General features: G+C 25.7%; 2 protein-coding genes across 2 annotated transcripts in view; both read right to left on the reverse strand.

The window, feature by feature from the left end:
• The window catches only part of LOC136983188 (uncharacterized), a gene marked incomplete at its 3' end in the record, with an annotated part of 1,658 nt that extends 1,028 nt beyond the window's left edge, over positions 1–630 (reverse strand). The window contains exon 1 of the mRNA XM_067279843.1: positions 1–630. This exon is cut by the window's left edge and continues 431 nt beyond it. Within this exon, the coding sequence (XP_067135944.1) occupies positions 1–551 (551 nt within the window).
• Positions 631–9,840: 9,210 nt separating this feature from the next.
• LOC136983141 (gamma-aminobutyric acid type B receptor subunit 2-like) lies at positions 9,841–103,487 on the reverse strand. The gene is made up of 20 exons (XM_067279779.1): positions 103,024–103,487; positions 33,140–33,277; positions 32,537–32,704; positions 19,391–19,492; positions 19,258–19,323; positions 18,362–18,553; positions 18,050–18,283; positions 17,767–17,827; positions 15,529–15,612; positions 15,301–15,454; positions 15,090–15,222; positions 14,883–14,990; positions 13,945–14,067; positions 13,719–13,829; positions 13,412–13,636; positions 13,178–13,339; positions 10,987–11,119; positions 10,803–10,902; positions 10,341–10,717; positions 9,841–10,248 (listed from the first exon to the last, which is right to left on the reverse strand). The coding sequence occupies exons 1-20, from the start codon at positions 103,258–103,260 to the stop codon at positions 9,980–9,982; spliced, it is 3,177 nt and encodes a 1,058-aa protein (XP_067135880.1). The 5' UTR covers positions 103,261–103,487; the 3' UTR covers positions 9,841–9,979.
• Positions 103,488–121,896: the final 18,409 nt, after the last annotated feature.

The following is a 121,896-nucleotide window of genomic DNA, read 5'->3' on the forward strand; positions in this document are numbered from 1 at the left end:
CTGTAAGGTAATTCGCTACCTATCTGGTATGCTTCTACAAGTACATTTATGGATGTTAGGTAGGTAAAATCGGCCAAAATTGCATTCTTAGTTTCCGATAACAGGATATTTTCGGTGTTAATGTCGAGATGAGCCAACCCACTGTTGTGTAAGTAAGAAAGGCCGCATAATATTTGATAAATCCACTGTTTAGTGAAGAGATATTTGTGTAAACCGTAAAGAAATTCCTTTTGCATTATGGCTTCCTTTAGCGTACATACCTTTAATGGCATCAAAAATATGCAAGATTTACCAATGAATGGTATAATTTCGTGGACTGGTAAAACGTTAGGGTGATATAATTTTTTCCAGAATTTGATTTCACCTTTGGTGTATTGTTTAACAATTTTAGCTGCTAATAAACGTGACCTTTGATAATCGAAAATTTCGGTAACGTATCCAAACGTACCTGTACCTAGATGACATACAAAATGACAATCTCGTTGTTTTCGTAGATAAACTTCTGCCGCACTAATCAATTGGTCGACATTTTCAAACGTCATATATGCCATAATATATTGCTTCTAGCTTACACACAATCGAAACAATCGAAGAGAATTGGTTGAAATTGTTTATTGTTTCTTAGACGAAAATAAAAGTATTTTTACGTAATAACAATTAAGTTTATAAAAACGTAAACAATATTATTTTCCTGAATACAAGCAATTTTAATTGTTTTTTTCCACACGTGCAAGCAAGGTTACATTAATACAGTGGTACCTCGTACCTCGAACGCTTCAGAGTTCGAACGACCTCCTGGAATAAATTAAATTTGAAGTACAAGGCACCACTGTATTAATTTACAAATTTTTACATTAATACAAGTTCGTAAATTGTCTATTTTTAGGCAGAAAAACAATAAGTAAAATTATTTCTTCACCCCCATGCAGAAACACAAAACATTATATAGATTATAGTTAACAGTTTCTCTATAGTCTGCTTAACAATACAGCGGCTATTGATTCTAGTATATTATTATAAATTTATAAATTTCACTATTTTTGTATAGAAAACAACAATTCAGATAATTTTGCTATAAACACACACACACACACACACACACACAAAATTATGTGTATTACAATTAAGTTATAAAATTCAGTATTGTCTGTATAATAATGTACTCATTGATTCTAGAGAAAAAATCATTCTTGTATATTACAATTAATTTGTAAATTTCAACAATTGGCTTCTAGAATTATTTCTAAAAAAATAAACGTGTAAATTACAGAAAAATCCGTACATTTCTCTATTATTACGTATATATAAGATTGTAAATTATTATTGAAAAGGATTCGTTTTTCTCTCGTAACAAGAAAAATGATAAGTATCTTTATTGAAGAGAAAAAAGACATAAATAAAGCTTTCAAAATACTGCAAATGGATCGAAAATGAAAATAAATTTTGTCAACTGAAAACAAAAGAAAGCAATCATCGAAGACAGTGTATCGATAAGGAAAATAAAAATAGACAATGATAAATATATCTCTGTGGAGAATAGTTTAAACTTTTTATTCCCTGTCTCATCAAGAAAAGACAACCCATCTGTCATGGATCAAGCAAAAGAGAATCTACAAGAATTAATGCCTTTAACCTATATCAATTCCTTTATTTTATTTATTTATTTTTTAGTTTATTTATTTAAAAGATCTTTCTTAAGCAATTATTAAATTCACCAAGAATATTCCATTATTCTATCAGTTTAGAAATTATGTATTACAGAGCTCAGGCGTGATAAGCGCGCGATTAATACCATTTAAAAATTTAAAACGAACTGTAAATAAATGAAAGTAGAAAATCATTAATAAAATATCTTAACGGATATTTAAATATTTAAAAATTTAAATTTGGAATGAATATGTCGAAGCAGAAACGAGGTAACGTTGATACTGTACTGTACAACTACATCACCGAAAGGTAGAAAATTGGTGTATTGTATATTGCTTTTTTTACTCTTTTAATGCTTATAAAATCGATAAAATTTTTATAAAAATATGTTTATTTAATTAAAAAATATTTCTATACAGTTATAGAGCTGTAGATATTAATAACTCTTGAATACATGTGTGCAAGTTATTGATAGAAATAAATTTTGCATATCATAATATCGATTATATATCTCCTTGAGAGCAATGGTCACTAAGTGTAAATGCTTTTTATCGATCAGAATCATTCGACTATATATTATATTCTTGCAGAGAAAGTAATCAATAATCGATACCAAAAGGGTCAAACCCAATGATGATATTTTGGTTCCATACGAAACGATGAAACTGGAATATGAATAATGCATAAAAATTTGCATAAATTTGCAATTTTTCAAACAATTAAATATTAAATAACAACCTCCACCGATTAGATTTAGTAGTGTTTAATTTAATTGTAATTAAAATTTGATGACATTATTCGATACCAGATGGTGCCACAATGATAGTAGGTAAATTTTGTAAAATAATTCAATTTTTTTCCAGCAAAATTTGAGTTTTATAAGATTAAAAAAATTTATATACTTTTTATATAAAATAATTAAAAGGTTTTTAAAATCTATAATAAATTTATAATTTATAAATAATTCAATTTTTCATTCTTTAAGCTGTAGGGCATGACTTCGATCGATATTATTAATAGAATAATATTTTTTAGGCATATAAATATATTAATAATATTTTATCTTGTACAAAAACATTCCTTCGTAAAGAAATTATATATATATAAATATATATATATATTTGAATAAGTGACATATTCAAACATTGACGAAAAATTTTGTATGCATTGGTCTGGAAATTTTTTAGAAAACGATAAGTGAAAAACGGTAGAGAATATATACGAACAACGAAATACAGTATATATATATATATGTGTCTAGTAAATCAATAGAAAACTATATAAAATTTGATAGGGCGTAGTTCTGTAACGGTACAGAAAAAAAATCTAAGAAGACCAAACTGATACCATAAATACTTCAATATAAATACTTTGCTACAAAAATGGATACCGTAACGTTGAAAAAAGCTTTCATTCAATTTTTTCTTGTGGGTTTTACACTGTTTTCAATTTATGAAAAAGTGTAATTTTTATATTAAACCTTTAACTGAATTTAAAAAGTCCCTACCATTTTACGTAATTTATTATAAATTAATTTAAAATTCTTGATATAAGTTATCAATTACAATGATTGTTTAATAAAAATGCAATCAATTTCAAGAAAATTCAATTTTCAATAATATGAAACAGACAAGGATAAAAAATCTGTTCGATTTCAATAATTGAAAGCACTTACGTAATCTGCAATTTTTCAAAAATAAAAATAAATTTTAAAAAAATACAAAAATTCAATTTATGTGAATTTTTTAAAAATAAATTAGTAATAATAAATGTCACTTTTTTAAATTTTATACAAATAAATAAATTAATTAATTTTTAATTGAGAGAATAATTTTTTTTATAATGTAAATAAAAGTTTCGTGTATTGAAATAATTTTTAAATTTTATTTTAAAAATTATTTCAATTAATATATTTTAATATGGCGCTTAGCTTCGTTCAGCTTAAAAAAAAAATTAAAATATTAATATAAAAGGAGGCATTTTGATAAAGTTTAAATTTAAAAAAATTGAAAAGTATATTTATAATTTTGTTTTTTAATAAAATAAAATATTATCGTATAATTCACGAGTTAAATATAAAATAATTAAAATTTTAAAAACGTATCTTTATAATAAATATGATTATTTCCGCTAAAGGTTAAAGGTCAATAAAAATAGTTTGCTTATACATTGTTTGCAATGTCATTAAGATTAATAAACATATTTATAATTTATAAAAAGAGTTTTGAAAAATAAGTTTTATAAGAAGATACACAATTAAAATGTTATAAAAATACAAAATATTTTTATATAATTTAAAAAATAGATGCTGAAATATTTGATATTTTATTTAAAAAATTAAAAAATAATAATATCATATAATTTATAGATTTATATATATATAATTATAATTTAAATTACAAGTAATATAGAAAAAAAAATTTAAATTATGCAAAAATTCAAAAAAGTTATAGGATAATTTTCAAATAGAAATTTCAAAAAATCTAGGAACGAGTTGCATAATTTTCCCGGCATCGACATTTAAAACTGCGTGAGGCGCCATATGTTATGGTACTTTATTATAAAATTTTTTATAAGTACTGTATTATAAAATGGCAAAAAGCATAGTTTTGAGGATAGAGACGAGTTTTATTAAAAAAACAAACAATTGTAAATGCTAATAAGGAGTGAAATCTTCATTAAGTCCTACCCCACTCGAGATACGATACGTGACCCCCTTTATCTTCCCACCCCCTCGATCTTTAACCATAAAAATTTGATAGCATAAACGTCCCTAATACATAAATCTCCCTGCAAATTTTCAGAAATTTTCGGCAAAAGATACAGGATTTGTTAAGCTTCAAACTGGATGAACAAAAACATGTCCCCATACACACTAACATCCATGCATACAGGAAAAAAACCAAAATATTTTTTGCATTTTTCGACAATTCGAAATTCCCTGAGTCCAAAAATATGTCTTGGAGGGTCATTTTTTGACAATCACCATACTTATCCCTTTTATATATAACAGAGCCAGAAATACGTAAAAATGCATTTAAAAATGCAATTGTAAATTTTATAAAAATGTAGAAATTATCTTCGTATAATAAACAGTGTACTTTTTAAACATTAAGTCACGAAAACTAAATTCAAAACATTTTGCACTTTATCAAAAATACAAAAATACTTTTGTATTTTTGTACTGTATTTTTCGATAAAATGCAATACTTATATATTTTTGATAAAGTCAAACGTATTTTGCGTAAAATACAAAAAAACACGTATTTTTAAATATATAAATTTTGATGCAAGTTAACAAAAAATAATGTAAAAATAACTAGAAACACATAAAAAAATTAACTACTTTTTATATAAAATTTTCAGTAAAGAGTAATTATTTATTTGGAACAAAAATTTTTAAAACTTTTTATACTTTTCTAAACATTTTAATGTAAAAATAGAAAATGCCATATTCATTCTAATAAAATCCATTTCCTTAATAACACAATACAGATACGAAAGGGACTCGAACTCGAATCATTCCCAAAACGTCCATTAACATAGTAATTTTCAAAGATTTACGATCTTTACCTTTACAATATTACAAATTTCATTGGATCATTTGCTCAGAAAATACTCTTTTTCAATGAAAGAAATCTAATGTTAAGTGCCACCAGCCATCAAAAAATCCATTCTGAATATTATAATATTGAGAAAACTCTCGATTTTTTATATTTTTTTAGAAGAAATTATTATTATTATTAATTCTAAAATAGAAATAGAAATATATAAGTAATTATTTTATTTTTAATTTTTTTATTACTAAAAATGCACTTTTATTAGTCGCCATTTTTCATTACTTATTAATGAAATTGGAAAATATCTTTAATTGTCTTATTCATTAATTATATTTTATAGCTTCCAGCAAAATATTTTTCTAATCTTCTGTAAAGTTTTTTTTAGAAAATTTTATTTGATTTTTGTCGGATGCATTAAATAAAATTAGTTTTTTGTGTGTTTTTTGTGAGTCGTAAAAATATATTTTTTTTCCAAACTTTTTTATAAAATTCTTGACGTGTTTAATATTTATAAATAATAAAATATAAATGATTTTTAAAATTATTTTTTAACATAAATTTTGAGTTTTTTACATTTTATATAACAAATTTAATTGTTTTATTCAATAAATTACAATCTAATGAAATAGACAAGAAAAATACAACGAAATGGACAGGAAAAAATACTCACATCTTTCACTTTCAATACTTGCAAGCATTGTTACGTAATCTACAATTTTTCGAAAGTAAAAAAATAAATGAAAAAAAGAAAAAAATGCAATTTGTTATTTTATAAAAAGGCAAAAATACTTTTTTATAATTTACATTAAAATTTTCTTATAGATCAGAAAATTAATAATTAAAAAATGTTATAATTTTCGATTTTATAAAAAATACAAAATAAACAACTATAGATTAATGATTTTTTAATGAATATTAATAGAAAAAAATTGTAAAGACGTGTATTAGTTTGAAAAATAACAGGAATTAACATCAGAATGTATTAAAATATTGTAATTTTTTTAAAAAGATATTAAAAATCATTTTATTTTTTTCATCAACAGAATAGCTTTGCGATAGATTCTCATTTTTATTTTCTTGTTTTTTAGATTCGATTTTTCTTTCGATCTTATCAAATTCCATTTGAAATTCCTTTGTGATGATTGTCTTCACGTTTCTTCTTCTCTTCCCTTTAATTTTTTATTAAAAGATCTTTTCACGTTTTTTCATTACATTATTTTTTATTTTTTTCTTTAAAAACGTCGATACTATTATCGCCTTTTATTATTATTATTATTATTTGTTTATTTTATTTAATTCTTTGATCTAAAAATCTACTTTTATTTATTTTGTGCTGAATTCTAAACGATGTTTTTAGTTTGGATACTAAATAAAACGAGAATTTTTTTTTAAAATTCTGCTTTAATTTTAATTAATTATAGTAAAATAATTTAAATGCTTCATATAAATTATCGATTAAACTGGTTGTTTAATAAAAATGCAATCGATTTCAATAAAATGCAATTTAATCATATGAAACAAACAACAAAAAAAAAATAGAATAAAAATACTTAATTTCAATAATTAAAAACATTATGTAATTTACATTTAAAAATAAATAAATTATAAAATACATTATTAAAAATACAAAACTGCAATTTGTAATTTTATAAAAACGCAAAAAAATTCATATCATTTATGTGAAACGTTTTCATTGTACATTTTTGTATTTTACCATTAAATTTCACAAACATAAAAATATTTAATAATTAAGTTGTTTATTTTTTATTGCTTACATTTAAGTAAATTGTTTTTATGTAATTTACTTTTTTTATACCATTTTATATGATTTTATTCTTGAATGTTGATTAATTTTAAGGAGTTGGACACTAAACTAAAATATAGTTCTTGTAAAGGTTCAAATATAAATTTCGTTGCACTTAAGCTAGCATATCACTACTTATATGCTGTAGAATGTATAGAAAGGGTGGGAGAGATGCCCCATGTAAATAATACCAAAATAAAGAAAACATCGTTTTATAAATAAAAGTAAAATTTATGTAACAGTATTTTCATTATAAGATTCTTGTTTATTATGCTGAAACTGCAGTGGGAATGAATATACTACAGAAGAGATCCTTTCTCTACGCATTAAAGTAAATGAATTTGATAAAATCTGCGTTAAATTTATATTCGAAAAATACACATTTCTGTACATTTACATTTCTGAAAAGCAGAAAAATATGGAAAAAAGTCAGACAGACAGACGAAACTCACTTTAACCTTTTTCCTTTTATAGTCCTATATATTGGACTTCAATTCCCCAAAAGGATTTAAATACAAAATGAAAATTTTAAATTTAACTTCTGCTGAAAAAAAAAAAAAAAAAAACATTTTTCAATTTCCAAACGTTTGTAAGATTTATTTTTCATCCAAATAAATAAAAGATTTGTATTTTCTATATTTATTTACATTTTCTAATATTAAAATGATTTTTTATTTATATTTCCTGATATAAAATTTCAATATTTTTTTATTATATTTTTTAATCAAATAAATCACTCAAATATATACAACAATAATTTTATTTTTATTTATTTAATTTTTTCTGACAATTTTTCTTCTTCTTCTTCTTCCTCCTCTTCCTCAATGACAATAATATTAATTATAATAATAATTTTAATTACAATTTAACAATATCCTCTTTCGTCATAATTGATAAATGTGTAAAAATATATTAAATTAAAGGAAAACAATGAGAAATTATCTTCATCTTTCTTTACATTTTTAAATATATACTTTTTTTACTGCATTAAAACAACGAATTTCCCTCTCTCTCACTCTCTCTCTATCGTTTTATCACAATACTTCTGGCAAAAATTTAAAGTATAATAACATTTTGATCAGTTCTTAGAGTTCTCAGCATCATACTGAAGAGAAATGTTATAGATTGAAGTCATAAACACATCCATCAACATGAAGGACAGATTGACAAGGTTATAAAACATGTCGAGATTGTCAATTGTTTTTCTTTTATTCAGGCAAACCAATGGCTTCACTAGACATTCATATAGATCTATCTATATATACATATATAGATGCATCCACACAATAAAAATCCATACGTTTCCTTGCATTTTATTGCTTTTTAAGTGGTAGAACATATGCAAGATTGTAAGTTCGTTTACAGCACATCGAAATTATATATATATAGATAGATAAATAACATTTTTGTGTTAAAATTCGTACAATAAAATCCTGTATTTTTTACAAAATTCGAGAACTTTGCTGTGGTTTTTATTTTTTATTTTTGATGATTTCTGTATCACTTGATCCGCATCCTTTTCCTATCCCGACTCTGTTAAAAGTGTTAATGCAGTAATTACAACAAAAATTGGGGAAAATGCAATATTTTTTTTTGATGATTTTTCTAACAGATTCGACTCTTAGTAAGCTTAAATAAGCATCACGTTAAGTCAATTCTAAATCTTATTAAAATAAAAATTATTATGCATACACATGTAACAATTTATAATTATTATTATCTCGTAACTACACTTTATCCATCGTTTCTCCAATTTATATTTATTTACAGATAAGAAGAATATATATTTATATATAATTTTTTTAAAAATTAAATAACAAAATTAAAGAGATATTTAAATATAATTTACAAAAAAAACAATAAATTAGTAAATTTTTTACAAAAATACACAGAAAAATTACGTAAATTAAATGACTTCAAAGGGATTTTTTGGAATTTTTCTAATGATTTTTTTAAAATATATTTTCCCCCCTAAAGCTATAAAAAAATCCTTCTCCCTCCATTTAATTTTAATCTTATATCAAGAAAAGAAATAATAAATTTATTTTGTCATTTTAATATTGTCTTCCAGTTCTTAAATTAGTCGAATGTTTTAAAATAAAATAATATAAAAAATTTATATTAATTTTTTAAGTCGTTGGGACTTCATAATATTTTTTTAATTGTGTACAAAGAACGTTTTTTATTGCATCAATAGGAACACACAAAATTTTAGAATTTAAAATATAATTTTTTTTTAATGGAAAAACTATACAACTCGATTAAAATTTTATTTATTTTTCTCCACTTTTATGTAATTTTTTGGTGAATTTTTCACATACAAACTTAATTTTAAGAAGGATAAAGTTGATGAGTATGCAGTAAGATATGTCATTTTTTTCCTGTGTTTTTTAAGATGATGATTAATTGAATTGTATAAATCGAAATTTAAAATATTTTATGGAAATAAATGGTTCATCTCTCTTTAAATTTATGGTTAAAATTAATTTTTTTAAATATTCAATCAAAAATTTCAAAATTTTTCGAATTGGTTGGGAGGAGTTTCTTGCCTGCATTTGATATATTTTTCTACATTTTAACCATTTAAAATTATATAATACACGTGTTTAAATCTTAAAAATACTTTTGCGTGTTTAAAAGAATATTTTAAATTAATACAATTCATTACTCCTTTCATTTTTCTTACTACAGAAAATATTTTAAAATATTACTTAAAAGTAAAAAAAAAAAAAATAAATTTCTAAAAACTCAAAAATAATCAAAAAAACATAATTAAATTTTTATAGGAATAATATAAATATAATAATAATTATATTTTTTTAAATTATTAACACGTTCCCGCTTAAGCAGGAGTGAATGCGGCAATTTGATGACATCTTTAACCTCCTTTGGGATTCTTGGAGCGATGAGTTTTGCAGCATCTTCTTCTTCTAGTAGAAAAGAAAACATGTTAAACTTTACGTCAACCTCATAGGTATTCCACTATGTCACACTTGATAGATGGGTAGGAAGAATAAAGGGCAGTTTCTGATGTCCTCCTCCTGTGCGTCGACTGTCTTTCATCTACCATGTGACTGAAGTAAGATATTAAAGGTGGGAACACCATTGGTTCAGTTCGTCTGTTCTGAATCACCGAAACACCTGTCGATCTGGGTCTAGTATTCAGTCGCAAAGTGCCTAGACTCTTGGCTCGACGCCTGGGATCCATACGATATTGATGAGAAGAATCACTATCAACTGAGAAACAAACGCATTGCTCGTTACGAATATAAGTATATGTGGCATAAAAATTACAAAAACACATGCATTAGATATCAAGGTAAACATACCTTCAGACAGAGTACCTATATCGCACCTATCAGTGTCTTCATCGCAAGACGAAGATAAGCCATTAACCATGCTCCTCTTCTGTGAATTCTTGATGGCTCTGGCGTAAGAAGTGTCATCGGATTCTGGTGGATATTCGAATTCACGAGGTGATAAAGATTTGTGCGATGGGCTAGATTCGTTACTTGTTTCCGATTCGACTAGTGTGTTTACTGCACCACCTATATTTTCGTTTAAATTCGACGGACGAAGTTGTTCTAGAGGTGAGATGACCGTATAGTCAGTTGGAGATTGAGATATAGAAGATTCTTCTTGCATTTCGTAACGTCTTTTATCTTCTGGTGATTCGTCTGGTAACTTGAAAGATACTGTGGTACGTCTAGCCAAATTTAAAGCGCTAAAATTAGTAAAATTACACACAAAAAAAATCCAAAAAATAAAGGGCAATCAGTTTTAAAATTCACCTTTGCTTCTTTTGCGCTTGAGGACTGAGTGAATATTCGATATAGAAAGTATCTTTTTGTTTTATGTACAATGGGCTGGTATCGTCCTCATTTTCGTTTTCTTTAACATAAGAATTACTTATAAAAATTTTTATCATTAAGAAAATTATGCACATAGATTATATAAAATTGATTTTCTTATTACCTAAAGTCGAATCTTCTTGAATTGGTGATGAGCATTTGAGAGGAGAAGATTTAAAATGTTCTCGATGACTAATGATAACAGGTTCTTCGAATTCTTTGAGTTTTTTCAACAAAGCCTGAAGTTCGGTGTTATGCTAATAAAACCATTTTTATTTATTTATTTGAATTTCTTCATTTAAAAATATTTTTTAAATAAAATTTTAATATCGTATTTAATTATAAATAATCTATAGAATAAGAATCTTTGTCTACGGTGCCTAGAGAGATATTCAGCACTCCAATTACAAGAAAATTTAATGTGGTGACACTTTACTATATGCAGGAGATATTTTCGTACAAATAAATTAACAACAAAACACGCCACTACGGTAGTTTTGGCGCTGAAAGCGCAAATAAGCAGTTTTATATACGGTGACACTTAAAAAGAGTGGTTTATCGAGAACGTTGAGAGCCTTAAAATACATTATTATACTGAATTTGAGAAGTATCACAGAGTTTCTGCTGTTGAACATGATGTTCATCGTCTTCAGGTTTTACACCTTTAAAATGGTCCCCTGCAGTGCTAAGATGTCTGTATAGGTATTTTGCAGAAATAATATGTTGCTTACAGCGCCAAAAGTGCCACAATGGCGAGTTTCGATACTAATTTCTATTTTTACTCGTAAGCAGAAAAAAAAAATATTTGAAGAAGAATTTTGGGCCTCTGTGTAGTATTTTCAAAATTTTAAATCTAAGAATGTCACGTCTGAAAGGTCAACTCTGTACAAATTTTAAAGAATTTTTATTTTGAAATAAGCGAAAAAAATATCTAAGCAATTTTAATAAATAAATGATGAAAATTTCTATATATTTATTTTCCTTTTATACTCTCACAGAGAGTTTAAGAACAATTGGTTTTTTTTTTAAGGAAAAAAGGCAGAGGTAACGGAAAAATGAGCACATCCCAAGAGTGCATGACAAGAATGAAGGATGCTTTGTTCTGCAAAAGTGAAGATGAAGCATTTATCTTTAGCTATAAAAATCAACAAAAAGAAACGTTCCCTGTACGACATCTGATTCTGCAACTAGAAACAAACAGAAGAAAAACCAAGAAAATTTTTTGTAATTATCCCAGACAAAGCAGATTTACAAAAAAAGGCAAGACAATTCCCATTTAGATTAATAGAGAGGAAAAAAAGGGAGTTTTCTGTTGTTCTGATAGAAGAAAACACCCATAAAATGCATCCAATTCTAAAAAAAAACATCTAAAAAATTTACCGTCCACACGTCATCCATAAAACTACACGTATCATAAAACTGATGATAAAACAGTAATATTTGTTTATTTATGTACGATTCTAAGTATATTTAATGCACGACGTGAGATGAATTTGTAAATGTCTTAATAATTTATTTTTGACTAACTGATTCTTCTTTGAGAAAAGTTCATAATTGACAAACGTGAAATGTTAATGAGCTTGACAATAGAATTGATCGAGCGTGACTAAAGTGTTCCCTGTTGCAAAATCATGGTTAATCCGATATGTTAGATTGCTTTCGTGATCGATATATACGAGATAACAATTAAATTACATTATCCTTCACCCTTTTTTTTTAACATCAGATGGATTGTTCTTAGTGGAAAATGACAAATTAAGAGACGAATCAATTTATCAAAGCTTCTTAGTTTTTTAATTTATCTTCTTTTTTACGTTATTTAAAAAAGTGTTTTACAACTTAAAGCAACCATACTGTAAATAAACTTTATGTTTTAACACGTATTAAACAATTGAGATTTAAAAAATAATTAAAAATAATAGAGTAATTAATTAATAACCTGCTTCATATAGGCGGTCGTCTGTAGAATATGATATACATAAAATTAAATTTAAGTGTAAAAGTTGATTGGCTATAAATTTGATTTCATTGCGACGATTGGTTGGAGACTTTTTAATTGACAGATTCTTGTTTATTTATTTAATTTTATAAGTTTTGAATCGAGCTTTCAATCTATTGGATGCTGGATTTTGAAAACCACGCCCCATACACTTTGGGGCGGAGTTTTTTTCTTTTTTTTAAATGAAGATAGCAGAGAACCGCCTATGTTCGCAAGAGCCGATTTTACTTAATTTTATCGCTTTTTTTAAATTAAAAATTATTTAATTTTAATAAAATAAAACCGGAAAAAAATCTGTATTAAAGTTAAAGCTCACTTGTTCTAATTTTTGTTTATAAAGACAATTTTCGTCTTGTAAAAGTTTAACTTTGCAGTGAAACGTAGAATCTTCAGAACTTCGATGGGATTTGTTCAGAGGCTTTAAGGTCGTTCTGACTCTTCTCTCACCCGCTAATGGATTTCTCCACAACTCTAATAACTAAAAGACGAAGATTAGAACAAGTAAAAATGAGGATTAGAACCGCGTTAACTTGTAAACAACTCATCTTACTTTGGGCACGAAAACCAGGCACAGTGTGGTTGTTGAACAGAAAATGATGAATATAGAAATGATGATGAAAGCAGCATCTTGCTGCTCCCTCAACACGAAAGACACGGCGGCTCCTATGACGCACATGATGACTACATTATATACACTCATACCTACATATTTTGAATCGTTAAGGGCTGGGATGTTAACGTGGCGTGTTTCCCATGCCAAAAAGCATCCGAATGCCTAAAATTCAAGCTGTTTAGAATGGGGATTTTTTGACGCTCTCAACGGCCATTTAACACGGAATTTTCTTATGTATACTCACCATTAATAGTCCCTTATAAGCATAGATACATCCTAGAAAAATAGTCATACGTTCACTTTGACAAAATTCCATTTGGGGTATGATTACAAGATCCTCGTTTTCCGAAGAAGTCTGCAACGAAACAAAATTATTTGCAAATATTACATTATTCATCGTCGAGCTGTTATTAGGGGGCAATTCAAGAATAACCTTTTAGTCTTTTTTTTTTTATAATAACGGAACCTACTATTCGAGGAGATTCTCTTGTCATTCGATAAAAAGGATCAACCACTTGCCACGTTGTGAGAATGGCAACGTCTATCAACACGAGAACACCAACCACCATGAACAACTTGTAATCTTTGATAACCTGTGAAGGTTAATGGCTGTAAATCACAATTGCCGATACATAAATTAATTCTAATCGAAAACTCAAAATTATTATTGTGAATAATTACTGCCTCTACAAAAGAAAAATGATTAAATTTTAAATATAATTAAATATATTCTTAAATACAATTATATTATAATGTTAAGCTAGGTGTAAAAGGATCGTGTTTGATACGAAATTTGCATTTTTTTTATTAGAATTATTGTATTTTTTATAAGATTCACTCGATAAATCCTTTATTTAAGTCATGAAATCAAGAAAAATTCATTGTTTAGTCGTAAATTTATTTATTTTAGCCAAAAATTAAGCTATTGAAGTGAGTCTTTATATGTTCAAGAGAAGTTAATTAAGTTAATTTCTATAAATTGAAGCCTTTTTTACGACGAATATTTGATTAAATTTATTAAATCTTGTACGCATTCCACACGTAAACTAATAATTTCAAACAGGAAGAGAATTTATTCACAATTTTCGGTAGAGTAATTAAAATCAAACTATATTGTTATAAATTTGAATTACGCTCCTTGATAAAGACTATACTGATATACTTTAACTCGTAAAAAATTGGGGTAATTATAATGTCAGAGAAAGGTTTAACCCACCCAAATTTAAGAAAAAGTAAGTAAAATAAACTAAGTGTTCGTATGCCAACAAATGAATGTATCGTCCACTGCCACAATATTACATTTGGCCATTTACTAGATCCTAAATGGTATTTCAATAAAAGGCAGTCAAATTTACCCCATCCTAATGACTTTGTCGATGTAGAAAATGGTTGGCATGAAAGTGTTCACCTTCTTGTTGAGCTTGATATTGGTGAAGATGGCATGAACTCTCCAAGTTTTGCTAAACATTGATCCAAACGCCAATGTAAAACCAGACATCAAAACCCAGGCTCTTGCCTAAAAAAACACGAGGTAAAAAAGTACACTCAACTTAATTACAATTATCTAAAAACACGTTCTTTATTGATTTAAACATAATTAAACGTATATACTCACTGCACAAATGTAAGGAAAATTGGTTACGCTAGTCAGTCCACTATCTAATCCCAAGAGAATGACACTAGTATACGTCAGCATGCACCCGATAACGATGATGTTATTAAGATACGGACTCGACATCTTAATATACCTGAAAAACACACAAAGTATTATGTATTTTCAGTGTAACAAACAGGGAAGAAACACAGAAAACACGCCTTGAACTGACCTCTGATTTCTATACTTGATATTAATAACTAAGAAAACTGAAGCCAGGATGATTCCCAAAATGGCGAACGTTACTAAAATAGCATAAATGGTGATACTAACTCTGGTGCGTGCTATTTGAATTTGTGTCTGATCTTTAGGTGGGCCCGTTCCTCCTTTAATTGGACGCATAAATTTAATTTTAATTAATTTTTTAACGCTTAGGAATTACAGAAAAATTCGAACCTACCTCTCCAGACAATGGGTTTATCACGACTCAGATCTAAACTATCGGCGATGGCGCTGTATTCTCCAATTTTCACTTCACTGCCGTCTGTTAACAGACAAAAACAGGCATTTCCTTCACCGTATTAAAGATAAATACACTATTTTCTAGAATAATATAGAAAAATAGGCATTAAGAAACACACACCCTGTAATCGGGAACACGTTAACACACGTGTTACTTAATCACGACCCCCCCCAGCCGAAATTACTCTGGAATCGATCGAGGTAGAAGGACAACCCTCTTATTTTTATTTTTTATTTTTACCCTGACTTCTATTCCAGAAAATTTAATACTCGCGGATGACACTTATTCTTCCTCATCTTTGAAGCTTTAGGTAGGAAATATCTTCTTCTTTCGGGTTGATAAACAGACAGACGGACTGAACAAATCCATTTTCGTTTTATTTTATTTTAGTTTTTATTTGGAAAGGAAAGTAAGAAGAGGAGAGACGGGGTGAAAAAAATGTCACCAAGAAAAATAGGTTTTAGTGTGGCACACCTATCATCAATGAAAGACAAACTCTAGTATGAAAGGATTAAATTCTCAGTTTGAGTGATGGGAAAGTTTACTATTTCACAACTAATCCTTTATTTTTTTTCTCTCTCTCTCCTCTACCTCCTCCTCCTCCTCCTACGAAAGTTAGGATTGACTTTAATCTTTTCGATTTCTAATTTCTGCAAGTATTGCATTACTCGATTCTCCCATAGGAATCAGATTCCACTATCGAAATTTTTCAACTGCCATTTTATAAAAATGCATAAAAATCCAAAAAAAAAAAAAAAAAAAGAAGCGTAACTTTATCTCTTACACGTGCAGAAATATGTTAATTAGCCGAAGGGCGAAGAAACGACTCATTTAAATATGCTAATTAGGTGTTTTGCATAAGTAGAATATGTTAAATGGACATTTTATGACTGAATAAACGGGAACAAATACCAGAAGGGTGGCACAAAATCATCATTATTTCGCTGTAAAAATTGGTTTTGATAATCGTTAAAAACGAGGAAAATCAATTAAAAATAAATTAATTTTTTAATTAAAATTAGCAAGAACACAATTAAATATCTCAATTAGCATATAAGAAACAAGTAAAAAATTACATACTGATGAATATAAATTAATAATTAAATCTATAATCCTGTAGGCTATATGAAATAGAATGTTATTTTGTCTGTCTGTTCCTTATATACTATATGTTGTTGGAGCGATTTCAATCACTTTTTAAATAGTTATTCTCCAGAACCACACGTAAAATATAGAAAACCATGAGATTCGGACAATCTACCCACCCCTGATTTTATCCCCTATTACCTCATTTGATCCATCTAGGTCAAATTTTGGATAGTTGGACCCTGTGGGAAATATAGGCTTCCATAAAACCTAGATACTCCATTCGACCCTGATCTCATTCCTTTGAAACTATGTGATAATTTAAATGTATATGCTAATGAAAGTAAATTAGTAATTAAATATATTAATTATATTTTTAAATAAAACAAAAAGTGCACTAGAATATGCAAATTGAGTATGATAAAACCCGCAAAAAGTTTAAGTAATATGTTAATCAGTTTGCATATATTATGCAAATTATACAACGAAATTAATTATGTTAATGAATGTTTTACATAATTAAACACGTTAACTGCGATTATATTGATTCATTTAACTGAAATACATACTTAAATTAATTTAAAATATTCTTATGATAATTATAAGCATGAAATAAGCACGAGAATATGCTAATTAGAATTTCAAACATCCAATCAGAAACGAGATGTTAAAATACGTTAATTTAAAACATGAAATAAACAGCTAAATATGCTAATTACAACTTGAAATATTATCTAATCAGAAATTAAACATTAAAATATCTTAATTTTAAGTATAAAATAATGGGAAAATAATAATAAAACATGCTAATTAAGTATTCGCGTATGCAAATTACATGTTCAAATATCATCCAATCAAAAACAAGCAACAGATTTATGATTATTATATTTGTAGGGCGTGTTTTATTCAATTAGGAACAAGCACTCAAACCATATTTTTATGGATCTGAGAAGCAAACACACAAATATTTTATTATGTTTTCCCTGTTTTTATTGACACAAGAGAACATGCAATCGAATAAATTTACAGCAAACTTTTATATACTTTATTATAGAAAAATAAAACATGTTTATTTGATCTTCAACTCACTCTGAAATTGTTTTAAGAGAATAATCCCTCTTCTTTCATTCTTCACAAACATAACTGATCCCTAAATAAATAAAGAAAAAACACTAAGTTTTCTTAAGAATAATTCAGATTTATATATTATTTTAAGAACAAAAGTGAGTGTAGAAAAAAAGGGGGAAAGAAACAGAACAGGAATTGATAAACAATAAGAAGAAAGGGTGAGGAAACAACAGGGAGTGGTAAAAAATATGAAGAAAGGGATGATGGTAGAGGGGAGGAAACAGAACAAACTAAGAGACTTTACCGTTACTCCTGGGAAAGATATATTACTTAACGCATCCCTAAAGAGATCGCCCCACTTTGAATTTTTATACTTAAAATTCTCAAGAGATTCGGAGGAACCATCAGTTCGAAGTTTGCGTATGACTGCTTGAATAGCTAATGCAATGGCCCATATACCATCGTATGCATAACCATGAAAACGGCTGTATTCTCCTCCGCTGTATTTTCTGTATTGAGCTTGGTATTCAGATGCCGTCTGCAAAACAATATCGATTCTTTTCTTGAATTTTAACTATAAAGATACTCTTACTGATATTTTTGAATGTCAACCTACCAATCCCGATACCGTTATGTCGCTCGTTAAACTAAGAGGTAAGACTTCTGTTCCTATGTAACCTTCTAGAACGTGTTCTAGTTGATCTACGCTGCACGTTACTGATTGATCTGGTATTTTCCACCACCATTTTTGGTACATACTCACTATTATCCATTGGTACTTTCTCCCGTACATTCCGAGGTTGTAAGCCTGTTCGATAATTTTTAAATTGTTACGCGTCACCATAAAAATATTCAATTAACAATGAATGGGTAAAGTAACACGCTATGCGTAAATGTAACAATAGAGGAATTGTTTCCAATGTAACGCTTAATTATTAAATGAACACTCAATCATTAAACGTAACAATTGGAATATTTACTGCACAATTAAACGTAACAATTAAAATACTTATTTAATGAATAACAATAGTAGTATCGTTCTGTATTTGAATTTAATAATGGAAGTACTCATTCAATAATCAATTGTCACAATGGAAATCTCTCAATTGTCACGTTCAGTTAGTTATAGGTAACAATGGAAACATTTATTTCGTACTAAAATGTAACAATTGAATTATTCACTCAATGAGTTGACATAACAATGAAAGTGTTCACTCTGTATTTAAACGTAACAATGGAAGTATTCACTGTGTATTTAAACGTAACAATAAGAAGTATTTAAACGTAACAGTGAAAACATTTACCTATATTCGAACGTAACAATGCAAATATGTACAGACAATTAATACGTGACAATGAAAACGAAATTAATTAAATTAAATTAATCAGCATAATCCCGATTTTCTAGATTACTAATTAATCCTTAACTACTAATTAATTAATAATAAAATTAGAATTACAGTTGGAGTTTGTTAAGATTCCATATCTTTTGTATAAAATATAATTAAATACCTCACAAAATATTTTCCGAGCCCAACTTTCGTTGAAATTTCCAAGTATAATCCGAACGTCATTATCCTAGGAAATTAAATGAAATTAAATTATTAAATTTGAATTTCATCATTAAAATTACAAATATACTTACTTTAAGCCTGCGTAAATCGTTCCTTAATTCATCAGCAAATCCAAAAGATGCAGCAATTTTAATTTTTGCCATATCCAAGTCAGTTAATAATTTACTATGGGGCTGAAAAGGGAAAAATTGTAATAATTGATTAAATATTTTAAGTAATTACATTTAATAATTGTTAAGAAACACGTGGTAATTGTAGAAGATTGTAGATATTTTGTAAAAAAATTAGTAGAAAATCATAGAAAAATTTGTAATAAATATGAAAAATTGAAGAAAAATGTGTAGTTAATGATACTTTTTCAACAATTTTAAATGATTTATGTTAATTCTGATTAAATTAATTATATTTATTTATTATTAAAACAAGTTGTTTTGGCTAAATATTGTTTAGGAAAGTCAGAGAGGGATATTCGTTGTGCATAACAATTATTAATTAAAGTCTTTGTTTAATTTAAGTTTGTTGTAAACACAACAATAATTTATATAAAATTCTAGTAAACACTTTACAAGTAAACAATAAACAATATTGAATTTTTTTAAATATAAATTCCCTTTATTCCTCCATTTATTTATTGTTTTAATTGATTTCTTACCATAAAACAAATTATTTATTTGTTCTTTGTTTAAATGAGAATTGTTCTGTAACAATTTTCGCTTGTGTTTTAATTAATTTATGCAAACTTTCTTTGTTTTTTAAAGGAATTTTTTTGAAGATAATTTCCTAGAAATTGTTTCATTGTTAATTTCTAAAAGGAATTTTCTTTCTTCTTGATTTTTAATTGATTTTTTAAAAGTTTTGTTGATTTTTATTTTTTTTTTATTTTTTGCAAATTCTTAGATTTTAATTGAGTTTTTCCCTTTTTATTTCGTATTTTTGCCACATTTTTTACTTAATTTTTTTAATCATTTTTTCTTTTATATTTTTCGTCAAATTTGAAATTTTCACCGACTTTTTCAGTTCTATTCCCCAAAAATTCATTATTTATTTTTATATTTTTAGTTAATTTTAGATGCTTAATTTCTTTTGATTTAAAAATAAATCACGTTCCTTTAATTAATCTTCAAATTTGTTGCTATTTATCATTATTATTATTGCACTTTTTTCGTTAATTAAAAAGAAATTTCATTTATTTTTGTATTTTTATCCGAAAAATTGCAATTTTTCTTTTACTTATCCTTACAAAAAGTTTCAAGAAAATTCTTTATTTAGTAAACTTTAAAATTCTCTTTCATTTTAATTCTTTTTTAACTTAAAGTTTCTTATATAAATCTTATTCCTTTTAAATTTCTTGTTGAAAAAAATTCAGTTGAGTTTTTTTGAAAGTTTACAAAAATATTTTTATTACTTTTTGATAAACTGAAGAAGTTATATAACTTCCACTTTCACTTAATTTTGCTGTTTTTTATTTATAAATAAATTTCGAAAATTTTTAAATTAAATTTTAGATTATTGATTATTTCTCATAAATTATTTTATATTTTTAAAAGAATTTTACAGTTTGGACCTTCACTCCATTTGAAGAAAACCCCCATTTTTTCTATTGGTAATTGAAGATTTACAAGAAAATATTTTTTTAAAACCATCACAAATTTTTCTTTTTTAATTATTACTTTTCATGAATTTCACCTGTTTACAATTCAATTTTCAAAAGGATTTAATTAATTTTTCAAAAAAATCGGTGTTTTTTCTGTATGTTCAAATGTTTGTGTTGTATGTGTTGTGTGTGAAGCACGAATTTGTTCACCCACTTTAAAGCTTAATAACTCCCGTTCCTTCTGTCGAAAATTTCTGAAATTTTGCATGAAAGTTTGTGTATAAGAGCTATTGATGCTATTAAATTTTGGTGATTAAGGATCGAGGGGGTGGGGAAATAAAGGGAGTCGCGTGTATCTCCAGTAGGGTCGGACTTAATGACGATTTTACCCGTTATTATTATTTACAATTTTTTATAAAACCCATCCCTTTCCTCAAAATTCAGCTTCTTTCCATTCTATAATAGTTAGAAATGTAAAAATTTTTAAATAAAATACGATAATAGATGGCGCTACCAAATGTTCCAGGAAAGTTAAGCAACTCTTTACTGGATTCTTTTCTAATGTACTTACAAAACTATTTTATTTACATTCCATAAAATTAATCGATATTTTTTGGATAAACTTAAAATAATTTTATTACTTTTTTATTCGAAAAAATTCTTTTTTCTTGTTGACTTATTTACTTAAAAATGGATGTTAAGTTAGTGAAAATAAAAATAAAAAAATATATTGTTTTTACAAAAAATCTTTTTAATCACAATATTTCGTAAATTTCATTTCTTTTCAATTCGGTTTGCAAAATAATTTATTTGATTTCCAAAAAACTGTTTACTTTCTTTTCAATTTGATTTCAGCGGAAAATATTTCTGTATTTTTAAAATTCATTTCTAACACGTTTTTTAATGATTTTTCACAAAATAATACTAAAAAATAATATTTTACTCCAAAAATTATTTCTTTTTATGATTTATCGTCACAAATAAAATCTCTGAGTTAAATAAGACTTGTAAGAAAACATTCCTTTCAAGAAATTCCTCTTCCTTCAATCGTAATTTTTCATAAATTTCTTTTGCCTCGCATGTCAATTTTCAAAAAAAGACAATTAATTTTCTAAAATTTCCTTTTATTCAATTTAACTTTCAAAAATAACATTTTCGTATTTTCCAATTTCGTTTGTAAAAGAATCCTAGACGTGTTTTTATCAATGTTTATAAAATTATGCCTATTAATGGCCGAATAGATAAAACCATGAACGCTAGCACCTGACAAACAGGCTGGCCAATGGAGTTTTTCAGGTTATCTTTATGTATCTAATACCTATATGGGAGTCAGTTTACTATAAAAAGTCCTCACTCTTGGGCAGATCGCCCATATGTTGCGTATGGTGCAGATTGCCATGTATCTCGTCAAAGCCAAACTATTTATTTTTTAGATAATTACAAAGGATTTCAATATATTTTCCGTTTAGAAAAAAGGTTTGTTTTGTTTGTACACGGCAACGCGACACATGGGCGATCTTGTTTCCTTGACAGATCGAAGAACTATAGATGGGGAAATGGCCCCTAATCTAGTGTTATAAACGTGAGGAAAATCCGGAAAACTCCACAGGACCAACCCATTGGTTTTGTTTATTTGTTTACAACAACGCGACACGTGAATGATCTGCCGAAGAAGATGCCTCCCGGGAGGACTTTCTAAAGAAAACTAGCCTTTTTTAGGTGTTACAAACGTGAAGAAAACCTGGAAAACTCCACATGGCAAGGTGCGAATCCACGACTAGTGTTCAGTAGTTTCATCCACTCGGGCACTGGTGGGCTCTAAACAGTTTATTCTTCTTTTCTCAGTTAAAATATATTTACACGAAAATATTATTTTCAAAAACTTTTCTTTCCTTAATCAGGATCTTCGATTAATTCCATTTTCTACAAACTGGATTTTCAAGAGAATTCGTATGATTTTCCCGAAAATGTCTTCCATTTTTTCAACTTTATTTCTAACTGATTTCCAAAAAATATGGCATATATATTTTTTGTTTTGGTCAATTCTTTTCGATAAAATTAAACAGAAAAGAGTTCGGGTTAAACAACTTCTTATCACCGACGATGAAAAAACATGAAAGCATAACATGGAATATAACAGAAACCAATCAGAATATAAAGATATGTGGAAGTTATTTAAGATCAGCACTCAGTTACATCTATTGATAAGTTGAGATTTTCTTTTCTTTCATCAGCTAACTCATCTATCTTATCATTCGATCTGCTTTCTCCTACATTTTTTCCCCTGTTTTCTTCTGTTGTATTGAATTCTTTTTTTATGGTCTTATATGCTATTGATTGTAAGGAAAATAAAAATGAGAGAATAGATAACAAACTAGACATCTATCAAAGCAGATTTTGTAATTTTCCTATCATACGTGAAGATACTAAAAAACAAAAATTCCAGGAAGTTTTAATAGAAAAAATGTATATAATACATATAAATTTATGTCACCAGAGTTACAAGTAATATAATATTGAAGTGTCGAGTTTTCAAAAATTAAAAATGAAAATAAATATTTAAAAAATATAAATAAAAATAAAAATCCAATTTTCATATTTTTACAAGAAGAAAATTCTTCCTGAAATTTGAGTTTTGTTAAGTTTATAATGTTTGCTTGTTTAAAAAATGATTTTTCTTTGAATTTTAATCGTTGGAATTAATTATGTTGAGTATATTTTCTGTAGATATTTAAGAATTTTTGGATTTTTTGATAACTATTTTGTATTCTGTTTACGAAAATGCTTGGGTCCTTTTGAATTCTGTGTTATACAAAACTTTAGAAGACTTAAAGGAAACTCAAGCATTATTCATGCGGTAACATATTTTATTACTTTTAATGAAAATTAAACCTGGTCTAGTGAAAATTTTAGTGAGAATTTAAGACCCCGTCCTTAAAAATTTAGTAAATCTTAATAACTCTAAATATAAAATATCTTGCAATGAATTTTCCCCCACAAACTTACTCTGAAATTAATGTTCCTAGCCGATATAAATACATAAAAATCATCATATATGTAATAAATAACTACTATTTTGACATAATTATTCACTTAAAATGATAATAATTGTATAGATTTCTCTGTTCAAAAGCGTAATTTATTTGATATGTATTCAAAAAATATTTCAAAAAAGATTCTTAACATTTTCAAAACAATTTAAACAATTTAACAACAATTTTATCGAAATTAAATAATTCTTAAAGGCAAAACTTATTTTAAAACATTCAGCAACGAATTGCTTAACTTTCCTGGCAACATTTAACTCACTATTGTTACATAACTTATTTTAAAATGTATTAATTTGTATACATTTATAACTGTTCAAAAGCGTAATTTATTTGATATGTATTCAAAAAATATTTCAAAAAAGATTCTTAACATTTTCAAAACAATTTAAACAATTTAACAACAATTTTATCGAAATTAAATAATTCTTAAAGGCAAAACTTATTTTAAAACATTCAGCAACGAATTGCTTAACTTTCCTGGCAACATTTCGCGGCGCCGCCATCTGTTATCATATCTTATTTTAAAATGTTTATATTTTTAAACATTATAAAATGTCAAAAAGCTTAATTTTGAGGGGAGGAATGGGTTTTATAAAAACTTGTAAATGCTAATAACGAGTAAAATCGTCTTTAAGTTTTGCCCCTATTGGAGATACACACGACCCTTATTATTTCCCCACCTCCTCGACTTTTAATCACAAAATTTAATAGCATCAATGTCCCTTATACACAAACTTTCCCGTAAAATTTGAGAAATTTTTGATAGAAGGAAGGCACGGGAGTTATTAAGCTACAAAATGGATAACAAATTCGTGCCCCCACACAACGCATACAGCATACACCCACACCTACACACAGTAACATCCATACCTACAGGAAAAAACCCAAACATTTTTTTTGCATTTCTCAACGTTTCCAGGACCAAAACGTCAAAATCTTGGGGAGTAGGTTTTCCAAATGTTTAAATTAGGGGTCAAAACTTCATAAAACTCTTAACAATTTCTTTTAAAAAATTTCAGAGCAATTTACTCAAAAAACAAATAAATTTTGTACGAACAAGAAGAGAATTTATCAAGTTACTTGATGCTGCAAAGAAAACACGAACCTCATTTACATAAATTTAAAATCTAAAAAAAAAAATTATTTTTTACGTTATTAAAAATTTAATCGCTTTTGTTAATTTAAGAAGAAAAAAAAGAACTTTCTGGTATTTTTAGAAGAAAAGATTATCATTTTGTAACAACATTTATTACGAGTTTCCAACAAGAGAATGACATATAATTTTTTTAATACAGAAAATATGTTATTAAAGAAAATTATAACTGTAAATCTTTTAATAAATTCTTAGATTTAATAGAATATATATTTTTTCTTTTAATAATAAAAAAAATTATAAAAAAAATCTTTTCTACTTTTAATCACAAATGCAGATGTTACATGGTTCGTGAAGATTGTTAGAAAAAGTGAAAAAAGTCGAATAAAAAAATTACAAAAATGGTCGATGCAGATGTTACGATGAACAAGAATAAATATACTTTCTCATAAGTATTTAAGAAATTATTAATGAGAATTTTTAGAAATTAAAAAATCCAATATAAAAAATTGATGTTAAGAACACGAAGATTAAATGAGTTACAGTTTTAATGTTAAAAATTTAATGAAAACGTCGAAAATTCATACAAGTAAACGCCCTTATCTTGTTGAGTTATGCTTAAATAATGAGAAGAAAATGGAATTTATTAGATAAAATTTGTTAAAACACGAAACAAATTCCGAAAAATTAAAAAAAAAAAAAAAAAAAAGTACATCTCAGGATTCGATTGCGATGAGGTGGAATAATATTATTATTAGGGGAAAAAATGGAGTTTAATATTTAAAAATCTTTCTAAAAATTGGATATTTTAGGATAAAATTGCGTGGAAAGAATAATCGTAACAGTTATTAATGCTTTTATAAGTATCGTATATCATTTGATAAAGACGTTTCAACATTAGTTACTAAAACGGAAAATTTTGATCCATTCGTCTTTGAATTTAAAAGTTTTGACTACGTTTCGATTTTTAAACTCATTATATATATATTTTTATTAAGTAAACTGGGTAAAAATTATTTTAGTTTGTCGGCATCTTTTTAAAAAATTCGTAATGATGCGTCATTTTTTGTTTAGCTCCATGAAAATAGTCTTCTCTGGCTTCTACCTTTGTTATTAAGAAATTTATGGTTTTATCTCGTTATACCATTTAAAATTTATCAATTTTTTGCATTTTATAAAAGATTTTTTAGACTTTTAATATATATATATATATAGATCGTAAGAATCTCCATCAAACTTGAGGAATTATTGATAAAATTGTGTTTAATATCATCCGCCTATTACCTGATTATTTTTAGGATAAACTGTTTTATGAGTCAAAGTTATCACTAATTTTCTTGAAAAAGTGAATTAATTTAGAATGTTAATATAGTTTAAAGAGTGTAGGATGTTTTAATGTCGACATTTAAAAATTACAAAATTATTATTGTTTATGTATTATGTAAATATTCTTTAAGTAGGTAGAACACCCACTCTTCTGCCTCTACTCGAAGAATTTGAAAGACACATGATAAAGATAACGATACATTATCAGTAGTTTAAATCATTACGTGATTCCTGATCGTTATTACTTAATTCTTGAAGATAAGAAATATTCCTAATTATTAAATGGAGCGTGTGAGTTATAAAGGGTTTAACTTTGTCAACCTTGGTGTTTATAAAAAATGCCGTTAAACACTATTAAATCTAGTCAGATACGTAGTGCCTACTGAATAAGCACACCGCATCTAATCAGATGCCTGTTGCTACCAATGCCTGAATATTTTTATAAGGATTGGATTGACGCATCTACGATCTATGAAGGAGTATGCTTTCCGTTAGGACTTTTATGAGAAAATTGGTCCCTGTTTAGGTGTTAGACACGCGAAGAAAACCTGAAAAAACTTTACATGTGGACAGCTTATTGTGTAGGTGCGAACCCACGACCACTATTCAATAGTAGGCACGACGTACGCTTGTTGCAATCAATGCTTGAAAATTTTTACAAACATTGGATCGAATTGACGCATGGACGATCTACCAAGGAGGCATCCTCATTGGTAGATCCCCTATTTATAATGAAAACTAGCCCCTATTTAAATGTTACACACGCGAAGAAAACTCGAAAAACTACACATCTGTTCCTCATGCAGGTGCGAACTCACAACTAGTGTTCAGTAGTGTTTTGCTTTCAACCAAAATTTTTAAAGGAATGTACAGTATTTAGGACACCAAAGGCCTTCATGAGCCTTTGATTTTTGAGAAATCTATACTCATACAAAGGTAATCTCTATATATTCAATATATCGTACAGACTATCTAATTAAAGATACGAGAAGTTAGTATCTGCAACTTGCTGCTATGACTGAATAGTAAATTATCAAATGCTACATTAACAATAAAACAGCATTTATAATAATCATGTTCTATAATTAGATATGAAAGATGACTTTGAATTATTAAACACTTTAGTAAACATAACTGATTGTTTATGATCTCCGTACCACAAATTCATCTTATTTTAAGAAGTTAGCGAATTTTTCTATGAGTTTTAATTAAATTTATAATTACACTGTCTTAAATATACATTTAGTTACGATATATATACAGGACGATTCAAAAGTCACTGTGAAGACAGAGTTGACACAATATTCTACACTCAGATTTATACTTTATAGAAGCACCTGAAGCATAAAACAAAACACAATTAACTGACTTTTTGGTCACCCTATAAATGCCATACAATACTTTATTATTAAAAAATAGTAAATAATAACGGTAAACAAGTCTTGAACAATCTAAATTATAGAAAATTAACTTATTCACTAATAAATAATTTAAAATATTTTTATATCTTTAATTTATTGTTTTCTTCTGCAACTTTCAGCGCAGATTTATTTAAAATTCCTTCATAAATTTATATATATATATTTTTTTTAAAAACTAGATAAATTTATGCATTATTTATCAGAAAAACCATAGCACTTTATGGATTTTTTATTATGTTTCGTATGCCATTTATGGAAGGAATTTAAATTCTCTTCATAAAATCTCAATAAAAGTAACAAGAAAATAAATAAATATATATTTTGAAGAACGTAAAAAGCTTTTAATTTTTGTTTTTTACGAATTATTTCCATCAAAGTATTAATTTTTCCTTTTTTTTTATTGTCCTAAATAACACTAAAGTTAATCCAATAAAAGCAAAATGGACGTTCGTTTAGATATTATGCATTTAGAACAATGCATCAAATTATAAATAACTAAATAAATAAATGTTGAAAATTTAATTTATATAAGACTATTCTCGCTTATATTATTGTTTAAAAAATTTGTAATGATCGAAAGAGGATGGAAAATTTCTAATTTGAAATTGGAAAGAAGCCAGAATTTTGACAGGGAATGACGTAAAGATAAGAATAAGAAAATACACACATACAACAAATTCAGAGTGCTTAGATGATGATGGAGAGTTTTACAAAAATGAAGTGAAGAAATTTATTTATTTATTTGGATAAATTTCGTTGATTTTTTCAGATTTAAAATCCAAAAAAAAATCTGTAATTTATCATCTAAACTATTTCATTTTTAGGAAATTTTATTGATTTTGGCGATTTAAAAATACTCAAAGACATCTCTAATTTAGCCTGTAAAAAATTTGATTTTTAGGATAAATTTTGCTAATTTTTAAAGATTTAAAATCGAGATAAATTATAGAAAAATCTTTTAAAACTGTCCCTTTTTTTAACGATAAATTTTATCGATTTTTATTAATTAATCCGAAAATTATAATTTATTTTCTAAAAATTTGCATTTTTAATATAAATTTTGTTGAAATTTTGAGCAATTTAAAATACAAAATATAAATTTAATTTATATTTTAAAAATTTGCCTTTATTGAAAATATATTTTATTGATTTTAAGCAATGTAAGTCGAAAAAAACCTTCAATTTATCTTCTAAAAGTGTTATATTTTAATGATTTTTAAAGTGAAATGGCATCCAAAAATCTTATACTGATATGAAAATGATAAATTAAATTTAATAAAAAATTATAAATAAAATAAAATTACATTTTTCTTAGTTTTTTCAGTTTAAAAAATGTGAAAAAATCCTTTTAGTAGGCTTATAAATAGGCTAGAATCTATGAAAAATATGTTTAGCCTGCATATTTGACTCACGAATAGGTTAAAATGAGTTATTAATTCATAAATATTTTGCATTTTATTAATTAAAAAAACATCAGAAATTTCATTTTTCTCGTCAATGAAAGTAGTTAAAATTAAATGGAGATGTTAATCAAGATGATATTCTCGAGAATGAAGCTTGATTGTAATTAAGAAACTAATTTTAAATTTAAAAAAAATAATCATCTTAATTCGCAGAAACGTAACGATTCTAACTTTAAATATAATTAATTAAAATACAAATTAATCTTCCTCAAATCTATTATTGATTACAATCATATTTTAATGTTTGATAATTTATTTAAAGCACTCAAAAATGTTTAAATTATAAATAAATCATAATAGCGATCTTAATCATAATTTAATTCAATTTTCTTTAAAATTTAATTGTAATTAAATATTCTAACTTAATTTCAACGACACTAATTATGTATAATAATTTTAATTTAAATATAATAAAATTAAATAATAATACTAATAAAATAATAAACTGTAATTTATTATAAATAGTAAAAATTATATATAAACTATAAATAAATTAATTTAAAATTATTATATAAAATATACGTAATTTAAACCACATGAAACTGTATTACAATTTATTTTATTTATTGGTACATAGTGTATAGTACCTGAGACACACAAAACTAAATTATTTTGTATCTATTGGTACAATTAGATACAAAATAATTTAGCCATTATATTAGCTGACTAAATTTTGAGCAGCAATAATACAAAACATTAGTCCTCACAATAGTTAATTGACTTTAGGATTATGTTGTGTATTCGTAAAATTAAAAGTATTTAAACATGCAAAGTGGCACAAAAATTAGTTAATCGCAGGCACTGTATATTATGAATATTAATCGTTCGTAGACTGAATTTTGGCCCCCCCTCTATATATATATATATAAGGCAGAAATTTAGCCTTTATAATGGTTATAATGGTTATTTAAGCCACCCTGTCATCCTGTATATATTTTCATGTTTTTTAAGACATTTTTATATCTTTATATTGTCCTGGCCATTATATCTATTAGATAATACATTTTTTATGTTGGAGTGATAATTGAGATGACGTTTCTTTCCATAAATAACGTTGTAAGTTCTTCTCTTATATAAGATTCATAATTTATAAACGATTTTTCTCGCTTGATCAATCAACAATAAAAAAGTTCATCCCAAATCCATAGATAAAATCCAATCTCCAAAATCGCAATAAATCTTTTGTTCAATTTTTGCTTGACAGAATTTTATCTCATGAAAATATTTCATGTAAATAATAATAAAAATAATAATAATAATAAACAGCAGCAACAAAATAAAACGATCTTTTTAGAAAATATTTAAAAATTTGTGTATAAAAATTCTTTAGAAAATTCTTGATTAGAAAATAATGTGACAGTTTACAGTATAGATTTTTTTGGGGGGTCACTAGATGAGAATAAAAATCCATCAAGTGGTAGTACTTTTACACATGTTCTTAGCAAAACTGACATAAAGTAATGAAGGAAATTAATTGATATCCGGCGACAGTATGGAGCCTTTCACTAGAAAAAAAATTAAATTAAAAAAAATTAAATTAGAACTGATGTTTGACGCCATATTGAAGAGGCAATAAACTTATTTTTCAATCTAGTTTTATTTACAAAAATGTTCTGTTAGATATTTGGGTAAAATTTTCGGTTAGATAATTGGGTAAAATTTTAAAGATTAATTTCTCAAATAAAAAGAAAAAAAAGGATTAAAAATTAAATTCTAACTTGGTTAATATCGTTAATAATACAATTATAACGATACTTTGAGTAAATTATCTTGTTTAATAATTAAAATGTCAAAACAAATTTGGGTAAATACATTTATTTTAATTAGGATAAATATAAATGTTTATAACAATTACATTAAATGATATTTTCAGATTTAATTATATTTTAAATCTGATTTATTTTTATAATCATGTTAAATGCTTTATATTTTAAAATTATATTTACATATTATGTTTTTGATGCAGAAAATCTAGAAAATAAACAGAATTTAATTGAGATTTTTATGAATTAAATTCTAAAGAAACTTTTGTTAAAAATGATTTATATGTTAAAATATATACGTGACTTTTCAACTTTCAATTGGCTTTCACGCAATTATATTTACTTTAGAATAATTTATTTTAATAAAAAACGAAAATAAAATAAAATACAAACAATGAAAATGTAAAAATTCATATCAAGAAGTTTACTTTTTAAAAAAAATTAATTTGATTTTTAAATTTGTCGTTTTCTGTCATTTACAAGAATTAGAATTAATAAATCAATTTTACTTTTTTTTTAATTTTAATCAGTTTCATTTTAATATTAATATATTTCATCTTAATCAAGGTCATTCTAAATATTAATCAATTTTCTTCCTAATATGAATCAATTACATTCTTAAAATTGTTCAATTTTTATATTTAATTGTAATTAATTACTTTAAATTGTATAATAAAATATAGCGTCAAAAATGTATTTATATAAAGATTAATTGCTTATATTAAAATAAAATTTATTATATTTAATTAATATTTAATGTTTAAATTCTCATTTTTTTGTAATTTTATAATATATAATTTTTTAAATTATATGCAACACGTGATATTTATGATTTAAATAAGAAAAAAAAAATTATTTTGATCAAGCGTACATTTCCTGTAAATTATTGTTGTTGAAGTCAACGTTCTATAAATTTTTCTAAAAAAATAAAATATATTTCTTATACTTTCGTCTTATATTAAACTTCAATCTCCTTTTTCATTCTTCATACTTTAATATAGTGTGATTAAAACTATCACTCAAAAGTTATAGATATTTTTTTAGTAAGTAGAAAACTAATCGATTAATCGATATTTTGGGAAATTAAAATATTCCATTTATCAATTTATAGCGATTAAATTTATAAATCTTTCATATAACAATGGAGGAATTTTAGACAATATCGTAAATATGTCATAACAACGTAATTATGTAGAATTTATTGCTGTCATTGTTAAGTCTTCAACAATATCAAGCTGCTTCGAAGAAAAGAAAGATTAGAAAATGATGAAGAATATATAGATTTTAAGGATTAAGATCTTTTATGTATTCTTCAAGCCAAGAAATTCGTATAAAAAAAGAGAAAAATATACAGAAATTAATATATAATACCGTGATTACATCGTATAATTTATGTATTATAACTGAATAAAGCTGGATGTTTCATGTACAGTAGTAGTTGTACTAATCGATATATTTTAATTAATTTCGTTTTCTAAAACCATAATATTAAATAGTGAATACTCACCAAAGCGTAACGTGGAGAATTTTGGTATAAAGTTCCAACTCTCGTCCAGTTATACCTCTGTAACAAGGCCACCCTCGCTGGATTAAATGCTGATTCACTGGGTACCACTCGAAAAAAGTTGGGATAACTTTCGCTAGTGTACATTGGGTGTGTATCAGCATACGTCACCTATAAAAAGTAAGTCAAATGTACAAGTATATGTATACGTTTCGTGTTATAAATCGAATAAAAAATAAAAATGGCTCCAACAAGCGAAACAAACGTCGTTCCTGCAGGGTTAAAGTATCTATTCTGGTATCGTGTAAACCGGTAAATGTGACAGTTTGGTAGCATTAAAGGTTACAAAATCATGACGAAAATGTAACGTCACTCAATATCAGAGAGTGACATGTTATAGCTTCATAGCAAGAAAATTGTTCGACCAAGTTGGGTAACAGGTTAATACTCGAGATTTTATATAGAAAATTCGATTAAATCGATAGTTTACGTGGTGATAAAATAGAAAATTTAATTTTATACACATAAATATATCATTTTTAATATACATTTAAGAGCTAAATGCATGCTAGTAGATAAAATTTTTTTCCTAAGAATTATACTTACTTGCACCAATTGAAAAAATTGTGATGCCTTAGCAATAGGATCCGTGACTGCTGTACACGCAGCACCAAAAAGCATGACTTTGGGCGGTTCTTTAAATAACATATCAAAGAAAGTCTTCATTCCCACAGCAGGATCACACTAGAAAACATTATACTTATATATAAACGTAATTAAACTTTCAATTTATCCAATTACTCGATACAATAAAATAAATAGATGTTAACATTTTTAAAGAAAAAAATAATAAAAATTTTATTTAAATTCAAAAGTAGAAAATAATTTTTAAACAATATTTAAAAAATGATTTTTAAAATAACCAAAATTGAAATTAAATTCTTCTCCAAATGTTTCGATTTAAGAAAAAAGAACAAATGTTACTTCTCACACATACATATACAGTTTGAAAACTCTTAAAAGAGTTTTGGAAAACTAAATTGAAGGTGACTTTTAACGTATTTTTTTCTACAAGAAAGAAATAAAATCTGTATTTTTCTTCCATTTTTTTTCTATTCTATATCACGGTTCACACTTCGCATTTCACAACATATATCTTCTCATGTAAGTCGCATCGCTAACAGTATTGGTTTGTAATCAATCAGAGCTAGAATGATTCTTCTATGACCTCTTTTCTGCCAGATCCTGTTGGAAATATTCTTTATAACTTACACTCGACGACGTTGCAAAAAAAGTTAGGAGTGTTTTTTCAACTAACACACTATCAAAATAGTTTCTTTTCTAGATTAAATAGTAAATTTATATAGAAAACTAACTCAATTTTCGTTTATTTTTACTATTATTAACAATGTAAGTACTGTACGATTTGTATCTGACCATAAAAACTCTACTTAATGGCAGAAGGGAGCAACTAAGAAATTCCACTTAATGATGATTAAGGGTGGCAAGACGGAGAAGTACAGTGATGGCTTCACATTTGATCGTATTAAAAAGTAATACTTAGTGTAACAATTGAGATCCATTTATCCACATGTAAAATGGATAAATTTTTGACGTTACTTAAAGCCATTCTGATCGTATAATTTACCCAAGAGGTGTCTAATTATTTAAAGCGTAAAATTAAATTTTTGACTGTAAATAATAAAAAATTGTTTATATATGTATGTAAACATTTGTATGTCTTAATAAATATTTAAAATAATATTTTTTATTTAAAGAAGTAAAGTTTTACCTTGCTTTATTCACTTGAAACAAAGCCAACTAAGTTACAAAAGCCTCCAGCGACAAACTACATAAACAACCTGACAACCGTCCTATTCCAAACAACTGATATATACTTTTTTCTAAAAATTCTATGTCACAATTTCAAGAAGTCATGAATATTTCAAAAAACTACTTTCGAAAAAGTTAACAGTAAAAAGAATCTAGAAAAATAAGAACTTTTATAAAATCTTCTTAAACTAGAGAAGAAAAAATGTTACTATAACTTCCATTAAGGATTAAAATCTAGGAAGAAAAATATATAAAACATTTATATATTAGGATGCTCTACTAAATTGAAAAAAATATTCTAGAATAAAATGTGGATTTTTTTTACAAATAAGAAAGCTTGTTTTGTCCAGATTTTAATTTTTAATGACAAGTTTGTATTTGTAATGTTATCAACAATTTTTTATAAATATTATTATTATTTTTATTTTTCAAACGAAACTGTTATTTTAATTAAATTTATTGAATTGTTTATGGCCTATTTTTCAAATATTTACAATTAATGTTTATATTTATTTCTATTTAGTGAATTAGGAAATTTTTATGCTGCTTTCAGATTGGTTTTTGTTTTTTAAAAATCAGAAAAAATATCTATGTCTATTTACACTTTTAGAAATTAATTTTTTAAATCAATTTTGTGTATTTTTTTGTTCGAATTCATGACGTTTTTTAAAAAAAATATTTGTGATTTTACTTTTTAAATTTTCTGTCTATTTATTTTAAAATATTTTTATGTGTGTTTCACTTTTGATGTTTTTATGTATTCAATTTTTCAAATTTCTATTTCACTTTTTGAATTTTTCTCTCTCTTTTCACATTTAAAATGTCTACGTCTATTTCACTTTTCAAATTTTATGTTGATTTCATTTTTGAATTTTTATATCGATTTCACTTTCTAAATTTACGTCTATTTCATTTATTAAATTTTGAGTTTATTTCAATTGTTAAATTTTTGTTTATTTCACTTATTCTAGAATTTTTTTAGTCTGTTTTCTCTATAATTTACGAAATTATTAATATATTTTTTTGATATAAATTTTTGTATTTTTCTGAAATAAATTATTTTTACGTTTATTATCAAAATGAAAATAATTTTATTAACATTTTCCTAAACTAAACATAGCTTTAAATCAATTTTTAATTATTTTTAAATTAAGACCTTTTTGCATTTTATTTTAATACAGAAATAAATAAATAAATAAACATAAATTTTCGTATTTTTATAATTTCTAATAAAAAATTTAAAAATTAAAATAATAAAATAATTTTTTTAACTTAAAATTAATAAAGTTAGTTACAAATATTTATTAAAATTTTATTTTTTAAGGAAAAAATTTATTTCTTTTAAATTTAATTAATTCCTAAATTTAATACTTATTATTTTTATTAAAAATTCATAAAAATTTATATCAAAATTTATTTTATAATATAATTATTTTTAACATTAATTGCTTTTTTTCGATAAAAATTTGAACGTAAATTTTAAAAAATATATATCTTATTAATTAAATTAATTCAAATTTTTATAAAGAATTTTAAAAAAAATTAAAACTAAACACTAATTTGTCTTAACAAGAGAAAATTCAGAAAAACAGAAATTAATTTTATTACCTTAATTAAATGTTAGTTTAATTAAGTATAGAATATTTTGTATATTTATTATATTAGTAATTGGTTGAATTTTATTTACAGTACACTAAAAATAATTATTTCTAAAATAAATATTAATAATTTTAATGTAAATAAATAAATATATATATATATATATATATATATATATATTAAAATATATTGTTGCAAGCCTATTATTTTTATATAAAAATGTATAATTTTAAATTTAAAAAATGTTTCAAATAAAAAGAGAAAGAAATACAGTTTCAACGTTATTATTTTCTTACATAAAATATATATTTTTAATATTTTTTAAAACATTATTTTAAAAAAAAGTAGAGAAAACATATTTTTTTATTTAAATTTTAACGAAAAATTCGACATTCACTTTTAAAATGTTTATGTATATTTCATTTTTTAATTCTTATTTTGATTCAATTTTTTAAATTTGTTTATTTCAATTGTTAAATTTTGTGTTTATTTCAATTGTTAAATTTTGTGTTTATTTCAATTGTTAAATTTTTCTGGGGGGTGTTTCGACCGGCGAAGGTGTTGGCGCCATTATCTCAAGAGAATATCGACACTACATTGTGTGCTAATGGTTTGTTCTCAGGTGAAAATGCAATCTCAATTGAAATGAATATACAAAAATAGACTATCCCTGTTATTGATATTATATTTATTGTTCATTTCGGGGATAGAATCTAATCCAGGTCCGTTGTCTAGATCACCTCAGTATGGTGGCCGTACAGATATGCAAAAGAAGATGCGGGGGAAGCCTCGCAATGTTAATCCTAAAGTTACAGATAAAACTAATACATCTGAAATTATGCCCAATCACGAAATCCAACAGAAGAACGGGATTATAGATAGAGGTGAACTAATTGACGTGAGATCTCCAAAAATACAAGACTATTTTTACACCGTACGAGAAATAGACACTTCAACAGCAGAAGAACAAAGATATTCGTTGAAATCCATATATGAATTAATTCAAGAAAAATTTACCCAATTAAATACCGAATTACAAAACATCAAAACAAAAGTTAATATACTGAAAGAAGAAAATAGAGCTTATCAATTGGAATCCAAAAAAAATGGCACAAAAACTGTAAGAAATCGACTCGTTGAAGACAATTCGGTTAATGTTACCCATGGTTCCAAGATGGCGGCTTGTCTCTGATTCCAGCAAATACAAGAAGGGAAACAGTGAGGACGCACGTTCTAACCTAACCTATTCTAATAAATTACCATAATTATTACCAACCAAATTATTAGAATAGGTTAGGTTAGAATGTGCGTCTCCACTGTTTCTTTTCTTCTGTTTGCAGGAATCAGAAACGAGTCGTCATTTTGGCACCATAGGTAACATTAACCAAAATTTGATTTCAATAGCTCAACACGAAAAAGCCAAAGGCGTCAAAATTATAATTAGAGATGATTTCTATATAAATAAAAAGTCTATCTATACATATGATCTTAACTTAGAAAAAGTTATGCAAATACAGTAGAGCATCGATTATCCGACCCCCCGATTAACCGACTTATCGGTTAACCGACCGCGTTCTAGTCGACAAATTCAAATGTCCGCTAGTGATGTGGCGCTACAATATTTGGTTATGTCTTGGCTACTTTAATATTATTTTTGTTAAATTTTTGCATGTTTTAGCTGGCAGCACTGGCTCGACCATGAAAGGGAGGCTAGTATTTAAACCAGGCCTAATACACTATACTAATAATGTATTTTTTCATACTTTTCGGTTATCCGACTTTTCAGTTATCCGACCAACCCCAGTCCCCAATTGAGTCGGATAATCGATGCTCTACTGTAAAGAGTTTTTTTAGGACTAAGTTAAAAGGTTTATCGCATATGCACGCAATAAAATCTTATATCCCTAAGAATTCTTGGAGAACAGATGATATTATAAACCAAGAAATAACAGAAAATAATAATCTAAAAAGGCATAGACTATTCCAGACGAATATAGCTATAGACTTGTCACTCGAAGTAAGTTACAATACTAAAAGCGATAATTCTAAAGTTTTCATTGGTTTTTGGAATATTCAAGGACTCCAGAGAAAACTACACACGGATATATTTCATAGTTACTTAGATCTAATGCTGTTATTGGTCTTTCTGAAACTTGGTTGGTGCAGTTAGAAACAGAAGATAAAACATATTTGGAACGGGCATTGTTATTATTAGAAAGTAAAGGTCAAAGAAATAGTAAATTCGGTCATCCCTCTGGAGGTCTATTGCTGTTGATTAATAAAAATCTCGGTGAATTAAAGTTTTGGAAAGTTGACCACAATTATATCCTAGTTGAATTAGAACTATGTCAACGTTTATGTACACTCTGGGGAGAAACACGTTTAGGACTTATATACTTACCATCAACCACTGATAAAAAGACTATCTTACTAGAAACCAAAAATATGATAATACAGAAAACTAATATCACAGATCTGTGGATAATAAATAAAGATGCCAATAACCGAATAGGTGAAAGAATGGATACAAAAAACAAAACTAATAATGGAATAATTAATAACATTAAAATGTCGAAGAAAGATAAAGAAATTAACTCAGGAGGAAAAATATTACTAGAATTTGTACAAGATAACAGTTCATACATATTAAATGGAAGAATCCCTAACGATTGCCCTGCAGAAAATATACCTTTCTGTGTAATGTTGGCAAATCCATAATTGATTATATTATTTGTTCGGAATTCGCTTTAAATAAGATCAGGAAATTTAGGGTTTTAAATAATGATATTTCTGACTACTTCCCAATGCAACTAGAATTAATTGGAATTCCACACGAAAACAAGGAAGATCAAATCCAAAAAAACAATCAAACCTATGAAGAAGACATGGGAAGATTTAATTTGAGAAAATTTAAAAATGAATTCAGTAATAAATTGTCAAAGATACTGGATCGCGACAGTAATACTACGGCTATACAGAAATATGATAACTTAGTAAACATAATAGACCAGTTCCGTTACAAACTCTCATGGAACAAGAAAAGAATACAACTCAAACAAGCTTGGTTTTATAAGAGTTGTTACCTTCGTAAGATTAAAAAACAACGCAAATTACAGTATTTTAGAAAAACGAACTCGGGGTTAGCATTGAAAGAATATATAAGGAACAAAAACATTTATCAAAATTTAATTAAAGCAAAAAAATAAAAAAGAAATATTTTTCGGAAATGACTGACCAACTATTGGAGGCCAGAGATACCAAAAAATTTTGGAATATTATTAATCAAGTCCGTAATAAATCGCAAACTACAGATCCCAAGTGCTATGTGACGTATGATAAGTGGAAGCAATACCTAGAGGAATTTTCTATTACTTATATAAATAAATACAAAGAGCAGAAACTACAATGTATTTTGACCACGACCAACTAATAATAAAAATATTTAATGTAGAAAATTTACATAGATGTATTAAAAAGTTAAGAGAGAAAACGGCTCCTGGTGCTGACTCCATTACCAACTTGATAATTAAAAAATTTTCGATAAAAGGTATTCACGCATCGGCTAATCTATATAATAATTTCTACTACACGGGTATAATACCTAAAAATTGAAATAGGGTCACTTTTCAAATGATATTTAAAAAAGGAGTACGAAACTGTCCAGCTAATTATTGTTCTATCGCTCTTCTGTCTGGATTTCGCAAACTGTTTACAGCAGTATTAATGGATAAGTTTAATGGGTGGACTGATACTAATAAATACCCTAATTATACTCAGTTTGCATTCACAAAAAACGGAGGTACTCAAATTGCATTATTCACAGTAATGGCACTAGTTCAATAGCAATTATATAAAAAGAGACAAAGTCTACGCCTTATTTTTGGATTTGGAAAAAGCGTATGACTGTGGTTATTGCTGTATTGCTAAATAAGTTGAGTAAATACGGAGCAGATACTTGTATGATTAGAATAATTGACCAATAAAACAATTTGACAAGAAATGCCCACCATTGCAAGTGGACAGAGGACTACCATTGTTAGAAAATTCAGAAATTAGCGATTTAATAAGGAATCAACTAATTCAAAATACATTAGAAATTACTTTTGCTCATGATATTGAAGAAATGCATAGGAGAAAAGAGCCTAGATGGTATATTATTATTCTGGACTAACCTTTTAATAATAATTATATGCTATCTAATATGCCGTTTATAATCAAGAAATTTTTTATCCAACCTAGATTAAATAGCAAAATGATTATAGTTAACAATAAAATTTACGAATTTTCAAAAATAATCTGTCCAAAATGCCAAGATTTATTTACCAAATATCACGTGTTTTGTGAGTGTAAAAAGGGATACGAATTAAGAAACAAAGAGAATTTAAATCAACTAAATACCTTTAAAGAAGAAAATCAAATGTATCGTTTATTTCACGATGAAAATTCTATAATAATTTACAAATTATACAATTATGTAAAAATCTTTTGTAATCAACCTCTTTAAAGTTATATCTCCTTGAACCAATACAACTAATGAATGTATTAAGACTAACCGGTGATATCAAATCATTATTATTATTGTTACGATGAATGTGAATACAATGTAATAACACCCCGTAATAACAGGCTATGGCCTAATATGATTAATAAATTAATTTATATATTTATTATTAAAGTTTTTTGTCTGTTTCAATTGTTAAATTTTGTGTTCATTTCAATTGTTAAATTTTTCTGTCTATTTCAATTGTTAAATTTTAAGTTCATTTCAATTGTTAAATTTTAAGTTCATTTCAATTGTTAAATTTTATGTTCATTTCAATTGTTAAATTTTTCTGTCTATTTCAATTGTTAAATTTTTCTGTCTATTTCACTTATTTTAAAATATTTTTACGTTTATTTTCTGTACGATTTATAAAATTGATATTATTTTTTAATTTCAATTTTTGTATTTTTCTGAAATAAATTCTTTTTACATTTATATTATCAAAATAAAAACGATTTTTATGTTATTATTTTCTAATATATTTTTTAAAAAAATGTTTTGAGTAAAATTGCGGGGAAAATATTGTAAAAAATAAGGATATAAGAAAATAGAAAAATACACATTGGAGATTTACTAAAACGGATATATGTTTACTTTAAATTGTTTATCGATCAAAATAACAAAATGCTGTTTAAAACTGATGATATTTTATAAAATAAAATTACTTTCTATTCAAAAATCTTATAAAATTATACGGATGATTTTTCAATTGATGATGATTCAAGACACTTTAATATTCGGCTATTGATATCAAATTACATATATATATATAAACAAAATATTAAAAGTTTTAAAATATTATATATCAACTTTTATCTTATATTTTCTCTTTAAATTGGTTTTTTTTTTCCAAATTTCAATTACTTATTAGAGTACATTTGTATTCCGCCATTTTGTTGTTCTTCAATTGTATGTAACGCACAGTAGACGAAGACAACAGAATGGTGGAATACTAATGTTAGTTTATAGATTAAAAAAAAAAAAAAAAAACATAAGAGAATCGAGTTTGAACTTACTTTCCTTTACTGTTTTATATCTCAATCAAGGAAAAGTTTTTACTATCCTCTAAAATCCGCATGGATTTGAAAGGATAATAAATAAGTTATCGCAAGATTTTAAGCTTACTTTAAAAATTGAATCATATAAATTTATACGAAATTTATTGTTTTATAAATTATTTCTTATTGGATAAAGTTTGTTATTAAAAATTTAAAAAAAACTTAATTATATTTTAAAAAATTCTCTTAAATCCTCGATTCTAAACAGTAGCTTCCAAGCGCCGTAAATAAATAAATGTAAGCAATTTTCTTATAAATATAAAACAAATTGTTAAATTAGTTTCAATTTTAAATATTTTTAAAGCAGTACAAATGTATTTTATCTTTTCGAGACGACTGAATTACCATTAACCTAATAGTCACACTTCAACAAAAAAGGTTTGTAAGTACAATAAATAAATTTAACGATGCAATTTAAATGTATATATATAATGTGTAACATCATCTGGAGTTGTCACTAATGCATAAAAATCCGAATAAGTTGTTTTATTTAAAAAAAAAAAAAAAAAAAAGGAAAGTTGCCATGGAAGTGCTTCTAACTCACTATCACAAAGAAAGGTTTGCAGGAAACATTATTGTTAAAGTGTACGTTCTGTATGTTGTTCTTCAAAAGCCGACAGAAAAAGTATATTTGAAGAACCGAACAGATTCGAACTGAAAGGAATTAAAGGAGTATAGAATTTGTTTTCCCACTATCTACTTCAGAGTTGGATATCTTCAATGGTACTGCACATATATTGCAGAGTGAGTATATATTAAAAAAGAAGGAAATCGAATAGGAAATAGCCTACTATATTTTTTTTCTTTATATATCAGGCGTTAGAACACATTATAGATACGAAAATAGCCAGAGACAAAAATATGATAAAGTGGATGGAGAATGATGATTGTATAGAAAAACATACCCGTGCAAGAATTGGTATCGATCATAAGTTGTAAAATTAGCTTACTCATCGATAAAAATACATAAAAATCGATTATTTACATAAAAGATTTTTTTTACAAAAATTCAATTTTATTTAATTTACACAGTGTTTAAATGAGAATTTAGTCGAGGTAATACTCGTCGCTAATTTATTTTTAGTTAGCGAGTAGCGGGCACTAATTAAAAATATGCAGTGCTAATTAGAAAAATAAATGTTTAAATTGTTTAAAACTACAGAACGGACAATACGGTGGTGTTTCTTAATCCAACTACGTAGCCGAGAACACGTAAGAAGATCATTTTTGAAGTTGTAACCACCGAAAATCTTTTCAATGCTGTACCGAGAATTGGACACTTTATCAAAAGCCCCGACACATGCTAGCTACACACAATTGCTTTACGTGGTTGCTATGACTACAATGATCTCACGCTTCACAAAGATATTTGGATAGAAAGAGAGAAAGAGAGAATGGAAAAATTCGAATTTCTACTCGCATCTGACCTCAGAAAAGTCCAATTTCCTCCTTGCAAAATATCAAAAACTCAAATAAATTTATAAGTTGTCGTTTTATTTTCCATAATTAAGGAATTTATAAAAATTTCTGATAAAGAAAACAAAATAGAAGAAGAAAAATTAAGAATAGCCGAAGCATCGATCCTCTACAAAGTCATGTCTATTGTATGAAGTATGGCCATAATAAATATACCGCGTGAGACATATATAAAGTTTGTATACTTCTTTCTGCATAAACTATCCATTCATTAACAATATCTGGATACATCTAAAACTAAAAATTCTTATATAAAAATACTCTATCCATTGTTAAAGAAGTGATTTATGAAGCCGATAAAGAAGTTATGAAATTATTTCATTTAATTTTAGTAAATTGGAATGTTTAATGAAGTAATTCATGAATGATTTAATTAAAATGTTATTGAATCGTATAAAATATTTGATATTAAGAAAACCCTTTTCACGAGATATTAACATAGACTTAGGATTTACATTTATGGGTCCTCAAAAATATTCATTCCTTTAAATTTCTTGTATATTAAAAAAAAATTCTTATTTTTCTCAGATTTTATTTGATTTTTTCAGAGCCTCTACCGACATTTAAAAGACCCTGAAAGCAACGTATTTTCATAATTATTGTTTATATTTCTGATTAAAATTGTCAATTAGCTTTGTGAATAATTTAATAAACCATCCAAAAATAAAGAATTAACTATGTTACTAATTATAATCAATTGATTTGATGAATTTTTCAATGGAGTATCTTATGAAAATTCACTTCAATTTCTACACTTATCTCACACATTGATTATAAATGAATATAGGTAAAAAGTAGTTTTCGTATATTCGTTACGAGAAAATTACAGGAGTTTTGGATCTTTCTTCGATTACAAACACCTTCAGAACCATAGCAGATACCTTAATGGCACCCTCGAGAATAGAACATTTTCGTTTCTATACACATCAGATGTATTTGATTGGTCCTTCGTGTCTAGGAAAGAAGAAGATAAATACACACATAGAAAATTACTATCTGTAATCTCCATCCCCCAATTGAATAAACGAAATTCAATTACTTTTAATCATAATTACACTTTGATTTTCGAATTAAAATATAATTAAAACTACTTTCCTACATCCTCTTAGGAACGAAGACGAAATTTTAATTATTTTTACCAATTTTTGGAGATTAATTTTTACCGTATCTTAACATTTAATGTATTAAAATATATAATCTTAAAAGTTTTATAAGTTAAATATTAGAAAAGTCAACAGTTTCATTGAAATTAAAGTAAGTCCCTGATGTATAACAATGTAAATGTTAAGCATAACAAATTAAATAGAAACTCTTCATTAATAAATGTAGAACAATTACTTTAATGAATTCTGTTGAATTCAAAATAACAACAACAATAATAAACTATTAAATGATTTTTATTTGTTTAATTTCTATTTTTCTAAGTATATTTCACGGTTGATTTGTTTGTCTGTCCGTTCCTACGTGTTTTTTTTTTTTTTTTTTTTTTTTTGCTTCTGATGAAACCATTACAATTATGAAAATTCAGCTCACATAACTAGTTCTATACACGAAATGTTAGATTCTTATAATGATTTGAACACTTTGAACACGAACAGTAGACATTTTTTAAAACTATTTTGTGCACAACAATGTTTAATCGATGAATTTTGTGGCAAGGATGCCATATATTAACATTAAGAAACCATACAATTTGAGTTTTATAAGATAGAAATTCTCTTAAAGAATGATTTTTATGCAAAATTTATTACGAAAATATGCGAAATTTAATATATTTTACGCCGATTTAAGCGAAAATTTAACATTAAAACATCCCTTTTTCTATCAATATATTCACTATTCAAATTACGATGTTGTTTGCAGCATATATAGCTCACGTCATATCGATTTGTCAGTAAATAAAATTAAAATTAATAAATTAAAATATACAATGTTAATTTTTTAAATTAAAATAAGCAAAATAATTTAGTTAATTAGAGCAGTTAATGATTAAAATATTGTTAAAGAACATAGTGCGATTTGAACACGTTTAGCCTTCCGAAACTTCATTTCCTGAGAAGGGGACTTCAGAAATTATTTTAATTCTAGTAATTTTTTAAAAAAATTTCGTGATATGTCATGAAAAAGCAACTCGTGCAATGCGTGAACATCATAGAAGCTTAGGAATTATTGATCCATCACGGGGTGACCCGAGTACGGTATTCAAACAAGTGGCGATACCAACCAGTCGATGACGTCATTCGCGTACCTTGTCCGCATTGGGACATACTTTGTAAGTTATCTGGCACTTTGCCAGATAAAGCTCTTTTCAACACCATTTCACAACTTAGAAATTTTTACATACTACGTGAAATGTCAAGTAACGTGTAAAAATACATACACTAACCAATGAAAACAACAGATAGTAATCCTCTTTCTCTATATATGTCTACTATAATTAGAATATAAACGAAGAAATATTAAAAATCACACCTAATAAAACGTCACAATTGCGTATAAAACGTCACAAAAACACGTCAGCTTAAAATAAATAAATAATTATTGATATTCTCCTCCCTCTGGAGAAAAAAAAATTGAATAAAATGACAAATTAAATAATTATAATAATTATTGCTTTCCTGTAAACTGAATAAAATTAAATAAATTTCTATTAAAAATATTACTAAATTGTTTTTACGGATTGATTTGATATGTAAATTTTATTTTATTTTATTTTTAATTTAACAGCAATTACAACTTTAATTAAAAAACAAAACCAAATTTAAATCTATAGAGACGATATTCTAGTATTTTTTTTAAATTAAAAAAAAATTAATAACGATTTTAAAAAATATATTTTTTAAACTAATTTTTTAATAAACTTTACTTATATGATTTTTAAAAGTTAACTAATTTTTTATACAATATTTTACATGTTATTGAAAATTAAACACGAAAATATTTTCATAAATAAATGAAAAAAATTGCTTATAATTTTCGATATTTAACAATTTTTGCTTTTGATTTTTTCCTTTTAAATGATATTTAAAAATTTTAATGACATTCAGACTTTTTAAATATAATTTTAATTGTAATTAAGAAAGCGAACGTATTTTAAAATAAAAATAATTAAAAATATGCAATAAAATTGTTATAATTTTAAAATACGCCCACTCCTCAATTACAGTTAAAATATAAATTTAATTCGCTTTTTATAATTTAAATTAAGAAACAATTTTTTGATTGCAATTAATGAAATGTACATATTTTTAAAACAATTAACAATTGTATAAAAACGCTAATCTTTCCATTGTTGAAAAATGTGTCAATTTACTTAATTGCAATTAAAAATAAATTTCTTTCGTTTTTAATTCGTATTAGAAAGAAATCGAAAATACTTCTTAAATATAATAAGTTATAATTACAATTAAGAAATGGAGACGAATTCGTTATGGAAAGGAATTCATATGAAATTTAGAAAGTAATTTAATATTTAAATTATCCGCAATTTTTTAAGTGTTTTATGATGTACATACACTTGCCTATTATGTTAATTACATATCAAAATTGGCAACGTAAATTAATTATATGTTTAAAATTATCTAAATATATGGCTAATTATGCGTGTAACAATTTATGTTTCCAGGTTACATGCATCATTTTATAATTAGGACATAATATATATAACTGATTTTCATACATTTATATATATTTATATACATACATACATGTATGTGTATGCGTTTATGTTCGTGTGTAGGTCTGTGAAATAGCTTTAACTCTCACTTAGAATACATTTTTACTAAAACTCATTAAATAATTCAATTCAGCTAATGGCAAAAGTGAAATTCTCTAATATTAGGAACTAAGTTATTTAATATAATTATACGTCCAATGCTATGTTATGCTTCTCCAGAATGGTTTGTGGATTTCATATATAAATTAGAAAAGGTGCATGATTTTTTTCTATGTAAAATTCTCAGAGGTAAGCGTAACGTGCCTGGTTACGCCCTTCTCCACGATGCTAATAGAGTGTGGATTTATCCATTCGTGTTAAAAATAATTACAAATTTTCACAGAAAAATAAGAGATACTCAAGATGAAGTGGTGTAAAGGAATTCTTCCAACATCTTATACAATAGGATATAAAACCAAAATAATAGCTTAAATAATAAATTTTTTAACTTTAGAATCCAGTTATCAGTTAATTCTATAGCTCTAATTTAATAGAATTGAACAACATTAGAAATTTGGGTTTTATATATTAAATTTATGTGTATTGCAGGATAAAGGTTTCATTTTAAATTTTCCTCAGATAGGATTTAACAAATACTCAGTAACGATAAGTTTATCATATGTTATTTTTTGTAATACAAAATATAATTTATGTAACTCTAACAATTTTTGTTTATTTTTATATACTAAAAGAATGTAATGCAATAAATTATAGAAGAAGAAAATATAATATCGATATTTTACTTAAAGAATTTGATAAATTAATTTTTATATTTATTTTTTCCAATATGATATTTATCTCATTTACACTCTATAAAATTTTTATTGTTGATGTAAAAAATTGATATCATTTTCTCTATAACAATGCTCATCTCTAAATACCTTAACCAATAAAAATTTATTATTATTTAATATATATACATTAAATTATTTTAAAATAATTTTTAAAGAATTTATAATATTTTTAAAATTTTTTTAATGTAACAAAAAACAGCAAAAAAAAATGTATCACAAAACTTAATTAGAATAAAGTCGACTTTTTAATTGTAATTAAGAAAATTGATATATTTCAAAATTTAATCAATTTCATTATGCATATCTTAATTGTTATTTTAAATATGTTCATTTCTCTAATTATGTTAGAAATAGATTTCTTAATTAGAATTAAATACGAAATAGATTTATTTTTTAATTGTAATTAAAGAAATAGTAATGTGTTTTTATTTATTTATTTTTTTATTATAGGCCTATATTAAATATTTAAATAACTTTTTAAAAAATTTTAGGACAATTTTACATTTTTTAAAAAGTAATATTTATAAAAATATTCCTTTTTTAAATTTAAAAACTTAAAATATATTATTATTATTATTTTAATAAAAAATAATAATAAAAATATCCATTATTTTCGATTAGATTTTTATTGAGAAAATTATTACTTGAAAGTAAAAAAAGGAAGAAGAAAAACTTTTTAAAAGATAAAACTCTAACTTTTTTAAGATTCCCTAGAGAATATTTATTGTTATAGAACTCTATAAAATTTTTATGAATAAAAATTTAAACATTGGTAAGTTTTCTTATAAAATAAATATTTTTACTTGTAAAAAATACATAAGTAAATAAATAGTTTAAAATAAAAATTTAAAAAATAAAAAAGGATACTTTTATCTTTAATCTTGTGTACTAAAACACTCGATAAAATAATCAGAATAAAATATTTTATATATATATACATATATTTTATACAAAAACTACTATAGTAACTAAATAATTTTAAATAATAATTTAGAAATGTATATATATAATTAAAATTATATGAAATTGTAAAGTAATTTAATTATAATTATAATTATAAGATATATTATTATTAATATTAATAAATATTATTCTTAAAAAATTGTAAGATTATCTTAAATTCTTTTAATAAGTTATTTAAATCTTTTAAATAAAATAAAATGTGTGTGTCTATTTCTTTAATTACAATTGAAAAAAAAATCTATTTCGTTATTAACTCTAATTAAAAAAAAATCTATTTTTAACGTAATTAAGGAAATTAACATATTTAAAATAACAATTAAGATACGTACAATAAAACTAATATAATTTTGAAAAACGTCATTTCCTTAATTACAATTAAAAAGTCGACATATATATCCTCTAGTCCTAATTAAGAGTTTCAAATTGTAGACCTATAAATTCCTACTGTCGTTCGTTTGTCTGTCTGTCTTTACTTAAACTCGTGAAGGAGTTAGATAGATTATGACGGCATGACTCTGTTGCTAACAGGAAAAGCATGATATACAGAGGCAAGACTACTAATTTGTTAATATTTTTTCGTTATGGATATTAGAAGGTGCTGTACTGTACTATACATACAGTGGGTGATCGGTTAACGAACAATTCGGATAGCGAACAAAGTCTCGAAACGGATTATGTTTGTTAATCGATCACCCAGTGTATTTATATACATTTTAATAATTATTTAAAGTTATTATATGCACAATACATATATTTATATTGTGCGTATGTTTCGTGTAATTATTTGAAGTTCTTTTGTTAAGAGAATTTTACCATTCCTGCTACTATAATAGTAAAATAAGTGTAAATAATTCAAATATACATGCATGTGTATACACGTGCTTTAATAATTAAAAGACACATTGTATATGTGTGTCTTTTAATTATTGGAACATAATAAAATAATTTTAATTATTTAAAATTATTTTATTACTATAGTAGCACATTATGACGTTGAATTAACATAAAATACCTTGCTTCTGTAGCAATATTCTGCTTTATACAAAGATAGAAACAATTTTTACTATAGTAGCATCTCTTTACTGTTATAGTTTGTGTTTTAGTTCAATTAATGTACAGTACAACATTACTGTACATTAATTGTTAGGTATCAGGTACAAAAGTATGGAGTCATTACCCAGTTTTATTCCTGTATCAGATATATATGTATGAAAGCTTTACCCTGTTTTGTCATTGTTACAAAATTAATTAAAAATTGGTACAATTTTTAATTAATTTTGTTACTATAAAAGCGTACAAAGTTAATTATTAATTAAAACGAAATAATATATTGTTACTATAAAAGCATTTATAGATAAGACAGAAATTATTTCGATAGTAGCTGATATAACTGCTCTGAAACACTATTATATTACTGTAAAAGTACATTAATAATAAATATAATTATTCTATCAGAAGCTGGTATACGTAACTAATTAATCTTATCTTGTTACTATAAAAGCAGGAGTAATATTAAATTTAATCAAGTCCATTAGAAAATCATATATCTAAATTTCAACCTTATCTTGTTACTCTGAAAGCATTGCAATATTGATATAATATAATTAACTTGTTCTAAAATCACGTTTACAGATATACAGTCATACGTCTGCTTTGTTACGCTGGAAGTAAGGAATTAAATCACATTAACACTACTATAGTAACATTTTCAATAGGAAAAATTGGAGATTTTAACAGATTTTAATTGAAAAAACACATTAAACGTTACGCATGATCCTGTGTTTAAATGCATTTAATACTCTTATAGTATATATTTTAATATAAAGAAATAATAATCTCTACTATAATTATAATAATCTGAATATTAACATCCTAAAAAGAATTTTATAATTTTAAATTAATTTACGCAACTTCTGTTATTATATACGGTACTTTTATAGTGAAATTTTAAATATTTTTATACAGCGTTTATTTTTTATGTAATGTTAATACATACATTTTATACTAATAAACTATTATTACTTAAAAGTAGTTTCTTAATAAAAATAATATATTGTTACTGTAAATTAGAATATACAGAAGAAATTACTCTTATTTTAGAGTATCTTTTTCAAAAAACTGGTTATTACTCTAGTAGTAAATTTCACGAAAACATGGTTACTCTAGAAGTAAACTTCAAGAAAATATGGCAACTCATATAGTAAACTTCAAGAAAACATGGTAAATCTAGTAGTAAACTTCACGAAAATATGACAACTCTAGTAATAAACTTCAAGAAAAAATGGTGGCTCTAGTAGTAAACTTCAAGAAAACATTATAACTCTAGAAGTAAACTTCTAGAAACATTGTAACTCTAGAAGTAAACTTCAAGAAAATATGATAACTCTAGAAGTAAACTTCAAGAAAATATGATAACTCTAGAAGTAAACTTCACGAAAATATGACAACTCTAGTAGTAATCTTCAAGAAACAAGCTGCTCACTCTAAAGTTAAACTTCAAGAAAACATAAAAAAATATTTAATGGATTTCTAAGAACTTTTTCCAAGTTTTAGAAGATTATATTAGTTAAAAAAATCGATAAAAGGTTTGAAAAATTGCTAAAGGCTCAAAATAGGTGGACATAAGTCGAAAATTGTTTTAATGTATTATGCTACTTAACGCTTAAAATATATAATAAAATGCTAAAGACACTTTGTAAACATTTACATTGTCATCTGGACGAGGTTCACACTAATGTTTGAGCCATTCACAAATTAAAACATTAATTACGTTACTCCAGTTGTATCTCGAAACACTTCATAATTCAAATATATTACGTTAAATATAAAAAATTTTTGAACAATTAAAATTGTAATGCGTTAATTATAATTAAAATATTACTTTAACACACTTAACAAAGCATTTACTTTATTAAATTACGTTTAAATTATACCGTATTATACACAAAGAATTTTTATGATTTTTTGATTATAATTAGGCTATACATTATAATTTTAATTATGTATTCCGTAAAGTTAATTATAATATCTTAATTATAATTAAAATGCTACTCTGGTAGCAGTTTATTATTTAAATTATATAAACTGCAGGGTTAATTATAATTAAACATATAATCAATTTAAAAATCGAACTAAGTGGTTCGAGCAATTAATTACGATCAAATTGATTAATAAAAACACGGTTTCCTTTTTTTATGTTCAATTTTAACAAGAAAACATAAAAATATTCAATAAATAAATACATTTTATCTAATTTTTACAAAAATTACGTTAGAAAATTGCAATTTATATGACAAAGAGAGGAGGAAAAGTCATCTGTACGAAGTCAATAACAATTTTATTGTTAAAGTAATGAGATTCTTTGTATTTTTTCCGTGTTTTTCTTACGTTATTTTACGTGAAGAGGATCGAAACAACCTCCGTCTCAATTGGTTTATTAATATAATACGTCATTTGATTCGAGAACACACGAACTGTATTCGCATTGTGTTACTGTAGTAACGTGGTTAAACCCTGTGATGGTTTATAGAAGTATGACGAGTGAAGACATGTAAACAGACATAAGAAGTACATCGATCAGTAGTGGAAGTTTGTCGCATTCCTTAGGAATTGTATTGACTGTTCACTTGATTTTAGATGACCTGACTCTTAAGAAGAAGCACTTGACAGCGAATGCCACTCACTCAAACATCTATTTGGTCTTCAGACAATGCTTTTATTATTCTATTGTTGAACTTCGACAAGAGGTTGAAAGATAAAATATATATATATGTTGTAACTCTCATTACAAATTTATAGATTTGTATTATTCAGTTTGTGTAATTTAAAGTCTATACAAAGAATATTGTTAAGTTTTAAAGTAGTTTTTTCTTGTGTTTGGAACACAATAACTTGTGTTCCAAACACAAGAAAAAAACTTCAAAATTTAAGTTTGAGTTTTGTTTTCTAGTGTATAGTTGTGTTACAGAAATGAGAAAAACTAAAGTGTTTGAGTTTACGTGTCTTCTCCGCATCCGTATGTAGAGAAGAATAGAGAAATACATAAATTAATGTATTATATTTTCTTTAATGGTCGTCATGCATTCACATATAGGCAATTTTTAAACTAAAATTATTTAAATTTTGTTGTAAAATATATTGAAAAACGCTACTTAAATTAAATATTTTATGACAAAATTTAAATAAATTTGATGTAAAATTGCAAATTCGTGAATTCGTGATCAGATGAGATATTGGTTTACTAACAGTCTGAAGGTTTTTATGTATTTATAATAAAAATGACTTGTATAATAACGTTAGCTATATAACACTGTAGGCAGATAAATCGCAAGGTTATTCATGTATTTTTAACATTAAAATATCTATATACATGAAGATATTCACAAAATATTCTAGCTACAGTTTGAAGATTTCATACATCATTAACATACAATAATCTACCTAATAATTATATAATACATAAATTGTGAAATTATTCATGCACTTCAACACTAAAATTTCTATATAAATCAAGGTTTACAGCATTAAAAGTACTTAAATACATGTATCTGTAACAATAATTATGTATCGTTTATCTACAACATACGTATCTACAGCTTTTACGTATCTGTAATACATGTAATAATATATAATAATACACATAACACTTATGTTATTTATTAATTGCACGAATCAGGGAGTTTTTCGTGTATTTTTACAGTAAAATGGCAGTATATATAAAGATATTCATGTACTGTACAACAATATAATGATCGTAGGTATACCTGCAATTTGAATGTTTCTACGTGTCTATAATAAAAATTAACTTATATAAAAAGAAAATGATTTATGAATTAAATGAATCATAAAGTTATTCGCTCATCTACAACAAAAAATATCACATATTATTGTTTATAAATACATATTTAGCAAGGATAATCGTGTAACCTTTGTGTGCAGCATATATCCTTTTATGTATCTATAATGAAAAAATTAACATATACATCAAGTATATAATATATTAGTTCGATGAATCATGAAGTAGTACACGTATTTTAACCAAAAAAAACTCTCATAACTTTAACGCTTCTGCACGAAAAGACAATAATTCAACTGAGCAATAACGTTAAAGTATTTAGTGGCAAGCATCTTATAATCACTTTTATTGATTTTTGCATGGTGGCTGTTCATTAAAATTGAACCCAACTGACAAAGTATCAAAGTGGCTTTCTATTTATATTATTTTCTTTCCTTTTTTTCTTGTGGAATTTATAAATTTAAACCGTCGGCAATCTACAACAATCTCATGAAATAGTTTTAATAAACGTAACATACTGCATGAATAATGTATGTGATGGAGAGGATGTTATAGCCGTGAAGCTTCTCCTCTCCTTAAAGCAAATTATTGTGGTGGAATTCCATCAGATTAATAGCAACAATTCCCAAATGTTTAAACAATTCGATCACTTAATGTTTAGTCACAGGGTAGACGACAAATTAGTACAATTTCCATCCAAATGTTTGAATTAAACGTTAAGTTTTAAACTGTTTATCGTCTTTTTCGTGCAGATTTTACTGCTTAAAATTGATTTTACTTGTACTTTTTAACAAGAAAACAATACATATCATTTATTTTCTTCATTATTTTTAATGATAACGTTAGTTAAAGTGTATATATATATATACAGTACAAAGGGTATCGTATACCGCACTCGTTTACTTCGATTGTTAGTAACGTTTACAATTCGTTTTACTTCAGTTTTCTCTAGAAAATCTTTGAGAAAAATAATAAAAATTAAAAAAGTCAAAGATCAAATTTCTTCTGATGCATATAAAATTAAAAATTCTTAACCATAAAACTACATAAAAAATATTTTAAAATTTAAAAAAAAGTCGAGTTTAATTTTATCCTTACGTAAAAACCTTTTTAAGAACCTTAAGATAAGTTTATTTACTTCAATTTTCTTCCAAAACTAGAAATTAATAAAGATTTTTTAATGTTTTATTTAGTAAAATATTTTGAAGTAACCATTCACTTCTATACAAAAATTCAAAAAATTAAATTAAATATTTAATTTTTTTGAGGTTTTGTCGAGTTAAATACATGAAAATTAAAGTAAATTTTATGTACAAATAGGTAAAATGTTCTTATTATCAGGCTCTTCAATAGGGCCTAATGTAGGCCTCGAGTTTGAAAAGATTAATAAACTATACTTTTTTTTTTTTTCATTGATGTACAGGTAAAATTTCATCTTCTAATGTATCACACGAGCAAAAAGTACCCTCTTTTCTTAATAAATAATGCATAGAGAATGACAATATTCTATTAATTCTATTGCAGACTACTTCTATTCAATATGGGGCAATTCCTGAATTCCCTAGAAGCTCAGGCTCGTTCTGGGATTTTCAGACCAATTCTAGGACCCTAGAATCCGTGTTATAGTCTAGATAGAGATCTTTATACAATTCTACGCATATTCCTGATTACTATTTCTATACAGGATGGCCTAAAAAGTCAGTTAAACGCTGTGAAGTCTACGCTTAAATAGCTCACTTTATCAATTTTGTGAAAGAAAGGGACGTTTTTCTCGACTTATTTTGTGATTTATAATCACAATTGTTGCTAGGAAACACACAAAATCACTTAATTAATTGACTTTCGGGCCACACTATATATACCTTTTCTTGTTTTATAACTTTTTTGCCTTTAAATAATGCCTTTAGTCAAACAGCAATGGCAAAACTTCTGATACTATTTCCTTGTTTTCTAAATCAGTATCATCTCGTGTTCTATGCAGAATACTGTAATTTAACTCAATAATCATGCAAGAGATTGTATTACTATTCAAACCTTGTACAAATGTAATTTGTATCGAGAGAAGCGAAACCCAATCTACGTGCCGAGAACGAACAAATATTACTAAATCATCCTTAAATTTATCATATTCTCGACTTAATATCGCTTTAAAAATCACGATTTTTTACAAAATTACAGCATTAAAGTGATGATAAGATTAATTAGGATGATGATAAACCAACATCTTGTGTGTTTTGAACCAGAATTTAATGAGTCGAGATGCTGGAGGAATGGAGCAAAGATAGAATTACACTCATTAAAAATCGATACAAAAGAATAAAAAAGAAGAAGAAAGGCTTTTCTTAACTGATTTATTGATTTTTTTAGAAGGTTCTTTGTTGTACACCCATAAAAAATCAGCAGGAAAAAATCAAAATTTACTAGTTGCACATCATCAGATTTTAGATGCGCTTCTCCAGTTAAAAAAAATCTGTATCTTTTGCTAATTTAATAATATTATTTTGCTATTTTTTGTATAAAAAATAATAAGTAGAATACTTTATATATTCTTTTTATGAAAGTTTATAAACATTCGAGTTTATTCAGTTATAAAATTTAAAAATCATTATTTTTGATAAAGTTCCAAGTTTCATTGCCAAGTATTGATAAGAAAGGTTGTAAAATTAAATTAAATTGAGCGAATTTAAAAGATTGTCATGAATTGTTGTTACGTTCTAAAAATAGAATTTAATGTAAAATAAAATATAAAAAGAAACAAAGTCTTCTTTGATGGATTTTCAGTTCATAAACATGATGAGGAGTAAAAAAATATGGAGGAAAAAACTGTAAGTTTGATGACTTTTCTGCATGAAAACTGCAAAAAAGAGAGGTTGTCTGTGAAGAATTTTGAATAATTTTAATTCAAAAAAAGTCTCAAAAATTGTACACGTGCTCCAAAATAACCCTCCCAAAAAAACTCGATTTTTTTAGATCTTTTATCTAAAAAAAACAGTATAAATTCATCAAAAATCAGAACAAAATCTTATTTTTTCAGGATTTTCTCTAGGATATTTCTATCTAAAAAAATCATAAAAATTCGAGAAATAACAAAACAAAACTCTCGATTTTTAGATGATTTTTTAATCTATAAAAACTACATAAATTCGTCAAAAAAACTTAATTTTTCAGGAACCTTTTTAGAATTATTTATCACTTAAAAAATATTACACAATTTTCCAAAATGAATAAGTAAAATCCTAATTTTAATGGATATTTTTAAAAAATATTTTTGAACTAAAAAATATCCACATATATGCGTCAAAATAATGGAAGAAATTCTTCATTTTATCGCAGATTTTTAAGGGAAAAAATTATTTATTTTCAGATTTAAGTTAATATGTTGTAATTCGATAAAGATGGGTTATCTTTATCAAATTATAGAGAGAGAGAGAGAGGGAGGAGGGATGGGGAAAAATGTATCAAGAAAAATCAACAAAAATTGTCAGAAATTGCTAGATAGGTGCATTAAAGTCGACGTTATCTCATGGTTGTCGATAAGCATTGTACTCATACCTAACATATCAGATTCTTAAGATAAAATTTGGTTGTGAAAGATTAAAGAAAATAAGTTTCTCTAAAGCCAGTATCAAGAATTATGAATGACAAGAAAGTAGATTGTTGGTTTAGGAAGATAAACGTAATTAACTAAATTACATTCAAGTTTTTTTTGTATAATTTATCGATTCGTTCCTCAAACTGTGGTTCGCGATCTCTACTACTAGTGATAAGTTAATGATAAGAGGATAGAAATTTAAAGAAGTTGAGATGTCTCGAACAACGTTGTGTTAATATTAAATATTTTGTTAAATAGACAAGACACTATATAAGATAATAATTAAGCACTTCATTTTATGTTTAATTTACTAATTAACTAATTAACTTGAAGTTTTGGCTTGACGCTTCAGCTGTATAAAAGTATAATTTTAGGCTATTTGAATTCGATAACGTGGCTTAATATATATAAATTGATACGTAATTTAAACTTATTAAGTTAACTATATAGCTTGTAAGCTACTTAACTTCCATTTAGATTATCTTTACGTAAATATAATACAGATATACGGTTACGGGATTTAGATAAGGAATAAATTAAATAATATAAGTTTATAGCAATAAATTATATAAGATTATGTAATAATAAAGTGTAATTTTATTGTTTGTGCCAAAAAAAGTTTTTAAATTTTATTACAGTCAGCATTAATAGCAAGTTTAAACATAGATTTTTAACCCGTAGTTCGCGATCTACACCAGCAACGTATAACCTATGATAAGAGGATGAAAATCGCGGAGGTTGGGGGATGAGGAAAACAAGATTAGTGTCAAAAGATATCTAAACTACAATTAATTTTCTATTTATATACTTGATATTAAAGTGGAAAATATTATATAAGAATTCAGTAAAAAATAATATATTTATTTATCAAAAATATAATTTTAAGTGAAAAAAATTAGTTAAATTTTTATAAATGTTTCTTCATTAATTTGTAATGTAAAAATTGTAATTTCTTTATTGAAAGAAACAAAAAAAATTAAATTCTCTTGATTATATTTCGACTGTAAAATGTGATTACTGTAGTAGCATTATTAGTTAAGTAGCTTTAAAAAATTATCTAGCTTCATTTAGGTTGGAAATTTTCCAGAATATTCACTTTATAAATTGTCAAAATTTTAATTTTCAACTTATTAACTTTTAAAAATATATATAAAATAATAACTTTGTTAATTTCTCTTTAATGGAGAAAAATATAAAACTAAATTTTTTTACATGTTTTATAACATTAAATTGTAATTAAAAATAATTTTTGCTTCTATAAACTATGTTAAAAGTAAAATAAAAAATTATTTCAAGTTTCTTACTGAATTAAGTTAATTTTTACTTAATTTTAGAGTATTCCCTACATAAAATTAACTATAATACTATTAACTTTGTAATACAAACTAATTTAATATTTTAGTTATTAGTTAATTTTTAATTATCAAATTAAGCTAATTAACTAAAAAAATTCTTAAAGTAAAGTATCTAAAAATATTTTAAATAATAAAGTACATAAAATTATCGTTGGCACCAATTATATAAGAAGTTGTAATTTTGCTCTTCAATCTGTAGTTCGCGATCAACACGAGTAGTGATTGATCTATGATAAGAAAATAAAAATCGCGGAGGTTGAGAGATACTGAAAAAAGTTTAATGTCAAATCACATCTAAACTATAATTAGTTATTTGTTTATGTAATTAATATTAAATGTTTAAAACATTATTTATAAAGCGAAAATATTAAAATTATTGAAAAAATTTATCAAAATACATATATTTTACATACTTTAAAATTATGTAAAAAATAATGTGAATTGATTAATAATTTATCCTTAAATATATTTTACTGACTCTTTTTAAAAAATATATATATAAGAAATTACATTAAATTATCTTTAAATGATGTTATCAATAATCAAAATTCGAAAAAGTCATAAGATAAATTATCAGTATAATAAATTTTCTTTGAAGATAAGAAGCAATAACTAAATTAAAATAATCGATAATATTAGAATTTAATTAAAAAATACATAGAATATTTATTGTTAAGGCGTTTTTTCTTGGAAACTTCTTTAGATAATTTCATAGGAGTTTGTTCAAACAAGGAGAAGAAATAAAGATTCTTTTTTTTAAGAAAAATAACTTGGTCCAGACAACCAGACAAACCTTAAATCCCTATCAGTAACATGATAACAACAGGAAGAAAAGAAGGTTAAATAAAAAAAAGAAGGTAACTACTCTGCACTGCCGATGATAAAAGTCATAAAAAAACATAAAAAGTACTTAAAATCCCAGAGTAAAAGAAGATATTTTCACAACTGTGACATAAAAAAAGTATGAGTAAAAGTAGTGTAAATGTTAAAAAATTAAGTTTCTTTTAACCGACTTTTGGATCCTTACTTGGCGCACGCCATGTTTAAACAGAACAAAATCAAGTAATTTCGACTGTGGATTTAAATCTAGGCATTTGCATTTATCGTGCTTTATAATTGCTATTTGTGGGGATTTATAATTGGCGTACGCAAAGTTAAAATTCAAAAAGTAATTCCCTACGCCAAGTATAAATCGTTTTTTAGATATAAAAGTTGACATTAAATACAGATTCCTTCACTTTTAGATCTAACTATATACACATAATACAAGATTTTTACTAGACTTAACGCATACGCCAAGTAGAAATTCTTAAAGTAATTTTCGAACGCCAAGTAATAATATCCGATTATTTTTATATTAAAAAAATAATAATAATTCTTATTAATTTCAAACGGTCTTAGAAAAATCGATTTCCTTAAAGACTCTAAAAAAAGAATTCAATGTTTTCAGAATGGTACTTGGCGTAACCGTAATATACAAAGAAAATATAAATATAAAAACGCAGCAGCATTAAATTTCTCTTAGAAATTTTGAAAAATTCTAATCATAAAATCCTTAATTAAAAACATTATCCAGACTGGTACATGGCGTACGCCAAGAGCTTTAACTCTTTTATTTCATTGTATATTTATGACTATTGTTAATAATTTAGCGTAGATTTATTATTAAAAATATAAAAAGACGTCTTTTGAATAAATTTCTAACGTCAAGTAACGTATCTAAATGAAGTAAATTTTTAATTTCAAAAATTTCTAAAAAAGACAGTAAAATCCATAAAAAAACAAATAAAGATTTAAATAGAAAAAAAATCGAATTTAGCTAATTAAATATAATTAATGTTTTAATATGTTTTAATATTAAATTTAAAGTTAATTTTGTTAGAAAATTAAAATAAAATAAAGAAATAATTTCATAAAGTGCATATACACGTTTATGAAATTGCCTAAAGTCATATGTTTGAATTTCCCTAGCTTTTGTCTACTGTTTAAAACAGCGGAAATGAATAGTATGAAAGCATTTCCTGTTACTGACAGACAAACTTGGAGTATGATAAACTGATTATTCAAGCAGAAAACTCGACAGACTTCACTGGATAATAATGAATAATATTTGAAAATTAACTCTTATCTTCTGTCATATAACCTCATTATCTTCCAAAAATATCTTAAAAAATACACACTTAATTATTAAATATATATATATATATTTTAAGGCGTATCCGTGTTGATATATTATCATTTTTTTCAATCGATAGAGAAGTACACTAAAAGAAATCGGTGGAGATTTTTTAGATAATCAATAAAATCAGTACAGGAAGTTCCCATCACTTCTTAGATCATCACTTTTATGTATTGTCGAGGTTATTGATAGTTTTGATCCAAAATTCCATAAATTCTAAAAAATTCCATTCTAAACAATTGTAAAAGTTCTAAAGAATTCTAATCTACGCCAAGTATAATTGTAAAAACACGCTTCAATTTTTAATCTACGCCAAGTATAATTGTAAAAACACGCTTCAATTTCTAATCTACGCCAAGTATAATTGTAAAAACACGCTTTAATTTTTAATCTACGCCAAGTATAATTGTAAAAACACGCTTCAATTTCTAATCTACGCCAAGTATAATTGTAAAAACACGCTTTAATTTTTAATCTACGCCAAGTATAATTGTAAAATCACGCTTCAATTTCTAATCTACGCCAAATATAATTGTAAAAACACGCTTTAATTTTTAATCTACGCCAAGTATAATTGTAAAAACACGCTTCAATTTCTAATCTACGCCAAGTATAATTGTAAAAACACGCTTCAATTTCTAATCTACGCCAAGTATAATTGTAAAAACACGCTTTAATTTTTAATCTACGCCAAGTATAATTGTAAAAACACGCTTCAATTTCTAATCTACGCCAAGTATAATTGTAAAAACACGCTTTAATTTTTAATCTACGCCAAGTATAATTGTAAAAACACGCTTCAATTTCTAATCTACGCCAAGTATAATTGTAAAAACACGCTTTAATTTTTAATCTACGCCAAGTATAATTGTAAAAACACGCTTCAATTTCTAATCTACGCCAAGTATAATTGTAAAAACACGCTTTAATTTTTAATCTACGCCAAGTATAATTGTAAAAACACGCTTCAATTTCTAATCTACGCCAAGTATAATTGTAAAAACACGCTTTAATTTTTAATCTACGCCAAGTATAATTGTAAAAACACGCTTCAATTTCTAATCTACGCCAAGTATAATTGTAAAAACACGCTTCAATTTCTAATCTACGCCAAGTATAATTGTAAAAACACGCTTTAATTTTTAATCTACGCCAAGTATAATTGTAAAAACACGCTTCAATTTCTAATCTACGCCAAATATAATTGTAAAAACACGCTTTAATTTTTAATCTACGCCAAGTATAATTGTAAAAACACGCTTCAAGTTTTAATCTACGCCAAGTATAATTGTAAAAACACGGTTCAATTTCTAATCTACTTCAATTTCTAATCTACGCCAAGTGTAATATTAAAATACTGTATATTATCCTTCAACCTACGCCAAGTACAAATGTAATCATAAAGTAAATATTTATAATTGAGAGTTTTTGTTTAATCAAGAGAAAAATCGCAATTCTAAATTTGAAAAAAAATTGCAATTTTTTTTTATTAAAAAATGAATAAATTTATCAATCAAAAAATACAATTTTTACAAATAAAAAAAATTTATTTATAAAAATCTACAACGACAAAACGTTAATTTCAAATTATCATTATTACATTACAATAAATTTATTTTCTGAAAAATTAATATAAAAATGCATTTAATTTTAAAAAATTCTGTATATATCTGTTCATTCAACAAAAGTATTGATTTTTTTTTCTAAAAATGTGAATTATGGAAATGAAGAAATGGCATTTTACCAAGCGGCTTATCCATGACAAGCAATATGCTTTAAGTTAGAAAAGTGTAATCCCACTTTACAATTCACACTCGTGTCATTTAACACATGTAAAGAAAAAAATAAAATATATTCATCATTCTTTAACTTAAGATTTGACATGTAATTCATGAAGATGTTGCTAGATCAATCACGTGATAAGCAACGTATACTAAATAAAGAACGGAAATAAATACCGCCAAGCTGTATTTACATAAAGAAGGATTTATTATCTACCCGATGAAATTTTTCATATTTTAAAATTCTTCCCCTTTTTCTTTCTTTATTCCTATTCTTGGTTCTATTTTTACACCACGAATAATTCTAAAAATAACCTTTTTTTTCATTAATCCGCGCCAAGTTTAATTATAAAATCACGTTACGCTTTACGGATGATGCCAAATATGTTTTAAAGTAAAATAAAGTATTTTTATCCCTAGATCTAAGTAAAATGCGTTCGTCTTTTAGTTTACGCCAAGTATAAATGTTAAAACACATTTTACTTTTAGATCTACGCCAAGTAAAAATGTAACGAGTGTATGTCAAGCTGTGAAGTGCCGTTTAAGTGTTTATTAAAAAAAACATTATTATTAAATATTTAAGTAAAATTGCAGCCTAAAAACCCGTCCTAAGATTGTCAAGCATAATGTTAAACAGGTTTCATATAGAATTTGTAGTTAATTAATTCAATTAAGTATGAAACATTGCTTAAAGCATTGAACTTAGCGTAGATCTATATAATTTATTTAATAATTGAGATAAAGATACAATTGTATACAAACTATAAAGTATGTTTTTGTTATTTTCTCTTATAAATAACAAAAAATATAACTTTAAAAATTCGATAATAGATGAGTTTTAGGGTAAAGTAAATCTATTGACTAAGTATGTTATTGTTGTGGGTGACATAATTGTTGAAGTAAGTATATAATATGATAGATTGTCCCATGTTAAAGACTCAAGACCACAATAAATCAATATATTCTTGTTCTTTCGTTTCTGCTTTTGTCACTGGTAAGTTGTCATGGTGACCAATTCTAAAAAAATTATATAACAGAATTCAACTTTTAGATACACTCATTTAAAGTATATAAAGAAATCAGTAACTAGAAACATGATCCAAAAACTTCGCTTTATACCAGAAAAAAACTATATTTTATATCAAAAAATGCTTTACTATATATCAAAACCCCATTTTATATCGAAAGGACCTATTTTATATCAAAACCTATTTGATATCAAAAAATCCCCATTTTATACCAAAAAACATACTTCTTATTAAATTCCCCATTTTATATACTAATAGGCCCAACTTTATATAAAAACCTCTATTTATACTGAAAAAACACATTTCATATTAAAAAAAATTCCATATTTTATACCAAAAACCCCATTGTACACGAAAAAATCCCCATTTTATACTGAAAAAAATACATTTTATTCGAAAACTCTCATTTTATACCAATAAAGCCTCCATTTTATATCAAAAATCCACTGTATACTACATTAAAAAACCCTCTCAATTATACTTAAAAAAATACCTATATTCATTAAAAGAAGCAATTTATTCAACATTTAATTACTCATTTTTCATTAAAAATGAAAATTTTTAACATGTGTAACTAATGATTATTTTTTTTAAAAATAAAATAAAATTGTACAAAGGTAAAAAATGATAATTGAAATATTTAAAAACATGTTTTTTTCCCTTTAATTATTAGTTAAAATAAATTTAAATATCTTTATAAAAATCGTATTTTTATCTGCTTGAAGTGGTTATCTTTCACGTTCACTTAGACGATTTGCATTTTGTAAAATCCTTCATTGAATTATTTAAAGTGTAATTTTGTAACATGTTGACTCTTACGGAATTTTAAGTCGAAAAGAAAATAATTTCTGACATATTTCTGGGGAGGGTGGAGCACTTTTATTCGTGATAATAAGTAAATCCTTCGTGTTTAAACACTTCAAAAGAAATCCCTAGATTTATATAATACCCTGTACGTGTTTATACTAATAAAACTTTACTTTTATTTTATTAAGAATATAATTCTACTCTCATTTTAAATGCATGAATTCAATATTTTTTTTCACTTTTAAATTTCTGACTGCTTTATTTTTATATCTAATATACGGTAAGTGCTTTGATCATTCCTTTTGGTAGGGACAATCAAACACGTACATTTCTGCATACTTACTACGTTGATACCCTGTATAATATTTACTAAGCATATTTACACACTATATATAAACATAATCATGTTTATTATATTCATAGAGCCATTCCAATCCTTAATAATAGCGTTAATAAGCTTCTTTACGTACCAAGCTCCGATACTACACTCTTCTAATACTTTTATTGAAATTGCTGTTTACTTTCAGGCTTCTTATATGCAATTTTCGTGCCCGTAATGTGCCAATAATTAATACAGCCCGTAATACACACCAATAGGTAAATTAGGTATATACCCATTAAAATAATGCTAGCAAACTAAAGAAAGAAGACATTACACTTTACTCACCATCCAGGTGTGGTGACAGTGTGCACAGTGGTCTCGAAAGATGCGAGATTTCATGGCACGATTGTTCTAATTAGCTTGGCAGATAGGTGTTTTTGTAGCGCTGCAATCGCATACATTTTTAAAAAGTTTAATCAGGATCCGCATTCCACGTGTTAATGCCCCAATTCGCATACTGTTTAGCTCAGATGCCATTTTAATGGCTTTGTACACGAACCCATTTTGCACAGTTTATGCACTCTCTTTCAGTTTAGAACCAGCAGTAGGTCGAAATGTTTTAGCATCCATTCTAGCATAACGTTTACCCCCTAATTCCTCTTTAAATGTTGCCATGTTTACGTCTCTCTCCTTCACAACAAACGCACAGTTGTTGATACAATCACTGGAAATAGTGCCACAGTAAACTTTACCATCCGATGAAAATTGTTCTCATGTTTATGACGTTGTAGATAATGCAATATTTACTGTACTTTGCAGGTCTGCAGAAAAATAATTTAAAAAGAAAATACATTTGATAAGTGATGCAGTTTCAGTGGCCGTACGGTATATTCACATTGTTGAATATATACTTTACTCTTTATAAATATCTGTTATTCTTGTGAACAATTTTATTTGTTAATATTTAAATAGATACTCGCAGGCAATATTCATTTTTCTTGTAAATATTAACAGAAATGTTTTGTAAATATATATACAGTTCCACGAATATATCTGGTCTAAATTCTTGTTCGAACCCACTTCGGACACTTCTCCCACTCTTGAAATTCGGTGCAGGTGTTAATGAATTAGTCTAGCAACAAAAGAAATTCATTTCAATTTGTTAGAAGTTGTCCGAAAAATGAAAGAAATGCGAAGCGCTGTCGTTAGAAGATCGGGTTAAAATTATCAGAAAAAGTAAAAATGGTTTATCACAACGGCAATTAGCAGCGAAGTTTAACTGTGGGAAAACGAAATTTATTTTACCGTAGACTTACATTATTTTCCTTAGGGGTATAAAAGTCCCAATGTAGCTCTATCGTTGAAAAAATCCTCTTATTTTTGCTCACCTCGAGTTTTGCTTAGTTTATATGGCTTTTAACCATATCTGTGCGCAAAATACGTGCGGAAATACGGTATTATAGCACCACCTGTATTAGACGACCACCTGTCTAAAAGATCACTTTTTGAAGGAACCGTGAGTGGTCGCCATAGACAGGTTTTACAGTATACAAATTGTTGTTCTTTATTATTACTTACACATCCCACTTTTTTACCTGAGATTGTCTACTTTAATATTTACATGAAAATACATGATTATTTTTCCAGTTTCCTGCGAATATCTTTTTATTTGTATATGCCTGCTTTCTTTTACACAGGTTTTATATACACCTGCTTTTTTGTACACTGGTTTTATGCGTGACTACTTTCTTCGTTTTACACACATTTTACACATACCTGCTTCTATTTGGTTTCATACATATTTTTATAAATTATCATTTTTCCAATTTCTGAGAACGTCCCATGCTTTTATTTATAAAAACACGCCGCTATTTTAATTAACAAATTAAAAAATATGTATCGATTATATAATTATATTACAGTACTAGACAGCAGATAATTATACATAATTAACGATTAATATAATAAAAACGAATTTTGAACAAGGAAGTCATACACGATGAATCACTGAACAGTAATTGTTATAAATTTTATATTATTTTAATTAGTTTTATGAATAAAACTAGTAAAAGAATTTTATATTTGTTTCTTTGTAAAATTGGATTTTTTTTTATTTTTTGAGAAAGAAAAAAAAAATCAAATTTTCAGCTATTGAAAGGGGTGTTTTCTTCAGTATGTTCCTGAAGGTTGGTGTATTTTTTTATGTATAACTTCCTTTTCAAACATACAGTTGAATAAAAGTACAAATATTTGCATATGGTTAAATCTAAATATCCTTTTCCTTAACATTTTTTTTAACGTAAGGTATTTGGTTAAATAAACACAACCTCTAATATTTCGAATTACTAATTTTTTTCTATTAATTTATAAATAATTATATTTTGAATATTTTCTTGCATATTTCACTAAAATTTGACTAAAATGCTTCAAATCATATTAATTATACATTCTCTAATCTTGTACTATTAGCCTTTTATGCACTTTTTAAATTTATAAAAATTTATTTAACAATTATGGGCTTTCTAGTGTGGATGTCTGTCCGTAAAACTCTCTTAAATCATAAATATGTTTAATTTCTTTTATGTATTAAGTATAAAAATAACATTTTATCATAGAGAAAGTTCCTTATTTCTACCTATAATGTTACAATATATATAAAAAAGTTAATTTATAACCTATTAAACCGCCTTAGTAGATAATTTCTAAGGTAGGTTAACAGTACTTCTCCATCTTAGAGGTTTTTAACATTACACAATTTTAAACAATAATAAATTATAATTTTCAATAAACACTTAAACGGCACTTCACACTTTAAAGTCATGTTTAACAAGGAGGAAAAGAATGAAATTTTAAAATTTCTATTAAAATAACCAATTTATCAAAATTATTCGATAGAATTATAGTTTCTTTCATAAAAATACTATTAAAAAATGGAATATTTCATCAAAAAAATATAACGATCTTTCAGTAATTACGTAAAGTCAATTACCAACTCCAAATGCCATATAAAAGTATAGGATTCAGATAATTTCATTTCTCCAGTTCAACTTTTATGACCAATCGATAGAAAACTGACAAAGTTATAATGATAACGAAAATTCCATTGGATTGACATAAAAATATCACTTTTACCGTAATGAAAATTACACTTTTGTGAAATAAGAAAAATCTTTATTAATGATCCTGAACTCATTTTTTTTTTTCAATAAAAACTTAATTTAATTTCAAATTTTGTTTTATTTATTTATTTTTAATTTTCAGTTACAAGTCATTAACAGACAAATGACCGTTTCAAGTCTATAAAATTGCTTACTGAGCTTAATAACCAGTTTACTTTTCTTGTAATTTATCAATGCAACATTTTACGGTTTAAATTAATGAAAGGGCTTTAAAATTTAATGTTTTTTTTACATTTTTTAAAACCGTAAATATTTTTTTTATTGTAAAGAAATTTCAAAAAATAACGAATTTTCTTTATAAAAATTAAATTAATTAAAAAATAACAGTGATTAGAATATATATTAACGTATAAAACTATGAAGAAAGTTGAGAAATTTCATAAAATTTCAAGCAAATTATTTAATAAATTAAAATCTAAAAAATTTATTCTAATTCGACAAAATGATGTGAAACTGCTGTGTTTTTTTCATGATTTCAAGAGAGTTTTTTTTATTTTTTAAATGCACCTTTAACATCTTTATCGACAAGAATTGTAAAAGAGTAATGTTAGAAGGCGAAAGTAATGTTTTTTAAGAAGATTTTTCAAGTGATAAAGTGGATAATGGATAGCAAGAATCATGATTATGTAGTGAGGATGAAATGATGCAAGGGATAAAATGTTGTGGAGTTCAGTTGATAAAAGAGAATATTTATCTCATTCTAAAAAATCAAGAGAAATTTCAAAGAAATTTTACATTTAATTATGAAAAAAATACCACGTTTTTAGTTTAACAGTAATAAATTATTAAGTAAATTATCCGTAAAATTAGGCGAAAAATTCATTAACACACGTGTTTTTGGATAACAAATTTTGTTTATTTGGAAGGAAAATAAATACAACGAGCAATAATTATTGTGACGTCAAAATAACGGGTTTAATTTTTAATTGTATTTATAATTGATTTAATTTAAAATATATGCTTTCGATTTTAGTCATGTCTTGCCCCTGTAAATCATACTTTGCCTGATGGCAACGGAGTTATGCCGGTTATCGATTAAACGGCGTTGTAAAAAAATTTTTGCAATGAAATCACTTATCTAACACAGTTCTCGAGATTAAGGAAGGACAGACGGATAGACGGACAGACTGACAGAGAGACGGGTGACAGTGGAAATTCACAGGTATGCGATCTTTTCAAATTGCAGGCCAAAAATGGAAAAATGTTAGAATTTTTACGTGAAATTTTACTGTAGATCTGATTTTTTAAATTAATTTTAAACTAATTATAAATATATTAATTATTATAATTAAAAATATATGAATATCCAGGAAAAACCTTTGATTTCCCTTAAACTCTTGATTTCTAGCAGGTTTTTGGGTGGAATTTTGCTTTCTCTTTGATGAATTTTTTTGATTTCTGGTTTTTTGGACGTTCTTCCGCCTTTTCGTGTTCAAAGTTATCAGATTTTTAATTAAATAATTTTTTTTTACGTTTTCTTCATGAGTTTTCTTAGCTTCGCTCAACGGATAACAATCAATTAAATGATGTTTCCATATCCAAATTAAGTCAATTAATTATAATTTAAATAATTATTTAATTATGATTTAGTTCAATTAATTCACTTTTAATCAGTTTTGATTTAATTCGATTTCAATATGGCAAAATTGTATTTTTATTTATTATAAATGACTTGTTAATTAAGTGATTTTAGTAAATGAATTTAAACGTGTTTATTAATTAATGAAATTTTAATTTTAATTTAATTTTTCTTTATTTTATCATTGAATTTTGTATTTTAATTTGTTATTTGGTATATTTTCTTTCTTTAGGATGATATTTTCGTGGAGATAATGCTGATTTCTATATTGTTCTTCTATGGAAGTGCTGTTTTCTACATTTCTCTGCTATGGAAGTGCTGTTTCCTATATTTTTCTACAAAGGAATTGCTGTTTCCAACGTTATTTTAATTAGTATTATACAATTTTTTGCATTTTTTATAATAAAATACAACTTTCTACATAATTTCACTGATAAAACGAAGTTCTCAGCAAAAAAACCTTATCTTTCTGCATTATTTAATAACAAATTGCTGTTTTCTTACATTGCTATATTAATAAAATATTGTTTCCTGCATAATTTTATGATTAAATTCTGCATTTCTGCATTTTTACCGAGGAAATTCCGATTTTTTTCTGCTTTATCTGAGAAGAAATTGTTGTTTTCCTATATTTATCTCCTAAGGAAATATCATTTCCTGTATCATTTTATAAATATAATGTTCTTCTTATGCATTGTTCTATTAAGGAAATGTTATTTTCTATATTAACTTCATGATTTATATACTGTTTTTCTGGATTTTCTGTTTATAAAATGTTGTTTTCTGCATTGTTTTACTAAGGAAATGTTGTTTTTTCTTCGCTCTATCTGATAAGAAATTGCAATTTTCCTATGTTACTTTACTAAGAAAATATTGTTTCTTGCATTATTTGATAAATATAGAACTGCTTTTCTGCATTATTTTACTAAGAAAATATTGTTTTAATAAGAAAATATTGCTTTTCTGTATTCTTTCTTAGACAAATATTGCTTACATACTTTGCCTTCATGTTTCCTCCTCACTATATTCTACAATAATGCAACTTATCAACAAAATATTAATTTATTATGGAAAAAAACCTTTAATTTTATTTAATCATTTTATAATTTAAATATTATCACCAAAATTTTAATAAAATTACCAAAAACTAATTAAATTCCTTAGCTACTACCTCAAAAATCATGGCATCATCTTGAACATCACTACATGAGATTTCACATTACAGCAATTATTTTTTGTTTAAAATATATATATATATATATATATATATATTAATGAGGTATTTTTTTAAAATGTTTACTATTAAATATGTTTAAAACACTTTTAAAAATTTAATTTTAGTAAAAATATTATTATAAAAATATTATTTTTTTTCAAAAAACGAATTAAATCCAAGCAGCATCCTGGAGCAATCGTTACAGCATCCTGATTATCATCAATTTTCTACGCAAGATAAACTAGAATAATAATAAATAAACAACATAGAATCTGCATTTTTTGTTAGAAAACATTGTTAAATCTCAAATGGCATGTAAATAAATTGAGTTTTTAGAAAAAGCAATAAATATTCTGCAATTTTCTCGATTGTTCTCTACTTTTTCACTTTTCCAATAGCATCAATTTTTTTCATGAAATGTGATGAAATGAAAAAAATAAAGAGGAAAAAAATATTTAGAATTTCAAATTCTTTATAAAAATTAAAAAATGTAATTTAAAAACATTTTAAATTAATTGCATTTAATATTTTTATTATATTTTCTAAGTAAAATATTCGAATTTTCTCTCTTAAACCACACTTTTTCGTGTAGGAGGACGTAGAGGTAGATAACAAGATACGAAGATATCAAAGAAAATATTGATCAAAATTGTATAAAAAAGAAAAATTTTCGAAGTAGAATTCTTAAATTTCATTTTTAAATTTATTTATTTATAAAATTTTAATATGATTTTTTAGAAATATCTAATATTTTGGAGAATATTCATCAACGTCAACCAATCGTTTCTTCTTAAGAAATTTGATATTAATTACAGAAATTTTGACTTTATTTACGCAGAAAAATTATTAAAAATAAATTATCTCGAATATTAATTTATTTATATATACATTTTCAAATATTTTAATCGATAAAATTAAAATTTTCTTCATTTATCTTCGTAATTTTACCCAAGTTGTCATCGACACATTGTATTATTTAATTAATATCGTTTCAAAATATATCCTTATCATCTAATAAATCGACTAAATTAAAAAATAGACTTTATTAAATAGATTTTTATAGATTTTCTAAAGATTTATGCCATTATTTTTGCTTGAATAATGGTTTTTTTAATAGAGAGAACCTCATCAAAAAACCTCATCTAACACGTTGTTTAAGGACGTATATTTGTAGAGTTACGTAAAACTGAGGCTCTGAATTTAAAATTTAATCCCAGAAATGAATTTTTTAGAAGAAAATCTGTAGAAAATATCAAAGTTTATCACTCTTAGAACAAAACTTTTTGAAATTCTAACGATTGTTAACGGATGATAACAGAGATTTAATGGATGTATATTGTGAAATTATGCAAAAATAAGGCTTTCAGTGAATAATTTGAACTCAAAAATACATTTTTTAGAAGTAAAACCTATAAAAATATCAAATTATTTCACTTTTACAACGAAATTTTATAGGTTTTAACACGTTACATCATCTAAACAAATAAAAAATATATAATAAAATTTTTATAAATTCATCTAATTAAAATTATCTGATTATAAAATATTCCTTAATTTATTGTTCATAAATTATATAAATTATTTGAAAGATTCAGTAAAAATCTCTCAATTCTTAACTCAAACTTTTAAAAAATCAGTTAATATATAAAGCAAACAGAGATTTATATACATTTTATTATCAAAATTTGAGTATTTAAACCCCAAAAATTCGAATTTTTAGTACACAAAAATCTCCAAAATATTTGAGTATTTAAATCCCAAAGAAATCAAATTTATAACACACGAAAACCTCCAAAAATGTAAGCATTTAAACTTCAAAAATGTATATTTTAACAAAGAGAAATTGCTTCTAATATATAATAAAGATAGTCAATTTAGTGTATATATATGTATATAAATATGTCATAAAAGACACCTTATCTACCTCTGTAGTTTTTTTAGAAAAGTATATTTTTAGAAGAAGTTATTTGTTATATTTTAACACCTTTCTCTCGTATAACTTGTCAAAGGTTATAGTCAACTTCTTGCAAGCTTCCCACACAATCTTTTATTTGTATAGAAAGAAGACTCTCTTCCAACTTTCAGACCGTTACCATAGCAACTGCCTCCAACTACCAAAGAGCATTTAAATATACCTCTCATATAGAATGTGATCGGATGTGGTTTGGACTACATCCCTCCTCTCTCTCCTCTCCTCTCCATCCTCCTTTGCTGCAAGATTCATACTTTCCATATCGAGGATTTGATAGTAAATTGAACATTTTGCCAACGATTTTTTTTTAAATTTTCTCTTCAAAAAATTCTTTAACTTATTTTTTTTATTTTCCAGAAAGTTTGATAGGTTTTTACTATTTTCAATCGAAAATTTTTGAAGTGAAAATAATTGTTTAGAAAAAATCTGCATTCAAATGCAATAACTTTATATGTATTTTTTCTGGAATATAATTTCAATTTTTATTTAATTTTCTTCTAAAAATTCGCATTTTTTTTCCTTTTTCTTCTAAAAATTTATTTTTATGTAGAGGAGTATCTTATTCAGTTATAAATATCGATAATTAACTGTTTTAAATCGATAAAATTACTTAAATAAATTAATTTTTGTGGCATTTTAAATAGATTTTAAGACTAAATAATGTTTAAAAATGATAAAAATTTTTGCTTAAAGATACAAAATAATTTAATTATACATAATTAACGATTAATTAAATTAACATTTAGTTAATTAGAATAAGATTAATAATATTTTATTTACTATCTTAACTCGATAATTGTTTAATTCCTTACATACTTTGATACCTAACTTAATTATGTAATTGCCTTACTCAAATTACTAACGGAAATCAATCTTTAACCCCTATCTATGACTATAATTGAATAATGTTTTATTATTCATTATTTATTTTACTGATTTATTCATATTTATCTCAATATTATCACTTAATAATGATGTATATTGCCTTACGTCTCATTTTAAATCGAATACCTTAAAACCTGAGAGTCTTAAAATGTAATTTATGTAACTTTTTGAATTCACAATTACATTAAACGTAAAATATTCCTTACTTATGTACTGCTCTTGCTCTTTAAGCCCTACAGAGAAGTTCAGTGCCCTTCATATCTAAATGCCCTAAAATTTGAGAGCCTTAAAATGCCATAATTTACATGCTTTAATGTTTAAATTACCTACTTTACTCTTCTGACAATTCCTGATTTAAGTACTCACTCTTACTTAGTTTGATACCTTAGTACCACACTTAAAGATGCTAACGTATTTTAGGAGCTTGATATCTTGATATCTAATGTTTGAGAGCCTTAAATGTATTTTACATGCTTTAATTATGCATGTAACACCATAATTTACGCTCCATATTATTTCTTACATAAATGGTATCAGCATCATAGATAAGTAGCTAAAGCTTAGTTTAGTAGGCTTGATATCTTGTATATTATAATAGGTATCTAAATTTAGACTTTTATTTATCTTTCTAAATATCCTACTCTATATTTATCCTAGATAAATTAACTGATAACTAGTTTAGTTTCCTGAATAACTCAATTAAACAGTGACTACTATTCAGTTAACCTCCTTAGATCTAAAAATATTATTTTATACTAAAGGAAACTTTGTTTAATATTTATTATAATAATAATTTGCATTCTTTTTAAGGAGGTTATTAAGAAATTATGTTTTATCTTCTAATATTCTTTCACTCTACTAAATTAAGATGGAAATTTATAGCTTTTGGCTAATAGTTTATAAATGATATCAAGTAACTATAGTAATTGAAAGTATACCCGAGGACTCTTTACGTAATTATTTATTTATTAAATACAGTTTAATTAATGTTAGTTAGAAAAATGCCTTAAAAAATTAATTTAATAAAGAAACTTTTATTAATTTTTTTCCACAGAAAACTAAGAAAATTAATTAAAGGAATGAATCATCTTCTAGAGGAATTTTAAATTTCCTCCAGAAAATGCTCTGGATAAATCTAAAAAATTAATAAAATGTAATAAAATAACTGAAAATAATTACAAATTTACAATTAATTTTAAGTATGAAACACGTAAATTAAGTTTATAATTTTTTTCTCTTTTTTTAGATTCATCTGGAGTATCGATAAGAAAAATTTTAAATTTCTCTGGACGATCCTCTAGAAAAAATCTAAGAAAATACAATAAAATCTTAATAAAAAATAGAAATTTAGAACAAAATTTAGTAAAAAAAACTCTCAAATTAAATTTACAGCACGTAATTTCTTCATTTTTCCTTCATTTACTTGAAGCATCTTGAAGAGAAATTCGAAATTCTATGAACGATGCTCCAGATAAATCAAAAAATACACTAAAATTTTAATAAAACTAATATACAAAATTACAGATTTACGTACTAAAATACACCAAATAACTTTATTTACAGTGATTATTTGAATTTTTAATAAATAAATAAATAATATCGATTAACTCGATTAAAGGAAGAGCGTGCCAGTTAATTTCTCTAAAAATATAAAATTAATTATTTTATTTACGTAAAAATTTGTCCAGGAATATGGAAAGTATCATTTTTAGAAGTCAATTTTTCCCTTCTGGTACACCATTTACCACAAAACGTTGGTTCACATCTAGATCGAGGGAAACGTTGCTTCATCGATTGCTTCCGGAGGTCAGATCTTGTGTCCTCATTGCTAAAGAGAAATACTTCATGTCAAATATATTGTGTCCTTTATCCTAACAGCTGTTGGCTAAAAAAAGTACAATCGAAAAATTTCATTTAATACAGCACATCTGGAAGTAATTCAAAACTTGTACTTCGAGTAGTATACAGAAAGAAAGATTTCTAGCGCTTTGCAATGTGGAAAAAGCTGGAAAAATCATTGTAATTTCTATCAAATTTAACGTTATAATGTTAGAAAAATCGATCGGCTGAAAGCCTTTTACCATATATTATAACATTACATATAAAATCCCTCATATATTATTGATATAAATGAGAAATTAATTGAGCTTGAAGCATATGAGAAAAATGGCGTATTGTAGAGATTTGTTTGATTTTCTAAAAGAGAAAAGTCGAATCAATAGATAGATTACGAGGACACTACATTTGTATTTTTGGAAAGATCAAAACTGTTCGATCGTAACTTCTGTTTTTCCTACTTTAACTATAGAATTTCAATAAGTTAGTAAAGAAGGCGCCATAGTGTCAACGATAAAAGAAATCACGTCCTTTAAAACTTCTTGATAGTATAAAGTATATAAATATAAGTTTTTTTACTTATAAAACAAAGTAAAAAATACAAAAAAAACAAATAAATCCGATAACGTTCTAGAACAGAAACAACAAGAAAAAAAGAAAGAAATTTAAGTGCATCAATGCATAGAATCCAATTCTCGATTCCCTTTGGAGTGATAAGATTAATTACTGAATTTTACTGTCAAATTATCCCAAGAGTCATCTTTAACGATACAAAACTAATTACACATCTAAGAAATTTGATACTTCATCAAATTTCTTAGAATTATTCTCCTCCTCCTTCATTTTCTTAGATTATTCTTCGTCTCTTTCGCTTCGTGTTTTGTCTAATAATAATAATAATAATAATAATAACAATAATAAAAGGTTTTTATTGGTTCTTCCCTTTCACATAATCCAATATAAAAAAATGTTCTTTTCTTGACAGTAAATACTCTTACTAGTTTTTATTATTATTTTTACTTCTTTCCTTTGTCTTGGATCTACAAGAAAAATTGTTTTTCCAGAATTTTTTTCTCTTAGTTTAAAATAATATAAAAAAATAATTTTAACTAATATGAAGTGTAATTATTATTTTATAATACATTTAAAATGCTTTAGAATTACCCGTTAAATGTTAATTAAGCATGCGCGTTATACATGATAATTATGCAAATTTCCAAGAGATTTGGCATAAATATATTTAAGCGTATAATTATTTAGAAAACCATTTATAAGTTTTATATTATAATCTTTTGAAATTAAATATATATATATATATATTTAATACAAAAACCTTGAGAAATATATCAAATTATAAGGGAAGGTAAGTATAAAAGTTAGTTTTATGGTAAATTTTACCATTAAATCAATAAAAGTTTCGAATATCATTATCGATTTTTATCCAGTTATCCATTATCATTAATAATATTTAAGCTGATAATTATGTAGAGAAGCCAATTAATTTACTTGTAAATTCTTTTACGATACAAAAAATTTATATTAAAAACGTCTGATTCTTAGAAAAACATGGGAAAACATTGTATAGTAAGAGATGGTAAGTAGAAAAGTTAGTTTTATGGTAAAGAATTACCATTAAGTTGGCTAAAACTTGGAAGAATTCCATCGATTTTTCCTTCGATTCCCCCTTTGCATCGCCTTATTTCTTGTTATCTTTTCTCTAGTCTCTCATTCAATAGCAAATTTGCATGCAGATTAATTTGTAGTGAAGAAAGGGGGGAAGAGATAGATAGAGAAAGGATCTTTAGAAAAATTTTAATTAACAACTTAAATTAATATAAATTTATCCATTCAACAATGTATTTATTACACAGTTTGAAATTATAAATTATCCGCAAAAAATCAGAAAAATCCAATTTTTTGGAAAAGATATTTTGATCGATTTTTATTTTATTTTATTTTTTCCACCCCCACCTACTTTGTGTATAGATAATAATAATATCCTTTCGTAATCATTACGTGTATCGTGACCGTTGCCGATCTCGCGTGACTTTCGTGATTTACTCCTGCGTGACATCACAGAGCGTGAATTATTCACGAAGGGGGATACGAATTTCTCGTTCTTTCGTTTATATTAATACTATTGGACTTGTTGGCTTAACATGTGTCTATATAACTTGATACTGAAGTTAATACATTAATACATATTTATCGGTGCAGAAATATTTGTCTTGAAAAAAGAAAGAAATTATGTATGAATTATTTCCTGTGTGATTTTGAATATCCGAATTGTTTTTTTTGTGTTTGTGTAATGCCTGTTTCTACGCCAGCACTCGCATTTAGAAAATGTACAGTAAAGTATGTGTGTGTGTGTTCTTATTGTACTTTTTGGATGTGTATAAAGGTACACTTCTTCAAAAAGTTCACGTGTATTTTATGTTTTTTGAATATCTAAGTTAATTTTGTAGTGTCTGCTACTGTAATAACGCTTACATACTAAGAAATATGAGTAAAAATGTGTATTGTTGATGTATTTTTTGAATATTTTTCCAAAAACTACGTATACAAAAAAACACAGAAAATACAGATGTATTTTTTCAGAAACATGTGCATAAATCGTGTATCGTGTATTATTAATGTATTTTGGGGGAAAATATACATAAAAATGAGTATTATTGATATATTTTGGAGAAAAATCAAAAAAATACCTTTACAAAAAACACTGAAAATACAGGTGCATTTTCTGTAAAAACATACGCTTGAAAGTGTGCATTAAAAATGTATTTTTTCCAAAAATGATGTATACAAAAACACACAAAATATATATTTAATTTTTGGAAAAATATTTAAAAAATACATTAATAATACACATTTTAACGCATATTTTTGTATATACAAGAGTTCTTATATTAGCAGTTATTACAAAAATCAATTTAGATACTCTAAAAACACACAAAATGCATTTTTAAATTGATTTTTTGTAATGTGTGCTACTAAATAAATATTTATATTCAAAAAATATACACTAAATACATGCATTTTTTATGTGTTTTTAAATATGTAAATTTGATTGTATAAGATATATTGATGGTATTGAATATACACAAAAAATGTACAAAAATAAAAGTTGTATTTTTTGAATATACGAAGTGCTTCTAAAATATATTATGTGTTGTGTTTTTAAAGTTCACAAAAAATAGAAGAAACACTAAAACAAATTAAAAGTATCTTCATACTTTCTTCCTTTACACATCCCAGGAACATCAGGGACGTTAGATGTAACAGGAACATGTTTCTGAAGAGCGACTTCAGAACATCAGGAACGTGTATTAACATCAAGATGATGTTCCTAAAGAGTGGCTTTATAACACCAGAAACATCAGGAACATGTTTACGAGGTGTAATGTGTGTATATTTATGCGTATTTTGTATGTATGTGTATTTTACATGTGTTTTATAAAAATCTAAATTTACTTTTCCAACATCCTTACTACCGAATAAGCATACTTTTATGTACAAAAAATGCAAATAAAGTACAAATATTTATATATCTTTGAATTAATAAATATAAATTTATTTAAAAATATTCTAAACTTAACAAAATTAATATTTACATGACTTGTTAGTGAATTGTAGCTTGATTTATTGGATGAAATACTATTTTTTAATAAATTAAGTATTAAATTTCTAATTTATTTATAATATTTTATTGATAAAAATTCTACAAAATTATTTTTAAATTTATTATTTTTTTTAGATAATGCAAACTACGTGATTCAATAGTAATAATATTGTAATTATTAATTATTTATTTACAATTTTTATATTATAATTTTAAAAATTAATTATAATAATAACTTTTAGGAAAAATACAATTAAATACGTCAAAATCCAGCGACGAGTTGCATAACTTACCCGGCAAAAAGATTTAAAATTGCGCATGGCGCAATTTTACTGCGCCATTTTACTGCGCCATTTTAAAATTGCGCATGGCGCTGTTACCATAATTTATTTAAAAACTTTTTACATGATCAAATACGTAATGTCAAGAAGCTTAATTCTGAGGGTAGAGATGACTTTTATATATATATATAAATTATAAATGCTAATAACAAGTAGACTTCATTAAGTCCGACTTCACACGTGACTCGTTCTATCTCCCACCCCCTTGACCGATAACCACCAAAATTTAATACCGTCAAGGATCCTTATACACAAATCTCCATGCAAAATTTCAAAAATTTTAGACAAAAGGAACGGGAATTATTAAGCTTTAAAGTGGTGAACATAATCGTGTTATACACAAACTTTAACATAGAATTCAGCTAAGTAGCTTTTAAGCTGAAAAAATCACCAGAAAAAATTTTTTAAATATTTATAATAATATATATATATTTATATTTTCTTAAATAAATTATATAAATATTAAAGTTTAAAAAAAAATAAGGAAAAGTGAATACCAAACTTGAACAAACTCTAGTAATAAAATCAGTAACGTGAAAGGTATCATTTTGCCCTTAAGAAATTTATAAAATTATGTAAATAACCCTTCGAGTAATATTACTTATTATGGTAATTAGACTTCAATTCTATCGAAAAATCTTACAGCTAATTATAATATTTATTTAAAATATTATACAGCTTCTAGCGCTTAAAATATTCTTATATAAATATATAAAACAAATAATAATTTCAAAAGGTAAATTTCGTATAAACAAAAAAATAGGTATAAAATTTATTTCAACACAAAATTTTTAATCGAAATTTAGAATTATTTTAGAGTTAAATAGTAAAATATTTTTGTATACAGTTGTATACTAATATAAGGGAAAGTGTGGCCATCAGTCAAAAAATACACCCCCAAAATTTTACATTTTTGGACTCAGGGCGCATTGAAACGTCCGAATATGAAAAAAACTGGGGGGGTTTCCACGTGTGGATGTTAGTATATGTGGGGATGAATGGATATGGGTGCAGATGTGGGTGAAGGACACGAATTTGTTCACCCAATTTAAAGCATAATAACTCCCGTGCCAGTTATCAAAAATTTCTAAAATTTTGTAGGGAGGTTTGCGTATTGGAGGAAGATGTTTCTAGAAATTTTCAGAAAAATCGAACCATTGATTCGCGAGATATGCCCATCTCCTTAAAATCTCCCGAACCAATTTGAAGACTTAAATTTGAAGAAAATGGTGGCAGTTGTTAGGTATGAAAACAAATAAAGAATTCCAGGAAATTGTAGCGACAACGTTGCCAGCTTTTTTGGGCTGCAATTTTCAAATTACAGACCTATAAATTCTCTCTGGCGTCCATCTAACTGTGTGTCCTTTCTTAATCTCGGGAACGGAGTAAGATGGACGAAATTCGAGAACAATTATGGAAGGAGTAGAGGGAGTGAGTCCCGAGTAACTATATAGAAATTTACTGTTTTGACCCGGAAATTACGTTATGTCCATCCATTTAAATATTTTTTTCTCGTGAACGTAGTAGCTGACCATTACGACTCTTGTTATTAGGAAAAGTATGATTTACAGGGGCAAGACACTACTAAAATCGAAAGCATATATTTTAAATTAAGTAAATTAATCATATGATTAAAAATTGCTGTTTAGATGTTTACTTAATGATGTAAATTTTTTAAAAATTAATTTTTCATCGATAATTTTTAATTATTTTTTCAATAAGTATACCTGATCGTCCTACAATTGTAATCTTTTAGATTATTATTATTAAATAATTTTAGGAAAATTTTTAAAGGAGTATTTATAATTTTTTTACAATTTTAACTATAATTTTATATAAAGTTTCCACAAATTTTTCAATTAAAATTCGATTCGCCTCTCGCATCAGTTTAATTATATTCAGACTTAATTATATTTATTTAAAGTTAAATTTGTTATATCTATATATATAACACCATCTAATAATTATATAATTATAATTAAATAATTAAAATTTTATTATTCAGGGAAGAGAATGGATGGTGTCGAGCATCGTTTGAATATTAAAAATTAGGGAAAAAATTATTAATTGTGTATGCACACGGTTAGGGGATGAAGTTTCTCTCGTCTATGTTGTTTCTATGGAGTGATTTTTCAGAAGTGATTACTCTATATTAAATTAAAATACTATCCATCACGAGAAAAGATATAAAAATTTCATTCACGTTCTTTCATGTTGTCATAAGACCTAGGGTGTGTCCCTGAGATATTGCTTTTAAGAATCATTTAATATCCTGATCCGGTTTCATATAGTAATAATTCTCTTCATTTATAAGGCCTGTATTAAATAAATAAATAAATATATATATATATATATATATATATATAATTTTATAAAGTTTTACATCTTTCCTTAGTTTATACACTACTAAAATATTTAAATATTTAGGGCATTGTTCTTTAAAATATATTCATAATATCCGCTGCATATAGGCGTGTGTATGTATGAAATCTTTGAAAATATATCTAAAAATTTACAAAAATTTAATTTGGCTGCAATTTTTTAATTGTAGACCGTACATTTCCATTGTTTTACGTCTGTCCTTCATTAATCTCGAGAACGAAGTTAGATAGATAACCGGGATGACTCGATTGCTATCAGGAGAAGTGTGATTTACAGGGGCAAAGACACTTGAAATCGAGACCAGATAGCTTAGTTTAAGAATTGCATTGTGATTCACTTATACTATTTTTTTTAAATATAAATTTCATATAAAAATACATTTATATATTAGGTATTTTTCGTGTTTTATGTCATCAAAATAATTTTGAGCTCTTTTTTCCCAATTTAACATGTAAATTGAAGGGAAAGAGCTTAGTTATAAGAGTTGTATTCACCAGTTTTACTAAAACTATGTCTAAAGATTTCCATAGATTAGCTTATACTCATAAAATCCATGTTCAAAACAAAGAATATAATGTATAAAAACGAATATCATACCCCTTTGAGGGTGTGATAGAATCAGAAGGGATGAGAATAAGCTCACATCTACCTGAACTAAACGTATTATAAGTTTTAATTTAATAAGATTTTATTTTATTAGATAAAAAAAATATAATAAAAATAATTTTTAGATGTATTTTTATATATTCTAAATCTAAATATAGCAACTCTAAACAGAAATAAGAGATCTTAAAGATTGTTTACTTTAGCTTAAAGTATAAACATAGATATTAATATAACTATATAAAATTTTCTTTGTATAAATAATCGATATAATTCTTTTAATATTTAATAAAAATACGATTTTTTTATTTATTCTACATAAAGATTTTGATATATTTTATTGCATTTTTATTAAAATTATACGCCACTTTTGTTTAGATCAGAGAAAGCGAATGAAAATGAATAAATATTCTTTCGGGATTTTCTATAAAATGTACACAAGAAATTAATATTTTTAATAAAAAGAACTATGTTTGTTTTTCCGGCTGTTATATAATAACAGAGGGAAAGTATGGCGATGGTCAAAAAAATAACCCCCAAGATTTTCGCATTTTTGGACTCAGGAGACCTTGAAACGTACAGAAATGCAAAAGAATTGAGAATTTTTCGGTATTTATGAATGTTATTGCTAGTGTTTCTGTTTATGTTTATGTGTACAATTGTATGTGTATGTGGGGGGAATAATTTTCTTCACCCAATTTCAAGCTTAATAACTCCTGTGCCTTTTGTCGAAAATTTCTGAAATTTTTTAGGGTGGTTTGTATAGTAGATGCAGTTAAATTTTGGTGGTTAAAGCTAGAAGAAGTGAAGAGATAAAACGTGTTACGTGTCGTTTCTCTAATGGGTTAGGACTTTACTCGTTATTAGCATTTACAATTTTTAAATAAAACTAGTCTCTATCCTCAAAATTTATTTATTTATTTAAAAAAAAGTACTATACAAAATAAAATAATGAAGTCAATTTAAATAAATTCTTCTAACTTTTCCCATTTAAATTACAATTGTAAAAAATTTTACTTTATTAAATATACAGATTTAAAAGGAACATAACACTTCATCGAATAATAAAATGTAATAAAATTAATCTAAGTAAAGAAAAGCGAGTAAATAAATTAAATGCTTGTTTTTTTATTTTAAAAAATCAGGAAAAAATCCAAAAAAAGCATCTTTACAACTTAACCACTACACTAATTTGCAATTAAGAATTAATCACTCGTATACCTTAACTAATTAAATTTTTTAAAAAAAGAGAAAAATAAGGTAGTGGTTGTAGTTTATTGCTTAATTTCTCCCCCTTATTTTAAGGTAATATATTTTAGAACATTTTTAGAAATTTTCTTTATTATTTAAGGTATTCAACTGTTTAATATATATGTTTTTTTTTTTTTTTTTTTACAGGAAAATCGTGATCAATAACATTATACATTATCAAGTACATTATAAAAGATGTATCAGTCTGTCAACGAACATCCGACTTTCTGAAGAGATTAGGGGAAACAGAATCTTTTATGCATTTTCTTGACTCCTCCGCTTCATATTCCTTACACTGTGATATACAAGAATACGTTTCTATGACAACTAAAGAGGAAAAAATATCCTAGGATCAGGAGGATACGCTTCATGGATTCAACCGAAGTTTCTTGATGTTCATTCACAGAAACAACTTTTGGCACGGTCAGGCAAGAGGAAAAAGTTAAAAATAAAATTAAAAAAAAAGGAAAAAAGGTTATTAAGATCCTCTTACATATAAAAATGAGAAAATTTGTTTAAAATTCGTGGGGTTTTTTTTACTAATTTAAAAAATTCAAGCTCGACCTCTTCTATGTCAAGTACTTATAAGTGTGTGGAAAATGTATTTTTTACAAGCTTAATAAGCTTTAAAATTTATTTTTCTTTTCCAAATAATGATTTTAAGTATGTTATTAATTACTTTTACCTTATTTTGTTTAGTAATTTAACTTAATTTTTATGTGACAATGTGAATTTTTATCAGCATATAATGAGAATGTATGGAAGAAGTAAGAGAAATCGAACCGTTTTCATGGATTTTTAGGGATATTTCAGGGATGTTTCAAAGATATCTTTAATCTACTTAATGATTTCTCCTTCAAATTTACCTTAGAAACTCCAACTTTCCCTAAAATTTGCTAGCATTTACTGGTTATATAAATCGAAAAAAGAAACCAAGTTTACAGATATACAGCCGAACGTATTGCGTATGACAAGTAATTAATGAATGTAAGGTCAATTGATTTGTCATTTGAATGGGGTATTTGCCAAAATTTTCATGTAAGAAATTTATAATAAAATAAAGTTGAGAGCAAACGGAATTTTAATTAATCGAATTTTCTACATTTTATCACTTTAATTACATTCTAATTTGTTGTCGGAGAATTTACTCGAGCAAATTGTAAATTTTAATGCCGAAAATACAATAATGGAAATTTGTAAACTTAGAAAATTAACAAAATCCTTTGAAAATTTTCAAAAATAATCTTTACATTTTGATAAATGATGGCAATTTATACAAATTAAGAAAGATTATTCCTATATTTAAATAAATTGCATAAATTCTTTGTAAATTATATTTTAAATTATTTAAATTTTACATAATTTTCAATGAATAATATAAAAAACTTTAACACAAATCTTTTCGAAAATTAATATATAATTTTTATGCATAATTTTAAATCAATAATTTTAATAAAATTAAAAATTATTATTGACACTACGTTTATTAAAATTTGTCTGAAATTTTATATATTTATATTTTAAATATTAAAATTAATTTTCTTAATTTGACTCGTCCTACCAATCTCCGTAAAGATATATACATCAACTAGCCAATAGTCGTTAAGATAGTTACATCTCTAACCAATAGTCGTTAAGATAATTCTATTCGTGGCCAATCATCGTTAAGATATCTTTGACTAATCGCTGTTAAGATAGCTATTGACTAATCATTAAGGAAATTAATCTCTGGTTAATCATCGCTAAGCTAAATATATTTCTGTAGCCAATCGCCTTTTAGGCAACTCTATCTGTGACCAATAATCATTAAAACGCTTATATTATTGACCAATCACCGTTTAGAATTGTTAAAGATATTCTTTCTTACATAAATACAGGGGACTGCTTATATTTTTAATGAAACTTGTCTTTAACCCTTTTTTATCTTTATTATTTTAATTTTTTATTAACTTTTGGAAGCAATAATAGACCTCTTATTGCCCCAAGCTATAATATATAAGAGGCCTCTCCTTCTACAGAATAATAATAAATTTAATAACTTAAGGCTTTTAACTGTATTCTCATAAAGCTTGCTAAATATGGTAAACGAAGGCTTCGTGTAATAATATTAAATTCATTATTTATTCAGTGGAATAGTCCTCTTATATGGAAAAGACCATAGAGTATACATTAATCAGGGATGAAAACTCGTTATAGCTATAAGCTATAATATACAATAGGCCCTTCTTTCTATCAATAATGAGAAGTAATAATGTGAGGCCATAAGCTATAGACTCATAATATGAGGGCCTCAGATGCAGACAAGCTGATTGAAGGAGGTGTTTAAATAAAGATATGAAAGATATACTCGATATTATTATTTAAATAAATCTAATGGCTCTATACCATATGAACATTCACTTACATAATAATATTAAAGGTTTTAACAGTATAGAAGCATAAAATAAGTGAAAAATAAGTATTCATAACTATATTATTAAGATAATTTCAAGTAAATTAGGTAATTTGTATATTTAAATTTCAAAATATAAGTGTATCATATTTCACATTAGTTTAATTTATATACAATCAAAGGGCTTAGGGAATAATAGGGGTAAAATCAATGAGAATATTTGGTGTATAGCCAATATTTTCCGTAGGGACCATGAAAAATTCGGTCTAGATCGGTTTAGAAGTATACAGGGACTGACATACAAACAAACAGACAATCTATTTGATAAAAAAATTTTAAAATATCAATAGAAAAAATTCATATATATTTTAATTAAATAAAAACGTTTGTCTTAAATATTTGATTATTTTTCTAAATTATAAATTTGCCTTGTTAACATATCGAAAATGTCACAGATAAGAAAATAAAATAAATCAATTTTTATCGTGTATTTTCTTATTTTCTGCCGAACTAGCACAAATAAAGTTAAAATAAAATTTCCGATTTTTAAACAAGATTTATCGAATGTAATATAGCGAAGAATGTCGTCTAAATGGACCTCTTTTTTAGTATGAAAGAAGAAATTTTTAACTATTTTTTATACAAATTAAAAACCATCCTACGAAAGAGGAGGAGGATATTTTACAGGCAAAAAATTTAATAATTTTAAGGGTATTTTTCACGAAAATGAAGCTATAACTTGTTTAGTATTAAGTGTAATAAATTGTATTTTTTTATATAAAATACTGGCTTTTTGAACTTTTTTATAACTAAGAAACATGCAAAAGAGATTTTTGTACTGAGAGGAAGTATTTTGCATACGGAAATTTAATACTTTTACTTAAAAAGTATGCTTAAGCTTAAATTGCAAGTCTTCTCCAGCATTGAGTGTACTAAATTGAGATTTTTTAGTATAAAAAAAATCATTTTTTAAAACTTCTTAAAGTTAGAAGCAGTCTGGGCACAAATTAATTATTTTATACACAAAAAATGTTATAATTTAGAAAGTATTTTTTATGAAAATGAAGCTGGAATTGCACTCGAGCGTTAAGTAAGTGTATTAAACTATCATTTATAGTGCAAAAAGCATTAATTTTTTAACTATTTTATGAGGTAAAAGTGTTTAAAGACGATCCTGTACAAGAAAGAAGTGTTTTGTGTACGAAAATCGAATAATTTTACAGATATTTTTCATGAAAATGAAGTTATAAACCGCACTCCAGCATTAAGTGTAGTACTTGTTGATGGTTTGTGAAAGGAAAAGACTCTTTAATGTACCAATGGGACGTTCTTATTGAAGAAAGGAGCAGATGGGAGCGAGACCATGATATCTACCCAGATCTTAAATCAATATTTTATTTTCTTGCTTGGTATTTTTCTTTATTGTTGAATCAAAAACTAAAATCATCTCTCCCTTAGTAAAGAATCACGCGGTTGAAAGGAGCGGAAGAGCGAGGAGAAGTAAGAAAAAAATTTAAAAAAAAAATCGAAGTTAGGAAACAAAATTGATGTTTCCAGTTAAAGAAAGCATTTTAGATTATTTCCTGAAGCTCTAATTATTTATTATTATACAAGATGTTTAATAAATTGAAGGAGAAGGAAGAAGAAAGCATCCTTTCGTCGATAGAGAAATCTCTTTTTTTACTCAAATGTTATGCAAATTGCTTAACTTCTTTGTTTTAAAAAACATGAAATAAAATAAAAATTAATAAAAAATTCATGGAAAAAATTACAGAAATCCATAAATTTTTACTTTAAAATTCGTATAATTTCCATATATTTTACGGTTGAAATATATCTACTTTGAATATTAATCGACTTAACAGTATCTTTTGTAAAAATAGGTTATTAACGAAGAGAAATTACAAAAAGAAAAATTAGAAAAAAAATAAAAATCACAAAAAAATCTATTTATGCAAATTGTAATATTTCCATTTTAATTTTGTTTTTCCCCTTTTTTTCTTGTATTTTTTTTAAACTAGAATTTGTCTCAAGTTAATGCATTTATTCAGGCTATTATTATCTTAAATTATAACATTTTTTAAAAAATTAAAGAATAAAATTAACTTTAAATTTATTATTATTTTTTTTAAAATTATCATTAACTTTATGCAAATATTATGTATAAAAGGGGGTGTAAATAAAATAAAATTACGCCTGAAGTAACGTTTGTAAAACGTCATTACTATATTTTAAAAATTAAGAATATTTTTATGTTGATTGAATGATAAAAAAATTTTAAATTCGAAATTGAAATCATTCAACCAATAATCATTTAAAAATTCGATTATCTTGGCATTAATTGGAGGAAAATTTTAAATTTGTCTATTTCTCAAAGTATATTGACGACGATTGGACAAAAAAATGTAAAATTTAAATTCGAAATAAATCAATTTCACCCAATCATCGTTAAGAATACAATTACCTCGACGTCAATTGGAACAAAAAAAAAAATTAAACGTAACTCCGTCAACCAATTATCGTGAAGTTGTCTATTTCTCGAACCAATCGCTGTTACGACATTTTTATGATCGATGTCTTATATATTTCGCGAGGGACTATCTATATTAAACTTATTTTTCTTATCTTCTGCGGATGTTTTTAAAATTATTGTCGAATTAATTCTAGGAATTTATATTCTACAAAGTCACAATGCTCCAAAGATAATCTCTGTTTAGTATCAACGTGTAGAGTATCCATAATCGTTATTATCGAAGTGAAACACCATTAACATATTAGCATAAACGACTAAGAACATTAAGATTCAGAATATAATAACCGTCCTAACGTCGAAACAGTAAAATGATATCTATAACTTAGTCAATTCAACAGGGATTTTACGAGAGACGACAAAATTATTTTAAGTGTTTATAACTTATAAATGCATATTTATGATATTAATTTAATTTATGATTTAAAGATGGTGATTTTTAATGTAAAGAAGAAAGTTTCCAGAGCTGCAGATTTGTCTTTATTACTCAAAGCAGTAAAAAGTTAATTTGTAGGTTATATATATATATAAAGTTAAGACGGTATAAAAGGGGATAATTTCATTAAAATCTTATACTTGATAACCTTTCAGGTTATAGAATTTTATATTTTTTGGTGATTTAACCACCGTCATCAAGCTTCAATTATTTAAATTTAATGGTTCACTATTTAACAAGTTGAAGTCGTTTAGTAATAATAATCTCTCTCTTTCTCTCTCCTTCCCTTCTTTAATACTTTGTGTGAGGATTTTTTTAAATGCTAAACTTACGATCATTATAATTTAAAAAATTATAACAAAATTTATTGGAAAAAATATATTATATCCATTATTTTCTTTGAAAATGTTTTAATGTTATCTTAATGGACTTTCTTTAATAATACTATATTATTTTCTTTGGTCTTACTTTGATCGTTCAATTAAAAATGTTGTTTTATTGTGACGAAGGATCATTAGTAATGCTTTTTTATGTATTTTAAATTAAGTTAAAGTGTGTTTTTGTAAGTAAAATTGTGTTTTTTAAGGTAGTAAAACAGCTATAATTGTAGAAAATAATATTTTTCTATATGTTTTACAAGCTGGAATCTGAAAAAGTAATCGAAAAACTCATTTAGAATCCTTTTTCTACAGTAAAACGAATAAAAAATGTGTAAAATTACCGTTTTTATGCCGATTGTGTACAAATATTAAGTTCAGTACTTTTTAGCTTGTTACGATGAAGAACGATTTTAAAAAACCCAAATTAAATCCTTTTTTGTACAAAAATTGCATTTTCTCTGTGATAAATAGTTAAAACAATGTACTGTACAAAGTTAAGTTTTTATATCGGCACTGTACAATTTTTCTGTGTATGTTAGGTCAATTTCGAGCATTCTACATTGCAGAAATTGCCAAAATATCTCGCCTAAAAGCCTTTTTATTTTTTAAAAATGCAACTTATATTAATAACTTACGATTTTTTAATATAAATAAGTGACTTTCTGGCATACTCGTATTAAGAAACTATCAGAAAAAGTCAATCAGAACTGCTTTTTTTCCTATTATAATACGAAACTCTCCATCATTCTCGACAATCTAAACAAGAATCAGATAGTGTCAAATGCAGACATGTAAGGAAAGCAGTCCATTTCGTGTTTCAGGCCTTTCCACGTATGCTTGATCGACAAACTATAATCAACTACTACTCCTCCTCTTCCAGTTCTAGTAATGATATAATAAAAATAACGTGTACAAAGTAATTTTACTCTATTACTTAAAGAAAATTAAAGCATGCTGCTGCCTAAAATACACAATAAAATTATGCTTATATTCCACGCTATAATGGAAAATATCCATCAATTTAATGTATAATATTTTCTAGATAATTTGTTAGTCAAACACTTTGAAAATAATATAATCATTAGAAGGAAAAATAATATATATATACATATAATGATATTCATTTATTATAATTCCCTAAAGTCAAAAATGTACGAGGCACAGAGTTCGCTAACTTCTCAGACATAGAAAAATGTAAATTATCTGGCTGTTTGCCAGACCAAAACAAAACCAAAAAAGAAAAAAAATGTATTTCTATACAACACTAAAGTTACTTTATCCATCAAAAATAAAGAAATAACGACACAAAACAAGATTAAATGTATATTTTTTTTACGTTTTCTTAATAATTGTGCTTCTATAGAAGCGTAATTGTATCGTCTACTATAGAATATATACAGAAAAACAGCCGTGTTTCAGGTTGAAGGAACAATATGGAAACGTTTATTATAATAAATTCGAATGTATATTTTACATATAACGTTGTGTCCGGACTTTTTTGGCTTTCTTTATTTGTTTTCATACCTAATAATTGGTATATTTAAGTCTCCAGATTGGATCGGGAGATATTAAAGGAATGAAGCCATATACCCCGAACTAATAGTCCAATTTTTCTGAAAATTTCTAGAAAATTTTCCACCTAATATACAAATTTCTGTGCAAAATGTCAGAAATTTTTGACGAAAATCACAGGAGTTATTAAGATTTAAATTTGGCGAATAAAATCGTGTTTCCCCCACACTAACATTAATATATACCGAAATAACCCCCAATCTTTTTACATTTCTGGATGTTTCAAGGTTCCTCGAGTCCAAAACCTGTAAAAATATTTAGGAGGGCTCACTTTTTGAACATACTTTCCCTCTGTTATATAATAGCAGGGAAAGTAAAATGAAGGATAATTAGGAGTCAACCGTGTTAAAATTAAACTTCAATAATTGTATCTACTGTAAAATTTCTGTGTAAAGAAGCTCTGTTACGGTTGAAGGATCAATATATCGACGTTTATTATAATAAATCTGAATGTATACCTTTTCTATAACTAAAGAAAAAGAAGATAATTAAGAAGGAAGCGTGCTTCCGCTTGTCTTTAATTAGGTTCCTACATGAACACAATTGTATCATTCAGTATAAAATATACATAGAAAACAGCCAAATTTCTGGATGAAGGACACATCCAGAAACATTTATTCTAATAAATTCCAACGTATAACTTTTCTATAACTTAAAGAAGAGAAGATAATTAAGGAGATGTATTTCCTCCCGTATTTAATTAAGTTTCTATCACTTCATTCGCTATGGAATCTGTATACAAATCAGTCAAATTTCCAGATGAAGGATCACTAGAATTTGTGTAGGAGCATTTTATTACAGTAAATTCGAGTGTACACCTTTCCTAGAAGTTAAAAAAAGGCAAGATAATTAAGAGTGAAACGTGTTTCCGTATGTTTTTAATTAGACATATCGATTTAAATTGGAAGCAAATCAGAGTTAATGAAGTCGTCTTCGTTTACGTTTGACTAAAGTATCGATGAAATGAATTTATTTTATTTATATATACATATTTTTATAGAAGAAAAAAAAATCTATTTTTGTTAAAAATTATTGGATAAAGTTACTAAAAAAAATCGTTTTTTTTGCGACCCGAATTTGAATGGATAGATAGATTACATCAATCAAAAAACCTGACAGCAGTCATCTCGAGCAAAGGAAAACGAGGAAAAAAATGATATTTTTTCCAATATTTTCGCAAATATTTAATACTTATTAAATAAAAGAACATAATTTTTAATATATTTATTAAATAAAACGAATAAAAAGCTAGGCCAATTCCGCGTAAAAATATTCATATCTCGATGTATTGGTTTATGCGATTGTATCGAAAAATTAATTTCGCATCCATGGAAACATCGAACAAACAAACATTTACCGAATGGAAATTATGTGCTTTTATTAATAACATGGAAATTTAAATAATAATAATAAAATAGATTAATAAATTATTAATTAGGAGCGTACAGGAGCACAACTTTCTAACATCGTTTCAATTGGTGGGATGACTTCTTTTAAGTGCCCCTGGTAACTTTTCGGTTTAAAAATTTAAAAAAAGGATTGATAAAATGTCTAGAATATCTATCCTAAAACTATTTCCTATTATTTTAGAAGAGTTTTAGTAATTCTTTAACTCGATAAAATCTTTAGAATGTATTAAATTTTTACAATTTCCATTTTAACTTAGGAGGTTTTTAAGCCTATAGAACTAGATATAGAACAAATTTAATTCAACATTGAACACACCGCAAGGTCCAATAAGATTGGTTCTTTCAAATTTTTTTTATTTATTATTCCTTTTTCCAATTTCTGCTTTTCTAAAAATTCTACTAAACTCTAAACAGGGAGTGAGAAGAGGAAGAGAAGGGAAAAATTTTTATTTAAATGGCTTTTTCTTGTCAACCATTCTTAATACTAGCGAATTTAATTTAATATTTTAAAACTTAGAATTTTAAAATTTTATAAAAATAAAGAAGAAAATGTATAATATAATCGAGTGGAAAGGAAAATAATTTTGTAGATAGCATTTACAATTTTTTTTTCTTTTTATAATTTTATTTTTCTCTTTCTGTAGAGTGATAAAGAATGAGAAAAGTATCGAATTTAAATGTTGCTTCTCTTGATTACTAATCAATATTTTTGTATTGGAGAATGATGTGATCGATTCAACATGTTCTAGCGACTTATGCTGCAGGTATTTATATATATATATTTTTTTATTTTTTTAAAATATCGTACGAGCAGAACGTGTTTTTTTAGAAGCAGACGTCGCGAAGTAACGAACGACTATCATTAAAATGAAATTTCTACATACGAATCCACGATTCTTTATCTCAATAGAAAATTATTTCATGCACTTGTATCAGATTACACTAAATACGTTAAATATACTTATTTATCTTCATAATAAGGATGATAAGTTCGTATAAAAGAGGGGAGAAACCTTTTCAATATGCATCTACTACTGAAGAGGATTCGTGATAAACAGCTATCCTTTTCAAAATTATAGACGTGAATAAAAGAGAATATTGCATGAGTTAGAGTGATTTAGTCTCGAATCTATAGAATGATGGCTGTCTTTAAAGAGTTGACACAACCAGTTTCCAAATATTAAATTTACTATCCTCAACTAACCATCAATGAATGACCAGAGATGTAACCTGGGTAAGTATTTATTGCTCTATTAAGATTATGGAAAAAGATTGGTAATTTCTGCTGAAGTTCTAGATAAAAAAGTATGAATGAAACAGATTTCATTAAAAATTTCTTTAAAAATTTCAATTTTAAGTACATTGCAAAGCGCTTGTTGCTGAATAGAATCCACGTTGAAGAATCATCGTTAACTCAAAAGAATTTTTCTAAACATATTTTTAAGTATTTTTACTGTATAGAATTATTTATTTCTATAAAATAGACTTTCAAATAAACTAAAAATTACATTTATTAAGTAGAAAAAATGTATTTAAACATTCATTTCTTTGTTGTTTTCACTTGAGCGAACACCATTAAGATTTCCTAAGAGTTATGATATATTATTTAATATTGTAAATTATCCAGTACAAAAGTTACATATAAAAGCTTTAAAATTGAATATTTAAATGTCTGAAGAAATGCTATTTAATATTAAAAAAGAAGAAGAAGTGGAAGAAGAGGAGGAGGAATTAATTTAACAGAACGTCCACACATTTTCGCCTTCCTATTAAACAAGTAATAAATAGCAAAAGAGTGAAATTATATCGCGAAACATTTTCTTATTAACTAAACGATTCATTAAGATGGAATAAAAAGGAAAAAATAAAACAAAAATCTTTACTTTTTCCCTTTTAATTTTCAAGATAATTAAAATTTCATCAATCAAGTTAGTAGGGAAATTCAAGAAGAAAAGAATTAAAACATTTTCTACAAATAATTAACATACAAAATATTTTTAAATTTAATTAATTAATTAATTTCATTAATATATATTTTATAAAGATACAAACGATTATTTTCTATAAGAAAACAAAAATTAATAAATTTATTAAAGTGTAGAATAAACATATCGTGAACACGCACGTAAATGTATCAACATGTTTATGTGTACTCACTTAAAGCGATTATTACAGAAATAATTTTTATGAGAATTTAATTAATTACACATCTAAGACGATGATAAACATGTTTATTAATTTTATATATAATTATTTTTATAAAAATCATAACAAATATTAACATATTTATGAAAAGATTTCTCTCACTCTTCAGCATCCATCTTGGTAAAATTTCTTTTATAATTTCCTGTCGTTATATGACGTATTTGGCGGGGTCTAAGTTAATCTTCAAGCCCAATTGACGTAAATGACCATTGGGCTTGGAGATTAACTTAGAGTCCGCCAAATGGGTTGTCTTCTATCTCTTCCAGCTGCCTCTTAGCATCTTCATCCTCCGCATCCTTTACAATACCTGTTATCATTATACTTACTTTTCAAGCTGTAATCATTAAAAATACGTACAAAAATATACCTGAAATTTGTATTAAAATATTCTCCCGTAACATGAAATTTCACTCCTATTTTTTACAGAAATTTCATATTTTCTACGTCAATTTTTAATCTTCCCAATTGCTGTTTAGTTTATTACTTTTTATAAAAAGTTAATATAAATATTTGTTGTAAGATAAATTTAATTAACTTTTATATAAAAATCCAAACTCGAAGTTAATTTATTTTTTATTTATTGGAGAATTATATAAAGAAAAATCTTTAATTAAATACGTGTAAAACTATAAACATCTTATACATTTGAACCAATTCACTGTATTGAATTTCCATTAATTATCATAGAATAATTACTAGAATATTTAAATTTTCCAATAGAATTATACGTTAGAATAATTTATGAATTTACTAAATTATCTTCATCGTCATTTTTCCTAGAATTATTTTAAATTTGAAATTCTGATGATAATAATGATGATTAATTTTCTACTAGAGATCAATGGATTCTCGAAGCATTTAATGATGAATTTCGAGTTAATTTTTAATGTATTTTTCCAAATTACAAATAAAAGCCAATAATAAAATAAAATTACATAAAATTAAATAAAAATACGGATAAAATGTATTTTTTTTTCAAAAGAATTGAGATTGAATCAACAATCTCAACCTTGTGTCTATTCAATTATTCTTTAGTAACTTTTCTCTTGTTCGACTGACGGTTCTATTGTGTTGTTTTCTTTATTTTTTATTGTACATTTTTGTGTTTTTTGCGTTTTTTTCCAATTAATAAAATGCATTAAAAATCACACCTTAAAGGCATTAATACCTGTGATTACTCTATGTATTTTTTTCGATTTTGAAGAGTGAATTTTCAACGTTTTTACGTAAAAAATGAAATAAATTTATAAATATATTTTGTCTAAATTTAAGCAAATATTATGTATAAAAATAAAAATAAATTTCTATCTATAAATTTCTTGTTATTAAGTATTTTTACGAGATTTTCTTCTGTCTTATCTTCATTCCGAATAGCTAGTCAGCAAAATTCTTGACTATTCTTTGATAAAAATTCTTTATCTAAGACTTGAAAAGTAAGAATTTTTATGTATTTTCTTTTATATTTTATGTTTCTTTATCCGTTTAAAGCCATTTTATGTAGAGAAATGTCGTCGGTTCAGCTGTATTTTCTACCTATAAACCATCCTAACCTCTACATTTATAACCTGAAAATTATTAATTAATTCAGTAATTTCTGCTCTCGTCTATTAAAAATTAATACGAAATTTTTGTTTTATTGATGAAAAATTATATTTTTAATATTTTTCTTCTTAAATTCAACTCTAGTCATCGTTTTCTTTGTGGTATTCCATGTGTACACGACATCACAAGATAACTTCATATTATCACAAGCATATTTTTTTCCTCTTGATTTTTCAACTTAATGACAGGGAAATATAATAGAGATACCGAAGGCAAAGTCAGTTTTGATTGATTTATTCCTGGATGAATTATGATCTCTCGTCATTTCTAGTCATTGTTAAACTATAGCTCAGTTATCGCTTCACCTAGTCGTTCTGTTTACTCTAGAACAAGTAGAATAGCTCGTTAAATTTCACTCACATTAGCTTATTAAAGTTCACGTAATCACTGAAGTCATCTTTTATGTATCCTAGTTCACTCTATCTTTGTCCTGTGTTTGCCATCTAGCCATTTTGTGTCATACTAGTTATAGTCTTTGCTACATTTCATCTAGTCAATATAATTATCATTATATTTCGTTTAGTCATTTCCCAGTTCACCAAATTATCCTGTGTATTCTCTAGTTATCCTAGTTCTTAATGTATTTCTCCTATATCCGTCCCACATTTCATTATAATTATTCTCCAGCATCCCAGTTCACTTAATTATTCTAGTCTTTGCTATATTTAATGTAACTAGACGCCTTGTTTTATCTAGATTATATTTCTTTTTCTTTCTTTTCCTAGTTATTTCTAATCATTCTAGTTAGCTAATTTTTCCTGTGTTTGATTTAGTTATTTCCCACTCATCGTAGTTCATTTAAGTTATCCTAGTACATAACGTTTCCTAGTTTATCTTCTTTCCACAATAATTCCTAGCATCCTAATTCATTCAGTCACCCTAGTTCTATCTATATAGTTCACTTAACCATTCCTTGTTAATTAATCACTAGTTATATTTCACCAATGCATTCTCCACTCATCTCAGTTCATCCCAATCTTCTCTATCATCCTAATTCGTTAATGCATTTTCTATTCATTTAAATCTATTCAGTCACCTTATATTCTCCTACTCATCTAGTTCACTTAATTATCTCACTCCTTATATTTCTCACATCTTTATAGTCACCTTAATTTTTTCACCTAGTTTCTATATTATACCCGAATCCTCCTCCATTAATTCATCTTCCTCATCATCCATTCACCTTGCTCCTCTTCACGTTCTTGCCCAGCAATTCACCTACTTTTCTTAATCATACTCCTCCTCACTAAACTTCACTCTAACGTCTCCTTTCTGACATTTGTTACTTACGTGACATCTCGACACGAAAACTTCCACCCAAACAATTTCACGACGTCACGTCACTACTATTTTCTTTCCATTTTTGTTCTCTTTTTTATTATTATTTTATTTTATATTTAACTCCAAGGCACAAAGGGGGGTGAAGTCATTTATGATTGATTAATTCCTACCCTTAAATTTAAAAACATTCGATAGATTTTACCTCAATTTTGTCACGGGTTTATGACTTTGGAATTAATTTCGCTTTGATTATCGACCTGTTTTAAAATCCTTCTTTTCCTTTTTAAAATTTTAAAATATGAAATCAGGATGCAAATCCTATTAAAGAATTAAATCGTATCCTACATTCTTAAGCCACAATTCTTTACATTATTCGCTTGAATAAACGTATAAATTCGCGATTTAAATACGTTTAACATTCAAAAAAATTAAATTTTTTTCTAGAATATATCGTATAAAATATTTCTAACTGATTTTTTAGAATATTTACTTAATAATTTTATTTTATTTTAAACATTATTAACTTGGTTTTCCAATTTCTTCGTACGCTTGGCAATATTCTTGTCTTTTTTTTTTTAATATAAAAATCCAATCTAATAAATCTGATTACAAACAAAGAATTATTTAGTAGCATTTTTATGAATTTTTACTATTTTTTTGATGCATTTTATTGGAAATATTAAACACAATTTTAATATATAACCAATTAAAATGGCCTCTACTTATTCTCGATCATCTAAAAGATCGGCAGAAATTCTATTTTTTTACCGAAATTTTTTTGTAAATTTCAGAAATTTCTTTATAAAATTAATTAAAAAAAACGATTTTTTAGATGTTTCTATTTAAATTTTTAGACATAAAACAAAAATTTATTTCATTTTAACGCATTAATAATGCATTGTATCCATTTCTTAATCATCTAAAAAAACAGGTATAAACTGCATTTTTATCAAAATTTTTCTATAAATTTGATTATAAAAAAATTTTTAGAAGATTTTATAAAATTTTTTAATAAAATTAGCATAGAAAACACGCATTTTTAGTATAAACATAGTGTAATACGCATACGTATCCACTAATTAATCATCTAAAAGATTGGTATAAATCCTATCATTTATAATAATTTTCTAAAAAGAATTAAGCTTTTTTAAGGGATAAAAAAATTTAATTTTATTATACTTTTATTCTTTATAATTCTTTTAAATTAAACATGTAAAAAAAACTACTTCTTTAGCTAATTAGAAAATGCTGCCTGTTATCTAAAATGTAATTTTGTTAAAGCGACAGTTGAGAAATGTATTTGATATTTATCAAAAACAAAATCTAATATTGGAAAAAACAGTATCAAATATATATAAGTGCACTTTTACCCGCTTAAAATGAATACTGTTTGTGTCAACATAACATGTACTTAGAATAGTGAACTCGAATCAAATTCTGTATATCCTAGTAAATATTATCTGAAAACCACTTTTATTATTTTTTTATAAATAAAAAAACAGAAAAATACAATTTTGGAGAGAATTTTGATAAATTTCTTTCGATTTTCTTCCATTTTCTTTGTTGTGATGAATTAAAGAATGTGTTTTCTTTATTAATTTTTATATGCTTTTGTATTGATTTATTTTTCGAGTTTCCTCACTTTCCTCATCGACTCAAATTATTATTATTATTATTATTTATCACAGCGTTTTTCTTTCAACTAAAGTTGTTTTGTATTGCCTCATGTTAGTTCTTAACGTATCATTTTCCCTTCACTTCAAATTATTTCCTATCAACTCAAATCATCCCCTAACATGCCACTTTACTCTTCAAGTAAAATTGCTCCTCATTCTCCCAAATTGTTCCTCATCTCCTCAAATTGTACCTTAAAATGCCACTTTACTTTTTAACTAAAACTGTTCCTCATTTCCTCAAACATTGTCCTCTAACATGCAGTTTTACCTTTCACCTCAAACAACATCCCATCATCCCAAATTATAATTTAAAATACCACATTTTCCTCCAATTCGAATTATCCTTCATTTTGTCAAATTATCCTTTTCCTCTGTGCCTCATTGCTTCAAAATATCCCTCAATACGTCATTTTTCCCTTCTACTTGTTCTTCATCACTTTAAATTATCCCTAAAAGTGGTTTTACTCTAATTCTAATCAAGTCATTCTTCTAAAGAGCATAATGACTTTCGCATTAATTATGATTATACTCTAATCATTTTATTATTATTTTAAATCGATTTTTAGTGAGTTTAAACAATACTTTAAGGATTTAACATAGTTTTTTACAGTGAATTTACATAATTTTCGGCAAAATTCAAGCATATTTCACTTCACTTCTACGAACGTTTTTGTGTAATATCACCTCTAAGAACATACTTATATGGAGGGAGACGACTTTTATACTTAAAATAATTAATTGTTAAGTTATTTTATTATAAAATTGTGTAAATTTAATAAAAATTTAATTGATTTCTGTATAAAATTTTGTAATTTTACGTCGAAATTACTCATTAATAGGTACATTTTTTCAGAGCAACTCGTAAGTAATACACTAAACAGGACAAACAAAAAATTAAATTGAAAAAAAAAATTTGGATGCATTTTTATAAAAATAAATCTTAAAAACATAAAATATATATATATATATATTTCAGTATAAAAAATGTATTTTTCGAATTCTTCATTTCTCATATTTTATATCTAGTGTCATTTCCACTTAAGCTATCAATCACACCTTCTAAAAAATTGACAAATATTCTAAAAAATTAATAAATCTCTCACCTTAAAAAAATAATTTTGTGTCAAAATTGTCAAAAATTATCTTAAAAACATTTTTTTTCTCCATTAAAGATGCAGAAAAATACAAAAATGTTGTTAAATACGAGAGAATTAAAGGCTGCTTCTATGTGTTAATTATGGAGATCATCTCTCCATTTTACCTAACATTTCAATATTTAAATGTAAAAACGACAATTTAACGATTAAAAAAATTCAATTTTAAGTGTTAAAATATCAAAATTTTTAATTATAATTAATTTTTTATTGAATTAAAGTGGCATGTAGGTGTTCTTCGCTTCCCAATAACACAGGCATGTAAAATATATAAAATAAAATTCAAGTAATATGTTCGAGGAGTATTCTTCTGTGAATTTTTTCACTTCATATATTTTTTTTACTCTTCTTTTATTTCAATTTTTCCCCTGTCATTCCCCTGAACTAACACCATTTTTCTTACCTACTGTTTGTTATGTTGTGAGTGTAGAGTATCACATAGCTATCAAGTGTTTTTTTTTCCTTTATATATAACTATCGCAGCAGTTTTTTGTTCTTATTTTATATTTTTTTATCCAAAAAAGAACAAAAATTTGAATTTCTTGTAGAGAAATATTGAATATATCTAGATTTATAGGCGAAACACTGACCAGAAAGCACTCTTAACACCATGCTGTAAAGCTAGTTTAAGAGTATTTTTGGATAAAATTAGACTTTGTGGGGCCTGTTTTTTTAATACTTTAACATAATTTTTGGATATTAATTGAAATTATTTAAGTTTTGATTAGTTTTTGTGTCGTTTAGGAGTGTTTTTGGACGAAATTTACCACTGTAGTGATTTTAGAGTAAAATTTAAAGCGTAATTAAATGTATTCGCTAAGCGTACACCTGTAAATGCGCGTTATACACGGTAAAATGTACAAGAATATGAAATCATTACAGTTATGTGCCACCTGATAGATGCAGGTTGACAATATTATTATATAGATTATGGAAACGTGTTAGCATGTAATGGAAGACGACATTAAATTGAGATAATGCAAAATGTTAATTGATCTAAACACGTCGACGAAAACATTAAAACCGCATTAAAATTATTAAATAAATAGCAAAATTCCTCGCTAATTTGGTAAAACAATCGCGTAAAATGAAAGTCAAATCCCTGGAGATAAGTGATACTTTGGCATGGAGGTTAACTTATACATTGAAATTTTGAACCTGCAAACGCGCTAATTTATCAATTTATATGGGAAAAAATACGATTAAAATTATTTCGGGAGATGAATTAATTCATTCTTTAAAATATTTTGCTGTTTTTTTCCTTTTTTTTCCTCTCGGAGGATTGCAAATTTTCTTTTCTCTCCCCTCTTCTCCCTTTGCTGGCCATAATCGCATTATTAAACGTTCAACTGTGAGGTGATGGGTTTCTGATCAGAACAAAATTGTAGCCGCTTTAACGCTGTATAAATACGTTAAATCTTAATTGTAATTAACGGGAAAATAGCAATTTGTGATCTCTGTTCACCAAGATCTTAATTGTAATTAGTAGAGAAAAAGCAATTTATGAGTATTGAGCACCGACGTATTAATTGTAATTAAAAGGAAAAGAGTAATTTGTGAGTTTTATAATCGAACATGCTAATTATAATTAAGGAAAATGGGTTAAATTTATGCGTTTTGTACATAAAAATCTTAATTATAATTAATGGAAGAAGTGTGATGTATGCGTATTATATACGAAAATCTTAGTTTTAATTAATGTAAAGAAAGCAATTTGTTGAGTTCTGTGATGGAAGAATTTCGATTACAATTAATGAAAGAAGAGCAATTTATGATTTTAATCGAAATTAAATCAGGAAGGGATAATACACAAATTTTATTTAAGGGAATGTTAATTATGATTAATTAGAGAATAATATTGCACGAGTTTCGTACAAAAATTCTTAATTTTAATTAATGGAAGAACAGCAAAATGAAAGTCTTGTACAAGTAATCACGATTCGAATCGATAGAAGGACAATACGATAATTAAATTTCATAAAAATTAGAATTCTGGTCAAAAGAACAAGAGAAATGTGAGATTTTCACACAAATAAATCTTCATTATGATTAATAGAAGAAGAATAAAGAATTTTTTTTTAAATTAACTTTTAATTTTAGTTAATAAAAGAAGATAACTTTACGATTTTGCATAAGCAAATTCTAATTAAGTAAAGCAAAACGAATTAATTATACAGATTTAATTATAATTAGTAGACGAAGAGTTAGATGATAATGTGTGTTATCTCCATTTCAGGAAAGAAAAAATACCGGTATTTTGTTCAAGTGAATTTAAACTACAGCAACAATAGAAGGAGACAACGAACTAGAGGAAGGCAATCGCTGGTATTTTAGTCACGTGAATTTTAACTACAGAAGCTACAAAGAGCTAGAAGAGGGGAAAGAAATAAAGGAACTAGAGGAAGAAGGAGAAGAAAAACTAAAATAAATAACTAATAACGTAAATTTTAAGGACTGGAAGAAGAAGAAGTTGATAGTAATGATGATGAACTAGAAAAAGAAGGAGATGGAGAAGAACAGGAAGAACTGGAAGAAGGAGATAGAAAGAGAAGAACTAGAAGAAGAAGGAGGAGAACTAGAAGGAGAGCATCACTAGTATTCTAGTCACGTGAATTTTAACTACAGCAACAATAGAAGAAGACCGTTTGTGCAACCCTATCTGAAGATTTAATTCTCATCTACTTTTCTAAAAATTCTTCTTTCGTTTTAGGAAGAGAGGTCATTAAAATCCCATTTGAAAATACTTTGCAAAAGGAGAAATTCTTATACGAAAACAATTTTTACTTTCCCCATATATACCACCCACCTCCCATGTTATAAATATAAATTATATTATATAAAACTCTTCTTTATGCGAAAATAGGAAATTTAAATTTACAAAATATCATTTCTTTTCTTATTTTAAAAATTCCAATTTAACATTTTGTTTACATTTTCGATACAAAAGAAAACAGAAGCAACCGCAAAAGAAACCGCGAAGAATTTATTGAGAAATTTATAAAAATATATATGTATATATATACTGAAATATTTTAAATTTAATTTAATTTAATTAATTAATATAAATACGTGGTTTTAAATACAATAAAGCATAGAGCAAACAGTAGCATGCATAGAACATAATGGAGTTAAAGCAATTAATTAGCTTACCTTTGTATCATTCCAATAGACTCTAAGAGAGTAACCATTGAGAATTCTAGGATTGCTGTTGATGTGATAAAGAGCCAAGTTAACAGCGGGTATGACTCCACGACCTATTGACCCTTCAGTTAGATTATGCGTAATTGGGAAGAAGCCACCAATGAACAAGTCAGTTTCTGCCAATGAAGACGAAGGGCCAAAACTTATTATTGCAAAAATCCGAAAACACAAAACAAACCGAGCCATTTCTTCCCCTCACTTTCAAGTCTCTAAGCTGGTTTCCTTTACATCAAACTCTACTTCCCTCATCACTTGGCTGGACTTCAATACGGAGTCAACTGCTCTAAGGATATCATACAGACGACTTAATATAGGTCGTAGCCGCTTGATAGAGGAACAGGAGAGCGACTGATGGGTAGTATGGCCTACACGCAGAGGAGGTAGAGCACGAAAGCGTCACCAGGGCGCGCTGCACAACGAGGGTACGAAGAGAGATCATACAGCAAACCAGCACAACTTCGATCCATTGCCAACAACCAGAGCAGAAATGACTGAAATGGTTTTAACGTTTGGGTTAATGAATAAAACACGAATTTACAAAATTCTAAACAGTTTTAAGCCCTACAAGTCCGACAAATTTATTAAAATTACTTATTATTAACACCCCGACCGTGTATAACGCGCAGGAAAATCGATAAATCGACTTTCTGTTTTAGGTGGTTTTTTTCCTTCTTTTAAATAAAAAAATTATATATTTTTATCTGCAATCTTCACCCCTCTTAAGTTTTTAATATATAGTTAATTAATTAAGTGTTTTTAAGTATTAATTTTAATTTTTTTAAAGTAGTAAGTAAAATTGACTAACTGATCTTTATTACCTAAATAACTTCTTTGTAAGGAATTGAAGGCCATTTGTTGGCATGACACATGCTTAGCGTGACTACTACTTTCGAGTAGCTTGACCTAGGAGTGGTCTAAAATGAGCTTCGATATACTTTCCTTCCTGGAGAAGATAGAAAAAAAAATTTAAAAGGATCTGTAATGGGAAAGATAGTTACTCACTAACAAGCTGTGTGTTGCATTCTGCTACTTTCAACAGTAAGAAATTAATTTAAAAACTAAAAAAAAAGAAGAAAAACTTAATTTTGTTTTATTTTATTTTTTATTTTTTACAAAAAAAATTAAGCAAATAACTAAAATTTGTCTTATTTTTTAACTGTTGAATTTTATATTTTAATTAATAAAAAAAAAAAAAAATTCGAAAAATATTTTTATTTTTAAAATTTATTTATATGAAATTTTGAATGTTTTTTTTATCAAATTATAAATCGGTCTTTATGTAACTTTAAATATTTTAAAATAAAATTTTGAATCATTTTATAAAATTTCAATAATAATTTTAACATTTCCAGTCAAACCTGCGAACAACGGACACTGACGGAAACGTAAGAAATTGTCGTTCTTCGCAGGTTGTTATTTCGTATGAATTTTAAAAAGAAGTTCCTGAAAATATGGCCGTTGTTAAGAAGTGGCCGTTATTGCAAGTTTGACTGTAAAAAAAAATCTCTATACCGTTTTTCTTAAATTATGTAAAATTTTAATTTGGTTTCGAAGTAATTTTATAAATAGAAGAATAATAAAAAGAATTTTTTTAGTGAAAAAATAGGAGCAAAAATATTCCCTCTCTTAATTATATAATTTTTCTTTTTTTAAAAAATTAATCGTAAAAGTGAAAAAAGCAATTAAATGCATTTTTATAAAAACGCAATTAAATGCATTTTAAAAACGCAATTAGCTGTTTTTTAAAAACGCAATTAACTGTATTTTAAAAATGCAATTAAATGCATTTCAAAACGTATCACAAGTATTTTAAAAACGCAATTAACTATATTTAAAAAAATGCAATTAACTGTATTTTAAAAACGCAATTAACTGTATTTTAAAAACGCAATTAGCTGTTTTTAAAAATGCAATTAACTGTATTTTAAAAACGCAATTAGCTGTTTTTAAAAAACGCAATTAACTGTATTTTAAAAATGCAATTAAATGCATTTCAAAAACGTATCACATGTATTTTAAAAACGCAATTAACTATATTTAAAAAAATGCAATTAGCTGTTTTTTAAAAACGCAATCAACTGTATTTTAAAAATGTTATTAAATGCATTTCAAAAACGTATCAAATGTATTTTAAAAAAGGCAATTGAATGTATCTTACAAACGCAATTAAATGTATTTTTTTTTAAAAAACGCAATTAAATTATCGTGAATTTTTAATGAACATTTGCAGAAATAAAAAGATTTTTTAAAGTATTTTTTGAAAGTATGATTCAAGAGATTCAGCGATATAAATTACAAGAGAACACTTTGATTTACATCAAATCAATGGTGAAGAAATTAACTAATTGACAGGTTATCGATCAAATCAATTAAAGAGACACAATTAAGGGCTTTCAACCAACCTGCTAATGAGTCTTTGCATCAATCTCGCGTAGCAATTAGTCGAAACAAAATTAAAATAAATAATTATAATCAAATTTTGTAATTAATTCCGAAATTTTTTGGGGGGTGGAGGAGCGATTTAATGGAATTTTTATTTACTTATTTAATTTTGGGAGTTAATAAATGTACTGTACTTATATATTCCTTTTATTTTATATATTTGAAAATTATATTTGAAAGATGGTGACATTCTGCAAATAACTTTCGAGAACAAGATTTTTGGCTCTGGGCCAAAAGACTGCAGTAGAAAAGCGATCTATCCGATGGAAAATTGAAAGCTTCTTCAACAATCCTACAAAATACAATATAAAATATCTAACCGTTTACTTCAGTTACACACAAAGAAAAAATAAATAAATAAGTAAATTATTATAAAATTAATATTATTTTCTTCTTTAATGCCAATTAACTCTCTTGTTCTTGATGCTTGTTATTATTGTTTCTTCTATACCCTTTCGTAAGTATATCACGTGATGTAACGACGTACACGGTCGAACCTCCAAACAATGGTCACCTTTTAACCAGAGCTATTTTCATGTCCTCGTCAGTGGCCGTTGTTCACAGGTTTGATTTAAGTTTTTATTTGCTCGGGTGTTATAATTGTGTAGTGTCATATGCATGCTATCTATGTTGTTTTTGCCTTGTATATCTCGTATGTTATCTTGTTTCAGAAGGATATAACTTTTTATCAGCGATTATATAAAGTATTATTCCTATAATATACAGCTCAATGTGCAGTAAGCATATTGAAGAGAAGACACGTGTTGTTGTTATTGCACATTGAGAAGAGGACACGTGTTTCGCTTCCTGCACATTGATGAGAAGACAAGTGACTTCCATATTGCATATTGAGGAGACACGTTGATTGCTTACTGAGGAGAAGACATACGACTCACTGCACATTGAGGAGAAGACGTATGGCTCTCTTACTGTACATTAAAAAGAAGAACACGTGGCTTAGTTTAGGCTATTAACATACCTCAATTTAACTTATATTTACGTTGTTACATTAATTATTAATGTGTTAAATCACATAGCACATTTACATTTCACTATTTATTACATTATTTACATATTTATAAAAAAAAGAACAGTAGATATACACGAGTAAAGGTTATTTCTACACATTTTGGTGCATAATATTAAATCTGCTTGTTAATAAAAAATAATACTCGTACGCTATTTTGTTTATAATCTAAATAATGAATGTTAAATTGCTTCTGTTTAGTAAAATACCAACATTTACATACAAAAAAATTGTTCTCTTTACTTAATTATCAACATTCTTATTAAAATATTTAAGTGGAAAAGAATGGGGAAAAAATAAGTAGAAACAAAGAAAATTGCAAAAAAATAATAAATAGAAAATAGGAAGAAAAAACTAATTATTTTTTAGTGAAATAAATAATAATAAAATGCATTATTGTACTTTTATTTAATAAACTATCTCGAGTGTAAAATTATATTTTAAGTTGAAAGAAAAACAGAAATGTGTTAAAAGTAATTATTCGAACGAATTTAATTGTTTTTAATTTAGAGAAATCTTAATTATAATTAAATTTTAACAAATTCTAATTTAGGTAAAGGTAATTATGACGATGATGATAAAGAAAATTACTAAAATTGATTTATACGAAAATTTATAGAAAATATTTTCGTAATTCATCTCGTCGTCTACTTTTTAAAAAATTTATTTCTATAAATTGTTAATTATAAAAAGAAAATGTTTTAATGAGGAAACTAATTAATAAGCTAGAATAATGCTGAAGATGAAGATGATGGCGCTTATTTTATGACAATATTTCATCTTCATTATCATCGTTACAGTGGGCTTCCTCTAAAAAATAGTAAATACATAAAATTAAAGCTTAGCATCATCGTTATCATCATTATAATGTACTGTACATCTTCCAGACAAGCTAATTTCATAACTTCACTTGTTTATTTTCATTGTAATCACTAAAAATGCTAATATTTTATCTTCATCATCCTAGTAAACTACCTATACAGAAACGTTAATTTATTCATATATTTTCAGTAATATTGACTTGTATTTCACGAAATTTAGTGTCTGTAGAGGAGGTTCAAACAGAAAACACACGAATTAATTGGTTTGTTACTTTGTTTCACACGTGATCATCTTCATAATCATTTATAAAGATGATTACGTGTGAAGCAATTATAAGAAGAAAGAACAATACCAATTAAGCAAATAAGATAAATGAGATAAAAAGTAAATAAGTTGAAGTATTGACGATTAAATTATATATATATATATATAACAAATGACAAAATAAACAATATCTTAAGGATTCAGCAGTATAACAAAAGAATAAATGAAGATAATTGCATGAAAATAATAATAATATAAAAAGTAGATCTAAAAAACTTAATTTGATTGGATGTTTAATTTGTAAAATGTATAATAAAACAAAGCAATGTATCTTTACCTTGTTGTTTGTATAGAAACAAAGCGATGTTGTTTAGCTGTTTTGCTCCATTCCTGAGGCAAAACAGCTAACGAAAACTATATAAAAATAGAGGAAATAAATAAAACTGTACAGTTTACATGATTCAAAAGGTAGATATTTGCAAAATATTTAATTATAAATGTAGAAATGCGTGTATAAAAGAGAGTAAATATGTATAAAATGTTTTAAGAATGGGGTAATATAATGGAAGAACAAACATTCTTAAGATATTTTATACATATTTCTTTGCTTTTATATACGAATTTACACATTTATAATTAAATATTTTGCAAATTTCTACCTTTTAAATCAAGAAAACTGTAAAGTTTTATGCATATCCTTTATTTTAATTGTGTTTTCTTTGTTTATTATTTCACATATCGCTCCACTAAACGATTCAAAAAGCAGATATTTGCAAAATATTTAGTTATAAATATAGAATTGCGTATATAAAAGCAAAGAAATATGTATAAAATATCTTAATAATGGGTAATGAAGTGAAACAATAGGCAATACAGTGAAAACTACAGGAAAATAAAGATAATGAATAAAATTGTATAATTTTAAAGTTGCATATTTGCAAAATACATAAAATTAAATATATTAAAACGCATTTAAAAGCAACACAACATGCCCAACATCTCAAGAATTTAGCAAAATAATAAACAAAGTTCACTAAATTAAAATAAAATTAAATAGTTTGAGTAAATATTTAAGTCTATTAATTTGCAAAATATACCAAAGCAAAACACAATATAAAATGTTTACGTGATAAAAAAGATAATAATAAAAATATTAAAAAATAACGAGATTAACTTGTAAAGAAAATACAAATTAACAACGAAAGAAAACAATAAAAGCAAACATTCAATTAACAGGTGTTAAAATGTAAAAAAAAAAATTGCATAAAAAATTAATTGTAATTTATAAAATTAGAATGTTTATAAAATAAATAAAATTAAAATAGTAACGAATATATAATAAGTTAGTCAATATTAATTAAATTAGAAAATAGAACAGAGGGATGAGTAAATTAAAGCAAGATATGAAAAGATAACATAAATAGAATGTTGACTAGAGTAGAATAATTAGTATAAATTCTATAAATTAGAGAACAGCTGCAAATTTAAGATAAATAAAATAAATAAATGAGTTATTTCGTGATGTCAAATAAATCAAAGTAAATTAAGAGATATAACACACGTCATTCCAAAAGAAAAATTCCTAATCAGAGTAAACGAGAAAATAATATCAAGAGAATGAATTGAAACAAGAAATAAAAGGTACAGGAAGAGCAAACTATGACAATAGTTGATTGCATCAACATGATAAGAGCAGTATAAACTAAACAACTGAAGCAATCTGAACAAATTTGCCTCTCTGGCAAGGTAAAACAGTCGTAAGTTGTAGGAAAATAAAAAGGAATGTAACAATATTTGAGGTTATAATTGAGTTAAATAAACAAAATAACAAAGTAAAGAGTATAAGAAGGTAAAGAAATCGATAAAGAAGAATAAGTAAGCCTAGAAGTAATATGTAAAGCAATGTGTACAAGAACAAGTGACGTATAAAGCAATGTGTAAAACAGTACGCAAGAAAACAAAGTATAAGGCTACAAGTACTATATAAAAGAATAACTGGTGTATAAAGCAATGCACGAGAACAAATGCTTTACACATCGTTTGTTCTTTTATACGCTGCTTTATAAATTACTCCACGCTTTACATATCACTTTACACGTCTCTTGTTTACTTTATATAAGTACTATATAAAGCAGTAAGACAACAAAGTGAAGTATAAGGAAAAAAGTGATATATAAAGCAACGTGTAAGTCGGTGTTATATATATTGTAAAGCAATAATAAATACGTAAAAAGATTTGTAACTCAATATGCAAAGTGACACAATACAGAAACGAGTTGAAGATCACGAAACAGACAACACGTAAAAGATAACAAATCGAGCGCATTAATCAAGAAAAATGGCTAAGAAACTAGAGGATAATAAACAGAATAGCGAGAAAAACGAAGAAAAATAAAAGTTAGACGACCAACAACAAAGCAGGCATCGACAACACCGAGTGCAACAAACCAAGACCAAGAAAAAAAAACAAGATAGATTAAAGTAAATGAGTAGGGCAAATTGAGCAACAAAATACGGCAAAAAGTAAAAATCACAAAGGAAAAAGAAGAAAGCAAAGTACTATTATTTTGGAAATAAACAGTAAGTGCAATATGTATATCAAGCAACTTTGCAAAATCAACCTGTTTAAAATAAATTAATAGTACTTGGAATCGGTTCAGCTGTTCCGGAACAGTAACAGTTTGAAATTCTCACGAATAAAGTAGGCATTGAGCAATAGAGGAGGAAAGTAATCAAGAGTTAGATTAGATGAAACTATTTTCTCTTTAAGATTCATTCACTCGAATCATTTCCATGTATCTAAGTAAGAAACATGCAGAATTTTAAGTGATGAGAATCGCAATGGACACACAAGAATAAAAGGGAGAAAAAGAGAGAATTTTTAAAATACACGAGAAAATTAATATTAATTTTTACATCATTCGTAAAAGTTTATTTTTGTATTTTTTTTTTTTTTTTTTACAAATCGGCGAATTATTTTGTGTGTTCACAAAATTGCAATTATTTTCCATAAAATGTATTTTAATCAGTGAATTATTCTGTGTAAAATATAAATTATTTATTATCTAATTATAACAAATCAAAAAATTTATTTTGTAAAAGTTAATTATAATGAATGGTAATATTAATTATTATTATACCTTACATAATATATAAACTTGAGAAGAGTATTACATGGATGAAAGCCAAGACCATATGTAGAAAGGGGCATGAGGCCTCGATTAATTGTATACGATACAAACTGGAAGTCACGTTATTTCAATTCAAAAATTTTCCCCTGGAAGATGTTAGATAGATGACAAGCACAACTCCATTGTTAAAGGAAAAGTATGATGTACAGGGGCAAGTCACTACTAATTTGAGGTGGAGAGCATATATTTTAAATCGAATAAATTAAGAATATGATTAAAAATTGCAGCTCGGCATTGTGATCATAATTGCTTGTATTATAAATTATAAATTTTATTAAAAAGCGTAAGTGTTACAAGTTATGCTTTAGAAAATTATTATCTAACCTGTTAACGCAGGACTCCTCTAAACGGCGGCCATTTTTTTCAGGATCATTTAATAAAAATAACGCAGAGTAACCTTCTAACAACGGCCATTCCCAACAATTATTTTAAATGTCCGTCGCTCAGAGGGTTGACTTATTAATTATATTATTTTTTAAAAAATTAAAATATAATAATAGATAAATTATTATTTTTTAAGATAATTTTTTGAAGAAATTTCATAGAAAAATAATTATTATTTATACAATTTTAATTAGATTTAATTATAATTTTTTAATGTAAATTAACATCTAAAAGTTTATATTAATTTCACAATTTTCAATTGTACTTTTTACAAAAAAATTGGATTTTTAATACATAAAAGTTTATGATGCATAAATAAAAATTCAATTAAAATTTAATGAATAATTTTTAAAAAATTCTAAAAATAGAAATTATGAAAGAAAAGGAAATTGTGAATTTTTAGAAGTAACTTTTTAAAGAAAATTATTATTATTATTATTATTACTTGTTTTTTTAGATTAAATTTAACGATTTGTATATCGATTATCGTCATTCCTGAAGAGAATTAGCAGCTAAAATAAATGCTTATTTGGTTAAATTATTTATAAAAAATATATAATAATTAATTAATATATATATATATATATATTTAATTTCAAAATATAAAATTCAAGTTTTAAAAAAAAATAATAATTATGTAATTGTTCTCAATGGAATTTAATTATCATGAAATTGTTTTATACGAAAACTAAATGAATATAATTAAATAAATTTTTCGCAAGAAAAAAATTATTTCATTTAATTTCTTTTTTTCTAAATTTAATTTTCTTTTTTAATTATTAGAAAATAGCTAAATATTTTTCTCATAAAATAAATTATTTTTTATTTTTTGAATTTAAAAATAAAAAAATAAAATAAAAGTGTATCTTTAAAGAAAATTTTGATATTTGTATTCAGTAAAATTACATTTATGTACAAGGAAAGAAAATCGATATCAACGTCTTTCGATTCTTTCACCTATGACTTTCGAACATGTGATTACACAATACGCATTTTATTACATTATTTATGTAACCTGGAGCTAAATATATATATTTTAACTAACATATACATATATATATGTCTCTAGGTATGTGTATAGATATATGTGTAGGTGTGTTTTTTGTTTACATATGTGTGTACGTGTCTATAGGTGTGTGTGTATATATATATATATAAAGCCAGTTAACACGAAAAGTATAAGACTAAGTCTAACTTAATCTATATAATAAGCTTATATGTATGTAAGTTTATAAGCTTCTTGACTCTTCAGTGCTTATAAGTTACCTGTGTAGCTGATATATTTATATAAATGTTTAATATAATTAACATATATATAAATATATTTTGCCTATAAGTATACAGTTTGTGCTCATATATAGATAAGATAGTAGTTGTATAAGTATGTATGTAGCATAGCTATAAATGTTGTTATTGTTTACTGTGCATAAGCTTGTGTTGGTAGTTGACACAAGTAATGTGTTGATTTACCGTATAGAGTAGCGTAATAAACAGGTAAAGTTATGTAACTCTACACGATCACTTGCATATATGTGTATAACAAAGAAAGCAACGTAATAAACGGGTAAAAGATAAAATACCTAATCTCCCACCCGTTTACTACGTCGCTTTATCTGTTTTACACGTATGCTGCTCTACGTGCTTGCTAACACACCGAACAACGTAATAAACAAGTAAAGTTACGCTGTTCTACTTGCTGGCTAACAGATATGTGTACAGGTAGAGGATTAGGTACCTAACATACCCGTTTATAACGTATCATTTCTCTTAAGATTTTTAGCTAAGAAGAACATTCACGCTTACTCTCCTTCTATACAAGCATACTTATGTTCGTGTGTACACCGTGTATTTGTATGCACACCGAATCAAAAGCTGTATAGGCATTAAATTTACAAAGTAAGTGAGAATTTGAATAAGAATTTAACAAGAATTTGATCGAATTGAGTTGTAATTTATCAGTACAAACATTATTCAGTACATTTCTAATGCTGAACGAAATGCCAAAGTTTGTCAACTCCAACTGTAATTTGTACAAAATAAATATTTACATACGCATTAAATATATACACCCGAATATTTTGAATCCTTTAAAGATTTTTACATACGAAAATTGCATTTTCATATAGAAAATTTCTTTGTAAATATCTATTTTTGAATCATTTTATTTTACTTTATTAACGTAACGAAATAATAAAATGTAATTTGTAAAATCTTTAAAAAGAAGAAACAAATCGTTATAAAAATTACAATAAAATCATTAAATGTTTTCTGAATTTTACGAAAACATAATTAAAAATTAAATCCAATTTTATTGATTTATAAAATATAAATTAACCTTAAAAATGATTAATATTTTATTAATTTAATTTATATTTTCTCTTTATAAATTTATATACAATATGTTATATAAAATTCTTTGTTTATATCAAGAAAATTTTCAATTTAGTAAAGGGTAAATGGTAGAGTAGAAAGGTGAATTGTTAGAGTAGGGGGATAAGAATTTGCAGAGGGATTTTCTTGTTGATGATAGCATAAACATTCATATTCCTAGAAGAACAAGGGACAGAAGCAGACTTAAAGATCGATCTGTTTCCCAGACGGGTTATCCAACTATTCTCACGTCTTGTAGGAATTGTTGGAAGAGATGAAAAGGATAGAAAGATCGGATATCTTACTACACTTCAATGCATTGAAGATAAGAAGAAGTCGCATTTTTACAACGTTTTAACACATTCTACCATTTTTTCCATCCAATAAAAATGCATTTATTTATTAATTTACTGTATTAGAAAGTTTTTTAAGCCGTCATAACTTTACTTTACACTTAAATTAATTTATTATGAATTATTATAAGAGCTGGTGTATCGTGTGATCTTCTCTTGTCTGGTGCCATGTTGCTTCTCCTGAAAAGCATTTTATCTTCATTAATTGAAGAAGTGGAGTAATTAAATGTAGGATAATGATAAATTCTTTAAGAAAGAGACATCTTTTTGCATTAAATTAACTTATAATGGCGCCATTTTTAGCTTAAATTTAAGTGTGAGTTGCTTTATTAATGTGGGGTGTAATTTGCTAGTTAACACCTTTAATTAAACAATTTAAAAATAAATTTACATATATTTAAATTTTTTTATTTAATAACTAAATAATTGCAATTATAATTAGTAAATTTTTAGCAAATTTTTAATTATATTTACAATTGAAAATCGTGCGAGTATACTCGAGAGATGAGATCAATTTTGACAACAGAATCGTCTCGGAAATTAATATATATATGTATATTATATATTTTTTTACCATTTTTATTATTAAATTAATTACATTTTATTAAATTAACAGTAAAATTAAATCGGTTTCTTTTATATTTATACTTATATAACTAAGCTTATCTTACCTTAAATGGCTAGAAGCATCATTCAAACTGACACATATCAATATTAATACGATTGTGCTGAGAGGTTTGGATGGAGGGAGCACAAGGATAAGTATTCCTGCGTCTGTAACCATGACAACATTGCATCCTATAGAAAATTCTTCGTACTGACTGTTCCATTGCCAAACATCTTTTGTTACTCAAGTAATCTCTCTACCTTCTATTGACGAATTATTGTCTTAAGCGTAAAGAGAAGAAGAGAAACGAAGAAAATAGAGAAGAAAAAAGTGAAAAAATTAGTGCTTTTTCTTTCTATTTAGCAACTTATTCATTTTTCTCTTTCGTGACAACACAATTTATTATTAAATATTTCTCTTTAAGCATCCTTCTCATCTATGTTTCACGATGGTAAACGATGCGAGTACATCTTCAAATGTGATAAGCAATAATTTAATAGGGAGAAACTATTATCAAATTGTTACTACGACACACCTAATTGTCTATAGTTTATTTAAGATATTATTTAAGTCGAAATAATTGCTATTTTTACATGATTTTTAATGTTAAAGTTGCAGGAGGAGTGAATCAGGTTAGTTAAAGAATTGCCACTTATTTTTGCTATGTTTTTGCGATTTTTTCTAGGAAGTGAGAGAAAAACAACAAAAAAAATCAATAATGCATAGATGAAAAATATAAAAAACACCACCCTTTATGAATATTTATAAAGTATATGATACCAGTAATAACTATTTTCTGTTGTGTATCATGTAAGTTACTACATCATCCGTCTCTTTAAATGACAGCAAAGATCGAAATATAGAAATTCAACGTGACAGACAAATGACTTTGTAGAAAATAAACTATTTATTTTTCCTACTGCTTTCAAGTTTTTTTTTATTATTATATTTTTGATAAATTTATATTATCAAATATTTCTGCAGAGCAGTTTATTTAAATATTTTTCAGCAAAGTTAAAGCAGAAACAGCTACTAATTTCATTTAAATTATTGCTTATTTATACATAAAAAACGGGATTAAAATGTTCTAAATTACATTATTAACTCAGTTAATTATCATTAATTTATTTTTTAATAAATTTTATTACACAAAATACTTCTTCTCTCTCTTGAATGTTGCTTGATAGTACGTGAAGATGTGTATTTTTAATCATTTATAAATTTAAAAAATGTATTTATATATAAATTAAAATTAATAATTTATACTTAAAACATATTAGAAATTGTTCTTAATTAATTTTTATATATATTTTCATGTGAAAAAATCAATAAATTTTATCATTAAAGTAACGTAGTATTATGAGGATCATCACAAAATGCATTTATATTTAAAAAAAATACATAAATTTTAAAATAATTAAATACATATAAAACATTTTTATTAATTTAATATATTTTTAAATTTATTTAACAAAAAATGCATATTATAATCATTAACAGTTGATAAAGATTTATGATTAATTTTGCAGATGATCCGCAGCATCTCTTGTAAAGGGATGCTGTGGATCATCTGCAAAATTGATTTTTTTAAATCTCCTTTACAAAGTAAGATATACTTTTTTATTAAATAATTTTTCCTTTATTTTATGTATTTTTTATGTACTTATATATAGATATTTTTTAAGTTTATAGCGAATCTTTGTAAAGTATTAATAGGGTAACGATAGTCGAGCTGAAGAGTTTCTTCCAAATGTAACATATACCTAATGGCATTTTGCTGTTGTTCTGTTCCCTAGAGGCATGTTGTTTAGACGATACGAAAGATGTCCTGCTTATATTCTTGCTTTCATTGTAACAGGCAAAGTTTTAAAGAGTTGAACTTAAGATTTTTAGTTGTTTCATACCCTCTCCCTCTGCTATTTTTCTTTGTTGTTTAGTTATTTTTTGAAATTTTTCATGCATAAAAATCATGAAAAAATGCAATAATCTTTAGCATTTTTTGCTGGAAAAACTTATTTACTAAAAATATTCTGCAATTTTCCTGTAATTTACAGTGTAATTTATATCCAGTTCCACGAAATAAAACAGGGTGTGATACGTTTTGTTTCGTAAATTATACACATGTTTATTACGAAATTTGGCTTTTCGAATATGATTTATGAGTTTTTAATTATGATTTACTCCGTGTTATATGTTATTATTGCTAATTTAATTGCTAATTATATACGTATTTAGTCTATAACATACGTACGATGATAAATGAATTTCTCATGTTCGCCACCTTCTATAAAATTTTTTATGGTTTCATAAAATGAAATAAAAACATTAAAAATTAATGTTGAATGTTTTAATTTAATTACTTTTTATGCTTTTAAAATAATTTTAATTGCCGTACCTCTATAAACCGTCGTTAAATTCATTATAGAAGAGTTGCCTCCTGTAGAAAACGAAGAATCAGAAAAATACAAAGGGAATGTCATAGCCAAATTTTGGCCCTGAGAAAGGAGATATTTTGGTGAATTTTACGCGAAAAAGTTAAATTTTAGGCTCACATCCAATAAAGGTTTAAAGGTCAAGAGAGTATAGACTTTTACACGTGTTGCCTGGGCACGTGGATCTTCTCTGTCTATGAAAGCATTTACTTACCTTGTTACGCGTTATTTCTTTTGTATTTTTGAGAAATAATGATAAGAAAATTTCATTTAATAACTTTAAAAAATATTCAGTTCAGTTTTAAAAAGAATTTTTCATTTAAATTTATTGCTATTCATTCAAATATTTAGCACTCAAGTAACTTCTAATATCTGTCCTCTACTGTCAATCTACTATCAAAATACATGTTTAACTATAACCTGAAAGTATTACTTTTATGATTCGCCTATAACTGTTAAGGCAATTTCGATAAAAACCTTAGAAACTGGGCGAACTTCCTACTTAAGTAATTTATTTATGATAGACATTAGCATAAATCAAGTGCATTTACAAATAAATACGTTAACTTTCATATAAAAATTGCACAGAATTATTGGATTTTATAACTGAAAATAATGAAAACATGCATTTTTCTGAAAAATTAATAAAAATCAAGCCATTTTTCGTAAAGAAACTAGCAAAATTCCAGCAGTTTTTGGTAAAACTTGACGATAATTTTAATATGTTTGTAGAGAAAATGAGCAATTTTGCAAAAATTGCTCAAACGTTATTCATTATGGTTAATGTTACCTATGGTTCCAAAATGGCGGCTCGTCTCTGATTTCAGCAAATAGAAGAAAGGAAACAGTGGGGATGCACGTTCTAACCTAACCTAACCTATTCTAATAAATTACCATAATTATTACAAACAAAATTATTATAATAGGTTAGGTTAGGTTAGAACGTGCATCCCCACTGTTCCCTTTCTTCTATTTGCTGAAATCAGAGACGAGCCGCCATTTTGGAACCATAGGTAACATTAACCTTAATTATCTATTAAGAAATAGAAATTGAAAAAATTAATAAAATTTTCTATTTAATTTGTTTTTATTTTGTATTTAAAAAAAAGAAATAATAGAAAATTACAATTCGTAAACGACACGAAACACGTGCATCAGTAAACGATATCGGCAAAGAAACTGCAAATAAAATGAAATAATTTACAAATTCCATTTTGCCGATAGGATAAGCGAGAGGGGGGAAAAAGTAAAATAAAAAACGGAAGGAGACTGGTGGAGATTTGACTCATTTGAAGAATTCTCCACCTTTTTAATGTCACCTGGCACTTACAGCATTGGCAATTCAGTTTTGCAGAAGAGGAGAATGTTTTCGACTCTTTCTAAAAATGACATTCATCTTAGAATCTTTTAAGAGTCGAATCAAATTTAATTGCAGCTGTTATTGAAGAGAATTTTTCACACTCTTACAAATGCCATCTTCTTTAAGAAGTTAATAATGATGGATGAAATGTTATCGATTTTTCTTCTCTTCATTAATACATTTATCAACCTCTCCTGGATAAAAATGACTTTTCTCTCTGTAAGGCAAAAGGATATAAGAATGGTAATCGTTATCCACTCCGTCGTCCAATGAATTGTTGTCTCCCCATTATCTAACGAATCGTCTTCCACGTTATCTTTCCCATCTGACTAATTAAAGTCTTCACATCATCTTTCTTATCTGAAGAATTGAAATCTTCCTATCATCTTTCTTATTTACTAAATCAGCATTTTCTACATCACCAGTAAATCAACATCTTTTACCATCATCTTCCTTATCTGCTGAAGCAACATCTTTTACATCATCATTCTATCCGATGAAGCAACATCTTTTGCATTATCCCCCTCGTTTAACGAATTAACATCTTCTACATCATTTTCCTATCCAGTGAAGCAACATTTTCTACATTATCTTCCTAATCCAGTAAAACAGCATATTCCACATCATCTTATTCATCGAATGAATCGACGTCTTCCACTGCAATAAACCGGTAATCGCTATCATCGTTATCATTGCATTATCAATTTGTCAACGACAATATGATGATAAAATCACCATTCAAAGTAAGATGCAGTCGTTACTATTGTATTAAGAATAATGGCAACCGCGATTTATTCAAAGATAGAAGATGATAAATTATCGGCTATCAACGACGATTAGATAATCGATGATGATTCGTACAAAATAACTCGTGTATCATCATTATCATTCGCATTTTGCTTTACAGAGGAGAGAATATTATTATTTTTTTAAAATTATATTTAAAATAAATAAATATAATTTTATTTTTATTTTTAATTTAATTATATTTTTAGAAAAAATTGATTTTTTCGTAAATCACAATTTTCTTAAATATCATCATCATCGTCGTCGTCGTCGTAGTCATAAATAAAGTATTGTTTATCATCCGGAAGATTCCAGGATAAAAATAAATAAATAGTGTTTACTCTGAGATTAAAAATCAGCTTTTAATCATCACCAATATTATCCTATGTAATTTAAAAATGCATTATTTCAAGAAGAAAATTACATTCTTACAGTCTAAAAAATTATAAAATTACACATTTATTTAATTTCTAAATTAAAAAACCAACTTCTTATCGTCATAATCATCATTATCATCATCATCATCATTAATAAAGGTATATTCTATATTCTAAAAAAAAAAATCGAAAATAAAATTTCATATTTATTAAATTAAATTATAAAGCAAAAACCAATTTCAACATCATCATTATTATCGTGGATAAAATTTAAAAATATTCATTTTTCAAACAAAAATTTCAAATTAAAAATTAATAAAAGTTCTTTTTAAAAATTTATATTGTAAAATTAATCTTTATAATTATTAATTTGATTTATGAATAAAATAAATCAGACTCGTCGTCATCATCATTGATTAGTAATTCGTTCAAAAAATTTATTATTTAAAGAAATTTTACTTTAAAAAAAATTATAAAAAAACACACATTTTACAATTTAAAAACTGGGAAATTAATTTTAATATATATTTATTTGATTTACAAATTAAAAATTATCATCAGATTGTCGGCATCATCATTATCATCATCAGATACAAATAAACTGTTAACAAGACAAATAAAACTAATAAAATTAAAAACCATTATCATCATTATTACATAGAGATAAACTTAAAAAGACACATTCGTAAAAGAAATTCACGTTTAAAATTAAAAGAATATATATTACATTGTAAAAAAATACAAAATTAATCATCATATTTCATATAATTTGTCTTTTTAGAAGATGTTTAAAAAGAATTTTTGATATTTTTTTGGCAATGGACCAAAAGGCAATTGTTTATTGTAGATTTATGATGATGTTAAAAATATAAAATATCATCATTTGAATCACGATCTATAATTCTTATAAATCTTTTTTTATTTCCTTTGACATAATATATTTATTTTTTACTTTATTTTCTAATAAAAAAAATCCGGGATTAAAATTCGATATGGAAGATTAAAAATTTTAAATTTAATAAAAAAAATTTTTTTTTAAATCTAAAATTATAATTAAATTTCTATAGATTTACTTTAAAATTGTGATTAAAAATTTGGGAAAAATCCTCTAAAAATTATCATTAAAATTGTATGGAATCGTATAAAAACTGTTATATAAACCAAATAAAGAAAAACCTGTGAATAACGGATTTTTAATGAAATTTAAAATATGGCCGCCGTTTACGAGTGGCCGTTATTCGAGGTTCGACTGCATTTCCTAACGAAAATCATGCAATTTAATAAAAAATTTCAATTTAAAAAAATTTAAAAACTGTCATAAAATTATTCAAAAATTATAACAAAACATTTAAGTTTTTTTTCTAAAAACTTCTTTTAAAATAATCACTAGGATAAATACGTCAAAATCCAGCAACGAGTTGCGTAACTTTCCCGGCAAAAACATTTAAAATTGCGTGTGGCGCCATCTGTTACGATATTACGATATTTTATTTTAAACAGATTTTTTACATTATTAATTTATTATAAAATAGCAAAATAAGCTTAATTTTGAGGGTAGAGACGTGTTTTATATATATAATTGTAAATACTAATAACGAGTAAAATCTTCGTTAAATCTGACCCCACTCGAGATACGACACGTGACTCTCTCTATCTTCCCACCACCTCGACCTTTAACCACGAAATTTTGACAGTGTTAATGTCCCTAATACACAAAACTCCCTGCAAAATTTCAGAAATTTTTGACGAAGGACATGGGCGTTATTAAGCTTTAAAATGTGAACAAAATCGTGCCCCCGTACACATTAACATTCATACATACAGAAAATCCCCCGAAATTTTTGCATTTCTGAAGTTTCGAGTATACCCCGAGTCCAAAAATGTACTTATTTCTAACCGATGACCATACTTTCCCTCTGTTATACTGTAAAACCTGTCCAAAACGGACACCTGCCGAAACGGGTAAAAATTCTTCAAAACGGAGCGATTTTCTACGTTAAAAAACCTGTCTAAAACGGAAACCTGGCAAACCGAAACGTGCGATTCCGGCTTAGGCAGGTTTTCCCGTATAAAACAGCCGGAAAATTAAAATAAAACAGATTATATTTAACAGGCGAGTAAAGAACTTAATTCCATTATTATTTAGTGAAATTCGATAAATTTTGCAAGAAAATTTGTAGTAATAAATTGAAAATCGGTACGAATGGATGATTTTCTACAATAATTTAAGAATGAAGAAGAAATATTAAATTTCTAGCCAGTTTAATTAAGAAAGATTAGTGAATCTATCGATTATTGAGTCTATTTTTGATGTATCGGGTCTCGGCTACATTCTTATTCTTCTGACACGCAATTACTTACATTCTTTTGCATGTCAAAATTAAGAATCATGACATTTTTTAACGCA

This window comes from Centruroides vittatus, unplaced genomic scaffold, assembly GCF_030686945.1.
Source record: "Centruroides vittatus isolate TY-2023 unplaced genomic scaffold, ASM3068694v2 contig_877, whole genome shotgun sequence".
Lineage (NCBI taxonomy): Eukaryota > Metazoa > Arthropoda > Arachnida > Scorpiones > Buthidae > Centruroides > Centruroides vittatus.

What these genes read in the sequence shown, in the direction of transcription:
- LOC136983141 (XM_067279779.1), bottom strand. Translation starts at nt 103,260, where the DNA reads ATGGCTCGGTTTGTTTTGTGTTTTCGGATTTTTGCAATAATAAGTTTT. An exon ending in CAAGAGAATCTCCTCGAATA is followed by an intron (nt 13,830 to 13,944) that starts GTAGGTTCCGTT and finishes GTTTCGTTGCAG; the next exon opens with ACTTCTTCGGAAAACGAGGA. An exon ending in CTTATAAGGGACTATTAATG is followed by an intron (nt 13,637 to 13,718) that starts GTGAGTATACAT and finishes CTTGAATTTTAG; the next exon opens with GCATTCGGATGCTTTTTGGC.